At 39.5% G+C, this 144,179-nt stretch overlaps 1 protein-coding gene across 2 annotated transcripts; it reads left to right on the top strand.

Moving 5' to 3' along the window:
• Positions 1–76,547: 76,547 nt before the first annotated feature.
• Positions 76,548–137,412, top strand: LOC149264328 (uncharacterized). Of its 2 annotated transcripts, none has more exons than XM_089427946.1 (4): positions 76,548–79,335; positions 85,799–86,250; positions 86,737–86,952; positions 137,183–137,412. In XM_089427946.1, the coding sequence occupies exons 1-4, from the start codon at positions 76,719–76,721 to the stop codon at positions 137,201–137,203; spliced, it is 3,306 nt and encodes a 1,101-aa protein (XP_089284072.1). In that variant the 5' UTR covers positions 76,548–76,718; the 3' UTR covers positions 137,204–137,412. The 2 variants fall into 2 exon arrangements, with proteins under 2 accessions (XP_089284072.1, XP_089284069.1); XM_089427943.1 differs by lacking the exon at positions 137,183–137,412 and adding an exon at positions 135,685–136,054 and having other exon boundaries at positions 76,549–79,335.
• The last annotated feature ends 6,767 nt before the right edge of the window (positions 137,413–144,179 follow it).

The following is a 144,179-nucleotide window of genomic DNA, read 5'->3' as shown; positions in this document are numbered from 1 at the left end:
ATTAACAGAGCCGAAAAGCCAGCAGTTATCCTCATGTTTTAGTTCAGCTATTTCTTGTTATTGTATGTTCTTTGAGGTGTCTTTTACCCTCTGTAAAATTCTGTAATAATTTTTACTTCAGATAGTTAGAGAAGCAGATAAGTAGTTTGATAGTTTCAGAGATCAGTAACTATTCCTAATGTATAAAAGAGGAAAAACTACAAAGAAAAAGGGGGTTGGAATTTTAGAGAACCTGGAGACTAAGCCATTGTATTCCTGATATAGTTGTTGATTAATGAAAGAATCAGAAGTTTCCATGAATTGTTGGGTATAATTTTGTAACTTCTCTGTCATGTGTCATCTTATGTTTTCTTCTTTCAAGTAGAGTAATGAGGCTGCAGGTCTTTATTTGCTTATGTAGATAAACCTAAAATCCCTTAAAAGAGCGCTCCTATACTTGAAGTTTTCATCTTCCTTTCTAAGTTATAGATAATAGTTTCTGTGTAAGGCAGCATATTATCTTTAACTTCTCCAAGGGTCACAGATAATAGTTTCTGTGTTAAGCAGCATATTGTCCATGATTCAGTTCTCATTTTCATAATTCTTCTAAGTGACAGATAGTAGGTACTGTGTTAAGAAACATATTATCTTTAACTTCTCCTTCGAGCTTTCTTCATTCATCATTTATATCTAGCAACAAATGGAATTCTAAGATTTTCCAGTCACACATGTATTAAGGGTTAAAGACCAAGTTTTCTAGGTCCTTCATTTGAGAACGCAACAGACAATAAAGTGACAACAAACAATAATAATTAATGTTAGATTTTAGGCTTCTGTGGAAGTTTTTTGCAGTGGTATGATCCGGATTATCCACAGTTTTGTGTTCATTCTGTCGACGTTTCAAACCCCAAAGAGGGTCCATCATCAGGACTAATAGAATATGAATGAAAGCTTATTGAGAGAAGAGTCAAACGACCTGGGAATAAATAAACCTAGATCCCTAATTTTTTTAAAGAAGCCGACACTCATATGTATGATTTCTTATTTATTTTATTTTAATTTATTATTATTTTATTCAAAGATTAATTTTAATAAATTAATATTTGAATAAAATAATAATAAATTAAAATAAATAAATAAGAAATCATACATATGAGTGTCGGCTTCTTTAAAAAAAATTAGGGATCTAGGTTTATTTATTCCCAGGTCGTTTGACTCTTCTCTCAATAAGCTTTCATTCATATTCTATTAGTCCTGATGATGGACCCTCTTTGGGGTTTGAAACGTCGACAGAATGAACACAAAACCGTGGATAATCCGGATCATACCACTGCAAATAATTAATGTCTTAAGCACAATTTCTCCACAGCCAGGAAATTGGTTTCTTAAGGCACACCATTAATTGGTGCCGTTGCCGGGGAGAGAAGACAAGAACACTTTTCCCTGGGTTTTTCAATATTTTCCTCTGGTTGTTCAGTGAGGAGGAAATATATGGCTATTTTAAATCAAAGAAATAACTCTGGTTTCAAGGAGACCCCATACAAGATCAGGCACTTCACAACAGAAGGTTCAAGCTCTTTCAGATCCTGAAAAGCTAGTTTCTAGGAGGGCTGGAAAGTCTAAGATCCCAATTACACCCATCCCTACATTGTCTGCATCAGGCAGTAACTTATCTGAACATTCATCTAATAAAGAGTCATCTTTTTCATCATCTTCATTTCAAGAACCTAACTGTCAAGAGAAATCTTTAGAGTCTGTTACTTTTCATTTACCTGCTATAATTATTCAACCTGAACCAATATCCACATTACCACCTTTACGCACTCCATTTACTTCTAAGTCAGGTTCTGCATTTGTTGGTAATCAAGGTTTAATAAACATGGCAGTACCTGCATTCTTGATGAATAGGTATGCACCTCTTAAATTGCCACAATTGTTAAATCAAATGCCTCAGGAATACCTCAAGATTCTTCCTCGTTTTACAGGGGAAGATGAACAAACTGCAGAGAATCATGTGTCAGTATTTTGCAATTTTGCAAAAAACAAAAATGTTGAACATGTAGATGTTGTTCTAAGACTTTTTGTTCAGTCCTTGGATGGAGAAGCAAGCAAATGGTTTAAAGGACTTCCCAATAATTCTTCCTTCTTTGGAAGAGATGGAACAATTATTCATTCATAAATGGGGAGAAAAAAAAGACCATGGGTATTCGTTAACAGAGTTTAATGCCATAAAGAAGAAGTCAGACAAAATTGTGGTCAAATTTGTCAGAAGATTTAACAAATTGTACAATAGTCTCCCAGCGGAGATTAAGCCTCCTTTTGCTGGTGCAAAAATAACTTTTACAGGGGCTTTTGAATCAAATTTTGGATTCACATTAAGGGAAATAAGATCTCCAAACCTTGATCAAATCCAAACAGATGCATTAGAGATAGAAGCAAATCTGGCAGTTGTAGGAAAAGCACCAGAGACACAGCCTATCCAAGACAAGGGAAAGGCAAAGATGGAATCCTCTCAAAGTCAAGCATTGGAGGATATGTGTAATGTAATTAAAAATTTGTCAGATAAGTTAAATAAATTAGAGGTATAAAATAAGAATTTTCAGAAGCAAACACAATATAATAAGAACTTTAATCCCCAATACAGAAGACAACCTTCGCAAATCTTGTAGAAGGAAAAAAAAAATCAAAATCAGATTCAAGCACCATTATATATAGAAGCAGAACCTGGTGAAGAACAGGAGCAACCTGAAGATCAAATTTCTACATTATATGCAATAGATGAAGATGAAATTGGTATCGAAGAAGAAGAGTATGAATATGATGAAACATATGCCATCCATGATGAAAATAAAATTGATGAATATTGGAAGCAATTCTCTGATTTTATGCAGGCTGAACTACATAAGAAATATGACTTGAGATCGAGGAAAAGATCAAGAAATCAAGAAAATGAAAGTGAGCAGCAAGTTTCAACTTCCTCACCAAAGGCGACTCCACAAGAATCTCAGCCTGCAAAACAAGTGAATAAAGGAAAGGAGCATCAGAATGCAAATGGCAAGACATAGATACTTCAAGGTGGGTCTTCTCAAGATCAAGTTGAAAAAATTCCTTTTAAGAAATTTGTTTCAATTCCTCAAGTAATTCCAGTCATGAAAAAAGGTGAAGAGGAGAACGAAAGGACTGCTAAACAGGGTCACTTGTTTAGTCTTACTAAGGAGTTGGAAAAGGTAAGAATTCAGGTTCCTCTTACAGAATTGACAGAATACCTACTTATCAAAAGGAGATTGCTGAGTTTGTTAATTTGAAAGAGAATGAGATTATAAATGACACTGTAAATCTGCAGGAAGACAAACTAGTAGTGGTTTTTGGTCCACATGTTGGGAAATAGACTCTTCAATACCACCTTTTTATATTTCTATATTAGCCACGATTTCCTCTTACATAATTGTATGTTTGATTCAGGAGCTTCACACAATTTTATGCATTTGTCAGTAATGAAGAAATTAAATCTACAAGTTACCAAACCCTATAGGGACTTGTACTCTTTTGATTCGAACAAAGTCAAGTGTCTTGGGGTCATTAAGGATCTAGCAGTGTAACTAGCTCAAATTCCAGCTAGAAGCTTGGTCATGAATGTAGTAGTAGCAAATATCCCTGCTAGATTTGGAATGCTTCTATCTAGGTCCTGGGGGGCTAAATTGGGTGGTGTTTTGAAGCTAGATTTTACGTATGCTGTTATACCAACTTTTGGTGGGGAAGAGAGGAAATTGTACAGAGAAACTAGATTCGTAAAAACAATTACAAAAAATGGAGCAGGTAATTCACCTGTATATAGCTAGGAGAAGGATGACTTTGCTTGTTTCATGCTGCATGATAATGCAGAGCTGGCTGAAGATAATCAGAAACAATTTGCTTCAGCAAATGTAATTACAGAGCTGCAAATTGAAGAAGAGTGGAAATGTTTCTTTGATGGAGCTTATTCCAAGGAAGGAATAGGTGTTGGTTTTCTTCTAATTGCACCTGGAGGTAATATGTTCCCTTTTTCCTTTAAATTAGAGTTCGAGGCAACAAACAATGTGGCAGAATATGAGTCCTTGGTTATTGTTTTAGAAACAACTAAACAGATGGGAGTTAAGTCAATTTCTGCTTTTGGAGATTTGGAGCTGATTATTAAGAAAATAAAATATCACTGCCAAACAAAGCACCCTAAGCTAAGGGCATATAGAAATGAGGTATGGGATTTGATTGAGAACTTTTTTGAATGTTTTAACATTCAACTCATTCCAAGAGATGAGAATAGATTAGCATATTCATTGGTTGTGGCTGCTAGTACTTTCAAGCCTCCTATTAATCCAAGACTAAGATACGAGATAGAGATGAGACACAGACCCTATGTTCCTGATAATGTTAAGAATTGGCAAGTTTTTGAGTATGATCAACAGATTAGGGAGTTTTTGACTATGGTTGAAGAGTTTCAGGGCACAGAAATTGATCAGGATGAAGAAGAAACAAGAGAAGTTGCAGAAGTCAGTGGTTTAAAAGATTCAATAGCTAATCAGAAAATCTTTCAATTGAAAGATAATATTATGCCAAAGGGACTTGTTTCCCTTGAAAGGATTTTTAATCCCAATGATGTGGCTGTTGATTCAGGGAAAATTTCACAGGAGGAACACATTCAGGATCACAACCTTGGAACTCAAGAGAATCCCAGGTTAGTGAAATTATTCAGTGGAGTTCCACCTAATTTTCAATAAAGATACATTAAACCTTTTAAGAATTATGTTGATGTCTTTGCATGGTCTTATGAAGATCTCAAAACCTATGATGCAAATATTATTCAGCACAAGATTCCCTTGAAGGAGGGAATTAAACCCTACAAACAAAAGCTTAGATAGATAAATCCTCTGCTTCTACCATCAATTGAAAAGGAGTTCAAGAAGTTGCTTGATGCCAAAATAATATTTCCACTCAGGTATTCTAATTGGGTGGCTAATTTAGTGCCCGTGAGAAAGAAAAATGGAGAAATAAGTTTATGTGTGGATTTCAGAAATCTCAACAGGGCTTCCTTGAAAGATAACTATCCATTGCCTAAAATGGATCATGTGTTGCAAAAGGTAACGAGATCTTTTAGAATGTCAATGCTAGATGGATTTTCTGGTTATAACCAGGTGGCTGTGGATAAGGAGGATCAAAAGAAAATGACGTTCACAACTCCCTGGGGAACCTTTATGTATGCCAGAATGCCTTTCGGATTGATGAACACAGGTGCTACATTTCAAAGGGCTATGGACATTGCTTTTGTTGGAGATAAGTTTGTAGTAATATATTTGGATGATTTTACCGTTTTCTCAAAGTCTGATGAAGAAAATTTGGACCATTTGAAAAATACTTTTGATAAATGTAGAAGATTTGGACTTTCCTTAAATCCCAAGAAATCCATTTTTGCTCTGGAAGAAGGAATACTATTGGGGCACATTGTTTCTAGAGATGGAGTGAAGATAGACCCGGCCAGAGTACAAGCTATGCAAAAAATACTATTGCCTAGGAGTAAAAAGGATATTCAAAAGTTTCTGGGAAAGATAAACTTCCTGAGAAAATTTGTATCCAACTATGTAGAAATGGTAAAAGAAATTACTAATATGCTAAAGAAGGAGAATGAAGTGAATTGGACCAAAGAAGCTAGAGAATAATTTTCCAGGATTAAAGAGGCATTACAGGCAACTCTAGTCTTAATCAACCTTGATTACCAAAAGCCTTTCTAATTTTTTTCATTCGCACCATCAAGTTCAATCGCTGATGTCTTATTGCAAAAGAATGATGAAGAGAAAGAGAAGCCAATTGCATTCTTAAGTAAAATTCTTAGGGATTCTGAGCTGAAATATAATATTCTTGAGAAATAGGTGTATGCTTTGGTAAATGCCCTGAAAGCTTTTAGAACTTATGTGCTGCAGTCACAAATCATTGCTTATGTGCCAAATGCTACAGTGAAATATGTATTACTACAGGGAGATGTAGAAGGCAGAAGAGGAAAATGGATAGCCAAGATCCAAGAATATGATTTGGACATAAAACCCACAAAGTTGGTGAAAGGACAAGGATTGGCAAAAATGTTGACAGAATCAAACTTTCAGGCATTGGGAATCAACTTGCTGGCACCTGTGGATGAAAAAGCAGCTGAAGAAAGTGAAGGAAAGCAAGATCCAGGTATGAAGATCAGGTATAAATTTTTGTGTTCAGAATGGTATAAGCATATAATTCATTATTTGTGCTTTCTTTCCTGTCCCCAATCGTTAGATAGAAAAAAGTATAGGGCACTAAAGATCAAGGCACATCCATATGTGATTGTGGAAGGCAGATTGTACTGGAAGGATCCTGCTGGAATTTTATTGCTATGTTTAATAGAGGATGAATTTATAGAAACAATCAAAGATTATCATGAGGGGTTATGTGGAGGACATTACAGTTGGAAAGTAACTGCACATAAGATCCTTCAGGCAGGATTTTATTGGCCTACTTTATTTGGTGATACATATAAGTTTGTTAGAAATTTCCAGAAGTGTCAGCTTTTTGCCGAGAAAAAGAGATTAGCCCCTTTACCTTTGATTCTAGTTTTCATAGAGGAGCCATTTAGACAATGGGGATTGGACTTTGTTGGAGAAATCAATCCACCTTCAAGTAGACAACACAAGTGGGTTCTCACAACAACTGATTATTTCACCAAATGGGTAGAGGCTATACCTACTAAGAATGCAAATGATCAGATAGTAATGTAGTTCTTGGAGGAGAATATTTTCAGCAGGTTTGGAGGCCCCATCAAAATTATTACAGACAATGCTCAAGTCTTCAATTCAAGTAATTTTATTGCTTTTTGTCACAATTATAATGTTAATTTGTCCCATTCAACAGCTTACCATCCGCAGGGAAATGGATTAGCTGAATCTACTAACAAAACTTTGATGAAGATCCTTAAGAAAATCATTGCAAAAAATCAAAGAGATTTGGATTCTAAGTTAAAGTTTTCTCTATGGGCTGCTAGAGTAACTATAAGAAGATCTACACGGAAATCACCTTTTGAATTAGTATATGGAACTCAGGCTCTGTTTCCAAGTCAACTTGTGAAGCCGGTGATTACAATGATTCAGGAGGCGAAAGAAGAACCAAATGCTTCGATAAGAAGAATGAATAAAGTGATGGAGGTAAGAGAGAACAGGGACAAGGTATGAGACAACTTGATTATGTATCAATCCAAGATGAAAAATATTTTTGACAGAAAATCCAAGGAAATTGATTTTAAAGTTGCAGATTTAGTATTGGGATGGGATACCAGAAGAGAAGATAAGGGTAAACATGGGTAGTTTGATCCTCTATGGTATGGCCCTTTTATAATTGTTGAAGTAAGATCCAACAATACTTTCATTCTTGAGAATCTTGATGGTGAAACTCTACAGCTGCCTGTCAATGGGCAATACTTAAAGCATTACTTCCAGTTTTGAAGAATAAACGTCATTTCATTGTAAATACAGGAGTGAAGTCAGTGTACAAATGCCATAGAATTTAAATTTATGCAAAGCAATATATGACTCTATGTCCGTAGTGAAGGCACTAATCTGTGGTTCTTAGTGCTTCTGTGGCAAAAGAACTATCCCCAGGTGGAGCCAGATGTTGTAACATGCATTTTTGTTGCTTGTAGTATTCATTTTTCATTCAAGAACTTGAAAATATTTCAAAAAAGATAAAAGCAAGAGGAAGAAGTGATAATGACATAGCGGAATTGCTAAAGGAACAAGTATAAAAGAATCAGTCCCAGTATACCCATGCGATCAAGTTAAATCATAACATAAATGGTTATACAGAGCCATAACCGAAATATATATATATATTATGTTGTAAAGCCCAAGAATAATAGCGAAGTGAGAATTTGCAGAAGTTGAGTAGCAGGAAAATGAAAGGCCAAAACCCTGAAGAAAACCCTGAAACCACAAAATATTGAAGAAATGGCACAAAGTCAAAGTGAGTGGACAGATGAAGAATGAACGCACAAGAGTTGTTGGCTCTAGGAGATCAACGGATGAGGTTGAAGGAAATGAACGATCTAGACTAAATCATGTAGATTGGAATCAGGGAATGAACAACAGAAGTGTTGGTGGAAGAGAAATCTAAAGGAGCATCGTCGTCGTCGATGGTCGAAGATCTACGGTCATCGGGCGCAAACAAGTCCGGGCGTTAACCAAGACGAAGGGCGGATTTAAAGCTATAAGAGGGATTTCGGGCGGATGCAAAATGTAAATGGTATTTAGAGGAAAGCGTCCGATTCCATTCAATGGTTGACATGTAGCAACTAGTGGAGAGAGAAAAACCGCTCATTTCGGGTGGGTAACTCTCATGCAAGTAGTCCACTCGAAATTGATATCAGTCATCGGATCCTGGGGTTGAAATCTACGATGGAGAATGAAATTGAAAATATATGCATTATGTTTTAAACTCTCGGCAAGTCCGTTATAATGCATATCGTTAATTTTTGTATTGATATATCATTTGAAAGGGCCGATTGCGATTTGTGATATGAAGTCAATGGAGCATTGAACGAGCTGATTCGATGGATTTATGCAGCTGATTTAATTCTTTTTTAGTTCCGCGGTAAACCAAATATTAGCATTAATTTTGTTGTATAAAGGGAAAATCAATGTCAAAACCAAATCTAAAGAAAAGGTAGTTGAGTATGTTTTCTTTGTATTTTGGCCAATCAAAACGCCCGATATATACATAAGCCCAGTTTTCGCAAGTCAAAGTCTAATGCAGTTAATTACAGTTAAAGAAGATTAATAACTATTAAAGAATCCACAGAGGAACTCAAGAGCCGATTAACAGAGCCGAAAAGCCAACAGTTATCCTCATCTTCTAGTTCAGTTATTTCTTGTTGTTGTATGTTCTTTGAGGTGTCTTTTACCCTCTGTAAAATTCTGTAATAATTTTTACTTCAGATAGTTAGAGAAGCAGTTAAGTAGTTTGATAGTTTCATAGATTAGTAACTATTCCGAATGTATAAAAGAGGAAAAACTACAAAGAAAAAGGGGGTTGGAATTTTGGAGAACCTGGAGACGAAGCCACTGTATTTTTGATATAGCTGTTGATTAATGAAAGAATCAGAAGTTTCCATGAATTGTTGGGTATAATTTTGTAACTTCTCTGTCATGTGTCATATTATGTTTTCTTCTTTCAATTAGAGTAATGAAGTTGTAGGTCTTTATTTGCTTATGTAGATAAAGTTAAAATCCCTTAAAAGAGCGCTCCTATACGTGAAGTCTTCATCTTCCTTTCTAAGTTATCGATAATAGTTTTTGTGTATGGCAACATATTATCTTTAACTTCTCCAAGGGTCACAGATAATAGTTTTTGTGTCAAGCAACACATTGTCTATGATTCAGTTTTCATTTTCATAATTCTTCTAAGTGACGGATAGTAGGTTTTGTGTTAAGCAGCATATTATCTTTAACTTCTCCTTCAAGCTTTCTTCATTCATCATTTATATCTAGAAACAAATGGCATTTTGAGATTTTCCAGTCACACATGTATTAAGGGTTAAATACCAAGTTTTCCAAGTCCTTCATTTGAGAACACAACAAACAATAAAATGAAAAATAAGTGACAACAAACAATAATCATTAATGTCTTAAGAACAATTTCTCCACAGCTAGGAAATTGGTTTCTTAAGGTAAAACAAGTCCCATCCCAAGTGGAATTCTTAGTGAGGAATCTTTCAAGAGATGAACCTTCTAATGAAGATTCCAGTAGAGGATCCTGATTATCCTCATCTTGCAGATGCTCCTTTCTAATGATGTATGATGATTTCTATACTACATTTCTTACTTCTACCCATAAGTGCTACTTATGCTTCTAATGAGGTTACCAAGAGCTGTTTTTTTCTAATGATGATTGTCATAGAATCCTAATTCAGCTATCTTTCAAGATTCTTATGATGATGTCTTGATCTCTTACTTCAATGTTATGATCCTATGATGGTATCTCCTAAAATTATGTATCATATCATGCTTCTAATGATTCCTACCATGATAGCCATATTTTACAAGAATTGAAAATAACTAGATGGAGAAGACTTATCTCAATCATAGTAGAGATCTTTTACTTCTTCCTTCTTGGATTTCTTCTTTTTAGATTCTTCCACTTCTTCAGTGATATGGGCTTCTTTTCCTTAGTGATATGGGCTTCTTCCCTTCCTCTTTTGTTTTTGTCCTTCTTGATTTAAGGAAAATCTCTCTTATAGTTCCCATATTCTTGACATCCATAGCATTGAAACTTCTCCATATTCTTCTTTCTTTTCCGAGGACCAAATTTCCCAAACTTTCCTTTTCTCTTCACCATGGAAGCATATGATTGAGTTTGCTCATTTGATCCTACACCAGTTTTTGCATTCAACTTTATTTATTCAATTTTGCATAGTGACCATAGATCATTGAATGGAGTAACTTCCTTCTTCCCATAAATTCTTGATGTAAATTTACCCCATTCCTCTGGTAGCGCATTGACTATTATAGTAGTCATTTCCTTGTCAGACATTATTTCTCCTAACTCTTGTAGTTGGTCCCCTATTTTAGACACCCTCATAAAGTATGAGGGTATTCCTTCTTCTTTTGATATATTCATCTTGTAGATTTCTTGTCTTAACGAGATCACTTCTTCTACAATGCTTACAAAGAACAATTCTACAAGTTTGTCATATATTTCTTTTGATGTTTCTAATTTTGACACATAGGGAATGAGCGATCCTTAATGGATTCTATGAGAATCCTTTGAGACCTTAGTCCCCATTTCATGAATTTTGCATGAGCTTGAGCTTCTTCCTTTGGAGGTTTAGTGATTGAGCCCTTAACATGTTCCATAACTTCATTTTATATGAGATTCAGGTTTGTCCTTTTCTTCCATGCAAGAAAGTTTGAAGCCCCAACCAACTCGTTGTTTTCCTTGCAAAAAGACATTTTGATAGATTCAAATATAGACATAAGTGTACTTACTTGAGAATATACTTCTCTTCAACTTGTTTTCTTCTTGATTTTTGATGATGATATTGGCAATAGAGGACTTCTTCTTGATGAAGATGCCTTTCTTCAAAAGTGATATTTGATCCAAGGAGAGGGAGATCACTTTGAATCCTTGATGATGAAGACAACACCTTTGATCTTGATTTCCTTGGATGAGTAGACTTCAAGATGCTTCACTTTTGTATTTCTTCTTGAATTTTGAGAGGAGGTAGGGTCTATTGAGGTCTCCTTCCTTGAGCGAGGTTCCCAAGAATGCTTTGTAGAATCCTTCTTTGAATGAACTAGGGTTTTTAGGCCTTCTTCCTTCAAGATGATGATGTAATCCTTGACCTTGAAAATTCCTTGGAGATGAGAGGATATTCTTGATGATTTGATGCCTTTGATAATATTCTATAACTTCGGTCCTTTAATGAGCTACCCTTACTTGACTTGTCACCTTAGCTCTGATACCATGTCGAGAAATCTAGGGCAGGGGGATAAGATGATTTCTCTTTCTTGATAACTGCTTGTGATATATTTTTACTTCACTTAGTTAGCTTCTTCTTTTGTATTTTTTATTATTAGTGTTCTCTATCATCAAAAAACTATCAAATCTTAAATAAAATTGAGATAAAGGACACTATGTATAAGCTATTAACTAGGGCCAAAACCTCTCCAAGACTAAGAGGATAACCCACCAAATTCTTCTTCTTATAGAATACTCAATTAATGAATTCCAAGACCAAGACCCTTGACCTAAGAAGCTCTCCAAGTCCAAGTCACAAGGCTTCCTTGAACAACTCTTCTTTTGCAAGTCAACACCAGTCAAATTGACTTTTTCTCTTATGTTTTCAGCTTCTCTGGAATTTTAGCCTCTTGTTACAGACCTGCAATATTTAGACCTCTTCAGAAACCCAAGTTGCAACATGTATGAGAGATAGACAAAGATTTATCCCTTGATTCCTCTTTGCTTGGATAATGGTTCCTTAAGGTGTCTTGACTTTTCCTTGTTTTGACCCTCTTAGAAGACTATAATGACTCAACTTCTACAGAAATAGCTGGTATCAATCTTCCTCACACGTGTGAGATGTATTCTTCCTTCGCTAGGATAGGAGGCTTCTTCTTATCCCTTGACCAAACTTTCTTATGCATGAATTAGTGCTCTTTAAATGAGGTCAATGGCTCCATATATAGACTTCTTGACACATCCTTTTAGGCCGACTTATTGCTCAATGAGGCCAACTAGATGCTACACATTTGACATGGTCTTGTGTTGAGATTGCAACAAGATGATGGAGCTTAGTGAAAAGAGTCGTCTTCACTAAGTGGGCCCGCAGGCAAATTATGGCGCAAGTTCTATTTTTGATCACAGTGTGGATGATCACAGTGTGGGTGACCACAGTGTGAGTGATCACAATGTGGGTGACCACAGTGTGGGTGATCAAAGTCTATTTTTAGACAGGCTGTCAAAAATAGAAAAGTCAAATATTATTGTCTCATAATAATATTTGGACTATAAACTTGATCTTATTCTCTTGGAGCACTTCAGTTTGAGCTACAGATGTGGACCATGCAGCTGTCAGAAGGAAGTACACTTTTCTTATGAGTCAGTTGAGTTGTTGCATGCATGACTTCAGTTAGAACTCAATCAGTTGAGTTTGGTGGAGTTGATTGTGGAGTTGATGGAGTTGTGTTCAGTTTGACTTGGTTAAACTAGTTGTAGTTAGTCTAACTACAAATAGACTAATGATGAGTTGTTAAACTAATTATTAACTCATAATACAACTATAGAATACATCAGTTAACTCAGTTGCATGTCAGTGCATGTTCAGTTCAGCAGGGACAGGTGTTAGAGAATCAGATTGCTATCAGTTGTGACTATAGTTGTGCATCAGATCTTGCACAATCAAGGGATTGAGTATGCCAATGAGTTTTCTCATGTATTTGCCCAGTTTGTAGCTTCTGCTCATGTCTTACACATTGTGAGTGATTCTTTGGAGGTGAAATACGAGTTTGGTAGACCATTCTCATTCATTCTTGAGCAGGTATTGAGCAGTGGAGGCAGGCAAGCAGTGGAATAGATTTGGAGATCAGATCTTAGCTGTATTGTGTGTAACAGGTGGAGCTGGTACTGGATTTCTTGTGATAAGCATTGTACTTTGTAATGTTACATGGTCTCAATCATTAATATACAGATAGTGTGGGGTTTTTAGCGAGATGCTTTCCCCGGGTTACATACTGTGTTAATGTGTGAATGCTCTTGATGTTTTATTGTTATTGATGCTGCTATATTGATGATCAACGTAGAGGAGCTTATGTATTGTGTATGTATTCCGCAATAGTACATGATCAGGATAATCTCCATTGAATATGTGTTAAATTATTCAAAATTTCTACATGGTATCAGAGCTAGATGATTTGTAGAAAAAGTTTTTACATGGTATCGGAGTTGTTGATCATTAGATCTACTATTCAGGAAGTGTTTACATTCTATTTCTTCAGGCAGAGTTTGTAATCGGGCCAGGTAGCCTCTGCATTCATCCTTCCTTTGGAAGGTGAGATATTCGGTGAATGCCCATACAATCAATCTCTGTACGAGAAATATTGTGTTCTCACAAATTCTAGATCGGAAGCGGTTGAGTTGGTAGCTGGTGGAATTCGAATTTGCAGCAGTGTTGTTTAAATGTCTTTCAACGGATTGCAAATGTTATTCCAAAGCAAGTGCGACCTGGCGCTCAAGGATAAACTCAGAAACAATAAAGGTGAGAATGGATCTTCATCAAAGGTATTTGATGAAGAGAATTGCGCTTTGGCTGCCAAAGCAAAGAAGGGGAAGAACAAGAAAGCTTCTCATTCCGGTGCGAAAGGCAAGAAGCAGGATATGTCCAAGGTGAAGTGTTTTCACTGTCACCAGCACGGACACTATGCCACTAATTGTCCGCAGAAGAAGAAGAACAAGCAGGTTGCTGGATCTTTAGCAGGAGAGGCTCTAGCCTCACAGTTTGAGCTTGATTTTTCATTGATCGCATGCTTGGTTTCAAGTGTGATGGGATCAGTGTGGTTCTTGGACAGTGGTGCGTCTTTTCACATGACGGGAGATAGAGATTTGTTCTCTGATCTGGAGGACAAATATCTTGGAGTGCACATCGAGATGGGCGATGATGGTAGATACACTGCGACCGGTATCAGTACCATTTCCTTTGAGAGGGAGTCTGGTAAACCCTTCGTATTGAAGGAAGTCATGCATGTTCCAGGATTGACGAAGAATCTCATCTCAGTGGCGATGTTAGAAGATAAGGGGTATGATGTTGTTTTCAGCGAGGGAAAGGCTTTCCTGCGCAGCAAGACAACTGGTGAGACCCGGAAGATAGGGGTTCAAGTGAGGAACCTTTATCAGTTGCATGTAGATGGATGCGCAGCAATGGAGGGCAAGGCAGAAGGATTGGTGAGCCGGGATGATGGCGAGTTGTGGCACAGGAGATTGGGTCACCTTCACCATGGAGCCTTGAAGATACTGCAGCAGATCACTACAGGGCTTCCTAAAGGCACACTTGCGCAGTCAGATCAGTGCAAGGGGTGTACTTTGGGGAAGTTTGTGAAAGCCACCTTTCACGAGAAGGATAGTCGCGCCACGACGATCCTTGAGAGAATTCACACAGACGTGTGTGGACCTTTCTCAGTTGCTTCGACAGCAAAACACAGGTATTATGTGATTTTTGTTGATGATTTCTCTCGTAAGTGCTGGATCTTCTTCATGCAGAAAAAGAGCGAGACATATTCAAAGTTCTGTGAATTCAAAGCACTGGTCGAGAAGGAGTCGGGGAAGAAGGTGAAGGCTCTTAGGAGCGATAATGGTGGTGAATACATCTCGGACGAGTTCAAGGATTTCTGCAAGGCAGAAGGGATTCGTAGAGAGCTCATAGCTCCCCATAACCCATAGCAGAACGGGGTAGCTGAGCGGAAGAACAGAACGATTGTGGGTGCTGCACGGGCAATGTTGCATGATCAGGGCCTACCCCTTCATTTGTGGGCAGAAGCATGCAATACAGTAGTTTATGTGCAGAACCGTTGTCCTCATAGGATACTTGGCATGAGTACACCTGAGGAGACTTATTCTGGTAAGAAGCCTGATCTTTCTCATTTGAGGATTTTTGGTGCTAACGTTTACATGCATGTGACGAAGGATGCCAGGAAGAATTTGGAGCCGACCGCAGAGGTTGGGATATTTGTGGGGTACACTGATACGCCCCACAACTATCGTGTGTATTTGCCAGACAGTGGTAAAACTGTTGTGCGACGGGATATAAAATTTCAGGAGGAGAAAGCCATGAAGTGTTCACTTGAGAGGGAGCTACACTTGCATGCAGATGAGGAGCTATTAGTTCCTAAGGATGAGCTTCAGGACGTGGATCAGCCACAGGACGAGGTTCATGGAGTGGAAGAGACCACTCATGCAGCGCCAACCATCAGAGGGCGAAAGCGCTTGACAGAAGCTGAGCGACTGGCTCAAGATGCAGAGAAAGTTGTAGGACCACCTACAGCCCAACGCAGGCAGAGACAGTCACCTGATCGGTACACTGGATACATGGCTCTGATGAGCAAGTGTGTTGTGACTGAGCCATCCTCTTTCGAGGAAGCTGTGGAGGATCCCGCATGGGTAGACGCCATGGTGGAAGAGTATGAATCTATTGTCAGAAACAGTGCATGGGAGATTGTTCCTAGACCGGAAGGGAAATCAGTGGTGGGTTCGAGATGGATCTACAAGGTCAAGCAGGCAGCTGACGAGAGTGTGGAGAAGTACAAGGCAAGATTTGTTGCCCGAGGCTTTTCACAGATAGAGAGGATCGATTATGAGGAGACCTTTGCACCTGTCGCAAGGTATTCTTCCATACGAACGATTCTTGCTCTCTCAGCGCAGATGGGATGGCACATTCATCAGATGGATGTGAAGACTGCGTTCCTCAATGGAGTCATTGAGGAGGAGGTGTACATTGAGCAGCCCGAAGGCTTTGAGGTCTTCAACAGCGAGTCGCATGTGTGCAGGCTCAAGAGAGCGTTGTATGGGTTGAAGCAAGCACCATGTGCTTGGTACACACGGATAGACAGCTATTTCACAGGACTTGGATTCTCCAAGAGCGAGGCGGATCCTAACCTATACCAGATTGTGGTGGAGGGTAAGTTGCTTATCATTGTACTGTAAGTTGATGATTTGATTCTAACGGGTGATGAGTTGTTGATACTGTCATGCAAGAAGGATCTTGCTACAGAATTTGAGACGAAGGACTTGGGCCTCCTTCACTATTTCCTAGGATTGGAAATATGGCAGCGCAGTGGTGGACTGTTTGTTTCTCAGGGCAAGTATGCTCGGGAGATACTGGAGAAGTTCAACATGCATGGCTGCAAGCCTGTTGATACTCCTCTTCCTGGAGGTTGGAGGAAGGAGGATGCCACTTCGGGAGAAGAAGTGGATTCCATTGTTTATCGACAGTTGGTGGGGTCGCTGATGTATTTGGTCAATACACGACCTGATATATGCTATGTAGTTAACCAGCTTTCACAAGCTATGGTTAAGCCTACCAAGCTCTTCTGGAAGGCGGGAAAGCATGTATTGCGCTACTTGAGAGGCACATCGGGATATGGTTTGTGGTACAGACAGGAGGATGAGGTGAAGCTATGTGGCTTCACGGATGCAGATTGGGCAGGGATCCCAACGGACAGAAAGAGCACATCAGGAGGGGTCTTCAGTATTGGATCGACAGCAGTTTCTTGGTACAGCAGGAAGCAGAGATCCGTGGCACTCAGTTCAGCGGAGGCTGAGTATATGGCAGCAAGTTTGGCTGCATGCGAGGCTATATGGATGAGGAAGATCCTGGTTGGTTTGTTCGGTTCTCATTTGGATCCTACTGTGATTTACTGTGATAACCAGAGTTGCATTAAACTCTCGGCTAATCCTGTATTTCATGATAGATCTAAGCATATTGACATCAGGTACCATCATATCAGAGATTGTGTACAGCGGAGGATCATGTTGCTTTCATACATTCCAACGGAGGATCAGGATGCTGATATTCTGACGAAGGCTCTCACCAGGAGTAAATTCGAGTACCACCGAGGCAGGATATGGGTTGTTGATAATCCATATCTTGTCAAGAGGGAGTGTTGAGATTGCAACAAGATGATGGAGCTTAGTGAAAAGAGTCGCCTTCACTAAGTGGGCCCGCAGGCAAATTATGGCACAAGTTCTATTTTTTATCACAGTGTGGATGATCACAGTGTGGGTGACCACAGTGTGAGTGATCACAGTGTGAGTGATCACAATGTGGGTGACCAAAGTGTGGGTGACCACAGTGTGGGTGATCAAAGTCTATTTTTAGACTGGCTGTCAAAAATAGAAAAGTCAAATATTATTGTCTCATAATAATATTTGGACTATAAACTTGATCTTATTCTCTTGGAGCACTTCAGTTTGAGCTACAGATGTGGCCCATGCAGCTGTCAGAAGGAAGTACGCTTTTCTTATGAGTCAGTTGAGTTGTTGCATGCATGACTTCAGTTAAAACTCAATCAGTTGAGTTTGGTGGAGTTGATTGTGGAGTTGATGGAGTTGTGTTCAGTTTGACTTGGTTAAACTAGTTGTAGTTAGTCTAACTGCAAATAGACTAATGATGAGTTGTTAAACTAATTATTAACTCATAATACAACTATAGAATACATTAGTTAACTCAGTTGCATGTCAGTGCATGTTCAGTTCAACAGGGACAGGTGTTAGAGAATCAGATTGCTATCAGTTGTGACTATAGTTGTGCATCAGATCTTGCACAATCAAGGGATTGAGTATGCCAATGAGTTTGCTCATGTATTTGCCCAGTTTGTAGCTTCTGCTCACGTCTTACACATTGTGAGTGATTCTTTGGAGGTGAAATACGAGTTTGCTAGACCATTCTCATTCATTCTTGAGCAGGTATTGAGCAGTGGAGGCAGGTAAGCAGTGGAATAGATTTGGAGATCAGATCTTAGTTGTATTGTGTGTAACAGGTGGAGCTGGTACTGGATTGCTTGTGATAAGCATTGTACTTTGTAATGTTACATGGTCTCAATCATTAATATACAGATAGTGTGGGGTTTTTAGCGAGATGCTTTCCCCGGGTTACATACTGTGTTAATGTGTGAATGCTCTTGATGTTTTATTGTTATTGATGCTGCTATATTGATGATCAACGTAGAGGAGCTTATGTATTGTGTATGTATTCCGCAATAGTACATGATCAGGATAATCTCCATTGAATATGTGTTAAATTATTCAAAATTTCTACATCTTGGAGGGTCTTTTGACTCTAATTTCACTCAAATAATTTTTCTTACAATATGTAACATACCCAAATGGGTCATTCATACATGAGAATGACTCAATGACTTTATGACAAACCTAGAAGCACTCAAATGGGTGCTTTGACCTATAAAAATAAATTATCTTGAGCATGAAACTCATGTATCAAGACTCAGAATAATAAATTTATTTTTCTCTTTTCATTAAATAAATAAAATCATGATTACATCAGTCATTATGAAGACCAAACCTAGTTACATATTTCAACACATACCTTGTATGGAATGCAGTCTTGTAGATATCTTCTTCCTTGATGCGCACCTAATGATATCCTGATCTTAGATCAATCTTCGAAAACATTACAACTCCATTCAACTGATAAAACAAATCATCAATCCATGACGATGGATACATGTTCTTGATAGTCACCTGATTCAACTACCTATAATCAATGCATAATATGGGAGTACAATCCTTATTCCTTACAAACAATAAAAGTGCTCCCCAAGGAGACACACTTGGCCTTATATATCCCTTATCAAGCATTTATTTAAATTTCAACTTCAGTTTAGACACTAACTCTGAAGTGCTCATCCTGTAAGGTTCCTTAGATGCTGGTGCTGCTCTCGACATCAACTCAATAGAGAAATCCGCCTCCATTTGAGGTGATAGCTTTGGAATCTATACGAGAAACACATCCTGAAACTTTTGCAAGATAGGGTACTTTCTCAGGACTTCATCATCCTCATCTTCTTTCCCTTTGTCACTGGGAAAATGTACTACAAATAATAAACATCCTTTCCTATGGCTTGCATAGCTATAACCATTCTCACTGATGTAGGCTTCTTCTTTCCCTACAAGACTCTCTTTTCTCCATCATCATCCAGACACTCAATTGCATTGTTATAGGACTACACCTTGGTTTTGTGAATGAACAACCAATCCATGCCAAAAAGCATATTATATGAACCCAAAGGAAGCACATTTAGACGTGTTGCTATAGGCATACTATTTGTTGGGTTATTGGGGCCTGACCCAAGTTCAGATTTAAGTTAGCCAAACAAATCCAGGTACTACTGGCCCTTTCGGCAATATTCTACGGAGCGCGGACTGAGGTCTCACCCGAAGTAGTACAGGAGGGTGCTAGCACCAGGTTTCTGCACCCTGGAGATGTCTGATGAGTTCAAGTGGTCTGTGGTTTGACCCTGTGCGCAGGTTGCTTCGCGCAATTTCCCATACCTCACAGCATGATATACTGCCTACGCACAACCCTACTCAGGGGCTGAATGTTGTGCTTCTACATTATTATCCAAGACTTTACTGGTATCCCAATGTTAGTTGATTATCTTAGCTTACTTGCATGCTTTAAGATATACTTAACAACATAAACCATTCATACAGGTGTGCATAGTAAATAAACAATATATTTGCAAATTATATCAAACATGCATTAACCTAAGAACAGATACACAGAATTATAATAAAACTTCTCTTTATTAATTCCTTCCTCGGTTACAGACTCGACTCCACCCTGCGCACTTAGCTACAGGGGTCCACACACTCAGCTGTGGACTATTAGGCCTCTGCACACTTAGCTGCAGAGCCTTCTCCTACTCTACGACCCAAAGACACACTTTACACTTGCAACTCAATCGCTTAGACTTGTTATTCTTCTCTATCCTTTCTCCTTACACTTAGAGCCTCACTCTATTTATACAATCCCATGGTCCGCGAACCATGGGTAAGTCTATCCAGTCGACATTACATTACAAAACCTAGGGCGGACAACCCTGTGACTCTATTATACTTCCGCACCCCCACGCCTGCAATTCGCGGAGATTTAAAACAAAATTCAGTCAAAACTTGGGCTTTGAGCCTTGGGGGGATTCCATGCCCAGTAGGCCCCCAACACAAACATCGTGACTCACCCTCAAGTCACTCTATGGACACGATGATCTTGGCACGGATTCCCTCCAACTATTCTCGAACTGCGTGGAGGTCAGCAACGCACTGAGCTGTTGCTTGCTGGATCTGCTGCATACGTTGTTCCGAGACCTCTGTGTCTAGAGTGCTTCTCTGTATCAATGTGTGCATCCCCAGTATGTGGGCGAGCTTGCCTTCGATGTATGCCATGATAGTGAAGGCATCATCGATCCAACACTGGACACGTGATTTTAGGACTGCTTCCTTATGTCGTGCCACGTCAACCTGCTCCTTCAGTGCTTTAGCCTACTGCATCCTTGCAAGCCTCTGGGTGAGGACCACTGTCTGCACAGTTCCTCAAACACGGTCATATCGTTGTTGGAGTTCTCGCACCTCTGTCTCTAAGCTCTGGATGTTGGGGTCCTCCTGTAGAGTTGTGAGGACCTCAAGTGATTCTTCTAACATGCTAGTGCAGTCATGCACTACACCTCTGATTTCCTCTAATCCCGCTGTGATAGCGCTAGCGCGCTATTCTCTGACTTCCGGGGGAGTGGATGGTTGCACATGTAATCGCAACTCGATGATATGAAGATTCAGCTCCAGCTGAACCTTTGTCGTTTCTTCCCTAACCTCATGGACTCCTACTGCTAACCTATGGATCCACACCTCCACTGGTATATCTACTGGGATGGTAAGCTCCGGGACGCTTCGACAAGCGTCGTCTATCACCTGCACCAACTCTTGATTTTACGACACCAATTCGTCGCGCTGCAAGCTTAATTTTTCCATATTTATCTTATGCTTGCTAAGGACTTGGAGCGCGTGGCTCTCCCTAGCGCGCAGCTCTACCATTATCCCATCCTATAATAGATATAATGTCTCACGCGGAAGGGCAGCTAGATTAACACCGAGACCTTTCATCGTGCTAACCGAAAACCTGTCGGCCTCATTTGATGTCACTAGAGCCCCTTCCGGCAACACTATTGTGTTCATCATCCACGCATGCAACATCTGCTCTGCTGCCATGGATCCGACTATGAGGTTGGTCGAAAGGGTACCAACCTAAGGGGGGTGATCTACATGACATCGGCATTGCGCACTTCACCATTTGCAACATGCTACCCTGGTCACTATGATTAGCAATATGCGGTCCAAGCCAAGGCACAGACTCATCAATTCATGATGATAGTTCTCAAACTTGTCAGCATGATTGTATGCACCTTGCCTTACCATCCTAGTTTTTTGGGCAAGAAAATATTCCTTGATCTCATCCTCCAGCTTCTTAACTTCCGCATCCACCAGCATACTTTTATTTCTTAACCGTACCCTTTCTTCTTCAAGTTCTTGGAGTCTAAGGTTTCTCTGTTGGATTTCTTCCTCAAGTCGCATGCGTTATGTTCCTTGCAGTTGTGTGATTCCTTCTTTCCAGGCTTCGCGAACCATCATATCTACGAGTGCTGCTATGCGCAGACTAGAATTTGCATGCTCCATAGGGATTACAACTTTTGCTTCATACTTTAGCTTCGAAAGTGCCCGCACGGTCAGGGTTTTGCACATGGTCCTATAAGCCCATAGAACCGCTGGTACACACAGGTCCCAATTAGTTTGCTTCACATGGTGGACCACGTTCAGTGCTTCGCGTACTTTGTCAAAATCTTTTGTGTGAATATGCTTCTGCATGCTTGGTCTTACCATACTTCCTGGTCGTCGTTCACGCCATTGCCTTGCCCATTCCTGCTCACTAATTGTGTTTATTTCCGTGTGAACGATGTGTCTTCGTGCATGTTGCGTACCATATGTCTGTACCCATCTGGACAAGTGGGCACACGGGCTGTTTCGTCCATCATACCCGGCTTTCATCCGCATCTGAGGCTTTCCAAACCGCATGCGCATCATCCTTCTGCATTCGCACCAGTCTTCAAAACTTCTTTGATGCATACCCCACCATCTTGTGGGCATAGCACGCAGTACCCATTTTAGAGCGTCGAAACGCTGTTGTTCCTGCACTTCTTTTTCAAATTGGTTCAAGAAATCCTCCACCTCACTCAACCCGTCATACATAGGCAGATCTCTTACCTCTATTTCCACATAGCGCAGCGACCTTGTCATCATATTACAGTTGAGCGTGGTTACCTCGTGTAACTGGTTCTGCCATCATTCTATTTCCTCGTCCAAATTTGAGGTGTAGGATCTTTCACGCTCCCACGAGAGTCTGCCATCCACTGTTGGATTCACGCAGTCCTGCTCCCACGAAGTTATCTTGTAAATGTAGTCTAGATCGTCGTCGCTATCATAGTCGCACACCGGCTCTATGTAGCGCGATCCTTTCGCAGGGTCTAAAGGTACCACTACGCATAGTGAATTTTTCTCAAAAATCATCTTGCGCTTCTTTAGATTTATCACTCCATTCATGTCAGTGGCCCAATCTATTCCCAGTAGTGTGGGATAGGGATTGTTGTCATCAACAATCTCTATCACTTCGAAATCTGCAAGCGTGCTCGCACCTTCGATATCTACCGTTATTCCCTGCAATCTTCCCATAGGTAGGATCTTTTGCTAGTTCGCCATTCGCAGTTGAATAGGAGACCATTGCAACACAAGCCTGCCCATGCGCTCCCATGTCTGCTTTGGCAGGACGTTCGTGTTCGATCCAAGATCACTTGATCCATTTCATATTCCCCGATCTGCGCGGTCAATCTCATCTCTCTTCCTGTTCATGTTGTGTGCTTCCCGAGCTTCTAGACTATGCGCGGTTCTCTTGGCGCAGTCCCAACACATCTAGCTATGAGTTCTTGTAGTCCCTTCACAACCATTCTATTGCACAGCAGCTTCATGCATGTCTCCAAAAAGGTAGTGAGCATTGATGGGTCCATTTCCATTTCCGATTCCAGTTTTTCTTTACTACCTGAAGTGGAGGCCCCCGTGAAGCTCTTCTTAGCTACCATGAATGTCTCCTTAGCGCGCTCCAAATCAAATTCTGGTTCCTTTGTTGGAGCCTTGTGATCCTAGGCACTCTCTTGAGCTGCTTTCCTTTGTCATCTCCTGTCGTGATACCACTTTAGAGCACGATATTTACATTTGGATCTTACTCGCGCGGCTTAGACCTCATCATTTGCAAGTTCTGAGTCGGGGGAGGTTGGAGTATTCCTTTACTACATAGCCTCGCTATCAGTGTGGGACAGTCCTCTATCTCATGATCAAATTGAGTACAATATAAGCATGATGGTCTCGTCAGATTTGTACAATCGCGGGCATAATGCCCCGGTCCTCCGCAATTGTAACATATCAGTTGTCTGCGACCTCTTCCTGGTCCCATTCCACCTCAACCTCATTTGCGCCCCTGAAATCCAGTGCGCGCCATCCCTGCATTTTGTTCAAGAGCCCGTGTTTCAGTCTAAACTCTGTAGGTAGGAGTCCGATCCATCATTAATTCATAGCTTGTATAGGTGCGCTCATTGTGGCCTACTGACCTGCAGAAATTATAGAACAACTGTTGGGAACTCTGTGTATACTTCTGTAATAAATGGAAGTTATCTGTAGCATGCTTCCCTCCTATCTGACAAATCGCGCACCATAATGCAGGCGCCACGCTCGGTCCTGCTTGTGCCTCTGGTCTCAATGGCATTGGTCCTCCTCCCGCCAGGTAGTTCACAAAGATTGGACAATGGTCCTTGTCATGTCCCTGGCCCTTGCACTTTACGCACCATACCTCCTCGCGTGCTTCTAGGCAAGCTGTCCTGTCTTGTTTCAAACTCTACATCTCAAGGCACAAGTTTTTCAACTACACGTGGATCTGTTGAACTCCCAGGTTAGGATCTTGTATCGGGGTCTCGTGTAGTCTCATTGCAATCTCCAAGGCCTCGGCCTGAGTGGATAGCTTCTGCTATGACAACGCGTTCCTTAGATGCGGCGTTAGTGACGCTACAAACCATGCGTAGTGTTGCCCATCCGTCAAGGTCATGTTGGCTTCACGAATCATACCCTTCAGTCTCTGATCCAGCTCCCAGGGGGTCTCACTTGGAAGCATCACGATTTCCTTAAATCTGATGATTGACTGTGTCTCTAACTTTGGTATGCTAAATTCCTTGTTTAGAACAGCTTGGATATCTGTGATCCTTGCATTTGGATTGTCATTGGAGTGCTTAATGTACTAAGTCAGTGCGCGATCCTGTAACCACGACTCCCTGCACTTCCCATATAGCCCTTACCATGAACCAAAAATGGTTCGGGTCTTCATTCCCTACTCCTTTCAATACCGAAAACTTTATCGCGCTTGCCATATTGAACTGTGGGGGTGGCGGGTGGTGTGGGTGAAGATGGTGAAACTAGTAGTGGTGTAGGTGGAAGTGGTATGCACGAAATTCACTTCTTTATCAAACTGATCGCACTTCGTGGTGGGATCTTTGCGATCTCTTCCTCGCTTTCTCGCAGAGGTGAAATAAAGGGGCTAGTTTCTAGTTTTGCGCTACCTTCATTTCTATAGATCCTCCCACTTCGCGTAGCCCCAAACATCAAGTTATTCGCATAACTCGCTTTTCACATAGTACCATTTTAATCCAAGTGTTCAAAGATTTGACGTACTTACCTCGCAGTCCATTGAGGAAGCGTTGTTATGCCTCGCTATAGCTGACTGAATTATCTTGTTATATACCTAGGGGGGATAATATGGGGTACCAAGGGAGGTACCCAAGGTAATAATGTAATAATGGGATGGGCCATAGTAATAAATAAGGTGGTTAACCCATGTCATGTAAGGGACCACAAGTAGTTAATAATAATGTAATGGGCCCATGGTATTAGTTGATGGTATGAGGGAACCATGGTAATGACCCATGGTATTGTATGTATGAGGCCTATATAGAGGCTAGAGACTACATGTGGAGATATAGAGTGAAGGATTATTGTATGAACAGGCATATGGCTTGTGGAGTGTTCTCCTTCCTTAAGGAGTGAATGTATGGTGTTGCCCTACCTTAAGGGTTTGATCAATAAAGAATCATTTCATATTATTTTTGGGTTTATTTGCATTGTCTTATATTTTCATATCTGATCTATAATATTTCTGGGTTAGATCTACAACAAGTGGTATCGGAGCATTTTCTTGGGCAAACAGTGGAGATTTTTTTTTTTTTTTGTAGGGTTTCGGGGGCGACGAGTTTGCAAATAAGATCTGTAAGTTTTGGTGCAAGATCTGTAAATTCTAATTGTAGATCTGGATTCTATGTGAAAAAATACCCGATTTCAAAAAAAAAATCGGTCGAATTGGAGTCCGGATGAAGGAGATATCACTGATTTAAATCAGTGGGGTTGCAGACAATTTTTCAGGGCAGCGAGTTTGTGGCGCATATCTGGACGTCCTGGTGCAAGATCTAATTGTAGATCTGGATTGTTTGAGAAAAATTACCCAATTTCAAAAAAAAAATCAGTCGAATCGGAGTCCGGATGAGGGAGATATCACTGATTTAAAATCAGCTCTTTTTTGCAGAAATTTTGGTGACGGCGGGAGAGTTGCAGCGCAGATTTGAAATTTCATTGCCTGGATCAAAATTTTTATCACATGGGCAGATGCAGAATGGTTGTTCCATTTCCAAAAATAGGTCATAATATGGATTCTGAGCAATATTAACAGAACTGTGACAATTTCAAATTTTCTCCAAGTAAGTGAATTTTTTCAAAACCCTCTTCATGGCGACTCTATGTTTTACAGGAAAAGATAATGGTCCTACTATTGAAGAATTCATACAAAGAATAAAGTCCAAATATGGGATATGTTGGAAAGCTATAGTACGGCTTAATTTGACAGAAGAGGCTGACAAATGGTGGAACTCACTTGGCATCAAACAGTTGGACGACTTGTCGGATAAAGAATTTGAAAAACTCTTTATGGACAAATGGTCTTGTGCTAGAAAAAAGAATGAGACACGTCAGGGGTTATGTTCTACTGGTATATCCTTATTGCAGGTTCATGGATTGATTCAGAAAGAGAAGATCATTGTTTCTATAAATCCTAGTTGCAAACATAATTTTATCAATGTTAATTTGGCAAAAAGATTGCAAGTTCCAGCAAAACACATTGAAACTGCACAGATTAATAATGAGGATGTTCAAGTGTATAAGGATTTGAAGATTTCTATGGATAAGTATGTGTTGCATGGTGATTTTTATGCTTCAGAGACAGATAATATGGATGTTGTTTTGGGATACACGTGGATGGAATCAGTGGGTACTATAAATATTAATGTGCAGAAGAAATTCCTGAAGCTCTGGTATAAAAAGAAGAAAATTACATTACACGATATTTCCATCAATAAACAGGTAGAGTCCACGGAGGTTGACACAGAAGATGTTCCAGGGACTGACATATCAGATGATGAGCCTTTGATGATCAACAATCAAACACAAACAGAGGCTGAAGCAGAAAAGGTTACAGGTACATCAGATGAGAGCTCAGTGGTTGAAGTCATATTGGAAAAGAAGACACCACAATAGGGTGAATTAAAGAAAAAGCCATCGTGGGTTAAAACTTCAACATATCATCACCCACATCACCCCGCAAGACAACCATCAAGATGGCAACCAACTAGCCACAAGGACAACAACCCTCGTATGATGGATAGCAAGGAGCCTAGATCCACCTACTACACATCAACATAGAAGAGCTGCCACGGTCAACTTCCATCTCAAGTGAGCGAGGCACCAGCGAGATCGATGGTTCACCTTTCTCTTGGATGGCTAGATGCACGTGCATGGTATCAGTGGACTACTCTTTTGAGTAGATCTTATTATTTATGTTCTTCCCATGTTTCGGGGACGAAACATGCTTAGGGGGGTGGAATGTTATATACCTAGGGGGGATAATATGGGGTACCAAGGGAGGTACCCAAGTTAATAATGTAATAATGGGATGGGCCATAGTAATAAATAAGGTGGTTAACCCATGTCATGTAAGGGACCACAAGTAGTTAATAATAATGTAATGGGCCCATGGTATTAGTTGATGGTATGAGGGAACCATGGTAATGACCCATGGTATTGTATGTATGAGGCCTATATAGAGGCTAGAGACTCCATGTGGAGATATAGACTGAAGGATTATTGTATGAACAGGCATATGGCTTATGGAGTGTTCTCCTTCCTTAAGGAGTGAATATATGGTGTTGCCCTACCTTAAGGGTTTGATCAATAAAGAATCATTTCATATTATTTCTGGGTTTATTTGCATTGTCTTATATTTTCATATCTGATCTATAATATTTCTGGGTTAGATCTACAACACCCTTCTCCATCTTGATTCTTCGAAGCTTATCCTTGAGCGCCAATTTCCTCTGGTCGCTATTGTTCTGATAGAGGTCCTTCAATGTCTTCCACATTGAAAATGGAGTATCCTTCCCATGGAGACTTAAGATAATATGGTCTCGAACTCCCTCCAGGATGATCCATCTCGCCTTCACCACACACTTCTTCCATTTAGCCAACTCTTGTGCATCAGTTGAAGCTGGATTTTGGATTTCTTGATCAATGAATTCCTTCAAGCTGTTGTCTTCTAATACAACCTCCATGCAATCTTTCCATGCTATGTAATTCGAGCTACCATCCAAGGCATACTTGAGTCTCAAGCCATTGAACGCCATTGGCCAACCTTGAAGTATGATAAGAATTCGATTTTGCACCTGCAACCCTAAACTTCAAACTTCGAATTCTCTTCTCCGTATACTGTTCACAGCTCTGATAACCTTTGCTCTGATACCATGTAGAAATTCTGACTGTAGATTAACCTGATAATGCAATATAACTAAAGCAAAATACTTTAATCTACTTCTATAATCAAATTTGCGGAAGCTCAATAGATTTGAGCAAGATCAAGATGAACACATATAACCTGAAGAAGAATCAATGCACATGAAATACATCAGAATACTTTGGGGAAATCCTCAGCTAAAAACCCCGCTATCTGTATTATCATACAAGTGGAAATATATAAGGATTACACAAAGCTTTAGCTCTCACAGCTAGCCAGCTCTCAGTACAATCCTTCACTGATTCTCACAGACAAAATAGATTGCTCATATCCCTTCTCCTCTGCCCTCCAAGCTCCTATTTCCTTGCGCAGTTTCTCCCGGGTGATCTAGTTGTTACCAAGTGTAACACTGATCTCACACCCTGTAAAATTGCACAAATATCAAGGAATGAATTCCTTCTGCATGGATGAGTTTTGTTTATAGGAAAACTCATGCAACTGATAGTACATTGTCCCTGTCTTTAATCTCAATGGGTCTTTCACTGAATAGACATGCATGAGTTACTAAATGAGAGAATCTTCAGTTATCCGGAGTACATTAGTTGGATGCATGCATGCATTAACTAACTGAACTCACAATTAGTTCCTCAAACAGTTTGGAACTAATTTAACTGGACTTAACTCAGTAAATTGAGCTGACTAATTACAACTCAAATATAACTCATCCTTATCTCCTTAATTAAGGGATAAACTCCTTAATTTAAGGGATAAGTGTTGCATGACTTCACAAAGACTTCTAGCTTGAATTTCTCCAACTAATTAACTCAAGATGAAATAATTAATTATTTTTCAAGCAGCTCGTGAGTCTAAATTCAAATTTTAATTCTCAATTTTTAATTCAAGGACAAATTAAAATTGGAATATTCTTGTTGCCACATTTCAACATAAAAAACTAAAATATAAAACCAAGTAAGTTAAACACAATATAAAACTCCCATACTTAATGAATATATTGTATATAATGATGTACAAAACTCCTTGTAGCCAAGTTAAACATCTCCATAAATCTTCTAGAAACACAAACAAATTTGAAGTAAACTTAGGAGAAGTGCTTTTAAGATGTTTGGATCCCATTGGCGCATGTTATTATCCCTGTGGCCGCAGGGTATAATGCATTCGGTATGCGTTTGACCTTTAATTTCTTATAGTTTGACCAAAAATTAAGTTGCAATTTGTAAGGTTAACATTATAAAAATTAATTAATTAATTTGTTAATTATTTTAAATTTATTTTTGTTGCTTTTGATTGCAATTGTCTATAATGCGACTTTTTGGAAGCTTTTCCGGTGGGTTTTTCTGGTCAAAATCCGGCAGCAATTTATTGGAATCGCAAGTTTGATAACTAGTTTCTGCACAAGCAAAGCGTCCCAGGGGTTTTGCAGGGTGTTGAATCCAAATATGCAGTTAAAAAACCATTTTAACTGCAACAAATCAAGATTTAACCTCAATTTCTTCCGCCGAATTCCGTCACGCGAATCTCCAAAAAGTCGCATTATAGACAACTCCCTTTTGATTTGTTTGTTGGACTCTCCTCTTATTGAGTAACGAATTTTAGAATGTACAAAGAAGCTCTGCTGGCATGAACTCGTACTCTTCACTACAAAAGTTTTCCATTAGACTTGAGGTAATCATTACCGGAACCAGCCAGCCAATATACGAAGTTCTTGAACGTCCAACAAAGGAATCTCATAGGACACATGTTTTGTTCCTCTTTTCGATAATTATCCACAAAGAGAAACGTAGGGATAATGTATTTAGACACCCACACGTCAATATTGGGATTGTCTATTGGTCATTATATAGCGATTTTAATTATCGATATTCCTTTTAATTTCTTTACTGCAAGACTGGTGACAAAAAAATGATAGATACAAACCATATTTCAGATCTTCCCAGAACATATTAATTATAGACAAGTGACGTAGATATGAGGCATCTTAAATACTCACTAAATTACCTCTAAAAAACAACAAAAAATCACATGCCCACTAACTGTAGCAATGCCTCTTAATTTAATTAATGCAAAGAAATATATATTTATATCACACGTGCTGCACTTTTCCTTTGGAGCTTGGGCGATAAATGACAAACATAAAATATTTTTTAAACTTCATTTTATTTTCTTTTTCTAGATTCTTATAGTCACACTGTCTCAATTTCATTGTGTTCTTCATTAATATTATCCACACACTTCATGATGCAATGATGCAAATATGTGTTGCATCATGTTCTCTTTGTATATACTCAGCTTACCACTCTCACGGTATTTATACATCCTATTAATGGTTAGGATATTATACACATATATGCATGAAATTAATTGAATCAACTTCAAACGTATACCATCCCACATGCTACACTTAGCCATTTCGAGGGCACATATGAACATTTCTCATTTAAATCGTGATGATGAGGGAGTTTGACAGTTTGATTCTCGTGCTTATGTTTTTCACATACATCCTTTTCACTTTCATGGATTAAAAATATCAAGTTAGAGAGGGAATCTTCTTAAAGGTAATATTGGTGTTGTATTTGTCTTTTTCTGTTGTAAAACCATAGGCGATATAGTGTTGTATTGGTGTATTTGTCTTTTTTTTTAAGTAAAACTATATGGAATAGCTCATAATGTTAATGGCAATCTCCAAAATCCATACACATTATTATTATATTTATTGAATTTTAGTGAATGGTTAAAAGAAGTATTCCATATTTTAAAAATATATTTCAACTTATTTTCGAAACATATATATTACTATTTTTCTATTAAGTTTTAGAATTTAGATTAAAATTATCATTTTTTGTTTAAAAGGGAATTTAAAATGTCCCTTTACATTTTGTAAACAAATTATAAAAATAAATTATACAAAATGTAGTTACTTTTGATGATACCATCAAATCCAAAATTTGCAACCAAACGTTAATCCATAAATCTCCTAAACAATTCATATCAATTTTTTATTATTAACACACTTTTATATATTTTTCTTCATATATTTATATTATCATAATTTCTAAAACTTTACATACTTTGTTTTTTCTATTTAAAATTAAAATGATTTAGTTTATTTTATTTTTTAATCTATGAAGAATTTTATCAATTCTTTTCAAAAATATATAATTTATCACCAAATAAATTATTATAATAAAAAAATTATTAATAAACCCATTATAATATAAATGAGCTAAAATAATAGATAAATTTTTAAATAAAATAATGTTAATTACAATATCCTTCTTATTAAAAAAACAAAACTCTTAAATTATTTTGAGTCTCTTTCATACTGATATAATGGGTAATACATATGGTACTATAATATAGAGCTATTATATTAAAAAAGCCTGGAACATTCAATTAATTTAAATGGTTACCTTTATGTTCATGGGTCTCGAACTAATAATGACAAAGTGTTATGTGAAAGCACTCCATGGTAAAAAAATAAACAAATATTTGTCTAATTTATAAAGAGCAATGAACTTCATACCACATGAATATAGAATATTATAGTGAATATATAAAACTTTAATCTTAATTATCCTAAAAACTAATTTGGTGAGATCAAATTCTTGTCCAATATAATAATTGTTTTTAAAAGAAGATTGGTAATCCCCTTTCTCCATTTCATAAAATTTTTATATCCAACATAACTCCTTAGAAAACTCTATTAAAAAAAATTACATACACTAAGAAAAATATTTATTTTACTAACTTTAAAATTAAATAATCAAACCCAACAATAATTGTGCGGCTTCGTTTTTCAGTAACATGGTTAAAAGATAATCAATAGTGTACTCTAATAGTGTATTCTAACGACCAAATATATATTCAAATATTATAAATTTAATGTAGTTTTACCAGTGGCTCAACCATCATTGACAAGAGCTTCTCCAAACGAAAATTAGAAGGTAAGTGTTGTCACATTGTCAACACCCTCATCGACGCGAAAATAATTTATTGTTTTGTAGTAGTTGGATGACGGGATAGGGTGCTACGGATTGTGTCAGCTAGACTCATCACAAGAGCTTTTTGATACGATCTAATAATTATTAAAGCGCTGAGGAGCTAATTAAATTCACGAAAATTAAAATAAATAAATTTAAATGTTTAATAATTTCATTTAAATTTTATTATTTCGTTTGAGATTTTGTTACAGATTGTGTGAGCTGAAATGAGAAAGGCAATTTTTTATCGGTAGAGAAACTTGTTAGTACAAATTTAAAATGATTACTCAATAAGAAAATGATTTTTTCAGAGAGAAAAAAGCATGATTATATTATATAAGACATATAATGAAAACAGATAGTACATCATAAGGCTTTAGTAAGCTGGAGAAATCTGAGTCAAAACAAAACTAGATGAGATGGGAAGCATAATCCCAGCAAAGAAAAAGATAAGATGTCCATCCAGATAGACAACCTTATTGAGCTGTCACAAAGCTTGCATATAAAAACCCCTTACATAGCTCATGAAAAAAGGATCTTCTGAAATATAACAGCATTGTTCAAAAGATGCTTCGACCATTCATAAACCAAAAGTATTCATAAGGGAGGAGAGAAAGCAAAAGAACAAAAAAAACAGTGCATACCTGGGAACAACAAGAAATAAAATTAAGTACCAGGGATGGAAAACTCCTGGATGGAGAAAATTTCCTCGTCAGATATTACCTTCATGTTCCAGATACCTGTTTCTGATAGAAGACCTTCCTTTGATAAGATGTCTGCTTGCTGGTTCTGGGATCTATAAATGTGTTGGATGGAGCATCCTTCCACCCTCCTCCAAAGAAACATGATTCTGTCCATCCATCCTGCAAGGTGAGGATTACTGATATGGCACTTTCCCAGAACATGATCAACCATGATTTTGGAATCTCCAAAAATTGTAACGGACTGTATATTAAAGAAAAGGCAAAAGGCTAGAAGACCCGCTAGAGCCATCGCCTTAGCTTTGCAATTTGAGCCCCTTCCCCCATTCCAACAAATGAGATATTGTAAATTTTCGTCCATGATGATGTGAACCCCACAGCCACAAGAGTTTTGTTGTGCAGCACCGTCAAAATACGCTCTTGGAAACATTGTGTGATTATATTCTTGCTCTTTTCGATTAGACTTTTTCCACTTGTATTGCTTTGCCGGCAAGGTGTCATAGAGGGAGACAATACTTTGTAGGATTGCCATGAGAGGCTCTTTCCTGTCTTTGAAGATTATGTTGTTCCTCCATCTCCACATACACCAAAGGGCCATAATAATTATTGGCCTCCAGGATTCTTTCTGCCCACTCCACCAAAAGAAGGCTTCTTGGGTAGAAGCATGAGAAATATGAGGGAAACCATATAAATCTGCCAGTACATGCCATAATTGTTGAGTTTTCTGGCAGTGAAAAAACATGTGACAGTTGCTTTCCTCAGCGGATTCGCACATTAAACAGAAACCCGGCCCGTGCCAACTCCTCTTTTTCAAATTTTCCCATGACAGGTTTTTGTTGTGGAAGACCAGCCATGAGAAATATATTAATTTGGAAGGACATCCAGATTTCCAAAAAATTGATGGAAATATTAGGCTAGTAAGAGCAGTCTTTAATCCTATCAAGTTTGTGTAAATGTCCTTTACACGTACCTGGGCAATTGCTTTTGAATCTTTCCAGATAAGAACATCTTCTTCCAAAGAGCGATGTATGCCACAGCTTCTCAAACAGTCTCTGATTTTCTTCCATTGCCTTGCCAATGTATCAGACATCCCCATATTGTCAGCATCTTTCCAAAGAGGGAAAGGGCCCTGCCATACTGCTATGAGTTTATCCCAAGTGAAAAACCCTTTCCTATGGAAGAAATTTAGGAGCATTTCAGGTAGAATTATGTCCTCTCGACCGCTCAAGAAAGGATCTATTCCGATGAGAATCCTATTACCAGATTGGAAGCTCCATGCCAAGTTCCTTAGGAAATATTGTTCAATCTTGCGAAAGCTTAGCCATATTGTTGACCCATAAGTGGTTCCAATCCTTCCCAATCTGTACCAGTATGAAATATCTTTGCAGCCCATATATTTCTTCTTTATTGTGTTGCTCCAGGGGCCCTCTCCATAAATCCCTCTCCACAGTGATTTGCATAAGAGTGCCTTTCCAAAGGTCCGCAGGTCCAGAAGGCCCCATCCACCAAAACTCTTCGGCAGAGAGATATCTGACAATTTAGAAAGGTGATATTTTCTTTGTTCTGATTGGCCACCCCATATAAAGTTTGCAGTTATCTTGTTCATCTTCTGAATGATACTTGTAGGGAGAAAAAATAAGTGGGCCCAGTATACAGCAAGTTGTGTTAGAACTGATTGGGTTAAAATAACTCTTCCTGCCAGTGATAGGCATTTATATTCCCACGCTGATATCTTTTTATAGTATCTATCTATTATCCATTGCCAATCCAATTTAGAGTATCCCTTTGCTTTTAGCTGGAATCCAAGGTATTTCATTCCATTCTTGATGGACCACGCCTCTATCCCGAACAGCGAGGATATCCATTCTACTGTTTCCAAATTGACATCATTATGGAAGAAAACAGATTTGGATTCATTTATTTGTAGTCTAGTGGCTTTTTGGAATCTTTTTAGGATGTCATGAAAACATATCCAAGTGAGTCTGCATAGCATTCCAAATATGAGTACATCATCGACAAATAAGTTATGCGAGATATAATTATTTCTGCATATTTTCAAAGGCCAACACTTGTTTTTGCTAATGGCCTTGTTAATATGGAGGCTTAAAGTATTCATTGCCAAGATAAACAAAAGAGGAGATAGGGGACAGCCTTGACGCAGTCCTCTGGCTGCTAGAAAATAAGAGGAAGGAATCCCATTTATAATGATGGCATAGTTCACTTTCTCCACACATGCCATGATCCAGTTTATCATATTAGATTTCAGGCCAATCTTTGCAAGTAAGCATCTAATAAAACCCCAATCTAGGCAATCATGTGCCTTTCGAAGATCAATTTTAAATATGACAGCTTCACTTTTTTTAGAATGCATGGTGAACAAGCTTTCTTGTGTGTTGGCTACAGCATCCAAAATATTCCTTCCTTTTAAAAAACCATGCTGATCCTTTGTTAAAAAGCTAGACAAGGTAGCTTTGATCCTTTCAGCAATAATTTTTGAAATGATTTTGAAGGATATATTATAGAGGGATATCGGCCTGAAGTCTTGAAAAGATTATGCTTCCATTTTCTTTGGAATGAGTGCTATTTGAGTGGAGGAAGTTATCTGATGAATGCTACCTGATATTCTAGCACCTTCGACCATCCTTAGCAAATCTTGTTTAATAAGATCAAAGAAGTGGATGAAGAATTCTATTGTCCAGCTGTCCAGGCCAGGGCACTTATCCTTCTTGAAGGATTTCATAACTCCTAACAGTTCTTCCTCTGTTATAGGCTGGAAAAGGCATTCATTTTGTTCGTCATCAAACATTTGTGGGAATGGGTCAATGCCCCATAAAATGTCCTGAATCCTGCAATCATCCGATCTTTTATATTGATTTTCAAAATATCTCACGGCTTCATTTGAGATGTCTTGTTGAGAGAATAGGAAGCCCCCCCAACCATCATTTATCTTCCATATGGAGTTTTTCTCACGCCTGGAGTTAGCAAACCTGTGGAAAATTTTTGTGTTTTTGTCTCCTTCCTTTAGCCAAATAGCCCTGCTCTTTAGTCTCCATGAAGCTTCTTCCTGCTCCAGAATTTTTTGTTTTTTCCTTTCAAGCTCCTTTATACGGCATCTCATATTAAAGGGAAGTAAATTAGCAGCCAAAACTCCAGAGATATTGTCCAATTCCATTTGTATTTCCCGAAGGGTCATTCTGTTCAGTTGTCTTTTCTTAAACTGCCACTCTTTTACAACCTTTCTAATGGAAGATAGCTTATCCCTAAAGGTCAAAAAAGGGGCATCTTATCTCTTGCTGATAAATCCTTCCAAGTTCTTATTATGACTTCATTAAATTCTGGTTCTTCTAACCATGACCTGTTAAATTTAAACGGGTATCCTTTCCTAAAACCCTTTTCTCTCCAGCTGAGATATATCGGCCTATGGTCTGATATGAACACATTTCCAATGGAGGAGAAAGGCATACCCATTCTATCAATTATGCTGACATGTAAAATAAATCGATCAAGTCTTTTAGCAATATAAGCCCCTTCAATCCTTCCATTGTCCCATGTCGGCAGCATTTTAGAAGGACTTATGTCTACAAGGTTTCTGTGTAACAGCTCATATCTGATACGATCTGCCAGCAGGTCCTTTTTCCTGCTTTTCCCCCATGTTTCATCAGAGTTTAGAGTGACATTTAGATCGCCTGCAATCATCAAAGACTCAATATCAAAAATTTCTGATGCAAATAATTTCTCCCAAAACGGGAGCTTGTTCTTGTAAGGGGCGTAAATGTTCAAAATATTAATAGGACAGTGTTTCCCCTAATGGAAGTCGAGATGAGAATGCCCGAAAAACATTTATATGCTTTTGCTCTAATCCAATCAGGGTCCCATAAGACCACCAGACCCCCAGAAAGGCCCTTGGCCTCCGAAGCAGCCATATGCCAAGTAGGAAACATTTTCCTAAAATAGGAAATGGAGACAGGAGTGCTATGCATAGTTTCTTGGATTAAGATGATTTTGGGCTAAGCCGAGTAGAAAAGATTCTTTAGCACCAAAAATTTTTGGTCTGCCCCAGACCCCTTATGTTCATAGATATGATGAAAGTCATTGAGGGGTCTTTTCAGCCACGCTTGCTCTAAGAGGCTGGTTCTCTGACATATCAATGATAGGAACATCAATAAGGGAAAGATTTCATACTCCTCTGTCTGCACCATCAATCCTCCCCCTAAAGTGTCTACTGCCTCTGTTGTTTTTTCTTCTCACCGTAATATTTTTTGCAGAGTTTGGGCTTATATGGGGGGATGATGGCTTCCCTGGTTTATGTATGGTCAAGGGTCTAAGTTCCAGCGATTTCTTGCTTAGGAAATAGTCCAAGTCACTACCAAGCGAATTAGTTGGGGAAGAAACGGGGGAATTAAGAGGGGTAGCTGACACCATAGGTTCTTTTCCTTCATAGATGGAGTGATTTTCTCTTTTGGTGATGGGGAGGATGATGAAACAAAAATAGCTTGGGACCCACTGTAAAATCTTTGAAAGGCTGGAGGATCGATGGAGGAGGAGGGACTTCTTTATCATCAATAGGTTCCAGGGGGGCATACAAAAAAGATTATGAGCCTTTTTATCAGGTGGGGTGATTGATCTTCTCGAGCTTTCAGGCAGGGTACAATGACTCTGAGATAATATTGATGGGTGGAAAATATCTTGAGAATTTAACTTCTGAAAGGAAGGTGGAGATTGGTGAAATTTTTTTCCAAGGTTGGAAAATCTTTGCGGGTCATCAGATTCTGACGGAGATAAACTAATTGTAGAAGACAACTTTGCCTTTCCAGGTGACTGATACTTCATCTTATATTTGTTTGTAGCTGACTGGAATTTTCCATGATGCATTCTGCTCTTTAGAACAGGTTGCGAGGGCAGTTTTTGATTAAGTGTCCTGTCCTATGGCATGCTGAACACCTGAAAGGGATTCCCCAGAAATCCAATCTTTGATTTATTTTTAAATCTCTCCAAGATATCTCTATGTGGTCAGGAAACCCTCCCCTGTAAGCTTTTTCTATGAGTATCCAGGCTACACGTTTGTCTTTTTCCCCAAGGCATCTTGGGTCAACATATACACATCTTCCTATGGTGTTTCCTATCTCAGTTAAAGTTTCCTTCGACCACAACTCCGGAGAAGGCCCGGGAGTTTGACCCATATCAAGTTATTAGAGGGGGTGTTCTTCAACGGATTGTAACCAATGTACCACTTATCAAGGGCAAGAAAACTCCTTCCATGTACCCATGGATGTTTCTGGATGGTGTCTAGATCACTAGCACTCAGAAAATGAAAACAGTACCATTTTTTCATAAGTTTGGCTACAATGGGTATATATCCGATCAGAAGTTTCCATTGAAGTTCAAGCCACTTTCACATCATAGCATCATCCATCTCTGGAAAGTGCCATCGACCAACCAGAGCGTATTCCTGTAGACTTGCTATGCGGTCGGTCAGGTGAATACTATCTAAATTAATAGCCGCTAGTGGAGGAATTGCTTTAACAGGCTTCAGGTTCTTTTTATAATGGCTTGAATGTTCACAAATTATATTTTCCCTCTGTTGAAAATTGTTTTGGCTTCCCTCCTGAATAGTTTGCGCCCTTTATAGGCCATCACCATCCATGTCAGTAGCTGGCAAAGGTTGGACTACCACGTCAGCTAGAGTAGACTGCCAGTCACTTGATAATATGGCGACCCCCTGGCAGGCTTCTACCTGCGTTGTGGCACGAATCATGGCCTCCGTGGCCGATGTGTTTGATGAACAATCCATACGTCAAAATTCCGGCCCCCTGTCTTCACTGAAGTACTGGGAAGTCCTAACAGGATTTTCCGGATCGGGATTTTAATTAGGGAATAAATAGAAATTGTCCCCCTCTGAACATATTACTTGGAGAAAATATGACCGAAAGAGGGAAAGTAAACCTTGCTTGACGTGAAAATTGGCAAAAGGAAGCCTCAAGAATGAGAAGCTCACTTTCCGAGAGGAAAGCGTATTCTCATGAAGCCAACTACCCTGAGGTAATAAAGGTGAATGACGTTTGCATGAGGAAGCATAGGACGGGATGAAAGGAAATTCAAAAAATAGTGGCTTCTACAGTCCCAAAAAGTCAGATCATGTCACCTAAAGTACCAACGTCCCTAAAACCCATGAGATTTGAATTTCCATCCTCTGTAAAACTACAGAAACCAGGCCCAGGGAGTGAAATTTTCCAGTCCCAGGAAGTGAAATTTTCCGGCCCGGAAAAACCAGGAAGCAAGCAATGTCGAAAAACATACAGACCTTAGACAGGAGAAGCTACCATTTCTTCAAAAATGTGAGCATTATAACATGGATAGATTAAAGGGATGGGCAGGTAGTCTGCATCATATGACCACCCTAATCAATCAGAGAAATTTTGACTCATGTATCCAGCGTCGAGAAAGAAAAAACAGAGTCAGTCTCGATTCTACAAATTGTGTTTCAAGATGAAACATCCGGGCATACTATATAGCAGCAACATATTTCATAGATACACCACCAAGATCCTATCTTAAAACGGATGTCTGAGCATGGTTTATATATAACAAAGTAATTCTTTAGTTTGTAAGTGGATACCCACAAACCACCGGAATTTACAGACCATGAAAAATGACATACATATATAATATATACATATACAGACACCAACATAATAATGATCACAACATAACTATCAAATATCATAAGGTCAAGGTTAAGAAAACTCCCTTTATCCATGCACAACATCGAGAACAATAGTTCCCAACATAGCTAAGGCATCTGATGCCTCAAATCCATTTACTTTACCTTTCCAGTTACCTTTCTCATGACTATCTTGCCATCATCCATATATCCCAATGGACCCAACCAGTCCAACCGGTTGTCATACTCTTGCCTTCAACTACACTTTACTCATGCATCGGGCTTCATCCAGGTCTTACATTACCTGTTGGGTTTCATTCAACTCTCCCCAAGCTCCATTAAATTTCTTCTTTCCTCAACCATCTCCCAAGACCCTTAAAACATAAGAGGCAAGAACAAAAGCAAACAAGAAGAAAAATCATGGAAACCAATAACAATATGACACCACAAATGAAGTGGCATGGCAATGCACCAAACATAAACAAAACTGCAAATCAAGCGCAAACAAATCACAAAGCACCGAAAGCACAAAACTAGCAATATACATCATGACTCAATCCCGTGGTTCCCAATGTTTTCAAGGGAAAGCTTAACCTGAGCCTTCCTCAAGATTTCATGGCAGTCTCTCTTGCCATGCAATACCTTGCATCATACATAAAATCATAACTGCTAGTGCACAAATAAACATAACAATACATCAGTTACTTTACCTTGTTGTACCCAACACGCTTCCTTGTAACTAAACACATACATATATCATCTCTTATGGGACTTAAATTCTCTTGACGAATCTACCTATAAATAGAAACTAGTTGTTATTCTTGTCAAGTACATGTTCATGAATCTAGCACATATCCACATAATGTCAAACAAAGTCAAGGTTAAGAAGACTTCATGTGTGTAAAGCACTCATTTGTTTGGAATTGTAGTTTCCAAACATAGCCAAAGTAATTCTCACCCAATTCCTTTCTTTCACCCTTTTTCCTTACTACAATTGAGCCTTAATAGGTGCTATCACATTACCACGTTGTTTGTTATATAAACAAATCAATTATTACCTTGTTACGTTAATACCAAGCATGTTTCCTTGCAACTGCTCACACATGTTAGTCACACATCTCAAAGATCAAAACATCATGTCTATTAATTTGAAATCAACCTTTACCAAGACTAATAATGATGTCATAATCAACTCACAGTCATTAGTCATGATACTACAACTAGCACCCACTTGCACTCAAGTGCATATCAGTTGTCTCAACACATATTGTGTTAGTACAACCATCTTAAAACAAGATCATTCCTTCATGCAATCTTATAGACACATACTCATATCATGCAATTAATTAAACATTCAAAGGACCTGTAAGCATATCATGTTAGATAAACTAAATAGATGACATAATCAAAATCATAGCTCAATGTATATCATGGGAGGCTATCACATCTGCATAAATCAACCTAGATTAGTACCACACAATATCACAAATATATCGACTCACGCATGAATTGACTCTCACATGAATATCATGACCATAACCATCTGCACATACCAATCTAGATTAACATGATACATAATAACATCAAAAAATCAATGCAATGACCATAATCATCATGCATATGACCACAATGCATATAACAACAAGTTAACTACTATGCATGACTCACCGACGCACAAGCATATGACCGTACTAATTAACTAGTACCTATCATGCATGTAACCACAAAAATAATAGAATGACAAACATGTATATAACTATAATGCTTATAACAACCATTAACCATCGTACCTATATGTCAAACATACAAACATGTATGATGACATGCTCTTACCCCGTGGTCTAGTGTTCCAACCTCTCTGTAATAATATGCATCTCTTGCTCTATCTATGCCAACATATCAACTTCATGATGACAAAAACTGCAATAACGACTATCACAACACACACATAACAATCACATAGACAACTAACATGCATGCATGACAACACATTCTGCCCATCTAGTCTAAGTGTTGAACCTAGGAGCTTTGATACCACCCTGTAACCCCCCCTCCCATATCTACCCAATTTCATTGCCTGCCAAGGTAAACATGAGAGGAGGAGCTACTGTGACATGACCCGACCTCCAAGATTCAGTTATGGAAGTGGGGCTGACCACTGAACCTATCGACCACAAACTAACATTCTACATGACTTAAAGACACTCAAAGGCTAAACAACCATCCCCGGTGCCCAAATCCTGAGTTAAATAGTTATTTTACTAACCCAGACTACCAGCCATAGGCATAACACTACATCCATGCAAGTGTAGGCCTCCAATCACAAGCATAACACTGCATCCATGCGACTATAGTCCAAATTTTTCAGTTCTGAGCTTGCAACCCCATAATCAGAGCCACCTTTTCATGGCTAGTCTCCACTGCCCAAAACTTGATGAGACTTTCCAAAACATTAAATGACACAAGGACAAAGCCTCTAACACAAAACTTGATCAAGGACTTGACCTAACTAGGCCTAACCATAACAGTCATTTTGTCAAACATATGGCGAACATGTAATCTAAAGGTCATAAATGCATATTTAAACATAGGGGTTTGAAACTAATCTAAAAATCATCAACAAGGTCTAATGCCCTCTCATAATCACTGCAAGAACATCTATTAGCTCATGCATTCATTAAACATTCATCAACAAATCAAAACACATCAAGATCCATAACCAATATACATCTTATAATCAACATATAACTAGCAAATGAACAACATTGTAGGTTTTAAACCCATACAGAAATTACCTGCATACGAATGCTAAAACATAGAAAATAAAAAATGCGAGAGCATAACACATAAAACACATATACACAGAGATTTTCCCCTGGATCCCAAAACCGGGACTACCAACTTGATTTTTCATTATGTTCATTTCAACGTTACAATACATATTTATACATGCCCAAGCATCCAATACCATGGACCGAAAACCATCACGTCCAAAAAACATGTGCGAAAATCATGCACAAAACCATAGGTGGGTCCGCCCAACCTAACATAGGGTCCAAAACCAAAATTTTCCAGGGCGCTTCCCCGGACCCCATAAAGTGGGGTTACGAGTGCCCCTCAAACCCCCTGTTAACTACGTGGAAAGAATATAACACAACCCGACATTCTCCCACTTGTTGTTTTCTTTCCACAGGGAGCCATAAGAGAGCTTAGTCATTTTCCCAGCCCTGAAATGCCCATAGTCTCTCTACACCAAGAGAACTTCTCAGAGCTCACAGATTTTGTCAATGCATCTGTAGTATTCTTCAAAGTTTTCACCTTTACCAGCGACACCTTTTTGTCTTCTATCATATCCCTTACAAAGTGATACTGAACATCAATGTGCTTTGTCTTTGAATGATATGCAGGGTTCTTTGCCAAGAAAATTGCACTTTGGTTGCCATAGTCTATCCTTATAGCTTCTTGTACTAACCCCATACTTGAACACAATCTCTGCAACCAAACTACTTCCTTGCTTGCATGAGTGGCTGCCATGTATTCTGCCTCTGTAGTTGACAGTGCCACTACAGATTGTTTCTTACTCATCCAATTGACTGCACCTCCAAATAGGTTAAACACATAACCTCTTGTAGATCTTCTCTGATCCAGATCTCCAACCCAGTCTGCATCAACAAAGCCATGAATATCCAACACTCTGTCCAATCCTGGTCTTCCTTGGTAGCACAAACCATAATCACTAGTGTCACGCAAATACCTGAAAACTTGCTTCATTGATGTCCAGTGCTCCTTCCCTGGTTTTGACATAAACTTGCTCAATACTCCCACTGCATGTGCAATGTCTGGTCTAGTACAGACCATTGCATACATCGGGCTACTGACTGCACTTGCATATGGAACACGGGATATGTCCTCTTCCTCTTCTTGTGTCTTGGGACACTGTTCAGCAGATAACCTCACACCTACAGGAATAGGAACCTTCACCGTTTACTATCCTGCATATTAAACCTCTGCAATATTGTCTTGACATACTTCCTCTGGTTTAACCAGAGCTTCCTCTTTGCCCGATCTCTTTTAATTTCCATGCCCAAAATATAGTTTGCAGCACCAAGATCTTTCATGTCGAATTTGGAGGACAATTGGGTCTTCAAATCCTGGATAACTTATTTGTCATTTCCAACCAACAATATATCATCCACATACAAGACCAGATAAATAACACAGTCACCAATTAATTTAAAATACACACAGTGATTTGCTTTGCTTCTTGTGAAGCCAAATCCTCGTATAAATGTATCAAATTTATGATACCACATCCTTGGTGAGTGTTTTAACCCATACAAAGACTTCTTTAACTTGCATACCAGTTCTTTCTTACCCTTCACCACAAAGCCTTCAGGTTGCTTCATGTAGATCTACTCTTCCAGATCCTCGTGAAGAAATGTTGTCTTCACATCCATCCGTTCTACCTCAAGATCAAAGGCATCTAATAGAAGCCACCTTAGCAACAGGAGAAAAAATATCACCAAAATCAATTCTCGACACCTAGGAATAACCTTTTGCTACCAACCGAGCTTTGTATTTCTTCACTTTTCCTTCTGCATTTGTCTTCTTCTTGAACACCCATTTGCTACCAATGGCTTTCCTTCCATCCGGCAACTCCACCAAATCCCAAGCCTCATTTTTGTGCAAAGATGCCATTTCATCAACCATGGCCTCTTTCCAGAGTTTTCCATCCTCTGAATCCACTGCTTCCTTCACAGTTCTGGGATCATCATTAGTAACAGACAAAGCAAAATTTGAACATAAAGCAGATGGACTATACCTTTCTGGCTGCCTTCTTTCTCGAACTGATCTTCTCACAGTCAGAGTTTGTGGATCTTCATCTTCTAATTCCTCCTCTGTTGTAGAGTCTGATTCTTCCTCCTTTAGCTCAAACTCTATCTTCTCAGGTTCCTTTGGTTTGACTTCATGTTTAATAACATCTTTCACCTCTCTGAACACCACATCTCGGTTGTACATAACCTTCCTTGTTACTGGGTTCCAAAGCTTATAACCCTTTAAACCATCCTTATACCCAATAAAGATGCACTTTTCAGATTCACTATCCAACTTTGTTCTTTTATCCTTTGGAACATGTACATATGCATCACATCCAAATACCCTCAGATGTGAAAGAGGGGGTTTTTACCAGTCCATACCTCTTGCGGAGTCTTATCCTCCAACACTGATGAAGGTGACCTGTTGACCATGTAACATGCAGTATCCACTACCTCTGCCCGAATTCCTGTCCTAACCTGGCACCACTGAGCATGCTTCTTGCCCTTTCCATCAACGTCTTGTTAATTCTTTCTACAACTCCATTTTGCTGAGGTGTATATGGAGTATTCTTCTGTCGTGCTATACCACACTTCTTGCAGAATTCTTCAAATTCCTTACTGCAAAACTCTCCACCATTATCTATCCTCAGCACCTTTATCTTCTTCTCTGTCTGGTTTTCCACTAGAGCCTTAAATTCTTTAAACCTATCAAAGACTTCAGGTTTCTTCTTAAAGAAATATATCCATGTATTCCTTGAGAAGTCATCTATAAATGATACATAGTACACAGACTTACTCAGTGATGGAACCTTCACAGGTCTAAACACATCACTGTGCACAAGCTCTAATATATGTTTCGCCCTCTTACCACCAGAGGGGAAACTCACCCAATTCTGCTTCCAGTATACATAATTTTCACAGAAATCAAAATCCAGAGAGCTATTACTCATACCTTCTACCATACCTTTACCATGAAGTATTCGAAGGCCCTTCTCTCCAATATGTCCAAGCCTTTGATGCCACAGCATGGTCTTTTCTCCAGAGACCACTAGATTTTCTACTCCACTTTCAGGAACCACAGGACTGTTTCACCCATCAACAACAGTGCTACCTTGCAGCTTGTACAGAGTTCCAATCCGAACTCCCCGCATCAATACCAGTGCTCCCCGAACCATCTTGTAGGTATCCTTCTCGAACACTCTTTTTACACTTGGATCATCCAGCTTACTAACAAAAATCAGATTTCTGGCTAATATGCAGAACACCCGGAAGTGTTCTAACCCTTCCACCTTGCAGCTTCAACTTTACTTTTCCACGAATAATGATTCTAGCCTTCCTATCATCCCCTAAGAAGACATCACCACCATCATATTTCTCATACTCACATAACCACTATCTATGGGGAGTGAAGTGAAAGGATGCACCTGAGTCAATCAACCATGCCTCATGATCTGCATGTGTACTTGAAGAAGCCAAGTACACATCCCCATCTTCATCTGAGGTGGTTTTCACCTCTACAAAAGTAGCCTCATCAGATCCCTTTCTTTTTTCAAGAGCTTTATATTTACAGTCCCTTTTGAAGTGGCCTTCCTTTCTGCATTTCCAGCACACCACCTTTACAGGTTTTCCTGGAGATTTAGATCTCCCTCTAGATTTAGATCTCCCACTCGATGACTTATTTTTGTTTCTGTTCTGGGACTGTCCTCGTACAGATAAGGCATCACCATTTTGGCCCTCCATATTTTTCCATCTCATCTCCTCTATCAGCAAGGCTGAGACTATTTCATCAAACTGTAAGGCAGTTGCATTGCTACCTATTGCAATAACCAGACTATCCCACGAATCTGGTAGAGAACACAACAAATTGATGCACTTATCTTCATCTTAAATTTTAATATCAATAGATGCTAACTGACTTACCACAGTATTAAATGTGTTCAGATGCTCTGTCACCGAGTCTCCATCTTTCATCCTCAAGTTATACAGATTTTTCCGCAGGAATAGTTTATTCACCAAAGACTTAGATTGGTACAAAGTCCCTAACATGTCCCACAAAGCCTTTGCTGTAGCTTCCCCTAATACATTCAGCAATACTGAATCTGAGACACACAATCGTATTATGCTCTTTGCCTTCCGATCCAACTTCTTCCATTCTTCATCGGACACTCCCATTGGTTTAGTACCCGAATCTACCGCTATCCACCGATCTTTATCCACCAACAGATCCTCCATCTTGAGTTTCCACAACTCAAAACTCTAACAATTAAATTTCTCGATCTCTATCTTTCCACTATTCGCCATCTTCTTTCACCACTAGAATCGATCTCGCAAATCTCCCACTGAATAGGGTCTACCACAAGCCCGAGCGAAACCCCTCAGCAATAAAGGCGTCCCCTTGAAGCCAAATCTGCTCCGATACCAAATGTAAGTTTTAACCCCGGAGAGAAATTACCAGCATACGAATTCTAAAACATAGAAAATAAACAATGCGAGAGCATAACACATAAAACACATATACACAGAGATTTTCCCTTGGATCCCAAAATCGTGACTACCAGCTTGATTTTTCATTATGTTCCTTTCAATTTTACAATACATATTTATACATGCTGAAGCATCCAATACCATGGACTGAAAACCATCGCGTCCAAAAAACATGTGCGAAAATCATGCACAAAACCATAGGTGGGTCTGCCCAACCTAACATAGGGTCCAAAACTTACGGGTGCCCCTCAAACCCCCTGTTAACTACGTGGAAAGAATATAACACAACCCAACAAACATATACACCATGAGAGAACAACCATCAAAGTGATGACAACCTAAGCCGCAAATAACCCAATGATGCAGTCTAAGCCGCATATACCCACAGTATGCAATTAAGATTGCATATCACACTATGTGTGTACATGTCCCATGAATTTCAAATATTCCTTTGTCTTAGTAAAACCTTCACAAATCAAGGTTTAAGGCTCCTTAATTAAAATCTACGCGGAAACATTCATTTAACTATCCACAGGTTATAACTTTGGGTTACTTTTCACCTCCGACGCTTATCAACCATACCCTAGTCTTTAGACTTTGGTTAAACTCAAACTTAACCCATAAAACATTAATCCGCTTATTTCTATTATAATTTCTGTATAATAGAAATATCTCATAAACCACACTTAAACCTTACCTTTCCGCCATTCCACAAACCTTTGCACATACATCGATGCTCTCCTTAGCATGTTAAATCTCTGCCGTCGAACTCATTCCTCGATCTTATGGTTATCGCGTCACAAGATCGCTAACTAGCTTAGTCGATCTCCACTGTTGATTTGTCTCATCTGATCCAACGACTATCGCGTCATCCGCTCGCCAACAAACTTGGTTGATCACCACCGTTGATTAATCCCGCTCGATCCAACGATTATCGTGCAATCTTGCGCAGATATTTTCACGACCGATATCAGATTGGAAGCACGCGAGAAAAGTGGTTTTTTGTCTCCATCGTTTGCTACATGTTAGCCGCTAAAGGTAATCACATGAAATTTTAAAAGACCACTTACCACCTTTAAGGCGCGCGAGAAACTGGTTACCCCTTGCGAATACCAGTCTGTCCTTCTACTAAAATGTGGTGTTAATCTCTGCCATTCATCTTCTTGACTTTATTTCGTGCGACTTAATCTTATCCGTCTATCGCACACAATCTCTTTCGTTGATTTGATGGATCCAACGGTTCCTGAACACTATTACGTTCTTTTGGTTCTTAATGTGTAATCGCCCATTCGGCTTTCTGCCTGTGTATTTGTCTTCACCTCATGATCTTCACTTGTTCTGATCTCGATCTCCAGTCGCGCCTTTAAGCTTCCTTCACCTTCGTTGCAACATTAAAGGTTTTCTCCAATATTGTTTCTGTGTAAAACCATAACACTCCTCTCCACACTTCTTCTCTGATTCTGCACACCTGCAACCTATGTTACGCATAATTACTTAAGTCCAAACACAACTTATAATTCATATAAAAACTCATAATCGAGTTATCTGTATTAATAAACAACCATTTACACATGAATTTCTTCCTTGGCCTGATTTTCAATATCAGTGGCCTTTCCTTCCCTGCCCGTAGGCCTAAATGACTGACTCTCTGACTCCTGACTGACTGACTGACTCTCTACCTCACTACTATGCCTTTTAGGCTTACATTTATACAAAAGGTTTTGTTTAACCAATTCTAGTTTAGATCCTTAATCTGATGAACTAAATCTGAAATATCCTCTAAGTCCACTTTTAACTCCAGTAATCTCTAAGAATCCTCTCTAGTTCCACGAATCATGACACCACTTTCTAGTCTAAGACTTATAATTGATTTCCAACTCTCTCGCCATGACTCATCATTACTCATGTTCTCCTACATTCGAGAGCATTTACAAATATGCTCACAATATCTAATTAATTCCTATTCCAATCACTCAAAACATTAATAATTACATTAATTTGATACATAGGAATCCAACTTCCTTGAAAACACAAGACCCCCTAAGTTAACTAGAATGTAATGAAATTGTTGAGCTGAATGCTCCTGCATCAGACTCCCAAGGTTAAAATAATCATGATCTCCTAATCATGTGCTTCTGACCTTTGTCTTCCTAGATCCCATACTTTGTTCTGTAATTTATCTTTGGTTGCTGTTGTTGTTTGTTGTTGTTCTCCAAGTTTCCACACTTTATGTTGCTTTGCCCCACTAGCTATGCTTTCACAGTTTGTTGTTGTCTTTCTCTTTCTACTGCTTGACCTTCTTACTGTTGCTTTCTTCTGAGGCACCTTCATCATCAATCTTATTATTCTTTCAATCTCTATGTCCAATTTATCTTTTGACTGATAATTACTTTGCCATTTGTTGTTGTACTCTGTCCACTCATCTTCAAATTGTTGTTTGTTGTCTTCTCTTTGAAGTTGTTGGATTCTTACTACTGCCCTTTCATCGATTCCCATTTAAGAGACATTCTCCATCCTTCTTTACTTTAGAGTATTCATCTTCTGAAAGATACTCTTCCATACTTTTGACAGCTTCAAAAGACTGCTCATCCTCTGTAAAACCTTCCTTTGTTAGTGACCAATCATCAGATGTCCTTTCTCCCTTTGCTAAATCTTTAACATAAACTTATTATTTAACATATTTTAGTAGATGTCCTTCTTCTTCAATACATTTTGCCTTGTTGTCCCTCTGTAACCCTTCTTCCAGATTTATCCTTGTCTCATCATTTGCATTAATATTCTCCTGCATTTGTTCTTCATCAATAACATTAATCAAATTCATTAGATTACCTCTCTGAGACAATATTCCTTCATTCTTCATCAGAATAAGTTCCTGATCTTCCATCTCTATGACAACTTTAAATGATTGTCTTCTCTCATTAAGTAACTCATTCATAGACTCTTTCTGTTGTAACCAGTCAAATTCTTCATCTTCTGAGAAATTTTCTTTGTCACCTTTTACTTCAAAATCTTCATCCATTCTGAAGACATCTTTACAAAGTTGCTTCTCTCATGCAATACCTGCAATCATACACAAACTATCAGTTTTAAAAACATAAGACCTTGTGGTCTCACTTAATGCTTTAGTCATCATATCTCCTTACTGTCTTGAATTCTCACAATAATTCATAAGGTCTTCCACATATCTCCAGTCTTCATCCTTAACCAGAACTTCACCCTGTTCTGCTTCACAAATGGAAACTTCCATTTCCAACTCAACTTCTCTGAGTTTTTCTACCAGCCACTTCACTTGCCTCTGTTGTAGCCTTCTTTGTAACTTAGATCACTTCACTGCCTTTTTCCTCAAGACCCAACCTTGTCTTTGGTTTTCCTCTAATATCATCCTTAATACATTGAGTTGTTCTTTTAGCTCTGTAATCTGTTTGTCACGCTCCTCTTTACTCATTCTCTTTCCATTTGCCTTGGCATCCTCCTTCTTCACTTTTCTTCTGTTGTGGCCTTCCTCAGAACCTTTGTTATCTCTGTTATGACTATCAATAGTCATTTTATTCTCTATATTCATGAGTTCTCACTCACTTACTATTAGCTGCATTAAAGCCTCTGCAACAACAAGTCCTCCCTGCTGCCACTTACCTCACCAAGCTTTCCTCTGTATGTGGTCTTTTGGCAAGCACTTGGTTCTCTATTCTCTCGAACCTCTTTGAGCACTTCTCTTTGCTCCTTCTAGGCTTCAACTCATCTGCACCTTTTAAGAACACAACTTCCCTCTTTATCCAACCTTTGTTGGAATTCTTCAAGGTTCTGCCACATTCTTCTTTCACTCAGAAATTCTTACCAGCTTTCTTCATCCCTTAGCAATTCTACCTACATCCTTTGTGGAATTGCCTTTATGATCTTCCTGTGAGCTGCAACAAAACCTTTGCAGTAACAAGTCTCCTTCTTGCTACACATGCCTCACTAAGCTTCTCTCCTCTAAGCTCAGTCTTTTGATATCTCTCTAGTTCTCTCCTCTGGAACCAATTGAGCACTCCTTGCTCTAGATTGCTGCAATCTTCTCGCCTTCTTATGTCGCTACCTTCAAGACCTATGCATGATCTTGTTATACCATTCACCTGCACTTTGAATGGATTTTTCTCTGTTTCTTTTGCATTTACAATTCTGCTACATTTTATCTCTGTGTGCCTACTGTTCGTTAGATTTAAAATTTGATCTCCTCTTGCCTGCATACATACCTCCAAAACATAACTTTGTTCTAAGGTTTCTCAAAGAATTCTTACACACAAAATTTCCTTGTTCTGCTCTGATACCAAATGATGACAGCCTAAGCCACAAATAACCCAATGATGCATCCTAAGCCGCAAATAACCCAATGATGCAACCTAAGCCGCATATACCCACAGTATGCAATTAAGATTGCATGTCACACTATGTGTGTACATGTCCCAGGAATTTCAAATATTCCTTTGTCTTAGTAAAACCTTCACAAATCAAGGTTTAAGGCTCCTTAATTAAACTCTACGTGGAAACATTCATTTAACTATCCACAGGTTATAACTTTGGGTTACTTTTCACCTCTGACACTTATCAACCATACCCTAGTCTTTAGACTTTGGTTAAACTCAAACTTAACCCATAAAACATTAATCTGCTTATTTCTATTATATTTTATGTATAATAGAAATATCTCATAAAACACACTTAAAGCTTACCTTTCCGCCATTCCAAAAACCTTTGCACATACATCGATGCTCTCCTTAGCACATTAAATCTCCACCGTCGATCTCATTCCTCGATCCGACAGCTATTGCGTCAATCGATTGCTAACTGCTTAGCCGATATCCATCGTTGATCTGTCTCATCTGATCCAACGGTTATCGTGTCATCCGCTTGCCAACAAACTTGGCTGATCAACACCGTTGATCAATCCCGCTCGATCCAACGGTTATCGCGTAATCTCGTGCAGATATTTGCACGACCAATATCAAACCGGAAGCACGTGAGAAAAGTGGTTTTCTCTCTCCATCGTTTGCTATGTGTCAGCCACTAAAGGTAATTGCATGAAATTTTGAAAGACCGCTTACCACCTTTAGGGTGCGCGAGAAACTTCTTACCCCTTGCGAATACCACTCTATCCTTCTACTAACACGTGGTGTTTGTTATCACTTAAGAAGCAATTTCTAAATTGTTCACATCAGTTTGATTGTAAAGGTTAGGTGTTAGTCCGAGTTCAGTTTTTCCATCTTTGCTTTAGTGTCTAAGTCCTAGGAGTCTTGGTGGTATGGTTAAATAAAGGTCAACAATCCATTCTCATTCATCACTGGTCCCACAACTCACGTAGATTCCATGTATCAAATTTGTTTCAAGGTTCTTATGCACTGCGAAACTGTCTAGGAGTTTTCGTAGCGCAAAACCCAGATTTTGCACTGGCTGCGCTACGAAATCGGGGATTCGTGCAGATCCGTAGCAAATCTAACCCATCTTTCAAATCTATCAAAATCAATTATCTTTACATCATCAGTGGTCATTCCATACACTTTGCCTATCACATTCAACCGCTTATCCTCATCATTAGGGTCGTTAAATGTCTTGGTACGCTCAGGTTACAAGTTTCAAAAAGAGGCTAAATACTCACAGTCATAATTATGTTTGAGTTCGTGCATGAGGAGTAACTTGGCAAGCGTCCAGTTTGAATTCCTTGAAGATCAAGCGAGGCAGTTTTCAAGCGAGGCAGTAATTGAAGATTGAGACAGTGCCAGTTTTTCAAATTTTCATTCCGCTGGAATTTCATGGAGGGGTCTGCAGAAAGAAAGGATCATAGGTCAGGCAAATGTCTGAGGAATGAACCTAAGGGTTTAGATATCCTCCTAAAGAACGATGAAGTTGAACAAGCCTTCAAACAGGTTGGCTGTTGGAGGTTTTGCGAAAAACTTCAAGGAGGCCATATGCAAGTCACCAAGGAATTTGCTTTAAATTTCACAGGACTGAATTTGAAAGTTGGGGTGCTTGAATTTCCAATTTCTCCAGAGGTTATATCTGCAATCACTGAGATTCCAAGGGGATAGGAAAGATTGTTTAAAAATTTCAAGTTTGATATGACCCCCTGCAAAGAGTTTCTGAAGCCAGAGTTCATTGATTCAGACTTAAACAAGTCTGTGCCCAGGAGTTTTGTCAAGGACTCATATGCCAATTTACTTACCTACATACAAAGGTACTTCACCTGCGATGGGAGGTATCATAAGGTGTATTCATATCACTTCAAACCTCTGCTGCATTTCACAGGAAAGATATCTATTGATTTGCCTTTCTACTTGTTTCGTAGCCTAGGCAAAATGTGTGACAAAGTTTAGTTAAAGAAGGAAGCCTATGAGACCTCATTGTTTCATCACGGCTTAGTCAAATTGATCATTTTGCATGAGCTCCAGAAAGTAGATAGGGAATGGTCCGTGTTCATGTTTATGTCTGGCTTCAAAAATGAAACTGGCCTCAGCCCTCAGGATACGAAGATTTCTCCACCGGCAGTTAGTCATTGTGCAGAAACAAGATAGAGGAGATTCGTAAAATTGAAGGCTAGGAAACAGGTAAAGGGGCCCACCAGACCACTGGTAATCCAAGACACACCCCAACAGTCACTGAAAGAGAAAACTCAGATCAAAGAGGGTGTACATGAACCATCTACAGGTGAAGTAGTCCAGAGAAGAATAACCAGGAGCCAGTTAGCTAAAGAAAAAGGCAAGACGGTGGTGACTGAGGAAAGCCCGGTCTCAAAGGGAAGTCTGAATGACTTGCTTCAAGCTATTGATATCGAGGAGTCTCCTCTGGTTCGAGCAGACTTGATAGAATCAGGTAAAGACAAAACCCAGAAGGCTAAAGCCTCTAAAAAGCTCAAATTTGATGATCAGGTTTCTAAATTTCTCTTTAAGCCAAGAATACCTGTGACGAGGCATTCAAAAGAGGTACAAGATGAGCTTCCAGAGTCAAGTGAAACAGAGCAGTTAGCAAAAGCTCATGAAGAACCTGTGACTACATCAAAAACACCATCTTAGCTGCATAAAAACGATAAAGGTAAGGCAATTATCCCTTAAGAGGAATATAGTGTTGAAGAGTTGAAAAAGAAGTTGAAATTAGCAAACCTTGAAATTGCTAAACTGAAGAAAGCCTCAAGGAAACATGCAATCAAGGAAGCTCATTTTAATAAAATGGAGGCTCTGTGGGAAGACAAAACAATTTCAATACTCGAGGTGGTCGACTGTCATTCTCAATACTACACCTGGTCAGTCCCTGAAATAAAGGAAGAAAAATTCATTATAAAAGTTAATACGAGACTGAGAGCTGGGATCAGAATTATGAAGAGGCAAATCGAGGATTTGAAGATACAACTAAGCCAGCAGGAAGGATTTCCTTAGCTAAGGAAAATCACACAGCAATTTTGAACAGTTTCAGAGCAGATGAAAAGGACATTTCAAGATAAAGAAGCTCAAGACAGTCGAATTTTGGCATTAAAACAGTGTTTTTGAAATTACACAGCAGTTTCGTAGCGCGCTACGAAACTGTTGTAGCTGCATGTTATAATTCAATTGACCAATTATGAGTGACAAAGGGCAAATCTTTTTGAAAGGAAGTTTATGAAGAGGATCATTAACAAAGTGTGAGCATCCAGCAAGGGCAAAACACGCAGAGAAAGGACATATATGAACTCTAAAGCTATGTGTTATAAAAATGGTCATTATTCATAGCTAGTTTTGTTCATGATACTTCAGGCAACATTAAAAAGGTTTTATCTTCACACGTACACATGGGCCAGGTCTATAGTGCATGAAAAACATGGCAATCCAATACATTTTTGTGTAATTAAAGAAGAACAACAGGGATAATTGATTTCGAAGACCCTTGTGGAGGCCAAAACAGAAAAATAGGAACAACTTCCTAGTTTTCAGGAACAGGATAGGGATGAGGCATCAAGAGTCAGCAGGCAGTTTCAAACCATCACCACAGCTAAGTTCAAGAAATCCACTTGTCAAAGAACAAGTTTGAATTGTAATTAATGCTAATTCCAACATGATAAGGAGTTATACTCCTAATTGCCTTAGGTCACTAAAACTGTTAGTCAACAATCAGTTACATTAATAGTTAGTTTAAAGTATGAACATGTGTCATAGTAGGCAGAATTCGAGTTCCCCTCATGCTGGAGGAGGAACCACAACTATGTAAAAATTCTATATATAGGAGAAAGAGCAATGTACCAAGGGTTGGAAAATTATTCAGAAAAGCTCTCATATTGTGCTTTGTGTAAAGACTCCGTTTTTAGTAATACAGTACTTTGGCTTTGCTTCTCAGGAATCAGAAGGAATTCGATGTTCTAATTGTCTTGTATTTTTCTCTTCCTATTATCTACAATGGTATGAATGTGTGATTACTTAGAAATCACTAACAGTGCTCTAATTTCCTTCATGCATTTGTAAACTGTGTTGGTCCTATGTGTTTATGGTGTATTCTACATGCATTGAATTCTAAATGCCCTGACTTCTATGTAAAGCTAACCTTACTGTCAATACTGAAGCATATCTGACTCCATAAGCCCAATGGATGTTTATTGATTGTGTTTCAACCACTTACACTTCTTCATTTGTTTAATAGAGTTAGCCATCTAATCCTTTATCAATATCATTAACCCTTTGAGAGAGCCCTCTCAGGTTGAGGAGGCTAAGCCTCAGCCAAAAGTAGGTTTGAAATAGTTACTCAAGGTCTACCTAATCAGCAGCCTTTCAGGGACTGATTTTGAGATAACATTTTGGTGCGTCTGTCGGGAGCCTGAAGATTATTCATTCCCGAAATCAAGAGGCTGAACTTCTGAAGGTAGCAGGAGCTCAAAAAAAATTTCGAGGCTGCAATCTACCTTGATGACCCTATACATTTTCAAAAAGTTTAAAAGGTGGCTTCGAGAGGGAGATATACACGGAGCAATCCTGACCCAAATCCACCTACTCCTGTGGACAATCCAAACACCATTTCAAGAAGCAGGCAAAGATTTACTGAAACACCAAGTACTCCATCTTATTCAAAATCTTTGCTCTCTGAATTTTCAAGAAGTCCTGAAGACAAAGTAGTTGATGACAAAATTCATGAGGTGTTGTTTAGATCAGAAAATGAAGAAGAACTCATTGGAATTATTTTAGATTTGCAAAAAAGAGGAATTGATACTTCATCTTTAGTATCACAAAAAGATAAAGAGGAATTTTGGGAAGTTGTTACTTCTGAATTATTGTTAGAAAGGGAAGACTTAGATAAACTCAAAGAACTTGATCCTTTCGAAGTCTTACTTAAATCTAAAGCCGGTTTACCCCTTCCAAATTGGAGTACATTTGTCACTGGTTTGCAAAGCCCAAGTAGTCCTTTTCATATCAGCACCTCATCCTCTGCTTCTGTTAGTCCCAGCAGCTCTCAAACACCGAGTAATCCGCCTCATATCAGTGTTTTTCCTTCTATCTCTTCAGTACCTGTCATCACTATTCCTCCATTAATCATGGTCGTGCCTGCTAGGTATGCTCCACTAGCACTCCCTGCTATTTTGCATGACCTCCCCAGCAAATATGCTGCTAGAATTCCAACATGGGGTGGTGATGAAGCAATTAAAACAGAAGAACATGTAGACAAATTCAATGATTTTTTTGACAGAGAGGAAGTCGATGATGAAGAAGTGAAGCTAAGATTGTTTGCACAAACCTTTATTGGAGAAGTTAGAAAATGGTTTAAAGCCCTTACAGCTGGAAGCATTCACAATTGGATAAAGTTTGAAGATAGCTTTCTAAGGAAGTGGGGAAATAGAACTAATCCGATTCAAGCTCTTACTAAATACAATAATCTTAGGAGGGCACCTGATGAAACCATTCAAAACTTCTCCAAGAGGTTTAACTAAGTGTTTAATTCCATCCTAGTTCGTTTGAAACCTCCTGAAGCTTTGGCACAATTGAGATATGTTGAAGCATTTGATTCTGATTTCTCTTTGTTGCTTAGAGAGAGAGACTCTGCTACACTTGCTGATATGCAAAACGATGCAATTAAAGTAGAAGTAAACATGGTTGCTGCTAAAAAATCAAAGATGGGAAAAGCCAAACTGAAAGAAGAAGAGAAACCTTCCTCTTCAGCTCCAGAAGATAAAATTGATTCAATGATGAAGACCATGGAGAAGCTGATGGATCGGTTGGGTCTTGGAAATACCTCTGCTCCTCCTGTGCAACAGGAGCCTCAGTTTAGAAATCCTCAGTCCCGGAGACCTCAAAACCAACAAAGGCCAAGAGAGAATAGGAATCAACAACCTGATCCTTCAGTAAGACCCCCTTTTCAGCAGAACTTAGTTGATGAAGAAGATGAACCAGAAGTTCCTGAAGAATCCATCCACTGTCTTGATAAAGAAGTGTTAGGAGTTTTCTTGACTAAGGAAGAACATGATGAGTCCAGTATGGTTAAACAAGGAGAAGAACCTTCAGACTATTTAAAGGGTTATCAACATGCTATTTTTGAAATGCAAAAACAGTACAACCTCAGGAATAGAAATGTGCCAATTACAGCAAGCAAAGTACAGCCCAAGAAGGATGCTTCAAAGGTTGTTGAAGACAAGAAGGACAACCTAAAGGCTGTTGAGGGTAAAGTTGATTCTCCACCGGGTAAAAGGGACATTCAAACTTCATCTCCTACTAAAGAAATTGAGAAAATTGTTTATGTTTTTAACCTTGAGAACGAAATTGCGAAAATCAAAATATCAGTCCCTTTTAGTGAAATCCTCAAGGTAGACAAATACAGAAGTAAGATTGTAGAGATGCTTAATTCACAACCAGGAGTAGCTGATATCTTAAATGTACAAGAAGATAATCGTATTATTTACTTGGGTCCAAGACTTGATGATGATCAAAATGAAGAATTTCCTCCTTTCTACATAAGCATTAGTATTCATGATATGAATTTACATAATGCTATGTTAGCTTTGGGGGCCTCACACAATCTTATGCCCAAGGTAATCATGGAAAGGTTGGGGTTGCAAGTAACAAGACCATATAAGGACTCATTCTCTTTTGATTCAAAAAGAGTTCAATGCATTGGCCTGATTAAAGATGTTGTTGTGGGTCTAACACAAATTCCAGCGAAGACAATTGTCATGGACATTGTTGTGGCCGACATTCCGCCTAAGTTTGGGATGCTGCTTTCAAGATCATGGGCAGCAAAGATCAAAGGCACGATGCAGATGGACCTTACCTTCGCTACTATCCCTGTTTTTGGTGAGTAGAAGAGATTGTATCGGGAGACCAGAATAACTTATATGGTAAGCAGCAAAGACAAACCTCAAAATTTTCCCATTTATTCATTTGATACTAAACTTGGATCATCCATCCTTTTCAATGAATCAGTTGGAGATGAATCAGAGGAGATGCTTTCAGAAAATCAACGCCAAGGAAATCAACAAGAAGATGAAAAAGAGACAATGAGCTGGTGGTCATTGTACTTTGATGGATCAGCAGGAAGAGAAGGGGCAGGAGCTAGAATTTGGATCACAAGTCCAAATGATGAAAGTAAGTTTTTATCCTACAAACTGAAATTTGATTGTACAAATAATATGGTTGAATATGAATCTCTGATTTTGGGTTTGGAAGCTTTGTTAAAGTTGAAGGCTAGAAACATTTCTGTTTTTGGAGATTCTGAATTGGTGATTAAACAAGTGGAAGGTGCTTATCAAACAAAGGATGTAAGGATGAGAGCATACAGAAATTTAGTGTTAGATATGTTGGAAAAGTTTCATGCATATTCTTTCACTATCAAAACTAGAGATCAGAACTCCATGGCAGATTCCCTTGCTGTTTCCGCCAATTTATTTGTTATTCCTATTCATTCCTTTGAAAAGTATGAGGTGGAGGTTCGTCAGCGACCAGTTATACCAGATAACATCATTAATTGGCAGGTTTTTGAAGATGATCAACAGGTAAAAAAATTCATTGAATTGAAGGAAGAATTTGAAAGCACTCAAATGGATCAACAAAATATGTTTGTGGAGTCAAAGGAAAAGTCTGAAGTCTTACAATTAAAAAATAACTTAATACCTAAGGGTCTCATTCCTCTTGAGAAATTGTTTGATCAAAATGATGTGTTCAAAGCTCCAAAATTACAGGCTGATTAGGAGGAAGTAGAGAGCTGCAATTTAGGGGATTTAGTTGTACCTAGGATGGTTAAGATTTCGAAATTTCTTTCAGCTGATATGAAGGCTAAATATGTTGAGATGATGAAAAGGTTTATTGATGTTTTTGCATGGAGCTATGCTGATTTGAAACAATATGATTCTTCTATTATCCAGCATACCATTCCTATTAAGGAGAATGAAAAACCTTTCAAGCAGAAGTTAAGAAGAATTAATCCTCTCCTTATGCCATTGATTGAAAAAGAAGTTAAGAAACTTTTTGATGCTAAAATTATTGTTCCAATCAGATTCTCAAATTGGCTTGCTAATTTGGTTCCAGTTAGAAAAAAGAATGGAGAGATCAGGATTTGTATAGACTTCAGAAATTTGAATAAAGCTTCATTGAAAGATAACTATCCTCTTCCCAAGATGGATTTAATTCTGCAAAATATTTTTGGTTCACAAAGGATGTCTATGCTTGTTGGTTTCTTAGGGTACAATTAGATTATTGTACATCCAGATGATCAAGAGAAGACAACCTTCACAACGCCATGGGGAACTTTCATGTACGCCAAAATGCCTTTCGGTCTCATGAATGCAGGGGCCACTTTCCAAAGAGCAATGGATATTGCCTTTGCTGAAGAGAAGGACAAATCAGTGGTGGTTTATCTCGATGATATCACAGTTTTTTCAAAGAGAGAAGAAGATCATTTGAAATACCTTGAAAGAATTTTGCTGAAATGTAGAAGGTTTGGTATTTCTCTTAATCCCACTAAAAGTATCTTTGCTTTAACATCAGGCAAATTTCTTGGACACATCATTTCTGAAGAAGGAATTAGGATTGATCCTAATAGTTATTGCAATTCAAAAGCTAGATCTGCCAAGAAGTAGGAAAGAGATTCAATCTTTTCTTGGGAAAGTGAATTTTGTTAGACGCTTTATCCCTAACTTCGCTGAAGTTGTCAAGAATATAACAAAGATGTTGAAGAAAGGAGTGGACTTCAAATGGAAAGCTGAAGCAAAGAAATCTTTCGAGGAAAACAAGAAGGCACTTACACAAGCATCGGTACTTATCAACCCTAATTTTACCAAGGAGTTTCTTATTTTTACATTTGCTTCTGAAGATACAATTGCTGGAGTTTTGCTGCAAAAAGGAAATCAAGGTGTTGAACAACCTATTTCTTTCTTTAGTAAGACATTAGAAAATGTTGAACTGAAGTACAATATTCTAGAGAAGCAAGCTTACGCCTTGGTGAAAGCCATAAAAGATTTCAGAATCTATGTTTTGCATTCTCATATTGTCGCTTATGTTCCAAATGCTGTAATAAAGGATATCTTGACACAGGCTGATTCGGATGGAAAAAGGGGTAAATGGATAGCAAAATTGTTGGAGTATGCCATTGAGATCAAACCTACCAAATTGGTAAAGGGTCAAGGCTTGGCAAGGCTACTGACTCAGTCAAATCTGGACTGTCTTGACATTAATTTGAGTGCAGAGATCTCAGAAATTTCTGAAAATGAAGAGGAATTGGTCCAAATAAATGAAAAATTCTTGGTTTCAGAATGGTACAAGGATGTGGCTTTTGTTCTACAGCATAATAAAGCCCCAGCTAATATTTCTAAGTCCAAAGCTCAGTTTGTCAAGTTGAAGTCTTTAAAATATTTTGTATATGACCAAAGTTTGTTTTGGAAAGATGTAGGAGGGATTTTGTTAAATTGTCTCCTTGAAGAAGAAGATGATAAAGTAATTGATGAATTTCATAAAGGAAATTGTGGAGGACATCACTATTGGAAAGCTACTGCAAACAAGTTCTTAAGGGTTGGATATTTTTGGCCAACTATGTTTAGAGACATTTATAAAAAGGTATCTGCCGTCATGAATGTCAAATATTTGAAGGAAAGAGGAAGCTTGTGCCTTTGCCTTTAGTTCCCATATATGTTGAAGCACCTTTCCAGCAATGGGGATTGGATTTTATTGGGGAAATTCATCCTCCTTCATTAGGACAGCATCGCTGGATTCTCACAGCCGCCGATTATTTCACCAAATAGATAGAAGCGGTTCCAACAAGGCAAGCTAATGATTCAGTGATTATCTCTTTCCTAGAAAATAATATATTGTCTAGATTTGGTTGCCCAATGAAGATTATAACTGACAATGCTCAAGCTTTTAAGTCCATGAAAATGATTAATTTTGGTCACCAATATCACATCACTCTTGGACATTCCATTGCTTATTATCCGCAAAGAAATGGCCTTGCTGAATCATTAAACAAAAGCATTGTAAGAATCATTAAGAAGCTGCTGCATGAAAACAAGAAAGCTTGGCATTTGAAATTGAAGTATGCTTTGTGGGCTGATAGGATTTGTACAAAGAGGTCTATTGGCACTTCACCATATGAATTAGTGTACGGTGCTGAAGCTATATTTCCAACATCACTTGGGGTACCTATAATGAAACTAATTCAAGGATTAGAAGAGGAACCAAACATTGTACAAAGGAGAATCAATCAACTGATAGCCCTACAGGAGAAGAGAAATGAAGTGTATGACAGTCATCAGCACAGTCAGAACAGAATCAAGAATACATTTGATAAAAAGATCAAAGAAGTTAGTTTCCAGATCAATGACAAAGTGCTAAAATGGGAGGCCAGAATCGAAGAAAAGGGTAAACACGGTAAGTTTGAAAATTTGTGGAAAGGACCATATCAGATTGCTGCTTTCCATGGAAACAACACTTACATTTTGCAAGAAATTGATGGAGAACCATATGCTGGAGGACCTGTTAATGGCAGGTTCCTAAAGCATTATCATTGTTGAAATACTATCAATTTCTCATAACATTGTATATATCCGTTTTATTAGTTTTTCTTTTTGTTGCAAATAATGACAAGCTAAAACAGAAGGCTTAAGCCCGAGGTGAAGGCCCAAGAAGCTTAAAGGGGATGCTTGTCAAGCAAATCTACGTTTGGCATAAGAGGATAAAGCACTGGACCTGCGTGTTCTTAGTGTACTACAGGAGCACACTATCCCAAGTGGAGCCACACTGTTATCACTTAAGAAGCAATTTCTAAATTGTTCACATCAGTTTGATTGTAAAGGTTAGGTGTTAGTCTGAGTTCAGTTTTTCCATCTTTGCTTTAGTGTCTAAGTCCTAGGAGTCTTGGTGGTATGGTTAAATAAATGTCAACAATCCATTCTCATTCATCATTGGTCCCACAACTCACGTAGATTCCATGTATCAAATTTGTTTCAAGGTTATTATGCGCTACGAAACTATCTAGGAGTTTTCATAGCGCAAAAACCCAGTCTAGGTGTTTTCATAGCGCAAAACCCAGATTTTGCACTAGCTGCGCTACGAAATCGAGGATTTATGCAGATCCGTAGCAAATCTCACCCATCTGTCAAATCTATCAAAATCAGTTATCTTTACATAATCAGTGGTCAGTCCATACACTTTGCCTATCACATTCAACCGCTTATCCTCATCATTAGGGTTGTTAAATGTCTTGGTATGCTCAGGTTACAAGTTTCAAAAAGAGGCTAAATACTCACAGTCATAATTATGTTTGAGTTCGTGCATGACGAGTAACTTGGCAAGTGTCCAGTTTGAATTCCTTGAAGATCAAGCGAGGCAGTAATTGAAGATTGAGACAGTGCTAGTTTTTCAAATTTTCATTCCACTGGAATTTCAGGGAGGGGTCTGCAGAAATAAAGGATCATAGGTCAGGCAAATGTCTGAGGAATGAACCTGAGGGTTTAGATATCCTCCTAAAGAACGATGAAGTCGAACAAGCCTTCAAACAGGTTGGCTGTTGGAGGTTTTGTGAAAAACTTCAAGGAGGCCATATGCAAGTCACCAAGGAATTTGCTTTAAATTTCACAGGACTGAATTCGAAAGTTGGGGTGCTTGAATTGCCAATTTCTCCAGAGGTTATATCTGCAGTCACTGAGATTCCAAGGGGACAGGAAAAATGGTTTAAAATTTTCAAGTTTGATATGACCCCCTGCAAAGAGTTTCTGAAGCCGGAGTTCATTGATTCAGACTTAAACAAGTCTATGCCCAGGAGTTTTGTCAAGGACTCATATGCCAATTTACTTATCTGCATACAGAGGTACTTCACCTGCGAGGGGAGGTATCATAAGGTGTATTCATATCACTTCAAACTTCTGCTGCATTTCACAAGAAAGATATCTCTGTAGAAATTTTGAATAATATGACACTTATTCACAGAGATTATCCTGATTATACACTATTGCGGAATGAATGCATAATACATAACCTCCTCTACGTTGATCATCAATTTTGGGGAGTTAAAAATAATGAAACATCAATCGCATGTGCACATTAACACAGTATGTAACCCGGGGAAAGCATACAACTGAAAACCCCACACTATCTGTATATTATAATGATTGAGAACATGTAACAATACATAGTACAATACTCCTCACAAGTACTCAGTACTATCTCCACTTGTTACACACAAACTAGCTCAGATCTGAATCAATCACAGGTTCAAATCTCCTCCACTCCTTGCCTACCTCCACTGCACAACCCTGCATGAGAATAATGATGAATGGTTGAAGCAAACTCGTATTTACTTGGCTGAACCACACAATCCTCATTGGCATTACTCAATCCCATTGATTGTGCAAGATCTCATGCACAACTATAGTCACAACTGATAGCAATCTCAACCTATAACACCTGTCTCCACTGAACTATCCATGCACTGAGTTAACTGATGTATTCTTCAGTTTCTTTATGAGTTAATAATTAGTGAATTAATTAATAATTAATTCACATCATTCATCACTAGTGTATTTTCAATTAGACTAAATACAACTAGTTTAACCAAGTCAAACTAAACACAACTCCATCAACTCCACAATCAACTCCACCAAACTCAACCACATGAGTTCTAACTGAAGTCCTGCATGCAATAGCTCAACTGACCCATAAGAAAAGCTTATTTCCTTCTGACAGCTGCATGTGCCACATCCATAGCTCGAACTGAAGTGCTCCAAGAGGATAAGATAATGTTTATAGTCCAAATATTATTATGAGACAATAATATTCAACTGTTCTATTTTTAGCCTGGCAATCTAAAAATAGAAACCGCCCATATGTCTAAAAATAGAAGTCCATCTATTTTTACCAACATGACCAATCATCCACAAATAGCATCCTGCAACTCATAGACCATGATCCATATGTCTAAAAATAGACTTTGCGCCAAAAATAGCCTGCGGACCCACTTAGTGAAGGCGACTCCTTTCCACTAAGCTCCATCATCTTGTTGCATTTTCAACACTCCCTCTCAACAAGATATGGATTATTTGCAACCCCTATCCTGCAACTCTGGAATGTTCTGCATGCAACACATTTGCCCGGTCCACTTGCTCCAACAACACTTGGAACAAAAACACTCCCAACTGACCACTCTGTTGGGCTAGGAACATACTCTGATGCTGAAGCTCTACCTGCTGCTGACAAGTGCTCCCTCTCTGACATCTGCGCTACTGCAACATCTCCATGCATCTCACACCATTGCACACTTCTCTATGCCACCTAGCACTGTGCAAAACACTTGTGCCTCTCGCATTGTTGCAGCCTGTTAGCTATGCGTTGTCCTGGGATTCCCTACACTGTCGCTCTCTCTGCTTCTCCATCCGCATATGTCTCTACCCAATCAGTTAGTTCCTGTTACTCCACATCGAGGCTCCCATAGCGAGGTTTCATCCAAGAGGTTGGGTACCTCAAGGATCCTGCCCCTCCTCCTTGGGACGATCACTCTATATCGCCCCACCTCATGCCTGGAGGTATGGCTGCATGTGATCCCTCAGCCCACCTAGCTCGAAGTTTCCCCCTACTAGAGGTCTCTGCATGAGTAGATGTCTCTACTCGATCTCCTCTCAGCTTCCCTTGTTGTGGCTGCTCCACAACCTCCTGAAGCTGCTGCACCAATCATGGCTCCTCCACAGTCGTCTGAGACTTCTTCTGCCTCTGCATGTTGAGAGGTAATATACACTCCCTCTCAACCACCAAGTCTCCATCAGTTGCCTCGCTGCTCAAGGCTTTGCATGCATCTTGAACCTCAAGAGCATACAAGTTCTTGACCCGTGAACCAATCTGCTTCACCTGTCTAGTGATGATGTGTCTAAGGAAAACCTTTCCCTTACTGAAGACTACATCATAGCCTCCGTCTTCCAACATCGCGATCGACACCAAGTTTCTCTTCAGTCCTGGTACATACTTGACATCGGTCAAGATAAGGCGAGCTCCATGCTCCCTCTGAAAAATAATTGTGCTACACCTGAGACACTATACTTCTCATCATTACCCATCGCTATGAGTATCCGAAGATCATTCTCCTCCAAAGTACTGAAGAAACTCTTGTCACCGGTCATGTGGAAAGAAGTTCCACTGTCAAGAAACCAACCACTTCCCACCATGGATGAAACCATGCATGCGAAGAGTGTGAAATCGAACTCAAACTGTGAAGCAAGTGCCTCACCTTTAGATCCTTCCCCGGATCCCTTCTTGGATTTCTTCTTTGGGCAATTAGTAGCATAATGGCCCAACTCATGACAACAAAAACATCGCACTTTCGATTTGTCAACCTTCTTCCCATCATTGGAAGAACTGGATTCGGAAAGAGAACCCTTCTCCTTCCCCTTCTTTGCTTTGGCAGCCAAAGTGCAATTTTCTTCATCAGATGCCTTTGATGAAGATTCGTCCTCGGTATTCCGCCTGATCTCCTCTTGCACAAGATCTAACCAAAGTCTCTCCCATCCTGGCAATTTCTCCCGACCATTGACAGAGCTTGATAGGAATGCCAAATCTTCGGAAGAACAAGGAGAGCCAAGCTCACCAAGTCCTCATCATCAACAGTCACCCCCACACTTCCCAGCTCATCTCGACACTGGGTGAACTTCGTGAGATACCTAGGCATACTGTCTCCATTCTCACAATTAATGTTTCTGAGTTTATCCTTGAGTGCCAACTTCCTCTGGTCGCTCTTGCTTTGGAATAAATCTGTCAACACTTTCCACATCAAGTATGGAGAAGCCTTTCCATGCAGGCTGGACACAATGTGATCCTTCACACCCTCCAACAGAATCCTTTGACACTTTGCTATCTTCTTTTGCCAAGCATCAACTTGCGCAGTATCAGTAGGCTTTGGGAACTCAGCCTCTATGAACTCCTTTAGCCTATTATCATCTAACACTGCCTCCATCCTGTCTTTCCATGCAAAATAATTTGAGCTGCCCTCAAGAGCATACTCCAATCGCAATCCGTTGAAAGACATTTCAACTTTGACACCAAGAAAACACTGCTGCAAATTCGAATTCCACCAGCTCAAAACTCAACCACTTCTGAACTAAAATTCATGAGAACAAAGTATTTCTCATACAGAGATTGACTGTATAGGATTTTACCGGATATCCCACCTTCCAAAGGAAGGATGAATCCAGAGGCTACTTGGCCCGATTACAGACTCTGCCTGAAGAAATAAAATGTAATCACTTTCTGAATAATAGATCTGATGATCAACTCTGCTCTGATACCATGTAGAACTTTTAAATAATATGACACTTATTCACAGAGATTATCCTGATTATACACTATTGCGAAATGCATGCATAATACATAACCTCCTCTACGTTGATCATCAATTTTGCGGAATTAAAAACAATGAAACATCAATCGCATGCGCACATTAACACAATATGTAACCCAGGGAAAGCATACAGTTGAAAACCCCACACTATCTGTATATTATAATGATTGAGAACATGTAACAATACATAGTACAATACTCCTCACAATTACTCAGTACTATCTCCACCTGTTACACACAAACTAGCTCAGATCTGAATCAATCACAGGTTCAAATCTCCTCCACTGCTTGCCTGCCTCCACTGCGCAATCCTGCACGAGAATAATGATGAATGGCTAAAGCAAACTCGTATTTACTTGGCTGAACCACGCAATCCTCATTGGCATTACTCAATCCCATTGATTGTGCAAGATCTCACGCACAACTATAGTCACAACTGATAGCAATCTCAACCTCTAACACCTGTCTCCATTGAACTATCCATGCACTGAGTTAACTGATGTATTCTTCAGTTGCTTTATGAGTTAATAACGAGTGAATTAATTAATAATTAATTCACATCACTCATCACTAGTGTATTTGCAGTTAGACTAAATACAACTAGTTTAACCAAGTCAAACTGAACACAACTCCATCAACTCCACAATCAACTCCACCAAACTCAACCACATGAGTTCTAACTGAAGTCCTGCATGCAATAGCTCAACTGACCCATAAGAAAAGCGTATTTCCTTCTGACAGCTGCATGTGCCACATCCGTAGCTCGAACTGAAGTGCTCCAAGAGGATAAGATAATGTTTATAGTCCAAATATTATTATGAGACAATAATATTTGACTGTTCTATTTTTAGCCTGGCAGTCTAAAAATAGAAACTGCCCATATGTCTAAAAATAGAAGTCCATCTATTTTTACCAACATGACCAATCATCCACAAATAGCATCCTGCAACTCATAGACCATGATCCATATGTCTAAAAATAGACATAGTCTAAAAAGAGACTGCACCAAAAATAGCTTGCGGACCCACTTAGTGAAGGCGACTCCTTTCCACTAAGCTCCATCATCTTGTTGCATTTTCAACAATCTCTTGATTTGCCTTTCTACTTGTTTCGTAGCCTAGGAAAAATGTGTGACAAAGTTCAGTTAAAGAAGGAAGCCTGTGAGACCTCATTGTTTCATCACGGCTTAGTCAAATTGATCGTTTTGCATGAGCTCCAGAAAGTAGATAGGGAATGGTCTGTGTTCATGTTTATGTCTGGCTTCAAAAATGAAACTGGCCTCAGCCCTCAGGCTACGAAGAGTTCTCCACCGGCAGTTAGTCATCGTGCAGAAACAAGATCGAGGAGATTCGTAAAATTGAAGGCTAGGAAATAGGTAAAGGGGCCCACCAGAGCACTGGTAATCCAAGACACAACCCAACAGTCATAGAAAGAGAAAACTCAGATCGAAGAGGGTGTACATGAATCATCTACAGGTGAAGCAGTTAGAGAAGAATAACCAGGAACCAGTTAGCTAAAGAAAAAGGCAAAGGGAAGTCTGAATGACAGTGGTGACTGAGGAAAGGCCGGTTTCAAAGGGAAGTCTGAATGACTTGCTTCAAGCTATTGATATTGAGGAGTCTCCTCTGGTTCGAGCAGACTTGATAAAATCAGGTAAAGACAAAACCCAGAAGGCTAAAGCCTCTAAAAAGCTCAAATTTGATGATCATGTTTCTAAATTTGTCTTTAAGCCAAGAAGACCTGTGACGAGGCCTTCAAAAGAGGCACAAGAGGAGCTGCTAGAGTCAAGTGAAACAGAGGAGTTAGCAAAAGCTCATGAAGAACCTGTGACTACATCAGAAACACCATCTCAGCTGCATAAAAACGATTAAGGTAAGGAAGTTATCCATCAAGAGGAATATAGTGTTGAAGAGTTGAAAAAGAAGTTGAAATTAGCAAACCTTGAAATTGCTAAACTGAAGAAAGCCTCAAGGAAACATGCAATCAAGGAAGCTCATTTTAATAAAATGGAGGCTCTGTGGGAAGACAAAACAATTTCAATACCCGAGGTGGTCGATTGTCATGCTCAATACTACACCTGGTCAGTCCTTGCAATAAAGGAAGAAAAATTCATCAGAAAAGTTAATACGAGATTGAGAGCTGGGATCAGAATTATGAAGAGGCAAATCGAGGATTTGAAGATACAACTAAGCCAGCGGGAAGGATTTCCTTAGCTAAGGAAAATCACACAGGAATTTTGAACAGTTTCAGAGCAGATGAAAAGGACATTTCAAGATAAAGAAGCTCAAGATAGTCGAATTTTGGCATTAAAACTGTGTTTTTGAAATTACACAGCAGTTTCGTAGCACGCTACGAAACTGCTGTAGGTGATGCCTAATGCACAACAGTTTCGTAGCGCACTACGAAACTGTTGTAGCTGCATGTTATAATTCGGTTGACCAATTATGAGTGACAAAGGGAAAATCTTTTTGAAAGGAAGTTTATGAAGAGGATCATTAACAAAGTGTGAGCATCCAGCAAGGGCAAAACAAGCAGAGAAAGGACATATATGAACTCTAAAGCTATGTGTTATAAAAATGGTCATTATTCATAGCTAGTTTTGTTCATGATACTTCAGGCAACATTAAAAAGGTTTTGTCTTCACACGTATACATGGGCCAGGTCTATAGTGCATGAAAAACATGGCAATCCAATACATTTTTGTGTAATTAAAGAAGAACAACAGGGATAATTGATTTCGAAGACCCTTATGGATGCCAAAACAGAAAAATAGGAACAACTTCCTAGTTTTCAGGAACAGGATAGGGATGAGGAATCAAGAGTCAACAGGAAGTTTCAAACCATCACCACAGCTAAGTTCAAGAAATCCACTTGTCAGAGAACGAGTTTGAATTGTAATTAATGCTAATGCCAACATGATGAGGAGTTATACTCCTAATTGCCTTAGGTCACTAAAACTGTTAGTCAACAGTGAGTTACATTAATAGTTAGTTTAAAGTATGAACATGTGTCATAGTAGGCAGAATTCGAGTTCCCCTCATGCTGGAGGAGGAATCTCAGCTATGTAAAAATTCTATATATAGGAGAAAGTGCAATGTACCAAGGGTTGGAAAATTATTTAGAAATGCTCTCATATTGTGCTTTGTGTAAAGACTTTGTTTTTAGTAATACAGTACTTTGGCTTTGCTTCTCAGGAATCAGAAGGAATTCGATGTTCTAATTGTCTTGTATTTTTCTCTTCCTATTATCTACAGTGGTATGAATGTGTGATTACTTAGAAATCACTAACAGTGCTCTAATTTCCTTCATGCATTTGTAAATTGTGTTGGTCCTATGTGTTTATGGTGTATTCTACATGCATTGAATTCTAAATGCCCTGACTTCTATGTAAAGCTAACCTTATTGTCAATACTGAAGCATATCTGACTCCATAAGCCCAATGGATGTTTATTGATTGTGTTTCAACCACTTACACTTATTCATTTGTTTAACAGAGTTAGCCATCTAATCTTTTATCAATATCATTAACCCTCTGAGAGAGCCTTCTCAGGTTGAGGAGGCTAAGCCTCAGCCAAAAGTAGGTTTGAAACAGTTACTCAAGGTCTACCTAATCAGCAGCCTTTCAGGGACTGATTTTGAGATAACAATGTTAATCTCCGCCATTCAACTTCTTGACTTTATTTCACGTGACTTAATCTTATCTGTCTATCGCACATAATCTCATCCGTTGATCTGATGGATCCAACGGTTCCTGAACATTGTTACGTTCTTTTTGTTCTTAATGTGTAATCGCCCATTCGGCTTTCTAACTGTGTATTTGTCTTCGCCTCATGATCTTCACTTGTTTTGATCTCGATCTTCGCTCGCACCTTTATGCTTCCTTCACCTTCGCTATAACATTAAAGGCTTTCTCCAATACTGTCGTGTGTAAAACCATAACACTCCTCTCTGCACACTTGCAACCTACGTTACGCAGAATTACTCAAGTCCACACACAACTTATAATTCAAATACAAACTCAGAATCGAGTTATCTGTATTAATAAACAACCATTTACACGAGAATTTCTTCCTCGCCCTGATTTTCAATATCAGTGGCCTTTCCTTCTCTACCCGTAGGCCTAAATGACTGACTTTCTAACTCTGACTCCTGACTGACTAATTGAATCTCTACCACACTACTATGCCTTTTAGGCTTACATTTATACAAAAGGTTCTGTTTAACCAATTCTGGTTCAGATCCTTAATCTGCTAAACTAAATCCTGAATATCCTCTAAGTCCACTTTTAACTCCAGTGATCCCTAAGAATCCTCTCTAGTTCCATGAATCATGACACCCTTTCTAGTCCAAGACTTATAATTGATTTCCAACTCTCTCGTCATCAACCATTATTGCTCATGTTCTCCTACATTCGAGAGCATTTACAAATATCCTCACAATATCTAATTAATTCCTATTCCAAACACTCAAAACATTAATTTGATACATAGGGATCCAAATTCCTTGAAAGCACAAGACCCCCTAAGTTAACTAGAATGTAATGAAATTGCTGAGCTGAATGCTCCTGCATCACAAAGCCACATAATAACAAGTACAATTACTCATGGAAATATAAAAGGAAAATAGTTCTTATTAACATATGCAAAAGCGACGGTGAATGGGTGTACTGTTAAGGCACTCCTTGGATTGACGATGAATGGGTGTACTATTAAGACACTCCTTGCGATAGGTCACCGGTTCAAATCCCCCGTGGGTGCTTAGGTAGTATTAAAAAAAAAGAAAAAAAACATATGCAAAATCCAACCAAGTTAGGGACTTCCATGTACCACCCGACCATAGATTGGGTTGAACCAAATCTTTATTTCATCCAATCACCCCCATGCCATATTCCAAGCATGAATGTGGGACTCAAGGCCAAATCTACCAAGGCTTCTCGGAGATCAAACTACCTCCACCCTTAGGCTTTACCACAATCCCGCCAAAACTGGTTAAGGCATTCCTAGGCCCATACAAGGGTATAAACAAAAAGGCTATACCTCAATCCCCCCATTACTAGTCAAGGGATTCCTAGGCCCAAAACAAGAACATACACTACCAGGCTTTACCACAATCCTGCCAAAACTGATCAAGGGATCACTACGCCCAAAACAAGCTTGGATGCCACAGAGGTTTCTTCACCAATAGTGCTCCAAGAAAACTTTAAGTGTGTAAGAGTATGAGAGAATGAGAGAAGAGAGAGAGAGCTCCACCATAGAACTGTCAAAAGCCGTGAATTGGTCCTCATAAGCTTTTTTATCATTGAGGCTTCTATTTTCTTCATTTTCCTCTATTTTTCTTTCAATTTTCCTCACATGCAATTATGTGATCTATCACCTTCCATTTCTCCTATTTTCCATTACTTTCATAAATAAATACCAATTAACACCACTTTGCCTTTGTCAATGCCTTTGCTAATTTCCTTAGTCATTAATTAATCGCCAATGATCCCCATCACTATGTTTAGCCTAACATTCAGCTTGGAATACCTATCCCATGACCTTGGCCTTATTTTGCATTTATTAACTTTATTACATGAACTTTTAACCTGAGGTTATTACATTCTCTTGCCTGTAGAAGCCCATAGCCAAAAAGAGATCCATCTAAGGTGAATCTTCGTTCTTGTAGGAGGCTTGTTTATGAAGCATCTATTTGAATGATGAGTATTTTTATGACAATGCTCACACCAGTGAAGATCAAAATAATGATCTTTCACATGGCCAACTCTGTCATAATGTTGGCATTTGACATCCCGTGGTTGTTGTGGGAGAGGAGCGGGATCTAGAACAAGTCAATATGAATGATCTTGAAGAAATCCAACACTTTGAAACTGATTGGGTTCGAAATAGTCTAGAATATGAAAGGACACATCCTTGTCATATCCAAGACTGATTTTGTTCTTATTGTTAACAACTTATTCCCAAGGTCTGATGATGGGCTTAGGAAGAGTAGGTTGAACCTTTGCATCTTCAAGCAAATATGATCCTGAAGTAGGCACTAGATCTGAATCAACATCAATCTCACTGATCTGATTAGTTTTTGGTTCCTGATGGGAGTTTGTCTCAAACTCAAATAGATGATTGTTTTGAACAAAAACTTGTTCAAAATGATGTCTATTTTGCTATAACTCATCTTGTTGTAGTCGAGACTCGAGTTGCATAAACTCAATCTTTTCATGTGCATCTTGTAAACAATTGTGAATATCAGTGAGATAATCCTTGCTGATTTTGACTATATTATCCATAGTAGAGAGTATCATATTGTTCAATAACTCTAATATTCCACTAATTGGAACCATTTTTCAGTAAATCAATATCAACAAATAGTAAATAATGAGGAAATGATAGACACCATATTGGGCTCTCAGAAACAATTTTAAGATATAATAAGTGCAAGTATAGTGACCAAAAGACCTGCACACATATGAGGATTGGTTTAGATGTGTAGAAATTCCTTGTAGATTCAAACTGCTAGTTGTAATTTACTAAAACAATAGACTTGAATATACTCTACTCATCAGTGGAAATAATTAAATGATTGAGAAATCACGAAGCATACAAGAGAAATAATTCAATCAACACATTACACAATGATTTCCTGGGGATAGCCACAACTAAAAACCCTTGCTATCTGTATATTGCATTAGTAAGAAAATATGAGAAGATTACAATGCTTTGCTCAAGCCCAAGAAACCTTTGCACTATCTCTATCTGTCTCACTGCTTCTTAGACTGACTCTGGCCAACACTTAGCCAATTTCCTAGCCTTCCAAGCTCCTACTTCCTTGCGTTGTTCAATGAGGAATTAGGCCCCTATTTAATGGGATTTTTCCTCCATTGGATTACGTAGTTCCTTTAGGCTCTTCCTTTGACTGCATGCACCATTTGTACAATTCAAATAATTATACAACTGATATTACACTACCCTTGAACTCTAATCTCATCTGGGTCTTTCTCTGATCTGACATGCATGAGTTAATTATGAGTGAATCTTTAGTTTACTGGTTGATCACTACAAGCAATACCACATTGTACTTCAGGCAGCACCACACTGCACTTCAAGCAGCACCATACTGCACTTTAGGCAACACCATACTCGACTGCAGGCAACACCACACTCGAATGTAGGCAACACCACACTCGATTGCAGGCAACACCACACTACTGGACCTCCCACTAGTTCCTCCAACAGTTCAAACTAGTTTAACTGACTTTAACTTAGTTAGACTGAATTAATTAATTTCAACTCAAAATAAACTCAGTCATGGCTCCTATAATGTAGGAGACACTCTACATGACTCTAGTTGTACCGTCGAATTAACTGAGCCAACTAAGTCAAATTAACTAAGTTGGCTAATATAAGTTGTCATGAGATGTGGAATTAAAATTTTATTCCTAATTTAATTCAAGGACAAACAAAATTAGGATTTTTCTTGATGCTATTTTTAACATTTCTTGTTGTTATTTTCAACAAGATGGTATGTTCCTCTCCACTGCTTATGAGCCTGCTTGACTTTAATGTGAGAGATATTATTTCATTTTCGTGGAGTTACATTCACCACGATGTCGTAGCCTAGCCACCAATGGAATGGTCGCTGTCTCTCACAACTATTGTTAAATTATGGACGGGGTTGATATTCTTAACAACTTATTGATATCGTCCTCTAAGGATGGAGAGAGGACACTAATGGGATTTTTGTGATATATACCTCCAAAATCATTAGATGGTTCTTCTATCAAAGGTCTCAAATTTTGGTGCTACAAGCCTTTGACATGCTGATTGAGGTCGCATACAATCTCCATAGGTATCAATATTTCTTAATCACGTTAGAGTATTATAATGTTGCTCATGTTTAGAGGGATAAAATCAATAGAATAAACTCTAAGGAGAAGTAGTCGGGTCTAGAGGTCACAAGTCCATACGATTACCATAAATGTAACATTGAGGAGCCAATGTAACGTTTCAGGATTTGAGGGAGGCTTCTTGTCCTTGCGTCAAAATCAATATTGTTTCATAACTAATGAATTAACCAATTATTCTTAGGCATTGAACTTCTCATGCGATAACACATTCTAGAGTGACAATGACCAACTTTTCTTGAACTGCAACCCTGAATGGTTGTAAACCACAAGCTCCAATCTATTGTTGAGGAAGATCAAACAACGCCTTGCATTGCACATCAACATGCCTTCATGCAAATCTATCCCCAACTGATTCTCATTCATGGGCTGCTTCTCGACTCACTCAAATTTATTCCACCGCATTATGTTCTAGAGGCTACACACAAGTATTCATAAGGATTTTCCATATTGCCACAATTATCTACGCACCACTCTATGTAGACAGAGAAAGACCAAGCCTTGGGCTACGCTTGCTTGCCAACAATGTTGTGCACCTGCAAAACCTTATGGCTCCTGGGCCTTGAGCCATTTAAAGCTCGACATACAAGGAGGGCCGCTGTGCAATGTGGAAGGAGGTGTCAACCTATAGAATTTTCCTGTGGTTTTAGACCCCATGACGAAGCTTCTTAATTGCATCCAATTCTCAGCCATTTATGTCCACCATCCACACATTCCAACATCAATCCATTATTTTAAGTTTTGACATGAATCTTATACACACAACAAGATTTTCCAGGGAAAACTACCATGCATTCACTCATGCCCTAACAACTATGGATGCTATGATACCATGTTAAGCACTCACAAATGAATAGGTACAATTATGATAAACATGAGATACATTTTATTCACAAATATTTACATATTTATACAATGACTTATAACCCTTGGTTTTCATATTCCAAGTGGTCTCTTGGACCCAATGACTGTTCACATTCCATACCATAACTCTTATCGGATTAGGTGTCCAACACACTCCTTGCTCGGGATGCTGAGCCACTATTGGAGAACCTCCAACCCTCTCAGGCTCGTGGCCTTTCTCCTGAACACCTGGGAGATCGCCTTTGGCCTAAGATGCTACCCGGAAAGTAGATATATCAACTTCAGAACTTGCAAAAGTGTCAGAGGTTGATGTTGATAGTAGAAGAGGTGGAAATCTTAGCCCCATCGACCTATATAAATTTCTCAAAGCAATGCAGATGTTGTTTAGGTTAGAGTTTATCTCTGCCATGTGTTGCTCAACCTTATCCCTGATTTCTTCCTATTGCTATAACTCTCAAGCCAACAAGTTCCAAACTGCCCAAAGTACATTGCAGATTCATTTATGTTCCAGAGTTTCCATGGCTGCTACCCATCAATGGATGTGAGGTGGAATCTATTATTCAAATTGTTCCTCTTCCTATCCGTGCCATGGTGGTAGAGGTGGATGCCCACTATCTTTGCCGTTTCTCCTAATCTTGGCTCTTTCACGCACCATATTACTCTGCCTGCAACTGCGAATCTTTCGTAGCCTGCAACTTCGCTTCCTTTGCAAGTTGAATATCTCAACCTTTTCCTTTGGCCCTTGTCCACTGTGGAGCTCACCTTTGCCTCTGATTTCAGACACTGGCCGAGTAGAATATTAGATGGAATGTTAGTTACTCTATGAGATCAAACACTGGGAAGTAATGTGTGCCCGGGTATGCGAGAAGGGGGCTTGACGCCTCCGTTAGTTCTTCACATCTTGCCAATGAATGAAACCAACATTGCATGATCGCCACCCAATCTCAAACCATAAATTTCTCTATGCTTCTCACAATAATCTTTAATAACTTTCAATCTGTCCTACTAACATGCAGATCAAGGGTATAACTATATAAACTAATACCAAAAATATAATGTAATTTAAAAACAAATATAATATTATATGTAAAAAATAAAAATAAAAATAAAAATAAAAATTAAACACATTAAACTTTTATTAAAGAGAAGCACACACCATATCTATCACATTACAAAGTTAAAAAGTAACGTAAACCTGCCGAGGCACAAATCACTTAACCTCACCTCTCAAGTTTCAATTGGAAAATAATGAATTTAAAAAAAATATAAAATGACATTCACATTATCTTAAAAATTCACGCCCCATACAACACAAGATTAAACGTAATCACCGATTTGCCGTCATATTATGTAAAAAGCGAGCAAAATTTTCCTGAAGCTTGAACCCTAGCAAAACCCGTCATCTCCCAACACTTGCGAATAAACTCCAGTAAAATTCTACATAACGATCTTCTCCTCCGCTTCAGATATAAAATATAAAACTTATCAAATGCATTCTCCCAAATGAAGTGATGGCCATGGTTGCCCTCACAGAATTCCATTTTGGCAGCGGAACTGCACTTAGTTTCCAATCTCAGATGGGTTTTTCGTTCGTTACCTTTGGAGGCTTCAAACTGCCACGAAGACTTGGAAACCCACTTCAGCATCGCAGGTGTATTCTTAAAATTTCCAAGGTAAATATCACTTCAACGCTCCCTACAAATTCTGTGATTTTAGCTGAATATTGGCTTGCTGGAGGTATCAAGCGAAGAAACGCGTTGCGTCCAAAACTTTTAAAAACATTGCAGAAACCCAAAATTATCATCGAAACCAATGACAATTCAAAGGTAGATGCAGAAAACTCTGAACTCATTTTGGGTGATAATTCGAAGGGGGAAATTGGCGACTCGGAAGCCATTGTAAATGGAGTTGAGGCGGTTACTGATGACAATTCAAAGTTGAGTATTGTGGGACCAGAGCCCAATATAAATGTGATCCGGAATATTAGTGATGATTACTTGGAAGTGGTTAATAAGGTTGAAAGTTTTAGGTTTGGTAATACAGAGGTAGCAATTATGAGCTCAGAATTCAGTGCCAATGCGATTGAGTTCTCAACCGATGGGAATGAAATTCATATCGGCAGTTCGGAATGCAACATGGATGAAACTAAAATGATCACCAATCCAGATCCACAGTCTGTCACAGGAAATGATATCGACCAGAATAGTGCAATAGAAAGCCAAAAAATGGGCGTGGAGATTGGCAATTCAAGATTCATAGCGCAAGCAGGAAAAATGTGGGATTCATGGAAGAGTTGGCATGCACAATACCAGAAGGATATACGGGTTTGGGGTGTTGGGCAGACTCCCATTTTTCTGGTTTATGAAAGTGCCAATGGAGAGCTGAAAGTCTCGGTCAATGAAGACGAGATTCGCAACCGATTCGTGGTTCAGCCTTTCCTTGCTTACCGTCTGGATGAAGCGACAATCTCGTTCTCGCAATCAAAAATAGCACAAGCCAAGCAACTGGCTAAGGATATAGAAGCTGGGGTAGTCATGCCACAAAGAAATAGTACCTTATTTGAGTTTGTAAATACAGAAAAAATTAATTTGGAAAAGTGGGGGCTGTTAGGATCTTTCTACTCTCAAGCTAGTTCCGTGATTGATCATCCTTCTCCTGTACTCAAGACTTCTAAAATTGGATTTGTTGTACTGATTAGTTCTGTGCTTGTCTGGGGAGCTTGGAAATATATATTTTGCAATGACCAGGTTGGAGATGAAGAAATTTACAAGGAAAAGTATAAGATTGCCAACTCCAAAACCTTAAACGCGAAGAATGCTGGTGGTATTTCTGCTTTGATTTCACAAAACAAAAGAGCTGTTAGCACAGAGGCTGAAGTTAGGAATACAGCATTGGTTATGAACACCTCTAATAAGAAGTTTCCACTTGACAATACGGAATTCGACAAGAAGATTCAGGAGATTCAGGCCATGGCAAGGAAGGTTCGTATGATAGAACAACAAAGTGCTGAAGACTTTTCAGAACAGCAGGATGGAGACTACCCCTCAAATTCTAAAACAATGGGAAGAAACGCAGATGGTATCAGTGGAAAGGAAGATTACCCTTCAACTTTAAATATGATGATAACTGAAGCGCATGATTATAGAGACCCAGAAGAATCAAAATTAAATACTCAAGGCAAGAATGCCAAACTAAATATCACAAAGGAAGTAAATAACCACCTCCAGAGCACCCTCCTATTTCGGCAAGCAGGGCTGGAGAAGTTTTCACTTGGGACTGTAGGAAATGGTTCTAGCCATTTCAGAGAAGACCAGAACAGTGATACAACTTTAAAAGAAACCGGGAAGCCAGAGCTTGACACATTGCAATATGGGCAAAGTTCTACAGAAAAGGCTGCTGAAAATGAAAGGAAGGAATCAGTGGATGGAAGACGGGTAAAGAAAGGCTTGAGCGAGAAAAAAGGGTTTGGTGCAAACAGATCTTCCCTGAAAACTTCACAGAGAATCAAGCCACGAGTGATTAAATCTGTAAACGAAGCCAGGGAAGTAATTGCACGTAGGCGTGATAAACATGGTGATAAATCTAGAGACACTTCAAATCCATATGATAAAAAATATTCTTCTGCTGAATCAGTGGATACAATAAAGGGTGCTGGAACAACTAAAGAGGAAATAAGTTCCAACGTAAGGGTTGAGAGAGCAAGTAATGAAAAACTCAAGCTAACTTTCAGAGAAACTGAAAATGAATCAGAAGAGCAGGTTGCAATTACAAATGCTTTGGAATCTGTGTCACCAAAGCACTTGGAAACTGCTCAAGATAAGGCAATGATGGATAGTGGAAATAAAAAGGGTACAGGATTGGAAACTAGGCTGGAAACTGATATACAGGATGGAAACAATGCTTTGGTACAGGAAGCAGAGGAGTTGGAATGGATGACGGATGAGGTTTTGAGGAAAATCGTTCCGAAGGTTTTGGAGAATGAAAAAGCTGGAAGAGAGCCAATGCATGGTTTAGTCTCTGAGGAAGAGCTGCTCTTTTTCAGAGGTATGGAGAGGAAATTTGAGCGAGAAGGGGAGATTGTCAAAATATGGATAAAGGAGAGAGTGGAGAATTTAATGAATGGAAAAGGTAATCCATTTCCCTCCATAGGAGACATATAGTTCTATATTGATCAGGCACCACACCAAGAGATGTAGAACTGTCCATAGGTCAAATATATATCTGCATATATGTTCCTTAATGCTTTTCTTTCAGATAAAATACAAGAGAAATAAATATAATAATAATTAACATAGCAACACTAGATCTATTATTGCCCTTGGCTAAAACATAGTGAAGCGGCCAACAACCTGAGCTTTTGCCGCTCAACCATGGCTCACTACAATGGAGAATCCTCTAGCCTTTTAATGGCTTCAACTACATGTAATACCATGAGCTTATTACCATGGGTCACCAATACTGGGTGCCCAAAATACCACAACTATTAACCATAAATGTTGACACAACCTCAACTCCATCACAGGGTCAAGTTTATTTAACAATCCCCCCTTTAAACAGCCCAAGTGAGCTAGCCACGACTCACTTCCAGCCCTACCAAGTCATCGTCAGGGTATTTGAGAATTTCACATGTTGTCCTAGCTCAACATGCTTTATTATACCCTCAAATGTGTCCCCATATTACCTAAGTGGATATTTAGAATTTACTAGTGATTTACCGGGGTATGAATGCCTTATTAGGGCTTACAGTCGTATGTCCATTTACATGAAAATTTTTGAACTCTGTTATTTTTTTTTATAGTTATTATTGCTATTTAAGCCCACATTCTTTTCCACACCAAAATTTCAAGCTTGCTCCTCCTCTTGAATTTTTTTATGACCCCACTATATATATAGAATTATCACTTTTTATAAGAACCCCACATCGCCATTAAAATAACAAACCATCACTCCCAAGAATATGGTAAATGATAAAGAATGTCAAATTTGCATGCAAGCCATATACCTCTGTAACCATCATGTTACCACCGACTTTATGTTCATTGATGGGCGAAGCACTTTTTTGAATTTGATCTCTGCACATAGATTTGTGTGTGCAAAATTCTTCGAGCTTTTCGGATTTCTTTTTTTAGTCAGTGACAATGGTGGGACTGTCTCTCCAGATTGGCAGCGGCAATGTTTATCTAGATTGGTGGCTCTGCTTACTCGTCTCAAGGCTCTAGATTCTTTCCTCTAAACAAGCGGCTTTGCTTACTCGTAATGTCGGCTCTGCTTGCTTGTCAGCGTACAGGAATAGTGCTTCTTGATTCCTACGAGAAAGTTAGATCATATTCATATCTGCTCAGCCTTATGCTGCACTTCCAAAAAAAATAAATAATAATAACTCTATGCCACAACCGCATCCAATCTCGTGCGACTCTCTGTTGTTGAATCCATGACCGTCTCATCCTCTGCCTTCCTCATTTGGAGTAGTCCTTGATTCCCTAATGTTGATTTCTGGTAGCATTGGATGTGCTCTAAGCCTCAAAATTTGCAGGGAGGCTAGGACACATGTATTCCAGAGTACCCATAAATCGTTTTGAGAAATTCCACCCGGAGACAATTTTATTAAAATAATTAATTATTTTTAATGGATGCCTAAGTCTAAACTTAGGCAATTAAAATAATTAAAGGGTATTAATAAAACTGGGTGTGAATCTTTTAGAAAAAGGCGGAGATCAAGTTAATATGATCTGAGCCATTGATTATAATTAAATTTGGGCTGTTGATTACTCAACGAGAAGATTATAATAAGAACTTCAATGGGCATTTGGAAGACACATCGAGTGGGATCAAGAGATCGATTTCTCAAAAGAGCAGACAGAAATATCATAGAGGAGATTCTTGTAGTGAGGGACAGGGATAGTTTTCCAGAGGAAGTTTTTCTGATCCGTAGATTGCAAGACAGAGAGGGCAGAGAGTAGTCTAGAGAGGCAACACAGTGCCACTTAGAGGCAACGTAGAGCTTCAGAGGAAGTCCGTATTTTTGTTGGGGAATAATCAGGATCTAGTGCTGGAGCCGGGGTGTGAGATCGGGAGGCCAGATTGACGAAGTTTCCAGCTAGTAGGAGATCAAGATGAGGTGCAACGCAGTCCCAACAGAGTGACGAAGTAACTGTGTAAGTGTGACACAGTGCTGCGCAGAGACTCATATCCAATGCAGATCAATGCCGGATTTTCCAGTGACAGGGTGAGATCATCTCACTATCTTTTGTCCAGTTAGATCTTTGTATAGGATTGCTAGTTTGGGCATCCGAAGAATTGTATTCAGAAACTACTGCATAATAATACAAACCCTCAGTTGCTGCACCGATTTTCCCGCATTGGGTTTTTTTCGGGGACCTTTGTCCAAAAACAATGATGTCACTTGTGTGTGTTATTTCTTCTTGCTCAATTCTTGTTTCCACATATAATTTAATTAGTGAAGGCTGCAATCGTATTTACTTCGATATTTACAGTGTAACACAGTAAATAACTTGCATGAATTAACAAGTAGGAGAAGTAATATTAGCTTGCTGCAGTAGGGGATTTGGGTCTCCAAATTTTCACACCTAACAACCAGGGCTGGAGAAAGGAGGTTCGATGGCAGTTTTTCAGCCAAGCCGGCCAACAACCTAAGCTTTCACCGCTCAACCATGGCTCACTACAATGGAGAATCCTCTAGCCTTTTAATGGCTTCAACTACATGTAATACCATGAGCTTATTACCATGGGTCACCAATACCGGATGCCCAAAAAACCACAACTATTAACCATAACTGTTGACACAACCTCAACTCCATCACAGGGTTAAGTTTATCTAACAATCCTCCCTTTAAACTTGACTTTGGGTTTTCCTTGGCCAAATCTAGCCAAACAGCCCAAGTGGGCTAGCCACCACTCACTACCAGGCCTACCAAGTCATTGTCAGGATATTTGAGAATTTCACATGTTGTCCTAGCTCAACATGCTTTAGCATACCCTCACATGTGTCCCCATATTACTTAAGTGGACATTTAGACTTTACCAGTGATTTACCGGGGTACGCATGCCTTATCAAGTCTTATAGTTGTATGCCCATTTACATGAAAATTTTTGAACTCCATTAATTTTTTTTTTTGTTTAGTTATTATTTCTATTTAAGCCAACATTCTCTCGTTCCACATTCTTTTCCACACCAAAATTTCAAACATGCTCTTCCTCTTGAAATTTTTCTATATATATATATATAGAATTATCATTTTTCATACGAACCCCACATTGCCATTAAAATAACAACCCATCACTCCCAAGAATATGGTAAATGATAAAGAATGTCAAATTTACATGCAAGCCATATACCTTTGTAACCATCATGTTACCACCGACTTTATGTTCATTGCATGATGGGCGGAGCCCTTTTCTGAATCTGATCTCTGCACATAGATTTGTGTGTGCAACATTTTTCGAGCTTTGCAGATTTATTTTTTCAGTCAGCGACAGCGGCAGGACTGTCTCTCCAGATTGGCAGCGGGACTGTTTCTCCAGGTTGGTGGCTCTTCTTACTCTTCTCAAGACTCCAAATTCTTTCCTCTAAACAAGCGACTTTGCTTACTTGTAATGTCGGCTCTGCTTGCTCATCAGCATACAGGAATAACGCTTCTTGATTCCTACGAGAAAGTCAGATCATATTCATATCTGCTCAGCCTTATGCTGCACTTCCAAAAAAAATAAATAATAATAACTCTATGCCACGACCGCTTCCAATCTCATGCGACTCTCTATTGTTGAATCCATGACTGTCTCATTCTCTGCCTTCCTCATTTGGAGCAGCCCTTGATTCCCTAACAACCAGGGCTGGAGAAAGGAGATTCGATGGCAATTTTCCACTCCCGCCACTGCCGGTTGCGGCTTCTTTGAAGCCACCTCAATATTTATAAATCTGCTGCCCTTGAAGCTTCACCAACGATTGCAATATTTCGTCATGATTGTTGTTATTATCTTTCGCCACTGCAATTTTTTTTCTTCCCATCGCAAAGACTGGTAAGCATTGGGAGAACTGGGAGAAATCTTGGCGGGATCTTCAACGCCGCCTCCAACGGGAATCAACATTTGCCTATCTCCGCACCCGCGTGCACACATCGCAGCAGCAACAACTGAAGGAGCTGCCAACTTCTCCTCACCCGTAAAATAACTGACACCCACACAATCTTGATTTTCTTCTTCTTCGATTTCAGCCCAGATTCAACCGGCCTATTGTCTTTCACTTCCTTTCTTGGAAACAAAAGGCTAAAAATCTGTCGACTTAACTCAGAATCCCAAATTTTGGTTTCAATTCCAATTCGAGATTCCAAATGGATGAAGGGGTATGTAAATCCAGATTGGTCAGCAAATCCACATGCCCACGCATCGATTGATCAAATTGCATCAGCCCTTCGTCCCCATTGGCGTCTCTTACTCCTGCCACCACCAAAGTAGTAACGAATCCAAGACCAAAGATATTGATGCCCAATCTCACGTATCTTGGTTTGAAGAAGCTATCAACAAATTGAATAAACCACCATGTGATGCAGAAAGTTATTGCAACTGGAAACAAAACCACACATCCACTCATGACTTTTTTTTTTTGATACTGAGCTCTGTAACATCACCATGGCTTTGGGGACTTGGTCACAAATCCCTTTTCGCTGTTGGCACCAAAAAACAATGAATGGGATCACATCAATCCCATGCACTTGCATCATGCTCCTCATCGAACCATTGCTCAATCGGCCCTACTGGTTTGTGCAACGAGCCATTGCTTCAGCCAGCGCTGCTAGTTTGTGCAACGAAGTCCTACGCTCTGATACCACTTGTTATTCTTTTAGATAAAATACAAGAGAAATAAATATAATATTAATACACATAGCAACAACACATTCAAATCATGTACACCATGATTTACCTGGAAAACCCCAATTGGGGAAAAACCAGACAACAATAGATCTATTATTGTCCTTGGCTAAAACACAGCCAAGCCGGCCAACAACCTAAGCTTTCACTGCTCAACCATGGCTCACTACAATGGAGAATCCTCTAGCCTTTTAATGGCTTCAACTACATGTAATACCATGCGCTTATTACCATGGATCACCAATACCGGGTGCCCAAAAAACCACAACTATTAACCATAACTGTTGACACAACCTCAACTCCATCACAGTGTCAAGTTTATCTAACACTTGAGTAGCTATTAATTTTGGAATACACAGTTCTCCCTATAGCAAATTCGGAAGCTATGTGAGAAATGGGCTCTCCCAGAAAACATTAGAAGAAAAACACGTGGCTTTGGCTTTCCTCACAGTGTTGTGCAGAGAGCTGATGAAAGCCATTGAACTTCTTGTAAAACTGCTAGCAACTTGCAATGCCAGCAAGCAGTTTCTAGATTGATAGAATGCATGTTAAGACGAGTGAAGGAAATTGTTCCAAATGGTCAAGCTACATTTCATAAATGGTAACTGAGTTTGCATTTATAGCTTATCTCTTACTAATGATTTGGTCACTGATGGTCATGTTAAATTTGTGTTAGTGATGACAAAAGCCGTTTTCAATATTAGAACTGAACTATTAGCATATTGCTATGAAACAGTTCGTTATGGTAATTCATCGTTTAGAAGAAGGATCCAAGCTGCTAAAAATTTAATGTGGCGAAGGCAGTTAACTTCAGGAATTGTTACATTTTTTTTAACCTGCATCTCAATGCTGTCAAATCCTGTACCATTATGTCACAAGGGTGCTAATTTGCAGCAAAGTGAGTTGTTTTGTGTTATAACTATTGTTCATACCTTCAATCTTAATTGATTTATTTCGGTTCCATATATAGCCTCCGTTATTGGGAATGTATAGAAAATTGCAGCATCATTTACATTCACAGTAGCTGAAAGCCCAAAACTATCAGTTGGGGTCAAATTTTGCTTAGAATCTCTGTTCCCGAACATAGAAAAAGATCAGTTTGAACTTGTTTAAGTTGATTTTGTTCAGTTGTGGAGATGATTTGAAAACACTGTAGATATTGCTGGCATTCTAGCAGCAGTAACTGCCTCTTACATGTTTATTATTTACAGTAATGGGAAAGTAGTTTAAGTGGAAATTAATGATTTGTGCGTGATTTCGAAATATACAATGACAGGATTAGAAAGTTAATGGTTGGATGGAAAGTTTTTAAATGGAAAACTATAGACTATAGTCGATATATTATATGTATTTATTATTATCTATATATTTTGTACTTTTTAACTTGGTTTTGAAATTTTGACTTCAAGTTTCTGTATACAAATATGATTATGTCGTGTTAGCATCCTTTAGGCCCTTTAGAACATTTTGTTTCTAATCTTGGGGCAGAATTCGATTCCTTGTGTACAGTTTTTTCTGAATCCTGCGAATGCATATTTGTTTAATTTAGGAAAGAGCTTAAAAGAGTACTTAACAAACATTACTTTTAGAAATAGGTACAGGTTGCTTGAGATCTTCACAATTTGTGTGCACGGGCATATGCCAATGGAGAGAGAAGCAATACTAGAATCATGGGTTCTGATTTTCATATTTTGTTCTATTTCAGGTGGTTCTGATGTTGATGATACACCCAAGTCTTCTACAACTGCGTGGAAGAACTCTGATAAAACAGGCAGGTCCATTTTGTCTGATAAAAACAATAATGGGAAGATGTTCACGGCAGAGAATATGGGGTTTGATATAGAAGAAAACAAAAAATTCATGGCAGAGAGAACTCCTGTTTTAGCATCTTCATCCATCGCTTCAAAATATTCCTCAAGCACAGCAATAGATGCAACTTACAAGTCTGTTAAAAGCCTAGATAGAGCAGTTTCAGAAGAAAAAGCAGAGGATGCTTTATTGTCTCCAGAAAGAAAACTTGGAAATTATGAAATAAAGAAGGCCAAGATATTCAAAGAGCATGAAATGGATGACTGGAAAACAACAACTAGTAAAGGAAATGAGTGCCAGCGAGAGTTGCAGAACCATTTTTGGTGGATGAATCATCCATATGTTCTGGTATATTTAAACATGTAGTTTAGTGTTTCAATGCACTTTGTTCAAAGTTCCACTTTAAAAATATTAATATTTTTTGAGTGTTTCCATTTTGACACAGTTACTGGGCTTTTCTATTTTCTGGTTTATCCTCTTATTTTATACCCTTTCCGTTGATATATTTGAATATGTAGCTCAGTGTTTCCATATGCTTTGTTCATATTTCTATTCCTTAAAGTTATCTTGAATTGTTTGTCTACCTTTCAGTTTGACACCATTCCTATATTTTTCTATTTTCCGCTTTACCTTCTTATTTTTGTACTGTTTCCATCTGTCCATCCTGTATTTCATAATACTGCCCTTTTAAGATAGTGTAATATGACTTTTGAGGATGAAAAATAATGAGACTCTGGTACCTGAAATTGCTATGCTGTTGCTATGGGTGTTTTGCAATTGACAAATTATTTGTGGGCTCTGATGAATGACTATTATCATAATTTTTTTTGGCAGTGCATTGGCCTTTATAGAAATAACAAAGACGAGGTGTTGAGAGGCTTATATTCTCTGGAGATGGTTCCAGGCATTGAATCGGCTAGTAAGCCTGGCCCTTACCACACCATTGCTTTCCAGGACCATGCAGATGCTAGAAACTTTTGCTATATCCTTCAATCACATCATGAAGAACTTGGAGATGCCAGTGTCCATGTTATTCCACTCTCTAGTAAGGTAAGATACCAGGATCTCTTCATGCATGATTCTCAATCAAGTATTCTCAGCTCAAAAAAATTTCTTGGACATTAAAACTTCCTTTGACTATTGATAAAACCTTATGTACATTGTTCTCCTATAAAAAAGGGATGGTCACACACGTAGCCTTCATGAACACTAGCAAAAAACTATCAACTGAACACTGCAGGCTGGCTAACTCCAAAACACCTGATTACAAAGAGCTGCGATATCTTGTATCCAAAATATCAAAGTGACAATGTCCAAAACCACAAGGCAGATAACCTGGTCATAAACACTAGGAAACAATAATACCAACAACAAGAGAGGGGTCATCAGGGGCAAGGTCCAATCCACTCATTGGGGGAGCATAATCCATGGGCTGATACCATTGTCATTTGCCTTTTTGGGAGACTTTGAGTTCTTTGATATGGCTAGGGCGAAAGTAGGAAACTGCTTGTCATTCTTAGCTGGGGTAGGAGGCCAACTATGTCCCTGCTCTTTGCACTCTTGAACTCGTTTGCTTTGTCTGGTTGTAAGGCGTAGTGTCACCTTGGTGAGACTGTGCTAATGGAGGTCAAGATGGGCTAGGTGGCTCCCAACTGAAAATACAAGGGCCCCACTCCAAAACTCCATTTCCATGCGAATTTTTCATTCTTGTGCAATAATTGCAAGGATAGATTGGCACATGTCATGAGAAAGTGCTAGAAGGCTTAGGGATGTATTGCTGACATAGAGTTTGAACCCAAGCCCTATATAGACTTGGCTAAGGAACAAAACCAAAACTTTTGTGTTCAAAGTCTTAGCCACCTACATAGGGGACATCACGACAGGTTTTGTACTCTCAGATGCAAATCTTTTGTCCACTTGTAGACCTCCTACAATAAGAAACTGGGCAAAGAGGCCTTCTTTGGCTCCAAGGTCGGCTTCCATAGTCTCCTCAGCTAGACCAACCACATTTTTTTCATCGATTTCAAACACCAAATTTTGTTCAAATGACCTTTCAAATCAATCTCGAAGGATAGCCATTTGTAGCCCAAAGTGGGGCCTTTATCTGGTAAAATCTTGTGGCTCTCGCCCATCTCCAATATTGCCATTGTTCCTAAGGCACTTGGAGGCCCAAATTGGGAATGGGATCATTTGTAAGAAGGCCCTACACCCGTCTTAGGATAAACTTATGTTTTGCATAGCCACAATATCGAGAACCATTCTGATTTACCCAAGGAACTTCCTTCATGTAAAGCTAGGGAAGACCACTATGGGTAATGATCATTAAAGGGCAACTCAAAATGCAAAGGGAGATCTCTCCATGAAAGTAGTGGTTTAACAACCTCCTAAGCCTTTCAAATACTCTAGATCATGAAAACGACAACAATTTTAACATTACAAGGTGATCCACCTAGGTTTTGGAAGAGAGAAACCGCCAAGGATTTTTTTCCCATTAGAACCCCTTGTTTGATATTTGAGCAAACCTCTATGTGCCTTACTCCTACTCATGATCTTAACCACCCATTTGGCATAGAGAGCTTGAGCTTGAATTTTAGTTTTCATGAAACCAAAGCCACCATATTTTCGAGTGCAATAGAATTCCCAACTGACTTTGTGAAGGCCTTTACCATTAGAATTGTTGGCCCAAAGGAAGTTTCTATAAGCATTTTCTAGCCACTAATAAGCTAATTTAGAGGGAATCCAAAAAGATTAATAGTAAACTTGAGTTGTTGCTAGAAATTTGGTGCAAATTTGAAACTCAACAACTATGGTCAAAGGCATTATGATCCATTTATCTATTTTCTTTTCCACCCTTTGCACCACCACTTCCCACAAGTCTCTGGGAGAGACCTATTACCCATCGAAAAGTGGGTAACCTGCAGGAGAAATTTTTCTCCTCCTTGGACAGCCAAAAACCAACAACCCTATTGATCAACACTTGACATGATGCCATGGACCCCCCACATATATGGTCCCCTCAGATTCCTTTCTCCCATCTGACATTCCTTCTTAAAGGAAGGTGGGTCATCCATCGGCAGGTACTTTAACCATTTTTTAATCATGTGCTTTTGCGTATTGTTTTGGGGCACACTTATATGAATCAAAGGGTGAGCCGAATGATTGAATGATCTTGATTGTATTCTTGTTCTCGCACTTCACCTAGGTGGTTAATCTTTGATTATAGTCTAGTGGGACCTCCTTTGAGGCCTTAGGGTTATAAGAAGGACACTATTGGGGAGGCTTTGATTGAAGTATCATGCCCTTGATATTCCATACTTACCACTTTCCATCATTCCCTCTATTCCATATCCATTCTTTGGGTAGGTGGTCATTGGTCATGGGGATTGGCACCTTATCATCCTCATCCTTGGGTTTGGGCCGAAAAACATTGCCTTGGAGGTTGATGTAGCTAAAAGAAAGATAAAAGCAAAGAAATCCACACAAAAAGGAAAGATAAACTACAAAAGATGGACGGGACAAAAATTAGCACATGGGCAAAAGCCTAGCATGAGCTCTACCCCCTCACTGTTTGATGGATATCACTTGATCCAGAGCCTAAATGATGATGGTCATCCTTGACATGACAAGGGATGGCTTGTACATCACCTTGGAGCCCCAACGCTTGAGATATTTGATCACCCCTTTTCCTTTTGTGAGGTCGACGTAGGGCAGTTTTAGGCACGACGTGTTGGCATGGATATTTTTGATGGCTTATAGATGATCCTTGAGATACTTTTTGGAGTATGGAGCACTCATTAGCCCTTGTCTCACATTGTGAGAGCTTATTGAGCTCACTTGGGGGTTGATGTCATACTATTGGAGCTTTTATTCCCACACATGTGGGCTTTTATGGCATATTTATCTTGTTTTTGAGCTATGAGTTTGGCTTGTAACCTCTTTCTTGTTGAACACTCAAAAGTGAACTTGTTAATAGGGGGTTTAGATCATTTTATTTGTGAAGTGAGTGGGAGAAGGCTCATATAAATAGAGCCCCCCCTCACCTCTATTTTCATCATCACAAATGTGAATTCAGTCTCTCTAGAAAGAGTGTGAACTAGCTTTCTTATTGGCTACTTGGGCATAATGTGATCTTTTATGGATAAGACTTGCTATTGGTGTTAGTTTCTATAGCATTGGAGGTGTTCTAGTCCCAAAACTTTGTGAAGAGGCTAAAATGCATGAGTTCTCCATAACCCAGAAATTGTTTCTGGAAATTCCACCTAGAAATGTCTTGATTAGATTATTAACCTATTTTTTAATGTTTCCTAAGTCTAAACTTAGGAAAAGTGGTTAATTAATCAATATTAATTGAGATAAGGTGTGAATTATTTTAGAAACTCACATGGATCGACATGGAATTAATTTGGGCTCTTGATTAAGTTTTAATCTTGGCTGTTGGAGGTCCAACAGAAGATTATAAGAAGAAGTCAATGGGTAGATGGAGGATACAGTTGTGGGGTTCAATTTCCTTGGAGAGTTTGATTTTTCTAGAGAGCCAACAGTTGCCGGAAGAGTTAGAGTTTCAGAAGGAAGCAAAGACAGTGAGGGGCAAAGAAAGTGAGCCGAAGGAAGTTTTCCGGATCCGGTGAAGTGCATTGTAGAGAAAGGCTGATGTTTCTCCAGGAGGCTGCGTAGACCCTCAAAGGGTAGTTCAATTTTTGCTAAGGGGAAGACGTTTTCAGTTCTAGAGGCGAGAAGCATTTTCTCAGTCAACAACAGGTAGGACGGCTTGATTAGCAGTTGATTTATTCAGAACATGTGGTAGGCAACTTCAGGTTGACGCAGAGCCTGCCTAGGCCCAGTTGTATAACTTGCTTTTCAGTGGTTGTTGAGTGTCGGGATTGCTCGGAGTGAGGGTAAAATCCCTTAATATATTTTTGCCAGTATTTTCTTTGCAGGATAGCTAGTATTCGACTCCCAGATTGTACTCAGAATTTTCACTGTTGCATAATAATAAAAACTCTTAGTTGTTGCACCGGTTTTCCTGCACTAGGTTTTTCCGAGGACATTTTTTTAAAAATAACTATGTTAATTTTATGTGTGTGTGCTAGCATATTTCTCAGTTTCCAGTGCTATTATTTTCCATAGTTTTATTTGTGAAGGTTGTAGTGTGAATTATTTGGTATTTGTTGTAGCAGATAAATTGTTAAATTAATTAATAACTAGAAAAATAATTTCCAGTTGTTGCAATAAGATTTCAGTAGTGAATTTTTCACATGGTTTTAGAGCGCGATTGATCAGTCGGGAAACTCAGAGGCGGAAGAAGAAAATTTTGCTGTGCAGAAGAAGCAGCAAGCCGAAATTTTCTGGTGCTGCGCACTGCGCAGTGCCTAGCCAAGCAATTCGAATTGCTGGGCAAGGGTCGATTTTCAGTTGCAGGTTGGCAGAAAATTTGAGTTTCTCAAAATAGTGATTCCAGCAGGCAGAGGGAGCAACAACAACTCATATTTTCGCTAAGCAAATTCCTTGGTTGAGCGCAGAGAGTTTTGTTGTAGTTTGCAGAAGCAGAACCATTGCAGGGCAGAGAAATAACACACAAAGGGAAAATTTCTCTTAAGGGATCTCGAGTCTTAGAGATCTAATTTTTCCAGTTGCAGATTGGCAGTAGCTAAGAGCAAATCTTCTCACTCCAGAAGGGAGTGCGAGTAGCAGATCCAGTAACCAAGTAGAGGGAAAGAGGGAGTTTTCGATAGTTTCAGAGATGGCCACTTCTAGGCTTTTAGAGATCAGGATAGGTTGGAGGGAGCCTCCAACTATGTTACCGGGAAGGCTAGGATGTCCTTCCTTCTAGATGAATATGGTCTGAAAGCCTATGTGGACAATGTTATAACAATACCCTAGGATGCATATCAGCTAAAAGAGTACAAAAATGAAATGGTGAAGGCGAAGCGATGATTTTGGATGGAGTTTGAGATCATATAGTCTCACATATTTCTGGCAAGAATACTGCCAGGGAAATGTGGGTAGCTCTCCCCATGCTATATCAGAGTTCTTCTGAGTAGCGAAAGATGTTTCTCTAGGAGAAGCTGAGAACCACCCGGATGTAGAAGGGTGAAGACATAGATTGTTGGAATTTCTAAGTCTAACACGTTAGAAACTCTCCATGTACTTTCTGATTTATTCCTTTCTACTTGTTCTGATTAATTAACAAGTTATTTACCATGTAAATACTGAAAATAAACACAAGTACATGCTCAACACATTACATATCATCAACTGAAGGAAATAGAAACAAACACACAAATGACACCGTTATTTTTGGATTAATGTCCCCGGAAAAACCCAATGCGGGAAAACCGGTGCAGCTATCTGAGGGTTTGATTTATTAAGCAGTTTCAGAATACAATTTGGGTGCCAAATCCGGCTCACCCAACAGAGAAATCTCGGCAGTAGTACCTCTCCTTCGGAGATAGATGCTTCCGCTGAAAACCCGGATAAACACTCCGACAACTCCTCAGATCCAATCTGCCCCACGAAAAACCCCAGCGTTAGCCTCTAGGGATTGCGTCAACATCTTTTGCCCTTTGTGTCAGCTTTCTGGGCAGTTCCGACAGTTCCCGGCAGTTTCGGCTGTTCCCAGTAGTTCCGACTTCTGCCCTCTGCGTCAGCTTTCCCAGTTGTTCCAACAGTTTCGGCTGGTCCCGGAAGTTCTGGATTCTGCCCTCTCCGTCAGCTTTCCCGGCTGTTCCGGCAGTTCCCGACAGTTTTGGCCGTTCTCGGCAGTTCCGGCTTCTGCCTTCTACGTCAACTTTCTCGGCTGCTGCGCTAATCCTCCCGGCACTATCTCTGCGGCTCTGCTTCTGTATTCACTGCCCCTCAGCTGCAACTCCAGATCACTCTCTCAATTTTCTCAGCAAACCCAGCCCCAGAAAGTCGAAATCTTGATCTCTTGGTGTGTTCTCCAAGTGACCCTCAAGCCTCCTCTTATACTTTTCTCGTTGACAAATCAACGACTGAGATTAAGTCCCTAATCAACGGCTAGGATTAGATCTTGCTTGATCCATGACTTTTGGACCATTCTAACACAGTTTTATATTAATTCACATTAATATTTTAATTTCCCTAAGTTTAGACTTAGGGACTCCATTAAAAATATTAATTATTTTAATATCTCCCAAACTGTTTAGTATCTTCCCAAACCCTTTCTGGGTATTGGAGATCTCACATGCCTTAGCCTCTCCACCAATTTTCGTGGCTAGAGTACATCCGGCTACCCCGAATCAACACTCCCTCTTAGCGAGGACTGTGCTCTAGTAATACTCCTCACTGAGCATCACTCTGATCATTAGGCATTGGTCCTTGTGCTGATGCTAGGCCTGCTACCCAACATCCTCTGCACTGTTGCATCCTGTATTGCTACCCATGGCCTTGCCACTGCCACTGCTGCATCCATATTGCAACTCCCTCTGCATCCGTGCCGTTGCCCATGGCCCTGTCACTGCCACTGTTGCATCTGCACTGCAACCCCTCTCATCATGCTGCATCGTGCTGCCCATAGCACTACCCTTGCTAACTGCTACACTACAACCTAGTTACTGAGAAGTAACTGATCTCCCAACTCTAACATTTCCGTCAGGCTAGAAATACTCCTGATGCTGAAGCTCCCTCTGTCATTGACAAGTGCTCCCACTTTGACCTCTGCGTTGCTGCAACAACTCTGTGCATCTCGCACCGTTGCACACCTCTCTGTGCCATCCTACATTGGTGCAACACTCTCGTGCTTCTCGCACTGCTGCCTCACGCTGTCCTAGGAATCCTGCATTGTAGCTCCCTCTCTCGCTCGATCTGCATCCGTCTCTACTGACATCCGCCAGCACTGCTACTCCTCTTCGGGGCTTCCGTAGCTAGGTATAATCCGAGAGGTTGGGTACCTCAGGGATCCTGCCCCTCATTGCCTGTAGTTCGTCTAACTACAGCTCGATTTCTCCCTACTTCCTCTCAAGTGGCGTGTGTGCACTCATGGCACAGTGATTGTTTGTCTCCATTTCCTTCTCTGCCCTTGTTGGCGTAGCTTTGGTTTCGGAGGTCTCTCCCTTGCTCTTCTTCCTTGGACACTGGGTCGCATAATGACCCAGCTCCCCACAGTGGAAGAATTTGACCTTGGAGAGGTCCTTCTTCTTCCGTTTCTCTTGCTTTCCCTCAGATGGTAAGGCAACATCCACCTCCTCCTCCTTCTTGATTCTGATCCCATTGCCACTGCTTCCCGCCTTGCTCATCCTTCTGATCTCTTCTTGGCGAAGAGCAGCCCACATCTCCTCCCAATCTAGAAGGGTCGCCCTGTCCAGTATGCTCTGGACAAACACCTTTCAGTTTTCTAAGACTGCGTTCAGGGTTGTTCTCACCATCAATACTTGATCTGGCGTGGCCCCTATGGAAGTCAGCTGATCCCGGATCTCCTTCAATCAACCGAGGAAGGGGTCGATCTGTTCTCCCTTCTGCATCTAGATTTTCTAGTAACATCCTTCTCTGCATAGAAGTATGCTGGTACAATTTCATTAGGGCCTCCCACATCTCATTTACCGTTTCCTTTTCGACAATATGTGGTACTACATGGTCCTTGACTGTTAAATTGGCAACTAGGGCCAAACTCCATGTGGGTCAGCTTACTTATGGCAGCTGATATTTTTATTGGATCCCTCTCGTCGAGAGGTGTAGGATTGATCTAAAGATCATCCGATTCCTATAAGTATTTATGGAGATATGAATTTATTTTGATTATGGATTTATTATCAAGCCGACCTGTGACCTATGTAGGCTCAAGAAGCCCAAACGTCATGTCCATTCATCCTATACGTTTTTGGTATAAATAGAAGAGGATTCGATGTTATTTTGAGACACATTCTTCATGTGAACTCCTCTCCACGTCTTGGGTTTTTGGAGAAGGAGAAGACACTAAAAGAATACGTTGGATGCCCTAGCTGCAGATATTCTAAACACAGTCAAGAGTAGCTGTAATAGAGGGAGCCGCAGTCATAATCTTGCAGACATTGAAGACATCCACGCAGTTCCTATACAGGCAATATCTACGCATAGCATGGTAACTACACGCTGTCCGTATGCTATCTGCACATAATGGTAACTACACGCTGTCCATATGCTATCTGTGCATAATGGTAACTACACATTGTCCATATGGTATCTGCGCACAGTATGCCAACTACACGCTGTTCATATGCTGAAATGAATATCTACACACAGTATGGTAATATATACATATTCGATGCAGCTGTTGAGATCTATCCACACGGTAGATGATAACCATAGCACGCAGGCCCTAGATCTAGCAGCATAGTTTAAGAGATATGTGGACATATATATATATATACGCAGGCATTCTGGCAGCGCAGTGGAGATATATATATATATATACGCATCATCAGAAGACATATCACGCAGGCATCCTGGCATCGTAGTGGAGACATATATATACGCAGGAGTTGGCAGCGTGGTTTAAGGTCAATCAACGTCCCTCATCTACGCAGTAAAGGAAGCTTCCAGAACGCAGTAAGGGGAGGCTTAAAGACTGTCAAAGGAAACTAATCTATTCACTATTGAAGAAGCCCTAATACATCTACAGCACAGTCCTGTTCACGCAAAGGAGAGTCAAATGGAGCCATCCTAACATGCAATTGTGCAACCTGTTATACGCAGTCCTAGAAGGCTCCCTCAAGCAGTTCTAAAGGAAAGTAAGACGTTGTCCAAAAGGAGAGACTTCACCACATTTAAGGGTGCCCCAACCGCAACATTTAAGGGTGCCCTAGGGCCACAATCATCAAGTGTTTTATGCAGCAAAGGAGACACGAATACATAGGAAAAGAAGAGGCCTTATCCGCTGTTATGAAGAGATCTTATCCGCAGCAAATGAAGGACTGATCAGCAGCCCTATACGCTGTAATAAGGAGGCCCTGATACGCTGGTAAGAAGGAGACCAGATCTATTGTTCAAACCGCAATACAACCATGTGCCCTAGCCGCAGTAGAAGGAACCATAATACAACAAGGTTAAGGGACTGTTTGAGCATCCCTGTTACAACTGTGTGAGGGTGGTTTCTTCTTGTTAGAAGGCTGAGTTAAAAGGAGCAGTGGAACAAACCTGTTGGGGTATCATTGGAAGAACAAGGATATCGTTTATGCTGCTATAGGAATACTGTGTGTTAGGCCGCAGGCCATAACACCACAGTGAGCATTTCGTATGGGTATTTGTGGGCTCAGATTATTACCATAATATATGAAGTTGTCATGCATTATATTGTTGAGATCTAAAGCTGTTAGATGGTTGTATGATGCTGTTGTAACATGACATGGACATAAAGGGCAACATAATGATGAATGAGGTCATGGACATAAAGGGCAGCATGATGATAATCATGATTAGTGCAGCTTGGTGCAGTATGCAGTGGTGCAGCTAGAAGACCAGATGCAACACGATGTTAGGTGAGGGAGTTACCTTGGAGATTCAGTTGAATCAGAATGTCTTCAACTGATCTCATCATTATAGGAGATGATCTATGCTCAGATCTAGATAAGTCAAAGTGTTGACTTCTGTTGTAAATGTACTATCTCTCTCTGTCTCTCTTTCTCTGCTGAACTTTGAAGAACATAAAAGAAGAATTGATCAAGGGTTTCCCTACGCATTGTGGGGTTTGTCCCTAGCTTGCACCACATCTTGTGTCCTCTTGTCTTGGCTTGTCTTCTGCGATTTATATCTATGTTCTATCTGCAGTTTACTTTATGCTGATGTGATTGCTAATATGGAAAAGAAATTAAATAAATTGCTCTAGCATAGAACATACCTAAACTTAACATGGTATCAGAGCGAAGGTGAAGACAATGCCCAAGCAAGAGTGAAAGAGCAATCACTAAAGACAGTTGGGACAAGGCAAAAGGATCAATAGGTTCTTCACAATTCACTTAGGGTGAAGTCGAAGCAGAGCATTTTATCAGAATGGCATAGCAGAACTTCTGATGGCATACCTAAAGATCACTTCATTGGGAAGTTTGGATCTAAGGGTGGATGGAAAGGTAGATGTCTTGGTTATGAGTTCGGCCCTTATGCGAAGGAGTGTCCGAATGACAGAGATGCAGGTCATCAAAGACACGGCCGACTCTTCAAGGAAGCAAGGAACCCAGGTAAGAAGAATCAAATATTGTTTCTGATAAAGAAGTGTTATCTTGTATTGGCCCTCTCCTTCAGATTCTTTGGGAATTTGGCATATTGATTGTAGTGCTTCAAGGCACTTCATTGGATAGAAGGGTGCACTCTCTAATTTGATAGAGATGGAAACAATCATGTGATTACACTTGGAGCCGATGCCACCTATCCTGAAAAGGGAATGGAAGTCAAAGGTTTTATGGTGGCATTCGTCAATGGAAAGGTACATGTTTGAAAATTGAATTTTCGAAGATGCTTTTGAGTTCAGGGTTGTATCAAGTTGCAGGAAGTCCATTGGGGACCATGTCCATTGACACAACGTCGGAGGTCTGTGAGTCAGATGGTGACAGAGATGCCTGAATTCAAAAAGAGCATGTAGGTACATGTCTGAGATGTATCGAAGGAAAATCTTACAAGGGGACCATTCCCCCTCATGTAGCAGGTCCACAGGTTTGGAACAACCCGTGGAGTTTGAGATTGATGATCAGGAATCTCACGTATGCTGGTGGAAGAAAGCCCTCTATGGCTTGAAGCAAGACACCCCGAGCATAGTATGAGAGGATCAACAGCTGTCTGATGAAGCTAAGATTCACTAGGAGTGAAATCTATCCAAACCATCCGAAGGTTGTGGATGACAGACCTCTCATACCGACACCTATGTCTGATAGGTGCAGACCCTCTCATTTGTAGAAGACAGAGGGAGTTGGATTCCGAATGTGGAAAGATAAATTGCTAGCCTGTGACTACGTCGAAGATCTTAACTTTTAGAGGTTATATGGTAGTGATGCCGGACTTGATTTGGGAATGCCTTTGAGTTTCATAAATTCATTCGCATTGATGTTCTTGGTGAACCTCCGTTCGGACATATGTTTTGCAGTTAGCATGGTGAGCTCATATTTGGTTGAGCCTCATTGGATTGGTGCCAAGAATCTTCTGAGATATCTACAGGGCACAATCTCTCATGAATTGAGATACACTGCCGGAAAGATGAAATTGCATTATTATTCGAATGCTGAATGGGTAGACAGTGTGGAGGATCACTAGAGCACTTTTCAGTGCTGGTTCTCTTTGGACTCTGCTTCGATGCAGGAAGCAGAAGTTAGTTGCTATAAGCACCGCCAAGACCGAATACATGGCTACGAGTATGATCTCGTATGAAGCTGCATGGTTGCGGAAGCTCTTAAGTGAGTTGTTTTTCTCAGTGACAACCAGAGGTGGGATTCGATTATTGAGGAATCCCGTATTCGACAATTGCTCCAGTAGATAGACATCAGACACTGCGTTGTCTGGGATATGGAAAGTCGATGAGCAAGGAGGCTCCATCGCATTGAGATGATGTACAGGTCGCTAAAGCCCTGGGGGGAAGATCAAATTTGTGATTTTCCCGAACGACTTGGAGTCGTCGAGAGACCTTTGTAAAAGGGTCCTGCATGTTGCATACATTGAGCTCTAGGAGCTCTGGGGGGCTTGCGGTTCTTACTGGAGCAACATACGACCACAGGGTGACTCACCCTCCCCTGGTGGTGCGCACTGGGACAAGATGATTCACTCTTTTGTGGAACAGGATGATTCGCTCTCTTATGTAACAGGATGATTAGTTCTCCTGTGAGGCCTGGATTGATGTGTTCTCCATGGCGACTGTAGCAGGATTGATGTGTTCTCTTGTGAGGCCTGGATTGATGTGTTCTCCATGGCGGCCTGGATTGATGTGTTCTCCATGGCGATTGTAGCAGGATTGATGTGTTATCCTGTGAGGATAGGATTGATTAGTTCTCTTGTCGAGGCATCCTACCCATGCAGTCTGGGACTCATGGGAAGTACCTCTCATCTGATCAATGAGCAGGGAAATGAAGTTAGGGACCATAGTAGTATCGATGGACGCATCGTTGTATCTACCGTACTCCCTACGCTAGGATGACCTCCATTGATCTGGGATCAATGATACTGGTATGGGACTAGTGGTAGGAGTTGTACCATACTATGACACTGACTTCGGGTCGGTTGAGACTGGTTTGGGACCAGTGGTACATACTCTGAGACTGACTTTGTGTCAGTGCAGGACTGGTCTGGGACCAGTGAGAGTGGTACATATTATGACGCTGACTTTGGGTCGGTTGAGACTGGTCTAGGACTAGTGATACCCTCTCTAAGCCTGCGATATTGGTCTGGGATCAGTGGTAGGAGTGGTATCCACTATGACGCTGACTTTGGGTCGGTTGAAACTGGTCTGGGACCAGTGGTACGCACTCTGAGACTGATTGCGGGTCAGTGGAGAATGTTATGAGACATTCTCGATCAATTCTTCTTCTTCATGGTTCAGCAGAGCTAAACTGAGTAGAGCAGAGCTGAGCTGGGCAGAGCTGAGCAGAGCATAGCAGAGCCAGCAAAGCTGAGCTGAGCAGAGCCAGCAGAGCTGAGCAAAGCAGAGCAGAGCTAGCAGAGCCAGTAAAGTTGAGCAGAGCTTAGTAGAGCCAGCAGAGCTGGGCAGAGCAGTGCAGGGCACTGATGGCAGAGATAGTACAGTCAGACTTATGGATCACCGGATGGAGTTCTCCCTAGTGGAGAGGGAGTGTTAAATTGGAAACTAGGGCCAAACTCCATGTGGGTCAGCTTATTTATGGTAGCTGATATTTTTATTGGATCCCTCTCGTCGAGAGGTGTAGAATTGATCTAAAGATCATCCGATTCCGATAAGTATTTATGGAGATATGAATTTATTTTGATTATGGATTTATTATCAAGCCGACCTATGACTTATGTAGGCTTAAGAAGCCCAAACGTCATGTCCATTCATCCTATACGTTTTTGGTATAAATAGAAGAGGATTCGATGTTATTTTGAGACACATTCTTCATGTGAACTCCTCCTCTCCACGTCTTGGGTTTTTGGAGAAGGAGAAGACAGTAAAAGAATACGTTGGATGCCCTAGATGCAGATATTCTAAACACAGTCAAGAGTAGCTGTAATAGAGGAAGCCGCAGTCATAATCTTGCAGACATTGAAGACATCCACGCAGTTCCTATACAGGCAATATCTACGCATAGCATGGTAACTACATGCTGTCCATATCCTATCTGCGCATAATGGTAACTACACGCTGTCCATATGCTATTTGCGCACAGTATGCCAACTACACGTTGTTCATATGCTGAAATGAATATCTACGCACAGTATGGTAATATATACATATTCGATGCAGCTGTTGAGATCTATCCACACGGCAGATGATAACCATAGCACGCAGGCCCTAGATCTGGCAGCATCGTTTAAGAGATACGTGGACATATATATATACGCAGGCATTCTGGCAGCGCAGTGGAGATATATATATATATATACACATCATCAGAAGACATATCACGCAGACATCCTGGCAGCGTAGTAAGGGGAGGCTTAAACGCTGTCAAAAGAAACTAATCTATTCACTATTGAAGAAGCCCTAATACATCTACAGCACAGTCCTGTTCACGCAAAGGAGACAGTCAAATGGAGCCATCCTAACACGCAATTGTGCAACCTGTTATACGCAGTCCTAGAAGGCTCCCTCAAGCAGTTCTAAAGGAAAGTAAGAGGCTGTCCAAAAGGAGAGACTTCACCACATTTAAGGGTGCCCTAACCGCAGCATTTAAGGGTGCCCTAGGGCCACAATCATCAAGCGTTTTATGCAACAAAGGAGGCACGAATACATAGGAAAAGAAGAGGCCTTATCCGCTGTTATGAAGAGATCTTATCCGCAGCAAATGAAGGACTGATCAACAGCCTTATACGCTGTAATAAGGAGGCCCTGATACACTGGTAAGAAGGAGACCAAATCTGTTGTTCAAACCACAGTACAACCATGTGCCCTAGCCGCAGTAGAAGGAACCATAATACAACAAGGTTAAGGGACTGTTTGAGCATCCCTGTTACAACTGTGTGAGGGTGGTTTCTTCTTGTTAGAAGGCTGAGTTAAAAGGAGCAGTGGAACAAACCTGTTGGGGTATCATTGGAAGAACAAGGATATCGTTTGTGCTGCTACAGGAAGACTGTGTGTTAGGCCACAGTTCATAACACCATAGTCAGCATTTCGTATGGGTATTTGTGGGCTCAGATTATTACCATAATATATGAAGTTGTCATGCATTATACTATTGAGATCTAAAGCTATTAGATGGTTGTATGATGCTGCTGTAACATGACATGGACAAAAAGGGCAGCATAATGATGAATGAGGTCATGGACATAAAGGGCAGCATGGTGCAGTATGCAGTGGTGCAGCTAGAAGACCAGATGCAACACGATGTTAGGTGAGGGAGTTACCTTGGAGAATCAGTTGAAGCAGAATGTCTTCAACTGATCTCATCATTATAAGAGATGATCTATGCTCAGATCTAGATAAGTCAAAGTGTTGACTTCTGTTGTAAATGTACTATCTCTCTCTCTCTCTCTTTCTCTGTTGAACTTTGAAGAACATAAAAGAAGAATTGATCAAGGGTTTCCCCACACATTGTGGGGTTTGTCCTTGGCTTGCACCACATCTTGTGTCCTCTTGTCTTGGCTTGTCTTCTGCGATTTATATTTATGTTCTATCTGCAGTTTACTTTATGCTGATGTGATTGCTAATATGGAAAAGAAATTAAATAAATTGCTCTAGCATAGAACATACCTAAACTTAACATTGACCCCGTCAAGGATGATGCTCTTGGCCCTCACCATTGCTTCCTCGTACTTGTCGTTATCAGCTGGGTCAACTGAGATAGCTATCGTCCTCAAGACGAAGTTCTTGACACGATTCCTGTTTAGAACGAATAGGATTCTGGCCTTCCAGACTACGAAGTTTGAGGCTCCATCCAATTTATCCCGGTCTCTTACCTCGTTCACAGCCATCTCACTGCTCCTCTACTTCCCTCCTGGAAGTTCTTGGTATGACTCCCTTTGAGCCTCGATTTCCCTCCTGGAAACCCTTCTGCCAATGTCGAGATGCCCCCACTTTGATCCTTAGTGCCGCTGCACCACTGATCTAGATTTCTTGGCTAGAAACCCTCGGTAGCAACTCCCTCCTCCTTGGTCTTGCCCTGTTAGGTACTATTCTGACTATGGTACCCCACCAACACCACTCTTCAACTTACCCACAACCTCCTAAACCCCAACAAACTGAAGGTTAGAGCTCTTAGGCTCTGCACAATCCCGGTGCCAGCAAATCAACCTCCTCAGCCAACCGCGTCAGCTCTCTTGGCCTCTGCGTGAACCTGCCTTTGCCTCCCTTAGCCTCTGCGTTGCCTCTTCTTGGCTCAATCTTGATGACACAGGCAGTGCGTCACCCCTTCCTTGCTGCTACTCTGCTAGGAACAACTTCTGTGACTCGGGACAACTGTTTTCTGCTGCTGCTGCTGCTCTGCTCGACTGATGTCCTCAGTTCTCTTGTGATCTGCAACCACGCTCTGATACCATGTTGGAATTTCTAAGTCTGACATGTTAGAAACCCTCCATGTACTTTTTGATTTATTCCTTCCTACTTGTTCTGATTAATTAACAAGTTATTTACCATGTAAATACTGAAAATAAACACAAGTACATGCACAACACATTACAGACCACCAACTGAAGGAAACAGAAACAAGCACACAAATGACACCGTTATTTTTGGACTAATGTCCCTAGAAAAACCCAATGCGGGAAAACCGGTCCAGCTATCTGAGGGTTTGATTTATTAAGCAGCTTCAGAATACAATTTGGGTGCCAAATTCGGCTCACCCAACAGAGAAAAAATCTTGGCAGTAGTACCTCCCCTTTGGAGACAGATGCTCTGGCTGAAACCTCGGATAAACACTCCGGCAACTCCTTAGCTCCAATTTGCCCCAAGAAAAACCCCAACATCAGTCTCTAGGGACTGCGTTAGCCTCTTCTGCCCTCTGCGTTAGCTTTCCCGACAGTTCTGGCAGTGCTCGGCAGTTTCGGCTGTTCCCAGTAGTTTCGACTTCTGCCCTCTGCGTTAGCTTTCTCGATAGTTCCGGCAGTTCTCGGCAGTTCCGGTTGTTCCCAGCGGTTCTCGCTGTTCCCGACAGTTCTCGGCAGTTCTGGCTGTTCCCAACAGTTCCGACTTTTGCCCTCTATGTCAGCTTTCCCAGCAGTTCCCGACAGTGTCATTTTATCTTCAACAGTTCAACAAAGAGATATAGTGCAAAATCAGAATTCTGTAATTTTATATCAGCAGCAGCAAACTCTAGATCAGCAAAGTCAAACTTGGTCAAACGAGTTGAAATTGACCTCCAATATGCTTGGTCAATTTCCGTTCAACTAGCCCTCAAACAGCCTGAAGAAACAACCCTTGAACAACCCAAAAACACAGTCAAACTGCTGTTGACTGAAGTGAAACTGCTGTTGACTGAAGTCAACCTGCTGCCCAAAACTAGGGCAGTCAACGTTGGTCAAACTTGTGGACGGATTGCCTCGATTTTTGTGCCAAAATCTATGGCCTGCCTAGGAGAGGCAGCCACACCAAAACTACACCCTTGATGAGTCAACGCAGGGCAAAGATGCCTTCAACTGCCTTAGTCAAACTCGGTCAACGCAGTCAACAATTCCTGCATCCTCTTTCAGCCTGCGTCTTCTTGCTTCCCACATGTGAGAGATCTTCTTCCTTGTGTATTCCCAATCATACAAGGAGAGAGAGAAGAATGAGAGATGATGAGATGATTTGAAATGAATCAATCTCACTTGTATTTATATGATTTGTGCCACACATTTAGTTGCTGGCCGACCTTGACAATTTGTCAAGTAATTACAAATAAATTCATATCTCCATAAATACTTGTCGAAATCGGATGATCTTTAGATCAATCCTACACCTCTCGACAAGAGGAATCTAGGAAAAATATCAGCTGCCATAAATGAGGTGACCCACATGGAGTTTGGCCCTAGTTGCCAATTTTAACACTCCCTCTCAACTAGGGAGAACTCCATCTGCAATCCGTTTGACCGTCACTACTATCCCAGCCATCAAATGCACTGCCCTGCACTGCTTGGCCCTGCTTTGCTCTGCTCGAACTATGAAGAAGAAGAAATGATTGAGGATGTATCATACCATCCTCCACTGACCCGAAGTCAGTCTCAGAGTGTGTCATACCACTCTCACTGATCCCAGATCAATGGAGGGGAGTACGGTAGATACAACGATGCGTCCAGCGATAGTACTACTAATGGTCCCTAACCCCATTTCCCTACTCATTGATCAGATGAGAGATACTTCCCATGAGTCCCAGACTGCATGGGTAGGATGCCTCGACATGAGAACTAATCATCCTGTCCACAGGAATACGAATCATCCTGTCCAACAGTCGCCACGGAGAACTAATCATCCTGGCCCACAGGAGAACTAATCGTCTTGTTCTACAGTGGCCACGGAGAACTAATCATCCTGGCCCACAGGAGAACTAATCATCTTGTCCTACAGTCGCCACGGGGTGTCACAGGGGAAGGTTGAACGATTCACCCTGTACATAGTGCACCACTAGGGGATGGTGAGTCACCCTGTGGTCGCATGTCACTCCAAGAAGTACCTCGCGCCCCCCCTGGAGCTCCCAGAGCTCAATACATCATACTCGACCCTCATAAGAGGGTCTCTAAATGACACCAAGTCGTTCTTGGAAAGTCAAGAATTTGACCTTTCCCAAGGGCTTTGTCAAAATGTCGGTGACCTGTTCATCTGTACCGATCAGTGTTTTACAACTCCGACTCCGACTCCGACTCGGCCGAGGATCGACTCCGACTCCGACTCTGACTCGGTAATGACTCGGCCGGCTCGATTTCAATGACTCGATCGTTGTAAAAAATACATTAAATATTTTTTTTTTTTTATAAAAAAACATAATTTTAAATATTTTAAACATAATTTTAAAGATTTTCATTCATGTTTCCAAACACACAGCATTATAATATAGATGGAAGACAACATATGATCAAAGTAGGCTCATGAACCAATCCATTATATCAAAATGGTACCCAATGGCAGTACATAGTCAACTGTCATACATGATCAAAGACTCAAAACAAAATACAAATAACCAAGGATTAAACATAGTCAACTGTCATACAAGGATTAAACCGACTCTTAGTCTGATCTAAACACCTTCAAAAATTCCTCAAAGACTCTTCCAAATTCTGCTAATAGCTCTGTCCCCTAGATGCCTCTATAAGTACTCAAGGTAGGCTTCAGATCATCCCCAAGAACTTGCATTAGAATCACTTCAAGTCCTGCTTAAGAAGTCTTCAAGATCTGCACCAACAAGCTTTCAAGTCTGCTCAAGAGATCTTCTAAGGGCTATCCCAGTAATGGCTTCCAAGGCACTTCAATACTGCTTTAGATGTTATCTTCAGAGCCCTTCAAAATCTGCTCCAAGGTGCTTGCATGTCTACAAAATGCTGCTTCAGAATCTTTTCAAGGGCTGCTCTAAAGACATCAAGGGAGTGCTGCAAAATGCCTCCTAGGTCTGCTCAAATTGTCTCAAAGGGCTGCTTAAAACTGTTTCAAAAGACTGTCCATGTCAAGAAGAGATGCTCCACAGATCTGCTGATGTTCTATATTGGACCAAACTATTTTCAACAGATCTGAGCTTCAATGGTTCAAAGAAAATGTCCTCCACAGTGCAAAACTTTGTCACCACGGATCTGATTTTAAATGCTTCCACAAGTCCAAAAAATCCCACTACAAATCCAAGCTACAACAGGTTTAAATTCTTTCACAGATCCACTAATTCGTTTTACAAGCAGAAGACACCATAGTTCTGAAAAAGTGTGAGATTTGTGGGCCCAAACAGTACTCAGGTTCTGTCCTACGTTTCCAAATTATGCTTGTGACACAAGTCTCAGGTTTGCACAGTATATCGATCAAATCCCAATCACAGAATCTTCACCAAAATTCATCCTTTTTTAACTCTTTGCTCTTTTCTGCAATTCACCTCTTCTTAACCAATTTTTTCTGTACTCTCTTGACTGAAAATTTCAGAGCTAAAATGGACAAGTTCAGTTGGGTATATATACTTGTTTGAGTCTATGAAGAGACATGTCTATTTGGAGGATCCAACATGCCTTAGTGAGCCTATTCAACTTGGCTGGCAGCCTTTTTCAATTTTTAACATACACATATTTCAAAAAGTAAAATCTCTGCAATGACACACAGTTAGGAGGTAAATGAATACTCATTGGAAAGGGCATGACTTCCTATATAAGTTGGTGTAAAAAGAATTTCAAGGTTTTGTCTCAATGGTCAAAAGTATAATATTATTCATGATTTACGCTGCCCAGCCGTCTTTCATTGACTCGGCCTGGTCAATACGGACTCGGCCTGGTTGACCAAGTCAACTATGACTCGGCCTGGTCATTGGATGACTAGGCCGAGTCATAGTTGACTCGGTCAACCGAGCCGGTTTGCTGCCCTGGTCGCAAATTTTTTTAATGGCTCGGTATGACCCGGCCGTTTCCGAGTTGACTCGGCCTGGTTGTAAAACAATGGTACCGATATGTTGGAGCCTTATTACGCCCCGCTGCACCATATCCCGAATATGGTGGTACCTGATATCGATATGCTTGGAGCGATCATGAAATACAGGATTCTCTGATAAACGAATCCCGCTCTGGTTGTCACACAGAATCATGGTGGTATCCAATGTAAATCCAAACAGCTCACTGAAGAGCTTTCGCAACCAGACCGCCTCACAAGAGGCCATGCTAGCAGCAATATACTCTGCCTCGGTGGTGCTCAAAGCCACCGACTTCTGCTTCCTACTCATCCAAGATATTGAGGCAGATCCCAAAGAGAAACAACACCCGGAAGTGCTCTTTTGGTCCACCACATTGCCTGCCCAATCAGCATCGGTATATCCATGTAGTCTCACATCTCCGGCAGTGTATCTCAACCCATGAGTGATTGTGCCACGAAGATATCTCAACAGATTCTTGGCACCAATCCAATGTGAGTGGTGAGGCTCAACCATGTGTTGACTGCAAAACATATATCTGGACGAGAGTTCACCAAGAACATCAATGCTCCGATGAGTTGACGATACTCGGTAGCATTTCGTAAAACGGGTCCAGCAGCACTACCGCTTAACTTCTTGAAGTCAAGCTCCATCGGGGTAGTCACGGGCTTGCAGTCCACCATACCGAATCTCTCCAATATCTTCACTACATATTTTCCTTGAGATAGGAAAATCTCCCCTAGCTTCTGCCAGACTTCTAGTCCTAGGAAATAGTGCATCAGTCCTAGGTCCTTCATCTCAAATTCAGAAGCCAACTCCCTCTTACATTTGTGAATGAGAGGGTCTGCACCTATTAGAAAGAGGTCATCAACGTTGTTGTCGCACAGATTGTCACGACAACGCTCAGACTGGGGGCTGTCACCCTGATCCCCGATCTCTCCGTTTAAGCCTGTCTCCCGCGGCTAAGGGGGGTAGACCCTGTAGGAAAATGGATGACCAACTGTGAACCAGTTTGGTTGGGAGACACGAAGGGAAACTAGCACTAAATAGATTTTACTGAATTAATAGACCAGTGCCTTGTGGAGTTAATGTTTAAACGATTAATTATCAGATGCTGCAGAAATATGAACTCATTAAGAGCAATCATTTATCATCAAAGCCTGAGCGAAGATTAACTTTGATCAAATGCGAGAAAATGCTTAACAGCTTAATGATACTCTAGCAATTTAAAATTTTGAAAGATAAAGACTTTAAACGACCATGCAAATTATAAACATTAACCAGATATCATAGTCATGCAGTTAATCTTCAAAATGATCAAAATGATAAACATTCATTCCACATCAAAAAATTTGAATCTCAGCAGGAAAAAATAGAACGTGATAATTTCCCGAGACAAAAAACTGAATTTGGGAAAAATTTTCCACAATAATTTTTTTATTATTTTATTTTTTATGATTTTTTAATTAATGAAATCTAACTATTTAGCCAAATTAATAAAATCAAACTAAACTAAATCAAAGATTAAATTTCTAAACCTAAACAAAACTTTTTAAAATCCTAATTTAAAGTCTATCCTAATATCAAAACCTAAAACATACATATATACATGAATATATAACCTAGACAAATGAAAATTTAATATGAATCAAAAATCTAAAGCGCATCAGATTTCTTTTTTTTTTTTTTTAAATTTTTATAAAGAGAAAATAAATAAAAAATCCTAACAAAAACTAATGCATATCGAAGTTTTTTATTATTATTTTGAATAAAGATAAAACAAAAAAAAGAAGGGGACTTACGCTTTTAAAAAAAAAGAAAAGAAATCTGATGCGCTTTAGATTTTTGATTCATATTAAATTTTCATTTGTCTAGGTTATATATTCATGTATATATGTATGTTTTAGGTTTTGATATTAGGATAGACTTTAAATTAGGATTTTAAAAAGTTTTGTTTAGGTTTAGAAATTTAATCTTTGATTTAGTTTAGTTTGATTTTATTAATTTGGCTAAATAGTTAGATTTCATTAATTAAAAAATCATAAAAAAAAAGAAAAAAAGAAAAGAAAAAGTATTGTGGAAAATTTTTGCCAGATTCAGTTTTTTGTCTCGGGAAATTATCACGTTCTATTTTTTCCTGCTGTGATTCAAATTTTTTGATGTGGAATGAATGTTTATCATTGTGATCATTTTGAAGATTAACTGCATGACTATGATATCTGGTTAATGTTTATAATTTGCATGGTCGTTTAGAGTCTTTATCTTTCGAAATTTTAAATTGCTGGAGTATCATTAAGCCGTTAAGCGTTTTCTCGCATTTGATAAAAGTTAATCTTCGCTCAGGCTTTGATGATAAATGATTGCTCTTAATGAGTTCATATTTCTGCAGCATCTGATAATTAATCGTTTAAACATTAACTCCACAAGGCACTGGTCTATTAATTCAGTAAAATCTATTTATTGCTGGTTTCCCTTCGTGTCTCCCAACCCAACTGGTTCACAGTTGGTCATCCATTTTCCTACAGGGTCTACCCCCCTTAGCCGCGGGAGACAGGCTTAAACAGAGAGATCGGTGTTTCAACGACTTTTCATCATTCATCGTTCATCTTTCTATCATTCGTTTGAGCCGGCAACGCCAACATTTTTTGGCGCCGTTGCCGGGGAAAGAGTTTTTCTGTCCCTGGCGTTTCAACGACATTCATATTCTCATTTTTCATCATTCTCATCATTCTTTCTCATCTCGCGTTTGAGCTGGCAGATTCAACATTTTTTGGCATCATTTGGGATCTCTTTCATCACCTTATCTTTCGTCATATCAGCAACTTCTCTTCGATTTGTTTCTTGTTGGGGTGGCGACTCCATTTTCTTATTTTTCCCAGACAAGAAGCCTCCCTCATATCTACTTGTTGGTTGCTTTTTGGATCTTAGAATTAGACTCATTGTTCAAGTGGTGACTCCACTTCTTTCATCTCTTAATTTTCTTGAGCAGAAATCCCTTTCTATCATCCATTTGATCCCTTTATCATGGATTATTCATTTAAACCATGTCATTTTACTGATAATCTCCATGAATTTCCAAAAGAGGCCATTTCTAAATTATTTAAGTTCTCAGGTGGTGATTCGGTCGCTGTTAGACAGCATTTAAACAGGTTTACTTGTGTAATGATCATATATTGTAGACTTCCTCAATATAATCATGAAGATGTCAAGATGCGCCTGTTTGTCCACTCTTTAAAGGGTGATGCTTTGCACTGGTTTAATAGTTGTCCTGAAGATTCCTTCATTTCTTTGCAAGACATTGTCAATGCTTTTAAAGATAGATATGGTGATCCAGATAGCTCGCCTTGTGCCCCTAAAATTGTGCAACAAAATGAAAGTAATCTTGTAAAAGGTCCAGCTGTCCAAGACAATTCTTCATATCAGAATGTGCCATCCACTTGTACCATTGCAGATCATAGTAGTGTTGACAATGAAAAGGAAGATCATAAGCAAATTATACAAGATCTATTGTTACTGGTAAGAAATATGGAGATAAATGAAACTAATTACGCCAATTATGTGAGAACTTTATGCACTCACCTGGAAAAGCGTAATAGGGAGATGGAGATCATGCAAAATCAACATAGTAAGGAAATTGAAGCCATGAAGATTAATCATGACACAGAAATTAGTTTTATGCAAAGCAAGATGTCAGGCTTAGAGGAAAATATGACGACCATGCAAGCAAATCATAAGAAAGAGATAAACTCTATGCAGCATTGCTTGATGACCATGGAAGAAGATCATGCCAAGGAAATCAATGCTATAAGGGTTGAACACTCTAGTCAGATAGACGCCATTAAAATACAGTTTCAGAAATTTCAACAGCAGTCGGAAGATGAAGGAAACCAGGAAGAATCAATAGATCAAGAGCTTTCTCATCCGCTGCAACAAGCTCCATCTTACTATGAGGAGGTCATTGGTTTGATTGAAAGGTGGTTAATTGAAGGTGATCCAGATAGAATTAAAAATGATAAAGATCAGATGCAGGATAAAGAAAGACATGTCACGCATATCTTACATACTTCATCTAAGAGCTTTGAAATAGAAAGTTCCACGTCATCAGTAATACAGCCTGCCACAAAGAAAAAGCGCAGGAGAAAGAGAACAAGAAGAAGGTTTGATGCATCAGACGGTTGCGAGTAGCTTGATTTTCGGATAGGGAAAAGTCCTACCATACGCAAAATTCGATATGGCACATCTGACAAGCAGCCGACAGATTTGCCTGAAAGCAGGCAAATGCTCAGTATGCACTATATTGAACACATCTGATGCCATGGGGCATCCTTTGTATTGTATTTCTAACCCTACTCCTTGTCATTTCAACATTTCATTTATGTTTTAGGATTAGATTTGCTTTTCCAGATAGTTAATAAATGAAGAGCTTTTATCTTTCCTGTGCTTAATGCATATGATGATTTTTGGATGGACGCTACTTATTTTTATCTGTGTGTTGCGTGGATGCAGATTTTGGATTCTCACATTCCTACAGTGCAGCAACGTGTCCCCAAGTAGAGCCAGATGTTGACCGCTATTGGTCAACTGCCCATAGCAGTACCCCCCCCCTTTTTCTTTGCAAAAAGGGGTAGCGCTTGATCGACATGTCCGTGCCATTCTGCAGTCATCGACAGCTTGATCAATTTATGTTGTAAACCCAGTCTGCATGTATAAATTGTAAATAATTTTAGCAGATATGAGTCATGTCTGTAAATTGCCTAGGTGGACCTAATTTTCTAAGTGATAATCTACGTCCCGGAAGGTTTTTCGTCTCACCGATCCATGATCGGCAGAGTTTTCCTTCAGTCTAACCCCAAAGCCGGGATGGATTTTGTCACTAGAATCTTAGGAGAATCCTAGTGTGTTAATCTGCTAGATTATAGTTATTTCGCAGAACTGGGTGATTTATGAGGGTCTATGTCAAATGGGTTTTCCCCCCTTGGGATGTAAAGTTGTAAAAGTCATGATGTAAAGTGTCTTGAGGGATAAGAAATGTTTTAATCCCCTCATAAGTCCTAGGTCCTAGGTAATTTTCCCAAAAGCTAAGTTCAAGGATCCATTTAAAAATAAATTAAAAAATAATAAATAAATAAAAATAAAAAATAAAAAATATATATAATAAAGTAAAAAAAACCTAAAAATAATAAAATAATAATATTTTGAGTAAATAAATGCAGAATTTCAAATTTTTAATACATTAAAAATTCGACGGATGAGATCAAGAGATATTTTGATCCTCATCGACGGTTGAGATCATTTTGCCATGGATCACTTGAACTAGCTGTTGGGATCTTTTCCTTTAAATAGGGTGCTAGGGGTCATTTGAGATCATAGGATCTGTGAGTCTTGTGCTGAAGAAGCTCTCTTGTAGTTCATTTTTTTGTGCAATAAAGAAGACTTTGGGGTTAAAAATCTTGCTGGTGTTACTCTTTTGAAAATGCTGTAAGATTGTTTTATTTGTTCTGCATAATTTTATTTTCAGCCATTAATGATAGCTTAATGAAGATTGATCTAGGCACAGGTATCTTGTCTGATCTTTGAGGTTTGAATGATAGTTTAGATTCTGAAATATATTGGCAGGTATCTCCATTTGATCGGGGTTTCACTATTGTTTTCTCCTTCTATGTTGATGGTTGATTTTAAGCTGTGCAGGAAATCCTTTTTTCAGATTACCGGGCGTTAGGGGAAGTTCTCGGCTGAACTAGCCAACTCCCGGGTTGTGTTTTTCTGAAAGAGCCCAGCCAGTTCTTGATCCCGGGCTTATCATTCGAAATATTTTTTATGAATGCATGCAGGGTTTTCTGAAGCATTTTACATTTAAATTAAATTCTGATAATATTACTGCTATTATTGCTAAATCTGGCCGTTCACGGGTCAAAAGCTGTAAATTGCTTGGTTCATCTAGGGTTTCAAATTTTGTTTTATACATATATTATATTAGGGTTTTATGCTCTTCTGCAGGTCACAGGTGCTACAGATTAGACAAAATCTAGATATAATTGGAGAGGTTTCATCGTTTTCTGGGTTATCTTCTCTGCGTATTAGCTCCGCACTGTTCAAAATTAAATCAGCTGCTTATTCATACTGCTGCTATTCCTCTCCATCTGCAAAATACACAGCCATTCTTCCATTTCCACGCAGGCCTGCCATACATTTATTGCTAAGTTTCAAAGATCTCATTCCTGCTACCCTTATATGCAGCTTTCTCCTGCGCAGGACCTCTGAAACTGCACATATTTCCCCAGCCTTCTCGGTATCCAACTTGCGTTTAAGAAAATTGACCCGCAGCTTCCTCTGATTACCTGCGCAGCAAGCAAATAAAATTTGTGTTGAATCGTTTTGATAGCTGGCCGTTTCGTGGGCGCATTCTGGCGTATATCCTTCAGCGTACACCTTTTCTGGTCACAACTTCCGTGGCCTTATCGCACCTCCAGACAGCAGCTACGTCCTGCCCTTCTCACCTGTAAAACTGCTTGTGGCTGCTGCTGGGGAAAATTTCATGGGCCTGCAAACGCTCAGGATCTTTCCCTGTCTGCCGTCGAGGTCTTCCGCAGACAAACACGAGCTCGTTCCATCATGCAGACGGTGTTTCACGCAGTTGACGTGCGGTAATCCCAGGCTTTGATTTTCATTTCTTTTGTTCTAATATGTGCGTTGGATATGCTGCGTGTGGGCATTAGGTAAGAGAAGCATCGACTGAAACCCTTTCACGTGAACCATTTTTCTCCATCGAATGCCAGGTAAAATCCGATTCATACGAAAGGCGTCGTTTTCTCTATGCTGTAGCATCGTTCTGTTTTCAACGTGAGTGTAGTTTTAGTTTCTTTTTTTTAAAAAGTGTAAGTCCCTTTTTTTTTGTTTTATCTTTATTCAAAATAAAAAATTTCGATATGCATTAGTTTTTGTTAGGATTTTTGATTTATTTTCTCTTTATAAAAAAAAAAAAAAAAAGGAAATCTGATGTGCTTTAGATTTTTTGATTCATATTAAATTTTCATTTATCTAGGTTATATATTCATGTATATATGTATGTTTTAGGTTTTGATATTAGGTTAGACTTTAAATTAGGATTTTAAAAAGTTTTGTTTAGGTTTAGAAATTTAATCTTTGATTTAGTTTAGTTTGATTTTATTAATTTGGCTAAATAGTTAGATTTCATTAATTAAAAAAAAAATATTGTGGGAAATTTTTGCCAGATTCAGTCTTGGCTCGGAGACTTATCACGTTTTATTTTTTCTTGCTGAGATTCAAACTCTTTTGATGTGGAATTTTTATCATTTTGATCATTTGGAAGATTAGCTGCATGACTATGATATCTGGTTAATGTTCATAATTTGCATGGTTGTTCAAAGCATTTATCTTTCGAAATTTTTAGTCGCTGGATATCGTTATTGAAACTTTAATCATTATAAGAACTTTGTGGTTTTACTGGATATCTTGCATCGTTCAAGTTATTTGATGATAAATGATTGCTATACATGGTTTACATCTCTGCAACATCTAGTAAACAATCGTTTAAACATCAAACCCACAAGGCACTGGTCTATTAATTCAGCAAAATCAATCTAGTGTTTGTTTCTTCGTGTCTCCCAACCAAACTGGTCCACAGTTGGTCTTCATCATCCCTTAGGGTCTACCCCCCTTAGCCGCGGGAGACAGGCTTAAACGGAGAGATCGGGGATCAGGGTAAACGGAGAGATCGGGGATCAGGGTGACAGCCCCCGGTCTAAGCGTTGTCGCGACAATCTGTGCGACAACAAACGTACAACACCAGTATGAGAGGATTGTCATCTTCAACTTTAAAGTAAAGGTTAGGGTCAGCTTCACTCCCAGTGAATCCCAGTGTCATCAAGTAGCTATCGATCCTCTCATACCACGCTCGGGGTGCTTGCTTCAGCCCATGGAGGGCCTTCTTCAACCTGCACACATGAGATTCTCGATCATGAATCTCAAATCCTTTGGGTTGCTCCACATAGACCTCTTCTTTGATCGAACCATGCAAGAATGCGGTCTTGACATCCATCTGATGGAGGTTCCATCCTTGCAAAGCAGCAAGGGCTATGATCGAGCGGATGGTGGTATATCGAGCAACAGGTGCAAATATCTCGTCATAGTCTATACCTTCCTTCTGAGAGAAGCCACAAGCGACAAAACGAGCCTTATACTTTTCCGTACTTCCATCAACTGCATGCTTTATCTTGTAAAGCCATTTTGAAGTGACAATTGCTTTGTCTTGGGGTCTGGGGACCACATCCCAGACATCGTTTTTCATGATGGACTCATATTCCTCAGTCATAGCATCCTTCCATACTTGATGCTTGACAACTTCTGCGAATGACGAAGGGTCATTTTGGATGATTGTGCTCATGATGGTCAAGTATCCCTGATATCTGGTCGGCTTCTTACTTTCCCGGAAGGTTCCCCTGGGTGCTATGTGCCCTTCAGCATCATCGAGTGCCCCCCTAAGCCATGAAGGCTTCTTCCTAGAAGAGGAAGGCTCTTGCGGAGGGGGATCAATAGGATCCATAGGTTCTTCCACATTGGGCATCGTCTCATCTTCCTTTTCCTTTGGTTCCCTGGTGTCAGCTTCTTTAGATCCCTATTGAGTAGGAAGATTGTCAACTTTGCTAAGAGCCATATCTTCGTCAAAGGTGACATCATGGCTAATCTCGATTTCCCTGTTACCAGCCACATAGATTCTATAGCCCTTAGTGTTTTCGCTATAGCCCACGAAGATTCCTTTCTTTCCAAATGCACCCAATTTATTCCTCTTCTCCTTCGGCACATGAAAATATACCAGACTTCGAAAAATTCTAAAATGAGATACGTCAGGTTTCTTACCAGTGAGCATCTCTTCAGGAGTCTTGGAACCCAATGCTTGATGAGGACATCGATTTTGCACATATACGGCGGTATTCGCAACTTCGGCCCACAGAAACTTCGGAAGTCTTTGATCGTGAAGCATAGCATGGACAGCGTCTACAATCGTACGATTCTTCCTTTCCGCCACACCATTTTGCTCAGGAGTATATGGTGTTGTAGTCTCCCTCTTAATGCCAGCTTCTTTGCAAAAGTCATGGAACTCATTGGATTCATACTCAGTCCCATTATCAGTCCTTAAGATCTTGATTTTCTTTTCGGTTTGATTCTCAATCAAGGCTTTGAAGTGACGAAACCAAGTGAACACTTCATCCTTCTTTTTCAAGAAGTATATCCAAGTCTTGCGAGAATAGTCATCTGTAAAAGTGAGGTAATATAAATATCCTCCCAAGGAGTTCACAGGCATCATACCAGATATGTCTGAGTGAACCAACTGCAATATATCGGAGGTCTTGCTTTGGCTTGAGGGGAATGGTCCCCTTTTGAGCTTCCCTTCGGCACATCTCGGACATACACCTTCTTGCTCTACTCGGAACTTGGGCATCCCTGTCACCATTTGTCTTGCATTGGGTAGAGCTTTATAATGAAGGTGAGCAAACCTCCAATGCCATAGTTCGGACTGAAGTGATGTGTCACAAGACATGACACCCAGCGTACTTCCTTCGACCCGATATAATGAATCGACTCCAAACCCAAGAGTGAAAGCTTCTTTAAAATTCTTTTTCTATACACGTACCTTGCCATTGATGAAGGTTACCTTGTAGCCTTTGTCTTCCATTGCTGAAACGAACACCAAGTTCTTTTTTAGACCAGGTACATATATGACTTCTTGCAAATGAATTGTATTACCCTGATTCAATTGAAGAGTGACATTCCCTATGCCTTTCACGAGATATTTTGCGTTGTCCCCAAGAACAATTTCCAGGTTGGTCTCCTTCTCTATCAGATTAGTGAGAGCTTCTTTAAAACCAGTGAAGTGCCTTGAGGCACCACTATCAATAAGCCAATTTCCTAGCGTGTCTGGGGGAGTAGTAGTAGAGAGGGCCGCTGGTAGACAACATTCATCTTGCTTATTGTTAACAACGTTAGATTCATACCTGGAGTTTCTTGCCTTCTTGAAGGGTTGTCCTCTTCCTTGATTTCTAGCATTTCTTTTCCCTTTGCCATTGGCCCTGTCATTCCTTTGATTGCTTTGAGAGTGATTTTGGTCATCGTCATGGTGTGAGTCCCTTTTATCAGGGCACTCCCTCGCATAGTGGCCCATTTTGTTGCAATTGTAACATTGACCTTTTCTTCCACCCTTAGGTCTAGCCTTTCCTTTGGATTTAGCCCCAGAATTGTTTCTTCTTTTAGCATGAGAAGAAAAGGCAGAGGGATGGCCTTTAAGTGTCGACATTTCTTGCTCTTCCATCCTTGTCTCTTCTTGAATACATCTAGCCATCAATTCCTCAAATCTTGCGATGACATTATTGTTGAGAAGAGTAGTCCTCAATATATACCATTCAAGTGGCAGTCCTCCAAGAGTTGTGATAGTCATTTCCTTGTCAGGAACTATTTCCCCAATAGATAGGAGATCATTCTTGATTTTGGTGATCCTTAAGAAATATGCTTGCATACTCTCATCTTTGCCCTTCTTAATTTCCTTCAGCGTATTTCTAAGGAACAAAACTTGATTTGCATCATTAACTTTAAATAAACTCACCAGTCTATTGTAGATTTCCTTGGAGGTTGTCAGCTCGGAAACATAGGCCACCAAGCGCTTCTCGATAGAGTCCCGGATGATCTTTCTTGTTTTGACTTCTCCCTTGGACCACTTGCTTTTGGTAGCAACGAATGCATTTGATGGAGGCGCAACAATATTGCCTCTCACATGGTCCAACACTTCCTGATCTTCTAAAGTCAGATCGAGAGACATCTTCCATCCGTGATAGTCAGACTTCTCACAGAGCTTGTCTTTGGCGGGGAAGAGTGTTGAGGACCCCATGAAGTTTTTAGGATAGCCTTGCCAACCTTCTCTTCGGTGATTGCTCTTGCTTGGGCTTTGTCTTCACCTCAGCTCTGATACCATGTTAAATTATGGTATGTTCTATGCTTAGAGCACTTTACTTCTTTTCTTCTTATTAGCCACATATTAGCAATCACATATACATTAAGTAAAATGTAGATAGAACATTAAATGATCAACAGAAAACAAGCCAAGACAAGAGACACAAGATGTGGCGGCTAGCCAGGGAAAAACCCCAATGCGGGGAAACCCTTTGATCAAATCTTCTTTTATCTTCAATAGTTCAGCAGAGAGAAATAGTACAAAATCAGAATTCTGTAATTTTATATTAGCAACAGCAAACCCTAGATCAGCAAAGTCAAACTTGGTCAAACGAGTTGAAATTGACCTCCAATATGCTTGGTCAATTTCCGGTCAACTAGCTGTCAAACAGCTTGAAGAAACATCGCTTGAACAACCCCAAAAGCACAGTCAAACTGCTGTTGGCTGAAGTCAACTTGTTGCCCAAATTTAGGGCAGTCAATGCTAGTCAAACCTGTGGACGGATTGCTTTGATTTTTGTGCCAAAATCTGCGGCCTGCCTAGGAGAGGCAGCCACACCAAAACTGCACCCTTGATGAGTTAAAGCTTGGTGAACGCAGGTCAAAGATGCCTTTAGCTGCCTCAGTGAAACTCGGTTAACGCAGTCAACAATTTATGCGTCCTCTTTCAGCGTGCGTCTTCTTGCTTCCCACGTGTGAGAGATCCTCTTCCTTGTGTATACCCAATCATACAAGGAGAGAGAGAAAAATGAAAGATGATGAGATGATTTGAAATGAATCAATCTCACCTGTATTTATATGATTTGTGCCACACATTTAGTTGCTGGCCGACCTTGACAATTTGTCAAGTAATTACAAATAAATTCATATCTCCATAAATACTTGTTGGAATCGGATGATCTTTAGATCAATCCTACACCACTCGACAAGAGGAATCTAGGAAAAATATCAGTTGCCATAAATGAGGTGACCCACATGGAGTTTGGCCCTAGTTGCCAATTTTAACAGTTTTTGTGATCAATGAATGAAATGATCCCCATCACATCGAAAGCTTGTCAATAGCATCTCCAAGGTTTTTGCAACTAACTCATTAGTATGCTTGTAGAAATTGTAATTTTAAAGAATAACAGGGTTTAGATACTGAAGCATCTATGGTTTGTAAACCCTAATAAAGGTTTGAGTTAGAGATACCTAGGAACAAAACCTTAACTAATCATTTTCATTGTAAAAAAACCTAGCTCTTGAGAATGATAGGAATGACGTCATGCTGATGTGAGGACAAGGCTAATGAAAAGGTCCAAGATTAAGAGGGAGTTGACTCTCCTAAAAAAAAAAGTATTCTACATCTCCTCTCTTTGATTACTAATCGTTGCTATTTTGTCTATGCACTTCGCTTAATGATATTTGTTCTTTCATAGTCTTCTAATAAAGTTTGCAAGTCAAATCAAGAACTATCTAAGCTTTATTAGTAGATGGAAGAATTGGAAGATAGTAGCAAAGTACGAAGATTTATCTAAATCATAATAAGAAGGAGAGCAATTTGAAGTATGCATCAAAGAAGTTGATTAGATGGTAGCATGAAAGCAAGACTTAATAAAAGGGAAGAAGTTCACTTACCTCTGTTGGAAAAAGGGAGCTGCAAGATTTTGGATGGATACATCATTACCTAAGTTGATTGGATTCCTGATTTATTCAAGGACACATCAATTGTGTTGGCAATGTTGATGACAAATAAAGATACTATTGATGGTTGGGAACTGGTATGATTTCTTGGAAGAGCATGAAGCATAATTCTGTTGCAATGCGAAGGAAGAAGATGTGAAGGCTTGTACAATCAACTGTGAAGAAGTTTGGCTCCATAAGGTGTTTGATGAACTACTTGATGACATGTTGGATTCGATTATGATATTTATTAAAGTTGCATGAAGATCGTCAGAGAACTAGGAAGGTCGAAGTGCTTTATGATTCGAGAGTATGATGCAGATAGGAGCCGAGAAGCTACAACAGATCTCCACGGAAGAATAGGTAGCTGATGTAAGGGAAGTATGAGTACTTCCGACACAAGCTTGGGCTTGTAGTGATCTCCTCCCTGGTTGAGAGGGAGTGAGGATGGAAACCTTGTTTTCCATGTGTCACGTATTATGGCCAAGACTAACAGTGGTAAGCCTAGTGCATGGACACTGGTAGGGAGAATGGTGGATTGGATAAGCATCGGGGGCGTACATTCTTGAGTCATATATTGTGGTTAACTAGGATTAACATCCTAAATTGGATACATGAACTTGGTAAAGAATGATCCGAAGGACTTACTTTTCCTTGGATTAGGAAATGGCCCTGTGAGGTCATACCTTGGGAATAGTCGAGTTGGGTATGTGCCTTGAGAGGTGGTGGTGTCCAAATTTAAATGCCTCCTAGCATTGTGCTCTAATCTAGTGGAGAGATAGAGCGTACTTGTCAAGGCCTTGGTATTTTGATAATGCTAGCTATGATGATGTAATCATCATTGATGCTTATCAATCTAGATCCTTTCTTATATGAATATTTCAACTTGAGACTAAACTGTTGAGTCATTATGAAGACCTTCGTAGTTAAGAGGGATTGTTGAAAATGTAACTAGAGTTGGTCTTCATAATGTGATATAATTTGATCATTTTCATTATTATTATTTTATTTTGGTCAAAGCATGTTCGTTATGCTTATAGAGTCAAAAAGAGTCAAAAAAAAATTATTATGAGTCAAAAGAAAACATATTTGAGTCATGTCCCTTTTGGACATTTGTAAGAAAAATGAATTTGAATTTTTGTTTGAGTCAAAGTCCACCAAATGAGCAAGTCAGCCCTCCTTGGGACAAATCGGCCTAGGCCTCCAAGAGCCACCTATTCGACCTCTTGGACAGATATATATAGAAGACATATTTGATCTATTTGGGACACAAATTCAAGCACAATACAAGAAGCATTTTTTTTGAACCAATGAAGAAGAAACAAACCTAAAAGAAAAAGGAAGAGAAACTCGCACATGTGGAAGAACCTTAATGAGAAAAAGGACGAAATTTTTTAAGTAGTTGAAGGTTTGTTTTTGTCCCCCTCTTTTGTAGGCCCGAAATTTCGAGGAGTTGACAAGTTTGACGTATGTTGAATTATGACTTTGGAGGTGACTTGGAGGAGGGTTGGACTTGGAATTTTGGTGGCAGTTCTGGTCTTGGTCTTGGTCTTGGATATCTCATTTTGATCTGATTCTATAAGAGAAGGATTGTTGTTGGGTTTTCCCCCTTGTGGGGTTTTGCCCTGGCTTGGAGCCTAATTATGGTGTCCCGTCTCTTTGTTTTTCCTGATTGATTGAACATTTGTATAATTGTTTGATGAAGAAGACATAACACATAATAAGAAACTAACATTCACAAGTAACTATAAAGAAGAGGAGTCGAGCTTTAAACTACTCTGTGTGATTTTGTAAGAACTCATTCTGGTTTAATTAGGAGTGTGTTTGGCTTCTTGTTTCTTATTTGTTGTAAGTTTCTAGGAGAGCTCCCTCCTTGGAGCCATTCCAGCAAAAGGGTACTCTTAAACCCGAAGGACATTGTTTATTTGAGTTTGAGAGGTATGAGATGCTCCTTGGCCCCTTCTAGTTACCTTGTAGTCTTATAGTTTATTACATGCATTTTGGGAAGCATTCTATATTCTGAAACATAGAAACCATAGAAATTGTTTGGGCCCTGAAGGTGTGGCAAGGGAATTAGAATTAGGCAGAATTGGGAACCTGGAACTAGTTGGGAAAATTTATCTTTGTGCAGAGTTGATAGACCACAAAGAGGTTCAAGAAATTAGAAGAGTTCTAAAAGTCCATGAGGAGCATATTCATTGCAATAAGAGGTTGCATGTTTTAGTGATTAGTGTTTAAAATACACTGATACTAAGAGGGGGGGCTGAATCAGTATCACTCAGTTTCAAACTTTTTCAATTTATTAGTCTTAAAAATTAAATCTCTTCACATAATCAACACAATGCTTGAACACATAAATTAAAATGAGAATCTAGACTTGAAGAAGAAATGCTTTTCAAGCAATCTTCAATTTATTACAACCAGTTGTGAGGACACCAATCCTCTGTAAGCACCAACTTACAAGATTAACAAGCCCCATCTTGTCAAGAAGAACAAGTGTTGAAATTAACAAGAGATATATTAAATTTACCAAGAGGAAAAACATTACATCAACAACAATCATAAAACATAAACATATGCACACAATATTTACCTTGGGAAAACCCCAACTTTGGGGGAAAACCCAACTAACAAAATTCCATTAGATCCCTTGGCCAAATCCCTAGCCAAGCCAACCTAGTGAACCTTCACTGCGCACATGCCCTGGCCCATTGCAATAGAGTTCCTCCCAACCTTTTAAAGGCTCCATTACATGAATTCCACGGGCACAAAACTATGGGCAACCAAAAAAACATGGGCCCAAAACCACTACTATTGACCTGATCAACTTTTACTCTTTCCCTAAGTCAAGTTTACCTAAAAATTCCCCCTTAAACTTTGACTTGGGGTTTCCCTTGACCAAATCCGACGAAACCAACCAAGTGAGTCACCCTCGCTCACTCTAGCCCTTACCTCCCTCAAAGTTTATACCAAGGGCATATGTTAACCCGGCGTGCCCCCTATCACCTAGGTTTAAATCCAAACTTTAACGGTAATTTCCCAAGGGTATGCATGCCTTAGCAAGTCTTATCGCAACATGCCCATTTACATGCAATAAAATTTTTACTCCATTATAATATTTTTTTTAATGTTGTTGCTCTCCCTTATATGACCATCCTCTCATTTTCACACATTTAGTACTCCTTTGTCTCACTACTCTCCTCTTCAAAGTTGACTTCCATTGTTGCAGCTCACCAATGAAACCATCATTTCATTGAATCATTTTTGTCAACCACTTTGCAAGTGCCTTTGACATACATTATAATTCACTCCATGAGTTTCACTGCTGCCATCTCACCATAACCTGAACCATATCCACTAGGGGCAACCCCCCATCGACATAAGGATGTGCTGCCACAAGCATTCGGTCGAGACTTTGATCACCACTGGCAGTGCCCATTAGTCCCTCTAGGTCATAGGTAGCAGAATTCACCCCTACATTATCGACACCCATTGTGGCTCCCCTCACATCCTTGGGAAGAAGACTCAACATGAGCAGTGACCTGGGCACACACCTCATGCTTCATGGTGGCATATTACCATCCCATCGTTTTGTCAATGCAGATTTTCTTAAAATGCATTCCATCGTTACTCATAATCACCATTGTAGTTGTCGTAGCCACGATTACTAGAGTCTCCTTGTCGCTGGTGTAGCAACTTCCCCGAAAACAGTGAGAATACTTCACAGGTTAATTTCACACTTGAAGCATTTCCTTTGTGGAAAACTTGGTGCTACCATTGCATTTGATCACCAAAATATTCATCCCCGTAGCCTTACTTTGGTGGGAAACCTAAAACCTCGACTTACTTAAATGTGTGAACTGTGAACCCTATTGCTTTGCCATCCATGACACAATCTCCCTTGTCGGCTAGATTCCCCCTCTACTTGGGGTACGAACCCATCTATGTTTTTCCATATAATCCGCAGCTATGAAATACATGACCTTTGCTTCCAAAATATGGGTTGTTCACCATTAGAGGGGTTATTTGAAAGTATCATTCACATACCTATGGCCTGCTTGACCATGATCCCCTTGGCCACTCTTGCACTAACTCCTCTATCGTAGAGCACAATATTGCCCATCACAAGCTTCAAATCTAACGTATTCACTAGGCACAAATTGCTTGTATTACCTTTGCTGGCATTGACAACATATATAAGTGGAAATTTCCCAGTTGGAAGTCCTTTCTTGTTGTACAACAACACCCCATTGTAGCTTGCACCATTGCCAAGCAGCATAAATGCCAAGAAATATTGATCCACAGTGCTTCCACCGATCATAGTAATACATAAAGCAACATTCGCCTTCATCATGGGATCTAGCCTCAAGTTACCACCCAAATAGGAGACAAATATCCCTTTCTCCATAGCCTTGAAGGCACCAAGTGCAATGCCATCTTTGTAATAAGGCACCGCGCCTCCACTCAATGATAGAGACAAAACATGGACATCTTCTTGCATGACCTGATGAAGCCCTGCCAGAATATCAGAGCCAAAACACCTTGAAGTCCAGCAAACTTTGCACACCACTACTCTACATCGATTTCTCCATCTACCAGGCCAAATAAACCCTTGGCAACAGAGGCATCCCCTTGAAGCCAAAATTGCTCTGATACCAAATGTTAAAATTAAGTGGAGAGATATTAAATTTATTGAGAGGAAAAATATTACATTAGCAACAATCATAAAATGTAAACATAATGCACACAGTATTTGTTGAATTTTTGTAGCTATGGTTGGTCTTCATAATTAATATTTTAGCTAGTGATGTATTTATGACTAGTGTTGCACGATTCGTACTCTTATAAGACTCGTCTAGCTATTCACTGGGTGAATGGTATAAGAATCAGGAACGATCCATATAAGACTTGGCAAAATACAAAAAAACCTTAAAATATGGTAAATTTTAAGCACAAAAAAGAAACTAATGACATTTCCAATCCTTATAAGTTAGTAAAACCACAATATATGCAAAATAATTTATAAGATCATCTCATAGCTATGATAGTACAACATAACATATTCGATTTTTGTAAGCAAAACATTTAGATAATGAATAAGAAAAGAAATAATGATTCCATAATCAAAATAGAAAATGGCAGTGAGTTCAAAATTCAAATACATGTCATAAATGATAAGTCATAGTCTCATAACAATCTTGAGTCTCATGCAGGACTATGCCAGGCTTATTTGGAGTTTCCATTTGAGATGGCAAACTAGAGAGATCCTCAGTCTCTTCATCAAGACAACTCAAATCAGGGGACTCCCCCACAACCCAATCAGACTCTAAATCAATACTATTTAATAAAATTGGATCTAGATCCTTTGGCTGCAGTTGTTTTGTGAGCATTTGAAGGTTGTAATAGATGAAAACCAACTTTTCCAACCTCTCATTCTCCAACCTGTTTCTCTTTTTGTTGTGGATGTGCTCAAATGCTAACCAATTGTGCTCACAAGTAGCAGCGCTATAGGGTTGACTCATAACTTTGATGGCAAATTCTTGTAACTGTGGTGCCTCAAAGCCACAATCTATCCACCAATGAGCTGTAAAAAAATAACAACAAAGATTATCAATTTGAAATGGCAAACATATAAAAGAAAACTAGCAAAATTACAAGCTATGTTCTAACGCTTTGCACTTACAAGGCATTTTCTTGTCCTTGAGACGTTGGCTTGAGCTGAATCAAAGCATGCCAGATGCTTCCTTGTACATATCTCATTGCATGTTGATTTTGTCCTGAATATCTTGATTTGGGAACATCTTATGAATGCATATCATGACACCTCTCTTCAACTTGAGAATTTTTTTAATGTTAGACCCCTCATTATAGAATAAGCTTGGATTGAGATATGCTCCTGCTGCATGCAATGGTCAATGTAGCTACTTGTCCCACCTGGAATCAATAAGTTGCCATAAAGGGAGATATTTAGATTCATCTCCCTTGTAGAAAGTCTTGATGGCCTCTTTGGCCCTATCCATGCCCTCATAAATATATCCCATTCCAAGTTTCTCCCCATGCATCAATCTCGAGACATTCACAAGGGGCTTGTTACCCACCACCAGTGGGTGACCCCTATAGGAGAAATTTGCTCCTAGATTCGTCTTCAACCGGCACCCAGCAACGCCTTGCAACCACCTAATAGCTCATGTGCCATCATCCTCTGCCACCTGAGCCAGCCATTATGTGCACTCGCCCATCTGTTATGATCATATGTTTGAAGGTGGGCCTTCCAACCCCGAAGGTATGGCTTCTCATTATGTAATTGGGGGTTTATGCTCGCTTTCCTTGGACACAATTGGACATGGAATAGTGGGGTGATTCAGCAGAAAGAATGGGCTTGGATTGCACCCTTGTTCTCTTGTCCCAACCTAGTGGTTAATCTTGTATCTTAGTCTCGTGGGATCTCCTCTATTGGCTACTAGCTTTAGGAGTGACACTACATGGGAAACCTTGACTGGTTGTGTGGTCCCACTTCCTGACACCATATATCTCACTCCCCTCTGCTCATTATAACCCCTTTCACACTTTTCCCATTTGGGTCCACATTTGTCCATTGGGTCCAGAAGGTGTTACCTACACCGCCACTTGTCCATGCTTTGGGTCGAGCCTAGAACGTGTTGAAGAAAGTGTAACTAGTTTCGGTATTTACAAATGTAATTTTGATCTTTTTACCTGTCAAGAAAAAGAAATATTATTTTTGTAAATTTTAAGAATGAGTTTCTTGCTCTTAACATAGGTCTAGGAAGATCAAAGAGTCAAAGTTATGTATAAGGAACTCTTCTTGAGCCTATGTGTAAATGAACATTGAATACTAGTCTAAAAAATCCCTCCAAGACAAGCACAATCCTCTTGATATAAAGAACAGTGATGTCGGCTCAAATGAAGTGACACAACACTTCACTGTCATGTCGGCTTATTTATAGAGACGTGACAACTATAAATAGCTCGCTGAGGTCACCACAGAAAACAACACTCTCAGATGTCTTTGAGATTTCGGATGAAGGTACAGGAGCTCTGAAATCTCAGACAAGTGCAGTAAGAAACTCGGACTTATCTGCAATCTCGGATGGGTACAAGAGGTGCAGGAATTTCGGATTAGGAGCAGCAGTTCAGGATCTCGGATGAGGAAGTGTCACTGCAATCTCGGATGGATGATACAGTGAGATACTCTCGGCATGATGGAAGGACATAGTCTCCTCCTCGGTACAAATCTCAGCACTGTCATAACCATAGTAAGGATGATCTAAGTAATCCTTCTATACTACACACTGTCTAGGCATGATGGAAGTATTTCATAGTAATACATTGTCTCGGTATGATGAAAGGATCTCACAGTAACACGTTGCATCGACATAATTGAAGGAACTCATAGTAACACACTATCTCGGCATATAGGTGCAGTCACAATCTTGTTCTTGATGAAGATATAAAGGTGATAATGAGATTGTCGTAATGTCAGTGAATCTATACTCAGCTCTTCTATACATATGAAGACCTCAGTGATGGAGCAGCAGTGATGATGATCTCAGCAGTGATGTAGAAGAGGATTGGTGTTTTGGTCTTGGAGTGGCCTAATAGGTCAGGGGTCAAGGTCTTGGTATTCGTTAATTGGAATCTCTATATGAAGAATTTTGTGCGGGCTTTCCTCTCCAAGAGGGAGAGGTTTTGGCCCTGGCAGAAAGCCAACATCGCGTGTTCTTGTCTCTTTTGTTTTTGGTAGCTATTTGATGAACTAAGAAGACACATTCTAATAATAACAAGTGAAGACTATGCTAAGAAGAAAAGTTAAAACTCCTCACAAATAGTTATCAAGCTAAGAAGAATCACATTAACTATAAGTGCCCTAGATTCTTCAACAAAACAATGCCTCGAAGGTTGATGCAGCTAAAAAGAAAGTTAAAAGCATAATTTGGCACTTATAATAGGAAATGTACCACAAAATGCAAAAGATGGTCGGGACATAAGAATTTAGCACATGGGCAAAAGCCAAACATGAGCTCTACCCCTTATCATTATGGCCATCACACTGTTTCCTAGGGCCCCTATGTGTGCCCCCTTGCATCATTAAGGAACCCATGATCGTCCCAATCCCTGGTGGGCGATGAGCCGCCCAAACTTAAGGGGGTAATCACTTCCATATCATACACATCATGCTCTCATCCCATGGAGCCCCAAGCAGTTAAAAGAAAGAAAAATAAAAAAAAAGGCAAAAGGCATAGAAGAAGGGTGGAAAAACAAAGGTTGGAGTAACTCATGTACCACGATTGCTCCCTCCTACATCTATACACCCAATGTGTGGGATTCCCTCATTATAGCTACCCTTGTATCATGGCATGTGGCTTGAAGCCTTCCCTATTGCCCCACTTCGTTCCACCATCATTTCACATGATCCCTGCCATTTGACGGATGTACCATGGACTTGTTGCTCCCTTACAGGTTGAAACCACCTACTAGGGTCTTTTATTAACCTCTCTTCTTGAGCGAGGAAACACATGTACTTTCTAAAGCCCATTTGGAAGGGCATGCCACTATGAAGTGTCCACTTTTGCCCCTGGTTTTCAAGCTTATTTACTCAATTACACTAATGAATTGTTGTACTGGAAGGTGAGGAGATGCATTGGATCTTATACAGGATTGAGGGTGGGTCTCCATTTGGAGTTGGTCCCCCTCTACAGGGTCTAAGCCCTCCAGAGGGTCATAATGGCATTTGTAGGGTGAGTGTTGAGAGCCATGGGCCTCCACCACAACAGAGCATTGATTGCCATGCCATGGGCTTCTTCAACACCACATACTGCTTGTGCGTGCCCCAGCTATACAGAGGTGATGATGTACTTGGACCATGTTGCCCAGTCAGCCACACTCTTGTACCTGACACTTGGCAGTTGATCCAGGGCCCAGATGGGGTTCTGTCTCATCCGGAGAGACATGGGAGGGCTTATGTCATCATTCTAGCCCTTATTGATGGAGCATTGACATGTTTGATCCAGTTGGAGACCCATGAGACCCTTGATCGTGCCCCACATCCACTTGGGAGCACCATAATTGTTTTGCTTGGAAACCAAGGGGCCACTCCCTTGGTCATCATTTTGGGAGCCCTCCTTTTCATCATGGTACATGGAGGACTTATCTTGGCCTTCCAACGGTCTTTTGCACCATTATTCTATCATTTCGGCCTCATTAGGAAGGTTTAGTTTGTACTTTTGAGCTATTTGGTTGGCTTGTCACCAATAGGGCTATTACTTGCACATTAAAATATTTATTACGGGCTAAATTAGGCTAATTATACCAAATCGAACTTCTAAAGGCTCATATAAATACAATGAGAGCCTCATTTGTAGCTCATCATCAGTTGGATTGGGATTTCTCTTGTCAAAAGAATTTGGACCTATAATTGATGGAAGAAATTGGTAGTTATTAATGCATATTGATGTTTAGGATATTCGCTAACTTGCCTTGGAGCTACTATTTGCAAATGTGATGGATGGATATACTCGCATTATCTTGTAAGTGTTGTTTTGATGTTATATATTTACCTTGTTACATGTTTAATGTATGGAATGTAATGTCATAATCTTACATGTGCCCTAATTAAATGTGAATTCATGAAAACACTGGGATTTTGAGGTATTGCATGCATTACATGTTAGATAATTATTGAATTGAGGCTTTTGTGATCCATATCCAATTTTTGAGACAGATTTTCGTTGATAATCACATCAAAATTCATTTGTCGACGCGTTTCGAACCAACAAGTGTGGTTCATAAAGGCTTATTTTGCTTGTTGCGTCCTCAAACCTCCATCAACCTTTGCCAAATGAAGTATAAATACCTCTTGTAGCCAAGTTGTTGCCTCTCTAGGGTTAGCAAAAGCTGCATAGGTCTCCTTGATAGAGTGAAATTCCTTCATCAAAGGGAATTTTGACTCCATTTCTCCCAATTTAAAAGGCATTGGTCCTAATCCTAGTTGATCAACCTAAAACATCTTCTTTTCTCACCCTTTTTTAATTTTCTACCCTGACCCTAGAAGGTCATCTAGGGCCTAGTGCTAACTACATTGGAAAAAGTCAATTTGTGGAGCGAGTTGGTAGGATACCGCTTTTGGGTTTCCTCTAGTTCCCCTCAAAATTTGAAGCAATTCCCGTGGCTTGAAAGAAATCTCAAGCCCTAGCTCCTAAATTGATTCTATCCTTGAACTTCTCTAGTTAGCAGCGTTTCCAAAGGTCATATGCTCTTGAAAACTCAAAGGAAGTTAATCATTCATCAACCTTTCTCATCCTTGTTTGACCTAGATATCTCTTTGAGAATCATCTTCTAACGCTAGGCCTTGCTTGGATTTCCTATAGGTCTCTCTTGTGGTCCCAAACCTTTATATGGTTATTATCCTACAAAAAACTAAGAAAGACTTTGCATCTTTAGGAAGCCTTTGGTCTAGGAGTGTACCTTGTCATTGAATAATGTTAAATTTGGCAACTAGGGCCAAACTTCACCTTGGACAACTCATATGAGGCAGCTGATATTTTTATTGGATTCCTCTTTCTGAGAGGTGTAGGATTGATCTAAAGATCATCTCATTCTGACATGTACAAATGGAATTATGAATTTATTTCTATTATGGACAAATTGCCAACGTTGGCCAGTGATCTAATTTAGACCCTCAAGCCCACAATGTTGCATATAAATAGAAGGAGCCTCCTCCTCATTTAGACACTTCACTCACATCTCTCTCTCCTTTCATGATTGGATACAGATTTTTGAGGCAGCTCTCCACACATGTAAAGAAGGACAGTTTTTTTCTGTTCTTGCGTTGATTGAAGTTGCAGTAAGGGTTTTGACCAGCAACGTACACCTGTTTGACTGCGTTTTTGTGAGGGATATCTCTGTTTGGGCAGGCCGCATTTTTGGGCATAAAAATCGAGGCAGACTGTACTGTTTGACCAACGTTGACTACATAAGGGTTTGACTGCAGCGTTGACTTTTGTTGACTAGGTTTGACGAAATATTTTTGGACTGTTTTTGGGTTGATTTGTGTAGGAATTTACAAGGTAAGTTCTTTAGATAGAACACCAAAAGACACTGCGCACAAACAGATCACAGATCAATAAACCAATATTCTTGACGTGGTTAAAACCCTCAAAGAGGGAAACAGTCCACAACATGAGCCAACGCGGCCACTTCAAGCAATTTATTAATGTAAAAGAAAGAAAATTTACATAAGTTTCTCTCATGAACAGTCACCTTACAAATGACCCTCCATGCTCTTTAAATAGAGATCATGGACCAATCGGGTGTTAAGCCATAGATCAAGTGTCGGTAATACCGAGAGAGAATGAACTGTTGGATCATTTCATGTCTAGAACATATCGTGACCGTCAGATTGTAAGTTACAAAAGTACATAGTAAAGAAACACACTTTACCTAACTCTACACTAGACCAAGTTATACTTAATTATTTACTATGTGTCGGAATATCCTAACATCCCCCATTAAGAACAACTTGGGATAGGATTGAAGGATGTATAAATATGACACAATAGGAGAAAGAAGGAGGCATTAGAGCCTATCCCCCCTTAGTGACAACTTCCTGAACTCCAACCATAAATTGAAGTTTAGTAAACTTCGCCTCTGTGAGAGCCTTTGTAAAGATGTTTGCAACTTGATCATCAATTGAACAATATTGCACTTTAAGAACATGGTCATGAATGAGCTTTCCGATGAAGTGCATGTGTAGTTCAATGTGTTTGTTGCACTGATGTTGGACTGGATCTTTGCATAGTTGAATGACACTTTGATTATCACACCAAAGTGTAGTTGGATGTTGCTGCTGAAAGCCAAACTCTGATAGTATCTGACGAAGCCACAAGGCTTCCTTTCTAGCTTCTACGGCGCCACGATACTCTGCTTCTGTTGAAGAAAGAAATATGGCACTTTGTTTCTTGCAAGCCCATGTAATAGGTCTAGAACCAAGAGTGAAGACATAACCTGCAGTAGACTTCTGATCATCAGGGTCACCAACACAATCGGAATCAATAAAACCAACCAATAGAGGAGATGCTTCTACACTGTAATGAATCCCAAACTGAACTATACCTCAAACATAACAAAGTATTCTTTTAGCTGCTTTCCAATGACTTTAATGTGGGTTTTGCATAAACCGAGCAATAAGGTCAACAACAAAGGAAAGTTCAGGACGGGTATGGGTCAGATACAAAAGTTTTCCTACAAGCTGATGGTATAAGGTAGCATCAACTTCAGGGGAAGTACAAGTGACTGAAAGTTTGGCTCCAAACTGAAAGGGAGAAGGGGTTGGCTTACAATCTTCCATGTGAAAGTGGCGTAGAAGATCACAAACATACTTGGACTGGGAAAGGGAAATACCTTCCTTGGATTGCAAGACTTGAAGACCAAGAAAATAATGCAAGTGTCCTAAGTCTGTCATTTCAAACTGTTTTTTAAGGCTGGACTTCACATGGTTTATAAGGTTGGGATCACAGGGGAGAAGGTTTCCATATAGTCGATGCCTTCAACTTGTGAAAAACCCTCAGCAACAAGACGAGCTTTATGTTTATCAACTTTTCCATCTGGTCCAAACTTGGTTCTGTAGACCCACTTGCATCTAACAAGTTTTCGTCCCTTTGGAAGAGGAACAAGATCCCATGTATCATTTGCCAATAATGAACGATATTCTTCATTCATAGCTGCGTCCCAATCTGGATGGCCTGAAGCTTCGGCAAAGGTGTCAGGATCACAATTCACTAAAGCTTGAGCCAGTAAAGAAGAAGCTCTATCGAACTGAGAATGTGTACGTCGTTGATCTGTAGGATCACTTGCAAGAGCACCTGCTGCATCCCGAGTAGCACGGACCCATTTTGGAAGCTAAGGAGCTGAAGGAGGATTCCGAGAAGGTCGGGGAGGATTATCATCCTCGTTGTCATCATCTGAAGAAGAAATATTTTCAGAAGTAGAAGGGATAGAGAGAGGTGGCACATCTGTCGAACTAGGCTCGTAGGCCAATATATTTTCAGCAAACTTTACATCTCTTCTAATGATAACATTTTTGGACTTAGGTGGAAGAAGTCTATATCCTTTGACATCTTCAGAATATCCATCAAAAATACATTTTCACTCTTAGGTTCTAAGGCTTTACGTTTCTCATCGGGAATGTGGGCCCATGCTTCACTTCCAAAAACACGAAAGTGACTTACATCTGGTTTAATTGAGCTCCATGCTTCTTTAGGAGTTATATTCTTTAAAACCTTAGTAGGAGTGCGATTTACTATGTAATTTGCACAGTTAATTGCTTCTACCCAAAAATTAAGACTAAGTCCTTTAGATTGAAGCATACAATTAGCCATTTCCTTTAAGGTGTGATTCTTCCTTTCAACTACACCATTTTGTTGTGGAGTATATGGAACAATATGTTGCATTTGAATTCCATGCTCAGTGCAAAAGTTGATGAATTTGATGTTAACATATTCTCCGCCATTATCAAATCTTAGCTTAAGAATTTGATGTCCAGATTGTTTCCCAACAAAGGCCTTAAAGGCCAAGAACATGTTAAATACTTCACTCTTGAGTTTTAAGAAGTATACCCAAGTGCGTTTGGAGAAATCATCAATGAAAGTTAAGAAATACTTGTAGCCGGAGAATGAAACAACTGGTAGTGGACCACATAAATCACTATGCACACGCTGTAAAGGGGTTGAGGCGTGCCAAGAGGCACGTTTTTCAAAACTATCCCAATGATGTTTTTCGAGTACACATCTGGAACAAACACCATCTCTGCAAGATACCATAGGAAGATCTGTCACCATATTTTCTTTACATAGATTTTGAAGGGAGCGATAGTTTAAGTGACCAAATCGTTCATGCCAAAGTTTGCTCACTTCATCATTATGAGCAACAAATACCGAGGGAAGAGTTGATGACCCAAAGTTGTTAAACTTATACAACCTTGTAGAATCATCAACAATGCTAGTAGCTAAAATCTGTCTAGGATCTCTTAGGTCCTTAATTACAACACCATGAGGTGAAAATTCAACGATTTTACTTTCACCTGAATGAGTTATCTAATATACAGATAGAAGGTTGCAGGATAAAGTTGGAACATATAATACATCATTAAATTGACCATTGTCTAGATGAATAGTTCCAGTCCCTACAACACTAAGAGATCTATCATCACCAACATATATATTTTTGGTGTTACAATCATTTAAAGAAGAAAACGTGGCTTTGTTTTTGGCCATGTGATAAGAAGCTCCAGAATCAATGAGCCACTCATGAGAATGAGAAGAAGAAGATACATTTAGTGCATAACCAAACCGAGATGCTTGACAACCACATGTAGAAAGTGTTATTCCTGAATATGAAGTTGAAGTTGAAGAGTGCTCCAAATGGATGTTATGTTTCTTCATTGTTGCTTCCAAGGCTTCCATCTTCTTAAAGCATTTGGATTCTAAGTGGCCATCTCGATTACAAAAGTTGCAATGTCTATCAGTCTTCTTCCCTTTGTTTTTATTTTCCTTATCATTTTGTTGAATTGATTTTTGATTTTGAGACTGAAAGTGCTTAGGACCCTTGATTGGTTTAGGACCATTCTTTTTAGGATGCTGCTTCTTAGGATTTTTTGAACTTGGTTGTCGCTGGGCGGCTAAGGCTTTCTTAGAAGAGTTTCTAAGATTAAGAAGACCAAGATGTAAGAGTTTTTCTTGTTCTCTTATTAAAGAATCACAAAAGGAATCAAAAGAGGGGGGCTTGTAGGCTTGTCCTTGAAAAATAAAGGCTTCTCTAGTAGAATGGAAGGTGGGAACAAACACAAAGTAGGCTGGCCCCAACTTATTAAGAATGGAATAGATAAGGCTACCATCTTCTTTCTTAACTTTAACATCTTCCAAGAGAAGTCTAAGGGTCTTGAACTTGGACAAAAAACCTTCAATGGAAGAAAAATTATGTTGATCAGTAGTTGTCATTGATGTCAACCCAAGTAGCACTAGGGGCTACCTCGATCTTGCATGGGCTTTTTGACTTGACAACTTACTCTATTCTGAGTCAAGAATCTTCTACTGGTCGAGATGTTTCCGTTGATATATGGCACACCATGTAATTCTTCACGGTTTGAGAGATATTCATGTTTGAAGTTAGTAACCCCAGTTAGTGGGCTAAAACCGTATGGAGTTGTGGCATGGCACTCATAATTGGTTGTGGTCATTGAATAGTCAATAATTAATAATAAAAAATTGCTCCTAAAATCCCTCCAACGTTCACTTGTTGAGGACCCTCTCAACTCAAGACATTCATATAAATAATGACCCTCATATCCTCCTCTAGTAGTGATTTTGTGGCTTCAAACATGTCATTGTGGCATTTTAGCTATAACTTTGTTTTTATGAAGCTTCAGAAGTTGAAATTAAAACCCATTTGAGCCGAAATCTTGATGAACCTCGTGACCGAATTTCAAATCTTAGTTCGCTATATTTTCAGAGATATGATCTGAGTAAGTTAGGGTTTTTGCAGGTTCCTGAATTCCATGTCAAATAGGTGATGTTGGGAAAATCGCCATAACTTTCTCTTTGAGCATCGGATTCAAATTTCGTAAATAAGCACAGAAAGAGGACGGATTGTAGTTTGTTGAGTAGTGTTTTCAGGACCTAAGGTCGCAACAGTGACACGTGACACTTCGTACAAGTTCACTCTACTAAAGCAGTCTATAATCAGGTCATCGTGGGAGATTGAGCATAACTCTTTCTTGAAGAATCTAATCTTGATCAGACCTGTGGGGTTCGAAAGAGGACTCAGATCGGCTACCACAGGACGAAATTTCAGACCCTGGAGAGTCGAAATTACATAGATACAACAGATTCAATATCGAGCTCCTAGAAGTCAAGAAAAAACATGCATTCAAGGATCACTGCATTAAGGACCACGCATCAACAGCCAAGGGTAAGTCTCCTACAACAAGGTATGTATGATTAGTGTTTACATTTGAATTTTGAGTATCATCTCTTACATATGTTTTTGCAAGACAACGTAAGTATATACAGGGTTTCGGTTATATCTCTATATCCCTATATGTCACAGTTAGTTTTGATACCACATTTCGAATGTCCTATTCTTGATACTACACATTTGATGCTACATATTCTTGATGTTACACCAAGTCTACTAAATCTATATGATGTTGCAAGTTCATGTTACTTGTCTTGTCATTATTTTAATGTTTGATGATATTAGGTGTTCCTGTTTAATCTTGTTATTCTTTATCATATTTATTCTTAAGTTCAGTCATCGATGCTCAGTTTTTCTCGTTGGTTTGCTATTCTGAGGAGCTAAGAGAAATCCATTGTGGATATTAAACTTCTACCCATGTTTTGGCTTTCTATTTTACAATGAGGTGATATTGTAAAATAAATTAGTTTCTTGCATTGGTAGCAGAAAGGGGATCCTGGTTTTAATCTAGATTTTCTTCTAGCAGGAATTTTATGATGAAGCCATGTCAACAGCCTTAAGGGTGACTGTTATAAAAAAGGGTGAGCTTCGACTTCATATTGGGCAGCCTATTGAGGAAGTAGAAAGCAGAATAATCAAGATTGGGAGTGCAATATACAGTGAGAAGAATATTGGCAACCAACCACCTGACATTGATTCCTTTGATGGCTTTGGCAATAGAGCTTTCAGTCCTTCGTAGCATACAAAACATTGACATTGAAACTTCATTACAAATTCCATCATGCCAAAGCAAAGCTGTTTTTTTAATCTTACGGTCAACTTTCATTCTTTATGCTCCTCCATTTTTATGTATTTTTTTCCCGGATTCTTTCTCAGAGGAGTGCTGAGAAAGAAAAGCCTTCAGATATATTCTGAAAGGACAGTACATTTGGCACAATTTTTCATCATTAAATGGAGATGTATTTTCTGAGAATAATATTTGAACTAGGCTTCATGGTCTGAACCTCAGTATTTTCAAGAATACAGCTATCTTCCACGATGGAAACCATCGGCAAGCAAGTAGTTCAAGCCATGAGATAAAGAAATGTGTAGCATAACCCATTCATCCATGTATCCTTTTCATTTTCACAATAGCATAACTATTCAGAATAGGTATTCTTGTCTGGAATCTGGATAGTACTTGACTAAGAGTACTGTCTGCTGAGAGAGGCCTTTTAGATCTATAGAATTTTTTTTAAGCTTAGCATCTTATTCTGAAATTGTCAGTACAGGTGCAACTATATGCTGGCCCTTCAAGCCAGTTTAAATCAAGTAGCACAATTTTGGCCAGTTTAGTCTGGCTTCAGCTCCAGCCCCGATTGTGTAAATTTCTGGCAACCTGTAATAGCTCATAGATTTTTAAATATGAAGGGTGAATGAAGTGAATGTCTGTCACCAGACCTTGGTACTAAACATATGGAAAAATCAGGAAACGATCTGTTCCATGATAAGGGTATTCCTTTTTGAATTTGAGATTCTAATTCAGTACTCCCAGAAAAAAGAAACAACACACCAGCGCTTTACAGTTTACAATGCCAGTATGCCGTAAAGAATTCCATAACACAGATATACAATATGGGATTCTCTATATCATTTCATTCCCTTGTCATGTAATGCTGTTCGTCATGTTGAAGTAACAGCTAGTTGAATCAAATTAGTTTGTGTAATATGCTCTCTGGGAGGGATTGGGACAAGGCAAAAAAACGGTGTCAAATATTGAAGAACTATTTAATGAATGTTTACCATTCTCCCTTCTACTATCAATTTTGACAATATATTTTGTGCGGAGGCAATACTGTGTACCTTCAATACTAGGCATTCATTTGTATATTGTTCAATGTTATTTCTTAATGAGTTTCCTTGCTCAAGGTTCCATACTTGTATCTTAATCTCTTATGGATCAATTAGCTGAGTGACATTTTGATTTATTTGAAAGTTTTAACTATAAGCAGTTTATCAAACATACAGTTTGTTGTATGGATCAGAGTACAGAATTTCCTGAGTGAGAATTACTGACGACATATGCATTTGATGGACTGGAAAATGACCTTTATTCAGGTTCATGAAAAAGCAGACCAAATGTCATATAATATTATCTTGTTTCTAGGAGAATGCTAATAATTACAAGCATGCTTGTTGGCTCCATCTTTTGTGGTGTTTGGGAAGCTGTAAACTAATTTTCTCTTGCAAATAAAGGGAATATTACAATTGTTTTCGTGCAGTCCAATAAACTAATGTGTATCATTGATAACTTCTTTTTATGTTAAAGTGTGGATTTACCAGAGGAAGACGCCAAGTTTAAGAAATTATTTATTTATTTTCAAGTATGAAATACATATCTCCAACTCGCCTTACCGAGCGTATACCAGATTTGTGAGAAGGTTGGTGTTTTGTCAACATAGGGCTCAAGGCTATTACTATATACTCATTAAGGACTTAACATGTTACTTGCAGTAATTGAACTAGGGTATCGAGGATAACAATCATTCCTCCCAACCATCTAGCTAGATCCAGTTAACTAAAGTAATTTTGTGCTGCTTAAGCTTGGTGCATTGTTAAATTGTGAAATTGCAACTGATACTAGTGCTTAACTATATTTTTAACTTGGATTTTCACTTTTACTGTAACAACTATATATATATGCCACACAAATCATTAGGGTAAAATTTCCTTTGGATAAAATGATAAAAATCAATTCACCTACTTGTTGTGACTTGTGAGCATGTGGACTTGGTCAGACCTAATACCTAATAAACCTACTATCAAACTTGACAGTAAACCATCCAACCGATGAACAGGGAAGTGTTTGCTCCATACCATCCGACATAATACTTTTTCCTTGGTCAAAGATATTGAGATCTCTTGCCTTTCATAAATTATTGGCGTGGCATATTTTTGTAATCTGATGACATGGTTGTGGAATGACGATCCTAACCTAGACTAGATAGTGTTTGGTTATGCTGTCACAATGACTATGCCAGCAGACATAATGTCTCGAAAACAACCTTTTGTTCAAGTTATTTACAATAGCACAACAAATATTTTAGGAGATTACCTTATTATACTTGGTAAAATGGTTATCTAAATAAGTTTAGATCATAATACAAACAAGGGGAATTTTATATTGGATTTTCAAAAATAAGTTTGACTCCATATTGAAATACATTGTGAGTTAATAAATCTGAGTAATGAAGGCAATGCTTTTTTAATTTATTTCAGAATAAGACTAATTTAGTAAACAATATTGATCTAAAAATGAAATAAACAATAATATTGTATCGTTTTCTATTATGTTATTATTGTATCACATGATTTCAAGACATTAGTTAATTTGAATAAAAAATGTAAGAATAATAATATGAAAACAAATGTTAGTGTCACAATATAGTTAGCCAAACTTTAATGTTGTAATGGCCACTTTTAAAGTGTGAGTTGGTAATAAAATGACCATAAGTATGCAAGTGTTAGTTGGGAGGAATTTAAAAAAGAAATATAGCTTTATATTAAATGTAATCTTATCAGTTTTCCATATTAATAAAGTTTTTATTATTTTTATTTTTAAAAGTATTTTCATATTATGATACTATTCTTGTTTCCTTTGTATGTATGGGGTTGTGCATCTTTTAAATATCAATATGGTTTTAGAGTCGTGATACTTAACCTTGAATCAAGTTTCTTGAACTTGTATTACAAAAAAGTTGAAAATCAATGGCGCGGTTTTTCTAATATTGGGTTTATTACATATTAAAAGGGAATCAATGTATGTTTGTCGTAAAAATTAGCATCATGCAATCTAATTCAACTTGAAAGGCATCCACTCACTACTTTAGATCAAGAAATGATGAGCATCAAAGATGCAAGAATTATGTTTTGAGTGTGTAGCATGAGGGTGCTTGCCTTAGTTAGATTCCATGCCCATTTTTGTCAATGCATGAGGTCAAACTCTCTATGCAAAAAGGATGACACATTAACAAGCTCTATTTGATGTGTGAGATGATTAGTGTTTAAAATAAAGAATCGTAAACAAAGGCCCTCTCAAAACATTTATGACGCCAAGCGCTAGAAGGATGCATCACCACTTTTCATGAAGACAATCCCGCCTGCACACCCATGCAACATTTATGTAAATTGTGATGTGAAACATGTTGTCAAGAACACCTTACAACGTAAGAGCTTGATACCTAAAGCAATAATCCAAGTCCAACCAATGCAAACTTGAGTGGGCCTAATGGTTAAGAACATGTGTTTCCACCTTGGAGGTCATAGGTAAAAAACCAAAGAGGGGCAAAGTTTATACATGTTGGCTGATTAATATTGACCTGTTGTAATGAGGCTTGAGGGGTAGGCATCCCCTTGGTGTAAGAGCCCCCAAATGGTCATTGATGAGAGTGTCTTTGGACGTCTCGATCTTTACCAAGTCACAAGTCCTACTAGTATTGACTTGTGGGTTGTCAGTACTAGCTTTACCCAATTTTCTCTATTAAAAAAAGTAACTCAAGTCTAACCAAAGAAACAAAGACACTGTTTCAAAATATATAATTAGAGGATATGTAGGTCCTTAGTATCTATTTTTAATAGGAGTACTTTATATTTTTGTTAAAAAGTAGATCACCACAACCAAGTAATAGACATAATTTCAATAGAGGGAAGGTTAAAACATAGTTGCAATTAGAGCAAAAGAACATATGGAAATTAATAAGAAAACTAAACAAAAGCTCATAGTTAGACACGTTTGTTGGATGGGAGATTAGGAATGATAAGACATTCTAAAATTGAATTAAGGATATTAGACGTGGAATTAGATCAATTAGTTTTGAAAAGGTTTAAAAAAAATGTGGGATGCAATCAAATACATGGCTTAACCAGACAAGCTTGTGGATGGGAGATTAGGAATGATAAGACTAAGTCTAAACTTGTATCTGGGCATTATTGGATGTAGAATTACATCACTTAGTTTTTTGAAAAGTTAAAAAAAATGTGGGATGAACTCAAATACATGGCTTAAAAGCACAAAATGAAAAAGTAAAGTTAAAACATTAGTGATTGGGGTTTTGTAGAAATTAGGTTGTAGATTTGCAAGTCCTCATGAAGTTTTAATCAAAATCACAACACACAAACCTACACTACTGCTCTGCGGACATTAATTCACAATTTAGAACTAAAATCTTAGAGACGCAAGAAGAAATAACACACATACAAGAAGTATTTTTATCTGGGGAAAGCACTCTGCTAAAAACCCCAATGTCTGCTTGCATTAATCAAATGCATAGAGATGTATTACAATTGCTTTGCTCAACTGAGTTCACCCTACAAGTGCACAACCTATCTCTCTACTCACTGAAGGCCTTTGACCCAGACTTAGTCAAATTTTGCCTCAGCTTGAGCTCCTATTTCCTTGCGTTGTTCCTTGAGGAATTAGCCCCTATTATTTAGGAAATTCCCTCATTTGAATTGTGCAATTCCTTTAGGCCGATCATCTAATTGCATGCAACACTTGTACACTCAAGACTAGTCTACAATTGATGTTATATTGCCTTGGAATCTCCACCTCAATTAGGTAACTCGAATTCTCTGCATGCACTAGATATTTTGGGTTGATTGATCAATTAACTAGATGATCACTGAGTTTGACTGAAGTCCCACTACTTAACTGACCTTCCACTAGTTCCTCCAAGAGTTGGAACTAGTTTAATTGAAAACAATTTGAGGTATTTGACTTTGATTGCTACAAATTAGCAATCACACATGCAAAACTAAACTCTAATTCCTCCAACTTGCATTTATTGAGTAAATTGGGGGACACAAGCCATGTCACACAAGTTAACATCATCCAAGTTGTCTGCTGATGTGGAAATTCAAAATTTCTCAATTTAATCAAGGAAAATTCAAATTGAGAATTTCTTGCTGCATTTTTCAACACTTCCTCTCAGCAAGAAAGGGATTATCAACCGCCCCTATCCTACACCTATGGAACTTGAACTTCCCTCTTGACAAGGCCTTTGTAAAAATGTCAACATCTTGTTCCTTTGTCAGAATGTACTACAACAACATTATTTGCCTATGTACACAATCTCGTAAATGGTAATACTAGATATCTATATGCTTGGATCGATCATGAAAAAAATGATTTTCAAAGAGCTTGATGCAACTCTGATTATCACGATATCTCACAGTTGGATCCATCATCTGGCCAAACAATCCAACAAGTATCTTTCTTGTCCAGATTGCCTCACATTCTGCTTCACTGGCAACCATGTATTCTACTTCTGCCACGCTGAGTGCCACAGATCTTTGCTTCATGCTGTGTACCACGAAACTGTTGCAGACCCAACACTGAACATTCCAATTGACGTACTCTTTCGGTTTGATGGACTCCCCACCCAATCTGCATTTGTGAAGCCACACAACTTCACTTCCTCTGTCTATTTGTTCCATAGTCCAAACTGGGTAGTGCCTTTGAGGTACCATAAAACATGCTTAGCTTCCCTCCAAAATAGTTTGGTTGGCCTAACCATAGCTTGACTTAGTTGGTTGACTGTATATCACATATATGGTCGTGTGTTCACAAGATACATTAGTGAACACACCAACTGCCGGTAAACTATAGCATCAACTTCCTCACCTGAAGTGGCATCTTCCTTCCTCCACTTGGTTGCTAGAGGTGTCTCCATGGGTTTGCAATTGTCCATGTGGAACCTTTGAAATATCTCGTTGGCATACTTTCCTTGAGAGGCAAACAATTCCCCATCGCCTTGCCATACTTCCAATCTAATGAAGTATTGCATGAGACCCATGTCCTTCATTTCAAATTCTCTTACAAGGTCCTCCTTGCAAGATCTGATCGACTGCTCATCACCAGTTAAAATCAAGCCATCAACATATAAAACAATCATAAACAATTTACCTTCTACCAAGATATGATAAAGGTTTGCATCTGCTTCACTTTTAGTGAAGCCCAAATCAGTGAGATAGTTATCAATCCTGATGTACCATGCATGGGATGCTTGCTTGAGATCGTACAATGTTTGCTTGAGTCTGCACACATGAGACTCCCGATCAAAAGTCTCGAAGTCTTCTGGTTGCTCAATATACACCTCCTCCTTAATAACTCCATCGATGAATGTTATTTTCACATCCATCTGGTGGATATTACACTCCATCTGTGTAGCCAGAGCAATAATTGATCTGATGGATGAGTACCTTGCTATAGGAGCAAAGGTATCCTCATAGTCAATCCCCTCAACTTGAGAGTACCCCTTGGCCACAAATCTACCCTTGTACTTTTCTATGCTTCCGTCTTCTGCATGCTTTACCTTGAAGATCCATCTCAAACCCACAATTGATTTATCTGCTGGTCTTGGGACCACTTCCCAAACCACTTCCCAAACACTGTTCTTTACAATGGATTCATATTCCTCTACCATTGCATCAACCCACACATGTTTCTCTATTGCTTCCTTGAAAGAGGATGGCTTTGTCTCTACAAGATCAGTCATTAGAGCCATGTAGCTAGTATATCGATCTGGTGACCTTCTCTACCTGCGCTGATTTGAAGGAGCATCCACATTCTTCCTCGCATCCTGCACAAGCTTCCCAGCGTCCTTGGTCCTTTTCCTGCCTACTCTGGATGATTTTTCTTGAGTGGTTGTCTCCACTCTCTGCTGCTCAACTTGTCACTGCTCCACAACTTCTTGAGGTTCCTCCTTTGGAGCTAGAAGCTCCTCCTTTGGTGGGATTTGAATCTCCCTCTCAAGAGAGCATCACATGGCTTCATCTTCATCAAATTTTACATACCTTTGCACAACTGTCATTATGAGGGGTGGAAAGTACACACGGTAGTACCCCCAATTCTGTTGTCGGCTTTAGCTTCTTCCTTAATTCTTTGGAGACATGGCAGTGAACAGAGGCTCCAAAAATTTTGAAGTGTGACACATCTAGCTTCCTCCCCAAGAAATCCTCCTACGATGCAATCATTCCCAGAATCCAATGATGACTCTGGTTTTGCAAATAAATTGCTGTGTTGCATGCCTTAACCCACAAATGTAGAGGTAGGCCTTGATCATGCAACATTGCCCTCACTGCTCCCACAACGCTATAGTTCTTTCTCTCAGCCACCCCATTCTACGGTGGGTTGTGGGGTGATGTCAACTCTCGTCGAAGGGCTTCTTTTGCAATGTACTCACCTCCATTATTTCTCTTGGGAGCCTTCACCTTCTTGCCCATTTATTTCTCAACCAGTGCCTTGAATTCTACGAATTTGGAGAATACATCATCCTTCTTTCGCATGTAGAAGATCCAACACTTATGTGAGAAGTCATTAATAAAAATGAAAATATTTGTGCTTGGCAATGGAGGCTGTGGAGAAAGGTCCACAAAAATCAGAGTGGATTCTTTCAAGGACTGCATTTTCTTCGTTTTCCCGATCATGGAATGTGGATTTTGTGTTCTTCCCCAAAGTACATCCCTTGCACACATCTTGCTTCTAGGATTGCTCCTTTGGGGAGGCTTGTGGTTATCTGCTGCATTATCTTCAAAGCGTTATGATGCAAATGGCCAAGTCTTCTATGCCAAAGTTCACTGACATCGTGGCTCTGCACCTTCTTCGCCTCTGTGCTCAATGCAGCACAATCCTCCACATCTAGCTTGTACAAGTTCTTCACACGAGCCCCAATCTGCTTCACCTATCCCATGGCTGTGTCTCAACAATGTGTTTCCTTCGCTGAAGATCACATCATAACCACTGTTTTCCAAGACTGCAACAGAGACAAGATTTTTCTTTAGGCCGGGAATGAACATGACCTCCTTGAGCCTGAGGGGGGAGCCTGACTCCCTCTGAAAGGTGAATGTACCAATCCTGGTCGCAACACCGACTCCTCCAAGCTCATCACGACACTATGTAAACTTGCTCAGATACTATGGAATTGTGTCATTCTTCCACATCTTGATACTTTGAACTTTATCCTTAAGCATCAACTTCCTGTG

Source organism: Pinus tabuliformis, chromosome 6 (genome assembly GCF_031772625.1).
Source record: "Pinus tabuliformis cultivar Carrire ecotype Pingquan chromosome 6, CPIR1, whole genome shotgun sequence".
Classification (NCBI taxonomy): Eukaryota; Viridiplantae; Streptophyta; class Pinopsida; order Pinales; family Pinaceae; genus Pinus; species Pinus tabuliformis.
This window is presented reverse-complemented; position numbering and strand designations above follow the sequence as displayed.

Excerpts from the sequence above, each read along its gene's own strand:
- LOC149264328 (XM_089427943.1), top strand. The coding sequence starts at position 76,719 with ATGGCCATGGTTGCCCTCACAGAATTCCATTTTGGCAGCGGAACTGCA. Across the intron at positions 86,251-86,736 it reads TGAATCATCCATATGTTCTG|TGCATTGGCCTTTATAGAAA; the intron begins GTATATTTAAAC and ends TTTTTTTGGCAG. Across the intron at positions 86,953-135,684 it reads TTATTCCACTCTCTAGTAAG|GAATTTTATGATGAAGCCAT; the intron begins GTAAGATACCAG and ends TTCTTCTAGCAG.